Consider the following 141597-nt stretch of genomic DNA (forward strand, 5'->3'; position numbering starts at 1 on the left):
CAAATAAATTTTTATATTGGATTATAAGATATTTAACTATCAAAGTTTTTAGCATGAATTTTTAGATGTTTTTAATTAAACTAAAAATAATTAATAGATTTTTAATTAATTTTTTATTTGATAATTTTTTATAATTATAAATATCTTATAAGTTTTGCACTTATAATATAAGAATTAAGATAAGTTATTAAAAAAAATTATTGCATTATAATTAGGCAACTTTATAGATGCAAGTAATATAGAATCTTAAGTCTATTGAACCTATATATTATACACTAATATTAGCTTTATTTCTATCATATATTTTATATATGAGATATATATTTATATGGTTGGAATTCTTATTTATCTAAGATATATTGTTCTAAAATATACAGCATAAAAAATATATTACAATGATAAAAAAAAAGTATTATAATTTAAAATATCTATAAATATATATTTTTAGATTTTTAGATTTATTAAATCATATTCTAATAGAAAATTAATAATTTTATCATATTACAATATCCAATACACTTTTTATATCATAATTTTAAAGTGACCTTGCAAAATCTACTTCATTCAAACAAAACAATACTAATATTATTGGAAAAAAATTAGGAGCAATATATTTATTGTATATTTAGTTAAAATACATCATTTTTAAAAATATATAAAAATCAAAATAGATTAGTTAAGCCATATAATATTATATTTAAATTTATATATGATATTTTTTTCACAAAAGAATTTATTATATTGTTGTAAAATTAATTCTTTAGCATATTATATTTAAAAAATAGTAGCCTTTGTATATCCAAATTAAATTTTGAACAAGCCTAGATAAAAATACAAGATTGTAATAGCAAAAACAAACTGTCTACGAATGACAAATTGTTAATAGTTATAAAAAGAAATTAATAAAATAATTCATATAAAGTAGAATAATTTTAGTAATTGATTTAATTTTAAGAATTTACTTGTTAAAAAATAAGTAAAATATTATGAAGAAAAAATATTAAATTGAATTTTTAATTAAAGTTCTATAATTTTATAAGTCTTAAATCATATAAAGAAAATAAGACAAACGATTTAAAATATATATATATATATATATATATATAATTATTTGATAAAATTATAAGAGATTATTTTAAAGAAGAATAAAATTTTAAATTTTATTTTAAAAAAAATTAGTATATATATATATATATATATATATATATATATATATATATATATATATATATATATCTTTTATTAAATTCCTTAGGAAGAGAGAGACAAATATATAGAATAAATTGGAGAGACATAATGACATATTGATTTATTATATGCCTCATTATTTTCATCAAAAAAATAAACCAAAATTGGAATTCATAGGGCTTATTAACTTTTATCATATCAAAAGACTACATTGAAATGCATAATAACAATCCTTGATTGCCACAACTATAAGCATATTATAAACCATGCTCGATAGTAACTTAATTAATAGATTGTTATATAGGAGTTACATGTAGAGATGAACTTTTTAGCTTGATGTCATTTCAAAGGTCTTTGTGAAGAAGTTACATGTATCAATACTCATTACAATGCTCATATGAATAGTTTTATAATGGAACAAAGAGTTTTTGCCTATAATTACCAAAGTGTGGTATTATATTATAATATACTTATTTAGTGAAAGATAAAAATATAGATCCTGTTATAAAAGAGCTTAGTTGAGAGATAAAGTAGCAAAATATGGATAAAAGATAGGAAGGTAGTGAAAATTTTTAGTATTAATGCTGTCTTTTTATAAGAAAAGAAGGCTTTTATATACCTTATATAGCCATAAATAAGCCAAAACAAGGTAGATTAAGAAAATAAAAAATATATACATCTTTAGAAAAGAGTAAATAATAGATTTTAGTAAAAGTTACCTCAAGATATCAAGAATTGCTAAACGGAGAGGATCAATTGTGAACCAAGGTTGAAGTAAGAGTATAAGGAACAAAACCATGCACCTACATTAATTATGGAGTTAATTTGATAATTGAAGTTAGCAATTAGGAAGAAATCTTTAAGACGATTGTTTAAGTATTAGTTTGAGGTGATTTAAATGTATATTGAGTTTCTAAGAGCTTTTCAAAAAATATATATATTTAGAGATTTGAAATTTTGAGAAATAAAAGAAGCTTATGTATTCAAGGAATTTATAAATATCGTAGTGAATTTACATGTGAAATTTTATGGGATTATTATTTTATTTATTTTAAATATGATTTACAAATTTAAAATCAATCAATTGGTTAGATTAAAGGATGTGGAAGTTTTATTAGATTAAGGTCTCAAATATTTGAATTTTAGGATCAATGAGGGTTTATGTAATCTTAAAAAATCCGCTAGTTTTTTTAGAAAAATATTTGGTGAGAGAATTTTTTATTTAGGTATCTATATTTTTTATTTATAAAAAAATTGAATAATTTAGTAAGGACAAATTATTTCTAAAAGATCAACATTTAGATTGGAAAAAGAAGAGACCTAATATTTGAGAGTTTTAGGATCATTTTCTCTCAATAAGTAAGTTTAATTTTCTTAAATATTTATGTATCTATTATTTATTTCTGGATTGAAATGTATATAAAATTTTAGTTGAGATAAATGGTTCAATTAATAGTTATTGATATTTTAAATAACTATAGGAATTGGTTAGAATTTACTTATAGTTTTTTTGCATTTGTTTAAGATTTTATAAAGTTTATTTAAGGTTATTAGGATTTGATGAGAGTTTTGTCAAGATTTGGTTAGGGTTTGGTTAAGATTTGTTAGAATTTCATTAAAACTTATTTAATATTTTAAAAAATATATTAGAATTTCATTAGGATTTATTTAAGATTTAATTAGAATTTATTTAGAATTTTTATTTTTAGTATTTATAAGGATTATTTATTAATTTTTTAATTTTTTAATTTTTAAAATTTTTCTTTGAAATTTCTTTGAAATTTCTATTTTAAATAATTTTTCAGGATTTTTTTACAATTTGTTTTAAAATTAATTTATTATTTTTTTGTATTTATTTAGTAATTTCTTTTAAATTTCTTTTAGATTTGATTAAATTTTAATTAGAGCTTATTCAAGATTCTATTAAACTTATTAAGATCTTATTATTGTATTTTCTTATTTTCCTTCTATTATTAGATATTTGATGCATTTTTATATAAGAATTCACATAGTACAACAATCATATTTGAATTTTAGCCTACTTTTGATAATGTCATTTCTCTTGCAATCATATTTGTTGTTATTTGGTGAATTTGTCCTTTATTAAGTGATATGGCTTTAAAATGATTATAACAAATAGTACAAACATTCAATTAGAAGATTTTGAGAAGATTCTTATAATAATTTAATATAAGGTTTCAAAAATATTTTTAGAATATTCTAAAAGATTTTATAAATTTTTTAGAATATTCTTAAAAATTTTAGAAGGTTTAAGGAGGATTAAAGAAGTTTTTTGAGAAGCTTCTTGGAATTGTTTCATCTTTAAGTAACATAATTTGTTTTTGAGAAGCTTTTTAATACCCAATATTTATTGGAGTCAAAAATGAGGGAATCATGAGTCTTAATAATATATCTCTTAAAGCTCTAGCTCACCTCTTTTGGCATTAATCTTATACTCATCTAGTTTAATCAAGTTCTTATTATCTTTTATATTGAAATTCTTCTATTCAATTTTTTTTTTTGATCTCTTCTATAGTATATCTAAGATAGTTTGTTGAGATTGCCCTTGTATCAATACTATAGCTTAATCTTTCTTAATAGAGAGTAGATTATCTTTTTTCTTGAAGGCATCTAAGCACTTTAAAGGTTCCGGAGTATCCTCATCTAATCTGATATTGTTCAGAGAAACCTCTTTTTTTCTTTTGGAATGGCTAGAGGTAAAGATGTTAGTATGGTTAAGTCTCTTGAGTCCAAGTTAGATATTATTATGAACATGGTAAATACTTCAACTTATAAAACTATTGAAATTGAAAGATTTTTTGTAAGATTTAATAGTAATGCAAGACTTAGAATAGTTTAATCTTTAATGCAATTCCTTTCTTAAGCTTCTACATTCAAGGAGATAGTCGCACCTATACCTCCATAAGAAAATTCAATTATTCAACAATGTAAGGAGCTTCGGATTAGTCTTCCAAATAAATTTGATGGCACACACTTTAAGTTTTAAGGATTTATTAACCAAATTTGGTTGATAATTTTTCTACAACCTAAGCACTATCAAATAGAAAAGTTGCAAGTTGATTTAGTTGAAACCTTGCTATTAAGACAAGCCTTATTCTAGTTTGCTCCTTTATTTGAGAAGAGATTCATAATCTTGAGCAACTTTGAAGCTTTCTTAGAAGCATTTGTAGAGGTATTTAGAGAATATTGTTAAGGCCAATTAGGCGACAACAAAGATTTGTTCATTACATTATGAATCTTGCTTTATATCAGTTTATGTATTTGATTTTAAAAAATATGCTTGTGACATCAATTGGTATGATCTTCGAACTTTCAATGAAGCTATCAGTCAAGTTATGAAGTACAATAATCAATTATTTCAATGCCATCAAGATCAACACTTATGGATTTTGATAAAGTAGAGCATTGAAAATTCATATTCTGCTATTTTAATAAATATATTACTTCTACACTCAAAATTTGAATATATGTAAATTGATGCAATACAATTCAAACTTCTTACAGTAAAGAAAAAGAAGCATGAATTTAAAGAAGGTCTATACTTATATTGTAGTAAAAAAGGCCGCAAATCTAAGAATTATCTAAAAAAATAATTTATAATCAAGACTAAAAGTGTAATTGTTTTAAAAAACAAAGAAGCCCATCCACAATAAGGACCATGCAATTGAATATTTTAAATACTCAAATTCATCAAGGTCCCTCTATTTCAGTCTAACTTGCTTGTTGTTTTATTATACTTTTATTTCTTTCTTAGCAAAAACTTCAAACAAATATCTTAGTAGATTTAAGAGCATCCAATTGTTTTTTAGATGAGAAGTTTTTTAAACGTCATAAAATTCTTCTAGTACAAAAATTAAAATTTGTACATATAGAAGTAATAGATGATTAATCTTTATCTTCAAGCAATATTATTCATGAAACCATACTGCTAGAAAAATATCATTTGAGGGCCATAGTAGCAAAATATTATTTAGTATTATTAGAATCTCATCTAATCCTATCATTCTATGACTTTTGTAGTTAAAAAGATGTAATCTATCTATAGATTGGAGGTTTCAAAAGATTGAATTTCTTAAAATACCTTTCAGCAAAACCTATCAAAAAATCATGAACAACAAAGCCTTTATTTCTTAAAGCAAGGACTTTTATAAAAATTTATAAGAAAGTAATTCTATTTGTTATTTATACAAATCCAGCTTGTGAAGAAGCAAGCTTGCTAATAGCTATCTTAGAGTAATATAAGAAGTTTTAAGATATCTTCAAAAAGAAGAATCTTGATATATTGCTTGAGCATTGACCATATGATTAAGCCATCAATCTTCAAGAAAAGCCTTAACTATCATTTGGCCCAATCGACAACCTATTATAGATCAAATTTTTGGCATTAAAAGATTACATAAAAAATAAAAAAATAAAAAAAAAAAAACTTGCAAAAAACTTTATTTGACATTCCAAATTTCTAATAGATATATTATATTTTTTATAGAGATTTTTTTTTGTTGAGTCCCTAATAATGTGTGTTGATGATCAGGGACTCAACAAAATAATACGAAAAAATCCTTATACATTACCATTGATATCAAGGCTTTTGGAACAACTTAATTAAACTAAGATCAACACCAAAATAGATTTTTATAGAGTATAAAATTTAGTATAGATTAAAGAAGGAGAAGAATAGAAGACAAAGTATGGAAATTTTGAATATAATGTCATGCCTTTTGGATTAACAAATGCTTCAACTATATTTCAACATTTGATAAATGATGTTTTTTAAAAATTCTTTGACAAGTTTGTTGTCTGCTATCTTGATGATATCTTAATCTATTCTAAGACTCTTAAAGAATATAAAGAATATGTGATATAAGTCTAATAAAAATTATGAGATATAGGATTATATGCCAAATTAGAGAAATATATATTCTATCAACCAAAAATAGAGTTATTTGGATATATTATATCCATTGAAGATCTATTAATGGACATGAAGAAAGTTCTAGTTATAACTGAGTAAAAAATTTCAAAGATAGTAGAAGATATATAATATTTCTTTGGATTTTTTAATTTCTATTGGATATTTATCAAGAGTTACTTCCAAGCTATTGCTCATCTCACTTGGTTGACATTTAAAGACAAATTAAAATGATGACCTCAAGCACAAAGGGCTTTTTTAAGATTTGAAGGCAACTTTGATAATAGCTTTAATTTTAATATATCTAAATTTTACAAAGGCTTTTTATTTGGAGACAAATACTTTTGACTTTGCATTAAAATTTGTACTATTATAGATGGAAAAAGATGCAAAGCTCCACCAAATTTCATTCTATTTTAAAAAATTCTCAATTATAGAGATCAATTATGAGATTTATGATAAAAAGCTTCTTGTGATTATAGACTCTTTTCAAGAATGGCATTATTTTTTAGAAGGTGCTATAAAACATGTGACTATATACATATATCACAAAAATTTAGAATATTTCATGTCAATTTGGATTTTGAATTGCTGCCAAGTTCATTGAAATATGTCTTTATTTTATTTTAATTTTGTAATTACATATTAATCAAGAAAGCAATAACAACTATTTGATGCTTTATCAAAGAGATTATATCTTGCTCCAAAGTTTGAAGAAGCAATATTTGATCAATAATATACCACTCACTTGAAGCCAAAATAATTTCAATTTTGTGTTATTTCTATAGTTATACATATTGATTCAATTTTTTTTGAATAAATTTGTGGAGCATCAGCTAAAAATTCATTAATTCATAATATCAAGTAGCACATTGACAATAATAAGTTTAAGTTTGTAGAAGATCTTTTGTACTTTGAAGATTGTTTATATATTCTAGAAAGACCAATCCAACTTCATGTTTTTCAATCTTGCCATGAATTTTTAACTATATGATATTTTGGGTATATCAAAACATTGGAGCTTATTTCTTAATATTTTTCATGGCTTTAAATGTAGAAGGTAGTAAAGAACTTTGTCCTCTCATGTAACATTTGTTTAAGATCCAAGAATTTTAGATATTGTCTTTATGGACTTCTATAGCCACTATCAATTTTGAAGTAACTATGGTCTTTAATATCAATAAATTTTATCACTAATCTGCTGCCATCAGCAATATTTGATGCTATCTACATTATTGTGGATCAACTTACAAAGATGGCATATTTTATCCCTTATAAAAAGATAATTTTTAAAGAAGAAATGACGAGGCTCTTTCTTGATAATATATATATATATATATATATATATATATATATATATATATATATCAATATCATGACGTATCTCATGGTATTATTTTTGATTGAAGACCTCAATTTATATTAAAGTTTTATTAATCATTTTTTGAGATATTGAAGATAAATATAAAACTTTCTTCTACCTTCCACCTTCAAATTGACAGTCAAACAATTCAAATTAATGAAGTTTTGACGCAGTATTTGGGATGTATCATCAATTATTAATAAGATGATTGGACCTCATATTTATTTTTAGCAGATTTTTCTTATAGTAATATTCTTCATGCTTCAACTCAACAAACACCATTTTATGCTAATTATGGTTAGAACCCAAAGTTTGATTTGTTAGATACATTATAGGATAAAAATCCATTAATTGAAGATCTTGCAAAATAATTATTTCAGCTCCAAATAACTTTGAAGCTTTATTTATAAGCAACTTAAGATTCTTACAAAGCATCTTTAAACAAATTTAGAAAGAAATTTCTTACTTTTTAAGATTGAAGATAAAATATGGTTTTTTTGATAAAATATCAAGACCAATTGACTTTATAATAAGTTGGATTATCAAAGATTGGAGCCATTTTGTATTTAAAATCAAATCAATTCAATGGCTTATTGATTGAAACTACTTATATCTATAAAGATACATCCAATCTTTTATGTTTCTCTCTTAGAGGCTTATTCAAAATCAACTATTCCAAGAAGAATACAACCATCACTACTTTGTATTGAAATAGATAATCATGTGAAATATGAAGTGGAAAAGATCTTTGATTCTTAACAAATAAAAAGAAAATTAGAATATTTATTCATTGGTGCACCTACAATATCAATGAGTGTATATAGAAACCAATAGAAAATCTAATTAATGCACTGCAAAAGATATAAGAGTTTCATCAAAGCTATTTTCAAAAATCTAAATCTATTTTAGAATGACTTTTATATAAAGCTAAAATTAAGATATTGCATATAATAAAGAAAACAAATATGGAAGCAATGCTCCTTATAGAACTTGGAATTAAAAAGAGAAGTGATATTATGAGCATCCAACAAGAAGATTTTAAAAAGATTCTTAAAATAATCTAATATAAGATTCTAAAAATATTCTAAAGAGGTTTTTAGAATTTTCTATAAGATTCTAAAAGATTTTTAGTATATTCTAAAAATATTTAGAAAATTCTACGATGATAAAGAAAATTATCTAAGAAGCTTCTTAGAGTTGCATCATCTTCAAGCAACATAGAAACTTCTCAAAAAGCTTCCTAATACCTAATATATATTAGAGACAAGATTGAGAGGATCTTTAGTCTTGTCAATACATCTTTTAAAGTTCTAGCTTACCTCTTTTGGTATTGATCTTGTACTTATGAGGTTTAATCAAGCTCTTATTAGTTTTCTTATTGAAACTCATTTATTCAACATCTTATTTAGTCTCTTGTATAGTATATCCATGATAATAAGGCTCAATTGATGGAAATTTTTTATATAGTTTTGTCCAGACTTAAAGTTGGAATTCTTCTACTTATAACCAATTTAAACTTATGCAAATTTATATGAAAAATTATGAATAAAGAAAAAAAATAACTTCATATGAAAATACAATCTAAAATTTTTATTTTACTAAAAAACTTTTTTTATGCAAGTATATGCTATAAACTACATTAAAAGAAATAATCAATATTAAAAAGCTTTATAGAATTTAAATAAATTAATGATGCAACTAAGTGAAGGCATTATTTAAACAAAAATTAGATTTCTAAAATAGATTGAGATTCTAGAATTGTCTTAAATTTTTTGTAATTATAATATTTTAAAGCATATTACAATATTTTATCTACTTTATTATATCAAATGGAAAAAATCTAATGTATTGAACATTGCAAAAAATTTCAAAACTTGCCATAAAATGTTACATTATGAAGAATATTTCAAATATCTCTTGATTTTGTTTACTTTCATGTATCTTGGTACTTCTATAATAGATAAAGATGAATTAAGTACATTGACTAAATGAAATACAAATAAAATTGTGATAATGAATTTTCATAATAAATGACAACAATTCAAATCTATATATTTATATTTGTGTATGTTAATTTAATTAAAGATATAATTTATTTGTAAAAAATGAAGTACATAAATCTATTTCAAAAAATAAAAAAATATACTTATGATAAAAAAATATAATTTATAAAAATTTAAATTTTATTTTTATTTGAAATAAAAATCAAATTCTTTTCTTGATGCCATGTGAAATTGTCATTGATACATTAAGATTAGAAAACATTTATCATGCATCATATGATTGATAGTCTACATAATTGATAAAGTTAGTTTTCAAATATTAAATACTTAAATTTATAAAATAATAAAATTTCTTTGTAAGAATTATAAATATATAAAATGTAATGAATATGAAAAATTAAATATTTGTAATTTTTTTAAAATATCAAATATTATTTTTATATATAATTTTGAAAACTTATTAAAAAATCAACATGTATTTATATCGATTTGATATGCTTAAAGAATTTAATTCCTAAAATTTAATTTAGATTTGTTTTAACTTTAAAAAGTAATACAAATATAAATAAATTTATATTTTTGATAGAATAAATATCTTTTTATTGACATCAACAACAAAAGAAATAAAAACGACTTATTATTAAATAACATCTTTTAGACCATCAATAATTACATGTTATTTATTATAAACATGTAAAAAAATAAATAAAACGGATTGCATTTTTTTACATGCACAGTTAATTGTATGTTAAGTCCATAATCTGATTTGTAAAAGGTAAATTATTCTTATAATATTTCCTCACTTTACCATTTTTTTTTTTTTTTTTTTTTTTTTTTTTTTGTTTCTAGACTTTGTTGATATATTAATGTAGAATCAGTTTTGAAGAACCTAATTGCAAAACAATTCTACTAATGTGCAAGGTAAAATGCTTAAAAAGTTGAGATCTTAATATCAACAAACTAAACTTTTTGGTAAAAACAATGAAGCAAAAGTTTTTACTAAAAACTTAATTAAAAGATGCAGTGGAGCATTTTCAATTATGATTCTTTCTGTTCTTACTTGCCAAGCTATAGTATCTCTATGCCATACTTATTAGCTTCAAGCCATGGTAGGCAAACTTGACAATGTGTAGTTTTGTTTCTTTGGTCACTTTTACCACAGATCTTAAAGAGATTTGGCATGCCTAAGGTCCAACTCTATATGACCTCACTAAAGAACTATTCTAATTTTTTAGATTTGTAAGTTTTTTTCTTATTTTTGGATTATATTAAGTTCAATTTTTGTGACAATTTTTTGTAGTACATTTTGTGGATCTTAACCAAAATATACTACCATGGAGCTACTTTTTTTAATTGTGTGACTTACCATTTTGTAAATATTAAACCAATCTTATGTAGATGAACAAAAGAATAAACAATGTTGGTTAACTTTTTTTTAGGTTAGATAGGAGTTTTGATGAGGTGAATCACTTCTTTTTATTATAGTTTTTTGAAACCATCTCACATGAAGTTTTTCATAAATCAATTGTTTTAAATATGATATCATGGCAATTCTAAAATAACATAAGTATATGTTATTATTAATTAAAAACCACATTCATTAAATGTATGTATGTATGTAAGTATGAATACTTATAAATATCTAAAAGCTCAATTTTACAACATTGTTTGATTATTATTGTTATTAGAGATGTATCCAATCTCTATTATAAAATATTTTTGCATGTTTTTTGTGACAATGGTACAAGTTCAGCTAGTATATGTATATATATAGAAAAAAAGGAATGAAGAGATTTTTTTTAAATAAAAAAAATATGCATAGATTACATATATATATTAATAATAATATTGAATAAGATTAATACATGGTGTCAATATGAGAGGACATATTTTGCACTATCGATTAATTAAAGATATTAAGTATTTAAATTATTTCATCTATAAAAAAATTAAAGCATTAATGAGATTAATAAACATTAATTAGTATAATAAACATTACATTTGAAAATAAGTGTAATATTTTTATAGTTAAAAAATGTTCTTGAAAAAATTTAATATCTAATAAGAAAAAAATCTATAATGCTTCTTATTAGTAAGATTTCACGTTTATAATATTAGTTTTTAGAAAAAAATTGATAATTTCTTCTTTTTTTAACTTCTAAATAATTTAGGAGGATTGAAAGAGCATAAATTAAAATCCTATCAAATGAACAATACAATTTCTTTAACTAAGATAAATAATATAATTATATAGTTTTTTAAATAAGATTAACATATTTAGTAAGTTAGAAGCAAGAACTAATATGCCAAGACTAATTGATATTGGTAGAATTTAAATATTCTTAGACTTATAAATTTAGTAACTATTTTTTTCTTTTTTTTTCTTAATCTTATTTCAAAGAATCTAACTATGCACTAAGAATATTTAACTAGTTATTTTAAGAAATGAAGAAATTACAATGTTTTAAATTTTAATTCATAATTGATATCAAAAACTATTTTGTAATATCATATATTTCATATATATATATATATATATATATATATATATATATACACAATAGTTTCTTTTGCATAATGATATTATAAGTAATATATAAATTATATAAAAAATTTAAAAACATATTTTAATAGACATCAATAACCATCATCATTAAGTACTTGATTAAATGTTCCAAAAAATATGAATTGATTTTTGGATCTATTCCAAAAACTTACATAGCTAAAAGAATTTATTAAATAGGCCAATATACTTATAAAAAAATAAAAATAAATAAGAAAACACTTTTAAAAGTCTTATAGTAAGTCCATATAGCATTAATCTTCATTTATGATTTTTACTCTACAAAGTAAAAAAAATGTGATGCTTAGTTTAAATGTTAAATTCTAAAATACAGTAAATAGTTGGTTTTCTAAAATTCTTATATATTGGACAAAGCTTCGGTGATTCTCAATAAACAATCAAATAAAAACATATGCTTCAACATGTAACTTAACCAACTACAAAACAAACCCTCTAATTACATTAGTTCCTTGGCTCCAACAATTGAATAGTATTCAAAACCGGTGCGCTTAGAGACACAAAGCACAGATAAGTAAGAACAATTTAGATCCATTGAAACCTTCAGAGCGTTTTGCACGAGATCATGTGAGGAAACCCCAAAGGGGTGTCAACCTTCATCGCACAGTCTGCTAGATCGAGGCTGTCAACTTGTTTGACGATTGTATTCAATCGGCGATCTACAATGAGCTCAAATATCTGGATCTCCGTACTGATCGTATGTCGTTAGAGTTCGAAGAGTCTCAAAATAAACATGCAAGGAAGTCAAGGAAATGCCCGAATTGGCACTGGTCAAGCTCAACCAGCGCAAACGACAGAGATTTCCTCAAATGCGAAAGGAGACAGGAGGAGATCAAAACCAAGACACTTATGAAAAGTAAAACAATTGAAGACCCTGAGTGCTTCACCACATGAGAACGTACGAAAACTTCTAGTATCGGGGGAAATTCCCTCAAATTTATCACCATCTGTCATGTACAATAACGAGGAATTCAGATTAGAATTCTCGTTGATAAATTCTGCTAACATTCTCCCGAAGTGGCCCCGCCAAGTTAGCAAGAAATAAGTCACTACAATCCTTCGTGACATCCCACAGAATACTGTTGGGATCATCACAAGGAATGGTTGGATCGAACAGCAACCTTGACAGCCACTCTTTCCGCGTGGCGACGGCGTGCATGTTCGTCGCCTCATATGTGTCTGCAGCGATCAGTCGATACACCACAACTTTCCTCTGCTGGCCGATTCGGAACGCTCTACTAATAGCCTGACGTGGGACTGACGGGTTCCAATGCACCTCTAGTAAGACCACCCTCGAAGCTCCCACAAGGGATATGCCCTCTCCACATGCCTTGATGGATGCACACAACATTTTCGCTTCAGGATCAGTGTTGAACTTGTGTTGAACCATTTCTCTTTCTTGTGGAGGCAACGACCCATCCAGCCTAAGAATCTGTGAACCTCTAGACCAATTCATCCTCTGCATGGTCATGTTTTCGATTAATGCCAGGGAGTACAGATACTCGCTGAAAATGAGCACCTTCTCTTTGGCAGCATCGCACAGTTGCACTAAGTCAAGCACCCACTTCAACTTCACACCCGCTTTCACATCCACGTCCCCTTTCAAACGAGGATCTTTTTGTGTTCGTTTACAACCGTTGGCTACTGGCTCTAGAATGGGATGTACGTAGATTGCCGCTGCTCGTTTCTGCAAACTGTCCCTGACCTCGCTCTTTTTGTTTTTCTCTACCAGTTCCAGCTGCTCAGCAGTTAGTTGAAGCATAACTGTGAGGTCAGTGATACCTGGCAGAGAGTCTAATATTTGACCTTTGTGCCAAGCTACAAAGGGTTTGATGAGAACCCTTAGCTGCTGCAGAGCCCTGGCAATACTACCGTGCTTGCCACTCTCGAAATTCTCTCCAATCACATCCTTGAACGCTTTCCTTCCAGAGTTGCTGGGCCTCTTGAGGAGATGGCCATTTGCCACAGGATGATTGGGGCCAATCTTGTTGTCAACTATCAGTTGGAAGGTGTTCAATGTTGGACACATCTGAGCGTTAGCGCTCATCATGAAATTGGGCCTCACCAATTCCAGCGTCGTGTAGAATTCCTCGAAATTGTTGTTGAATGGAGTGCCAGATAGGAGCACCCTGCGTCTTGTGAATACTCTGCTTAAAGCCTTGAGGATCTTGGTATCCTCCGTCCTCGCAAGGTGTCCCTCGTCCATTACCATCAGACCAGGACCTTCCGTTAGAAGTCTACCCACTTCACTGCTTGGGTTGACGAACTGCGAGTATCCTACTAACAACACACTAGGGGTTCCCTGCCATCGCTTCAGCATCTCTATCTGGTCATCAGCTTCATACAGGTTGTGCACCAGCATCTCCTCAACTTCCCACTTTTTGAACTCTTGCATCCATGGCCGAAGCATGCTCTTGGGAGCGACGATCATGGGCCTCGCATTTGGAACCTGGATCATGAAGCTCTGTATGAAGCTGATAGTTAGAAAAGACTTTCCTGTGCCAGGTGCGAATGCCAACATGCAGCCACCTGAGTCCTCCTCCACAAGGTTCCTGGACAGAAACTTGAAACCTTCCAGTTGATGTGGGTGCATCGAGTTCTCCAAAAATGGGTGCACTTCCAGCTGAGCCATCCCAACCAGCTTTTTTTCTTCTTCCAGTACTTCGCCAGCACATCCATCCCACCTGTCAAGCCGAGCTCCTCTGAGACGGATCTTCCGCACAGAACACTGCAAGATGATCCAGAAAACAACCTTCACATGTGCTATCATAGAAAAAATAAGCTACATTGATTTGAAGCGCGAAAAGAGCAAGTAAAAAGTGCATAAATGCAGAACGAATCAATACCATACCGGTCTGCGCCACATGAACGTCATGTCCTTGATGTCTTCCTTTATCAATCCACACAGAGTGCAAGCCCTGCCCACGTCGCTCTTGATCGCGTAGACATGCACACAAGATTCTCTCACTTCCTCCACATTGTCCTTGTCCTTTCTCTGTACACGCAAGATTCTTCTCCTTAAGCAGTGCGTTCAACCATCGGATGTCGTCAAATTGAATTATCACTATCAATCTAGACAGTAAGCACATGCCATGGAAATTCCAAGAAGAAACTACTTATATAAAAACCAGGTCAGCCTGCAGAAAAGATTCAAGTTGTTCGATCGCAATTCACCAATCTAACACTTCAAGCTACAGCATCATCTGAGAATGCAAATTGGGCAGTCCAATACCATCTGGGTTTTCATTACAGCAATGTCCGCCCAAATGTCGTCCGACGATTCCTCAGTCCCAAGGGTCGCCTTTCTATCATTGTCACTGTCACTATCATGCTCCACTTCGTAATCAGGCCCGCTCTCGACAGCCTCCGCAAGTACCTGAGCTCTTGACTTTTTGCTCTTGGGAGAAATAAACACCCGCTCCTTAAAAGTATCCTCCTCCATATTGGTTTCGTTGCCTCCGCCACCCTTTCCCCCTTTACAAGAAGGCAATTTCGCTTCACCCTCTGTTCCCTTGAGACCCTCGGTTACCTTGGGTCCCTTGAGACCCTCGACTACCTTGGGTCCTTTGAGACGCTCGATTACCTTGGGTCCCTTTTTCAGCTTTTTGGTACTCTTTTTCAAATTCTCTTTTGCAGAACTGATGAGAAAATCGCCATTGATGTTCATATAGCTGACCCCCTCCGTCTGAACCTCTTTGAGGTTGACTGCAGGAATGTCCACTTCCTTGAGCATTCTCTGATGACCAAAAATGTCTTCCTCATCAAGGGTGCCCTCCTTGATAAACTTTCCGTTCTCTTTGTCACTGAAAGTTTGTTTCTCCACAAAGAGGGGCCTTGGGATGAAGCCCGTAACCTGCACCTCCTCGTCATCGTCGTCAAGTACAACGGCGTCTTCTAAAGTATCCCCAGACCTCTTCAGAACACGAGGACTTGGATAACGATCCTCAGGGATAAGACCAATGGGAGCATTCACCAAAATTGCCAGTGCCGCCTGTGCATCCTTGACGATCACATCAGAAACATTGACCGCACAATTAACTGGCGCCGATGGGGTATCGTAGCAGCTTGTGTCCGACGCCAGCTTGCTCCGCTTTGGCCCCCCTGCTCCCAAATTGCACCGACTATTGCTCAAACAGAATCCCCAAATCAACTCCACATCGACCCAGTCCCTCAAATCCATCAAGATTACAAGATCCCCCCTCCCCGAAAAATGACACAATCAATCCGACATTGCCAGCAACAGAGACCAAACCTTACCAGGAATGTCAGTCACCACCCGGTGGATCAACACATCACTGCCTTTCGTCCTCTCTCGCACACTACCCTCTCCACCTCCTGCTCCCCCCACCATCGTTGCCATCCACGCGCACCACCTAAACCTCCCGCAACATCATCCAATCAACCAGCCAACCAACCAACCATTGCCCAACACTGCGTTCCAAGAGCACAAACCCAGCTCCACCTTCAACCCAGGTGTCAGTCGTCGGCGCCTCATTGCACCCTCATTGCAACCTCATTGCATCCTCGTTGCCGCCTCCACGACAGAAACAGAAAAATCGAGTGACCCACAAGACTGAAATTTGTTGAGAGATTCCTGGCGACGCTCGTCGCCTGGGCAAATTGAGCAGCTGTTCCGAAGGGTTGACGCGATCAGCATCAGTGGCGTCGCGGGCAGTAAGGCAACATCCCCGCGAGGAGAGCGCAATTGCGAGCCATAGCCATAGCCATGGCTATAGTTGCCCCTCTTCCCTCTCGCTCTGGCACTCCTCTGCGGATTCAGGGTTACCCCCAAACCCTCGTTTCTTCTTAGTGTTTTTTTGTTGTTGAAATTATAGTTGTTATTATTATTAGTAGTATTGCTACTTTGTTCTTTATATTGTGCACCCAATTGTTCTTGACACTGGAACACCCATTGCTTCGTGGGAACATCAAGGCGTCAATCGGCAAAAAGTGACAATGAAAAGAGAGATAAAATAAAATAAAATAAAAAATTAAACCGTGGGTTGTGGTGGATGTTACAGAACTAACACTGTGAGATGTTGAAAAAACCAGTGGACTTAAATTGTTTGAGACTGTTTCATAGGAAACGAATGAAATCTTTGTTTCAAGCTTTGTGTGAGTTTCGAAACTTGCTTTTGCATTTTTCTCCTAGACTTTTGTTTTCTTTGTGGATAAAATCTCTCTTAATTATTTTTCTGGGATGTGCTTTTAGTTTGAATTGTGAAGGTGATGCTTTTCTATTGAGTTTTAATGTACGTTTCTGTGTTTTTTTTTTTTTTTTTTTTTTTCATATACTTTTAGGACGTTTATAATATTATTACTTGAAAATTATAGATTTTAATAAATTTTAATATTTAAAATAAAACCTAAGTTTTTAAACATTATGTATTTCAATAATAATTTTTGTTATTGAAATGTTCTCAACTATTTTATTGAATATCTAGTGAAATTCAACTTTGAAATTCAACTTTGAAATTCAACTTTGAACTCATTTCTAAGTAACCAAACAATTAAATTCAAACAATAAAAACATAATAATCAAAAAATAAAATAATAGATTTAAGGGAAAATATCATGAATGTCCTTATATTTTTGATAATAGCAAATGTATTTCTTGTGGTAATATCCTATTATATACAATGGGTACATTTGCTATTATCAAAAATATAAGGGATTCTTGATATTTCAAGATACTTGAGGGATATATTTGAAATTTTTCCCAAATTGAAGGGCACATCAACAATTCTATACATCCACACATCATTTGCATTGTTTTGGAAATCAACCACCTAATAGCTGTGTTTATTTAAGTTTGGCTTCCTCAAGCAGAGATGCTTGATAATACAATGGATTCTTCAATTCAACCCCAATTGTGTCAAAGTGTTTGCAATAAAAATGGTTGGCTTGATATAGTAGCTCTTCCTTCCCAAATGATCTCCACCTACAAACCAACACCTCATTTCATATTAGAAAATGAGGAAATTTGAATTGCTATTGATGATTGAATTAAAAGAATTAAGGATGGAGCACAAATGTGTTGATTGTCACATGTTAGAAGGTTGGCACCTTGTTTTATGTCACTCTCAATATAACCAAGAATTAGTTCTTGTCCAAACAAGGACCCTATTCCATGTCCTTCTTGAATAAATCATCAACAATATGCTTCAAGGTGTGCACCTTGGATTTTTCTACAAACTTATGGTAGATATTTTCATAGACATTGGTCTTGGTTGAAGAACAAAGCAAAATAGTCAAGCTCAACTACTTTGTCAATATTTTTGTCTTTTACAAATGAGTATGGGGGATTTTCCTCTAAGCTCCAAGGTCACAAGCTTCAAGCTATTGTGTGTTGTAGCAACCATGACAAGCTTCTTGACCTTTGTTGATCTCATGAAGGCTACTTTGTGTATGCATTGGCCATATACAATATGAGCTCAAAGACATGAAAAACACATTGTAGAGCTGGTTTTGACTAGCACTAGGTTGTGAATCAATCTTATAGCAATAATTTGTGATTTTTCTTTGTTATATCCAATAAGATGGTTGTAGAAATAGAGATTTGATCAACAATACTATTTATATTGGACTTGTATTTAGAAAAATGGACATTCTTGCACATAGTACAATCTAGGGAAATTTTCAAATATATCCCTTGAATAATCTGAAATATCAAGAATGTCCCTTTTGCTATCACATATAATAGCAAATGTACCCCTTGTATGTGATAGGTATCACCACAAGGGATACATTTGCTATTATGAAGAATGTAGGGGTATTCTTGATATTTCAACATATTTGAGAGGTATATATGATATTTTCCCTAGATTTTATAATTGTGGAGTGAAGATGATTTGATCTTAACAAAATGGATGTTAAAATCATACTTTAAGACTTTACAAGGTTCATAATATAATTGTTTTTAAGTATTTGTGGTTTTTTACATTCCATCATGTTATGTTGAAAAACTTTGACCCATTTTTCACAAAACAAAATTCAGGGTAAAATGTCACTGAAGATGTTTTGGACATACTTTATTGTTTTATAAATTGCACTTCAAATGGCTAAAAACATGGGAACCGGTGAAGACTTGTTATCACATATTTGGATTTAAAATCTTTTCACAATAACCAACATAGAAAAAAAAGAAAATTAATGGTCAATATATTTTTTTTTAAGTGCCTTTAACCCACAAAGGTGTGAGCCAGTTAAGGCCCTAGACTTTTCAGACGTTGTAAACAACAGTGCCTGCATGAACATGGCTGCCGCTCCTTTTTCACTCAGAGCGGCATTTCGCCAAGCATAGCAATGCTCAATGTAAACATCTGAAAAATTTCACTGAGCAATTGCAACTCATTCATGAAATGAGAAGCTAATTTCTAGCAGTGGAGAGTCATCAATGCTGGGGCAAATGTCACCTTCACATATTCAATAAAACGGGAGATTCTATTAACAAAAGGGAGCTACATCCCATAACAAGCGACGAAGAAGCGGTGATTTACGACAGTGTCGTCTGAATTTCTTAGTCAGGTTCTATCCATTCACATGGAAGTTAACACGGTGTGAAGAAGTCTTGAAAGATGATGCCAATCAGGTCTATGTCGGCAGCATTAAACAATTCCGAGAGTAATGGAAACAAGTGCCGGCTGGAAGCTGAATTCGATGCTGAGACAGAGAACACATCCCTGAGCTTACGCACTCAATGAACGAGAAGACTTGAGTTAATGGAGTTAAGAGTATGTTTATTTCTAATAGCTATTGTTACAAAGGAAAACTTCAGGCCTGAGAATTGACGGCGTATACCTACATGTGCAATTAAGGAAACCCTCACGCATAAATCTGGACAACACTGGCGCACCCGAAAGCATGCTTTGATGACCCCAAGTTGCACAATTCGCTCAACTCACAACCAAAACCCTAAATCTCATCCCCACGAAAAAATTGTTATGGTCTACTACAAAACGAACCCAGAAGTCGAGGCTTAGAACGAGACGTCCGGTTTCTCGGGCTCATCAGGATTCTCCTCTTCCTCCTCCTTCTTCTCCTCCTCCTCTTCATCCTCTTCGGGCGGATCGGCGGGCAGAGGAGGGGGCAACGGCGTCTTCATGGGGCTGAATTGGGGGAAGATATCCGCTCTCCTTCCAGGTCGAGGCCTGTCCCATTCAATTGGGAAATCCAGCGGGCTTCTTCTCGTCATCTTCTCCTCATCAGGCGCCATACCTCGCACAGCTCCCACTCTCCATGACTTTACGCCCTTGCAAGCGTCACCAACTACACCCACTCTGCAAACCGGACCAGACTTGACCAGACCCGAAGCTTGCAATCCATGCTCATAAGAGGAGGGAGAGCAAGGGGATGATAATCCGAGGTGAAGCGGCAGAGCCGCAGCGATGGACGCCACCGCCATGGCCAAGGCTGCTGCAGTAAATTGGAAGCAGCGCAGAGGAAGAGAATGCAACAACAACAAAACAGTGGCAAAGAGCAAGACGAAGAAGAATTAAGGAAGGGTTTGTTATCGGAACGAAGAAAGGACTCCTCCCTTCCACTGGGGCGAAGATAAGCCACCCGTTTGTGGAGGGACCACGGAGCTTTGTGTTGCTGCGGCCCTTCCAACCCGTTGATCTGGGAATCACCATCGCACGGCGGGCGTGCACCGAGGCTCCACGACAGCTTCGAGGAAACCGGCGTTGCCCCCCCCCCCTCATTTCCCTACTCTGTCTCACATGTCTTTTCAGGGTTTCTGGTTCATTAGTGCACACCAATGCTAGAAATTATTATGATTCGAAAAATTAAAATCAAAAGATGAGCAAAGCAAGCTTTAAATGTGCTTAAATTATAAAATAAATAAACAAAACAAAAAATTAGAAAAAAATCGCTCCTCTAACTAGTTCAAAATATGAAAGTGAATCTAAAAGTATCAATTTAACAAGTAAGTAGCTACAATAAGATTTTGTAGATTATTTTATTCCTAAAAGTAGTAGTTATTGATATACAATACAAAATATCACAAAAATATTATGAAAAGAAATAAGAAGTAGCTTATTTTTTCTAACAATTAATCAACCACTAATCATAATTTTATCACAAAATACTTAGGTAATTGTAAATAGTAACGTTGAAGCTTTAAGCATGTGTTCTTTGCTTTAGTTTCTTAGAAGTTGGTAAAATAAAGCATGCATCAAATTAAACATGGATTCACAAGCTTAAACTGCAATCAAAATCAAACATCAAAATTTCAAGCTTAATATATGCTTTGGAATAAATATATTCTATCAATTTAAATATCACAGCAAAAAATAAATAAATAAAATTAAAAGGTTTGCAATGCTTTAATGAGAATTAATTTAAGTGATCTTTTTCTTTTTCTTTTTCTTCTAAGTTGTCTAAGAAGTTACAATGAAGAAAAGCAAAATTTGTAGAAGAATAAGCAAAGTAAAGAATAGATGTAGAATAATGTTGCAATTCATCATTTAAGTTTACATATATGTGTTTGAAGAAAGTGTACTTTTAAATTAGAAACAATGTAAACAACATAAACATCTCTAAGTGAGCTTCCCCTTCTCTTTTTTTTTTTTTTTTTTTTTTTTTTAATCAAAATGATTGTAATAGAAACTATTTCTCTAGTAGTTATATTCTCATGCTTAGCATCACTAAGGCTATCATGCAAGTACATATAATGTCTTGGTCAATAAGAGGGCTTGTTTGTCAATCTAACAATTTATTTATGCTTATTACACATTATATATATAAATACACACATATTTTTAAAATTTTAAAACATTGAAATCAAGTCATTTTTTATTTGTCAATATTAAAAGAATAAAATAAACAGCTGCATATAGTTATATAATTCAAATGAATTAAAAAACTACTGTGACCCAATTTTGTTATACATATATATATATATATATATATATGTATTTGTTTTCAAGAATTTCTAAAAAACACAAATGAGAAACCAGTTTTGGTCTTACAAAATCTTTGTTATTCTCTTGTGTGTGTGTGTATATATATATATATATATATATATATTTGTTTTCAACAATTTCTAAAATAAGCAAATGGGAAACCAGTTTTGGTCTTACAAAATCTTTGTCATTCTCTTGTAGAACAAGAAAACAAACAACTTCTTTCAAGTACATACTCTAATCTATATATATGTATCTGTGTACATATACATATTTTGTGAACATACCCGAAATTTTGTATTTTCCTCATGTTTGTGTGTGTGCGTGACAGGGAAACCACATCGGAAACTCCGTCAAGGGAGGAATTCAGCTCTCCTGGTCCTTCCTTTCTGCACATGGGTTCTCCTTCGTCCGAACTCTCCACGGAAACACTTTACATGCTACTCCTGTGGTTGTACTAATGGAGGAGGCTTCTGCAATCTTGGGTGGGTTTTAGTGCTTCAAGTCCTGAGCTTTCGATTTGCAGATACTTCGAAGACGGAGGAACTCTCTCTTGGGCTTCACTGGAGATGTGCTTCTTCTTTTACTCCTGAATCCTTCGACTTGTGAAAGTAACGTTCGTGCAATCCATGCGTGTACCTCTCTCCTATTCTGTTTTCGTAGCCCGGGAATGCTAGTCTTTAGATGTCCAGTTATTATTATTATTATTATTATTTATACATTGTGTCGCTGTGCAAACCAACACAATGTGAATTTGTGTTGAATGGGTTCGTTACTGCCTGAATGGAGAAGTTTAGAATTGAGCTCTGTCTTAGAACATTCTTATGGTCGGGAACGACAGTAGGGGTCATATCTACAGGGGTGATCGTGTCGAGGGTGTCCGTGGTGGTGGCTTTAAATGGTCGTGGAAATTCTAAGGGTTCGAAAGCTCTTAGGGTCCGTCGAGGATGGGTTCTTGGTTGCAACTGCCTTGGGTGTGAATGACGGAATCTGGATTTTCAATTAATCCGTGTCCCATTCTCGAGAAAGCGTGCAAATGCACTGTGCTGACGAGATATTGCTTAAAACTGGCATGCTTATACTCAAAAGCTCTCTCGACTAGGGTTTCCTTTTACACTCGTTCAGATGCCACCCTAACTGCCTACTGTGTCGTTGATTCCTTTGCATGAGACAGATTGCAATTTCCTTGAGCTGGACCTTGAGGAGCTGCGAAACATGTACTCGTGTGAACCACAATACTAATGTCCATGGACTGCAATTTTTCTTGAGTGGTAGCTGTGAGCTGAAAAGTGTGATAGTCAATTCTGTGAGCTAGTGACACATTCAGGTACTTTTTAGGACACGAAGACATCATTTTTACATGTGCATGTTTAAATTTTTCAATTCGAAGTTGGAAGCGCTTTGTTGATTCAGGTGCATCTGATATCTGCATCAATTGTAATCCATTGTACTTGGCCTGATTTTGATGGCACTCCTCAGGTGTGTCTCATTTTGATGGCTTCCCTTTGTGCACTTCAGACGCAGTCCTGGCGCTCTCTGTGCTTTGCTCCTGCACGATCTCCACATTCCAACATCTTCTTGGCTCCGTTTTCATCTCCACTTGATGTTGTTCCTCACCAAACGAAATCGTTCGAAAGGGAAGGATTCTGGGATGGCTGCAGTGGGGAGTTTCCCGATCTTTCTTCAGCAGCCAGAAGGGAATTAGAAATATCCATATTTGGCCGGAGTGTTGTTGCAAGTACAAGGAGTACGCTAGGTAGAAGAGGACCGCGGACTAGGGGAAGTGCAGGGGTGGCAACAGAAGCAACCTTGGGGGGTGAGATTACCTCAGAGAATGCTAGCGCAGACCAGAAGATCGGCCCGCTAGCGATGGAGTTGACGAAGGACCTCACAGAGGATATCGTCCGGGAGGCACTCGTTTGGGCGAGCTTGCATGGAGGAGTTGTGGGCGACAAAACAAATGGGAAGTCAGGCACTTCGCCAGGCGTGGGGATGGTCCATGTGCCGCTAGCTCTGCTACCGACACCCTTTCCAAGACAAGCTTTTGAGCAAGCTCTTGAGCTTGCCACTCACTACAACACCCTCGTGGATCGTGTTAGTCAAGACAGTCATTTCCTTCGAGAATGCCTTGCGCATACACGTAAGGCAGACAGTTTTACAGCGAAGCTAATGAACATCTACGACCAGATACTTGCAGAAGGCATCGCACAGGACATTCAGCTGGGGCTTCACCGTAGTGATTACATGTTGGACATGGCGACTGGAGCTCTGTTGCAAGTGGAGATGAACACAATCTCATCCTCCTTTGCAGGACTCGGCGCTTTGACAAGTCAACTGCACAAGTATCTTATCGGCCGGTTTGGGCAAGACTTGGGTCTCAACGTGGAGAATGTACCAGAAAACAGTGCTGCAAATGATTTTGCGGAAGGTCTGGGTCAGGCTTGGTTGGAATATGGAAATCCTAATGCAGCTGTGCTGATGATAGTGCACGCAAAGGAGACGAATATGTATGACCAGCACTGGCTCAGTTTCAAGCTGTATGAGAAGTATGGCGCCAAGGTGTTCCGAAGAACTTTTGCAGAAGTTGCTGCGCAGGCTAAACTTGACGAGAAGCGGACGTTGCTGATCGGAGAGCAGCCGATAGCATTAGTATACTTCAGGTCAGGGTACTCTCCAGACGACTACGTCTCCGACCGCGATTGGGATGTCAGGCTGCTGATGGAAAGGTCAACCGCCGTGAAGTCGCCAAGCATCTCCTATCACCTCGTCGGTGCAAAGAAAATCCAACAAGAGCTCACGAAGCCTGGAGTTTTGGAGCGGTTTTTACACGACAAGGACGCCATTGCCAAAGTGAGAGAGTCCTTCGCAGGTCTCTGGAGCCTGGAGAACGATGGCGGCGATCACATCCTTGAAGAGGCTGTTGCGAAACCCGAAGGGTTCGTGTTGAAGCCGCAGCGAGAGGGAGGAGGAAACAACATTTACGGCAAAGATGTTGCAACAACGATTAAGAAACTGAATCAAGAGGAATTGGCAGCTTACGTCCTGATGCAACGCATCTTCCCTACAGTCCACGACTCTTACCTCGTCCGAGACGGCGTCTGCAGAACATCCAAGATCATCTCTGAATTGGGCATCTTTGGCACTTACTTGAGAAATGGGGAGAAGGAAATTCTGAACAAACAAGCGGGCCACTTGGTGCGAAGCAAAGTGTCTGACTCTGATGAAGGTGGTGTAGCTGCCGGCTATGGCGTCCTCGACAGCCCATATCTCACCTAGCTTTGTTGCAACACAAAAAGATGGTTGTTTTAGCAGCATGATGAGTGAGTTGGACTGTCGTTAAGCCTGCTTCTTTCTTTCTTTTTTATTTTATTTTCACAGCAGAATCTCATTTTGAACAACTCAGCTGGCCAATGGGACCTGTCTTGCTCATGCTTGCTTTGCTATATGCTAATGTATCAGTGACGTCCTCCTAAATAACTGGGCGTCGCCTCCTGCTAAGAATGGTATCGTCTTTGGCATTATGCTTTTTCATTGGTAACAGGCTACATTCCATAATTGTTCAAGCTGTTCATAATTGGGATACATGAATGCAACCGAGTTGGTGGTGGTTTAGCACATCCTGATTTTGAGAATTTTTTGAGATTTTATTGCCAATGAGAGGTCTTCCCATGCACATTTATTTACATATATACATGCACTAGCGGATATACAGATGGTAGCAGAAGTCAAGCACATTTTTTTTATTTTTTTATTCTTGAATGATATTCGCCTCCAATTACTAAAAGACCCCTTAGCATAATTGCTTTTTTTTTTGTTTAGTTTTTTTCCATTATTATTATTATTATTATTATTATTTACTTTTTTGACAATAAGATTTAGATAGTTTCAAGTGTTTGAATCATTTTTTATTGGTTTTCAAATTAAGTAAGATTAATGGTTGCATGGTAGAAGCTTACTTTGATATCTTAAAGTAATTCTTTTTAATGTATATTTTGGTCCATAAAAAGCACTATCATTAAGATCAAATTTTTTTGAAAAATATTTAAGAATTTGTAAGAATGATCTTATTCAATGTGAAAAATTGATGAAAAAGTGTTATGAACTTCATCAAAATTCAAATTCTAAGAAGCCAAATATTCAAATGATATGCATATGGATAGATAACTTGAATAAATACACAATAGAAAGTAAATTTACAATACATGATTCATTCAAGAATACTATGCAAATATTCACTCATGAAGAAAAAAATATTGTAAATAGATCCAAATTATTTATATTAATCTTACACATTGTTTAAAATATTTAAAATAAAAAATTGTGGTAATAGACGAATCTAAAATTAGATAGATGATTTTAAATATGTTTTATATAGAGAAGGACATTGAAACAAATCATATTAACTTGCATGCTTCTATGATATGTATATTGTTTCATGTCATAGAATCCAACAATGTTATCTTCATCAATTCAATTTACAATACTTTTATTGCAGTCATTAGTAAAATATAATTTTCTAATTGAAGATCACCAAGCCTCTTTAAATTAGGGATTTTTTCAAAAAAAAAAAAGAAAAAAAAGAAAAAAGAAAAAAACTATTTTTCTTAGAATAAGCTTAACAAGATAGCCTAGAATAAGGCCCTAATAATATTCCACTATACAATTGGGAGAAGCGCCACATAATGTGATCTATATGAAGAAATATCAATTTGCAATCATAATAGTCATGTTGAGATATGCACAATGAAGGAGTTATAGCCTCCATGAAAAATCTCCTAGGAAGACAAAGTTTGGCCTTGTGCCAAACCCACAAGACGAAAATACCGACTGAATTATATCAGCGCGGTGCTTATTCTGTGAAAAGCTTGGCAACAAAGTAGTCAATTTCACAAGGTATAAGTAGAAGCAAACAATAAATGTGAAAACATTTTCAATTCCATCCATGCAGACAACATTATGGTGCATATAAAGTCACAATATGTCAAAGCATGGATAAAGTATAACACCGTCCTAAATGTCTCAAAGCAATAGTTCTTTGACTAGGTGAATTTTAAAAACACCCTTGCAAGTCATTTCAAGATTGAGAAGGCACTCACATTCACAATCAATTAGCATATTGTAGATGTGGTTATTGGTGACATATTGTTTAATGTAGATGACAAGGAATTCATTTAAACTTATGAACGAATATTGTCAATTTTTAAGTTATTCATAGATGCAAACAATAACCAAATTAAGCTTGGTAGAGAGCAAGATCTAAACTGTGAAGCATACAAAATAAAAATCAATTCTTTAAAATTGTTCTATCTCATGATGGACTTCATGTCTTATGTAGCCTCATTTCAAATAACAACATGTGTCAAGGACATAAATTGAAAAAAGATGTATAAACTTCTGAAATCCATGTAAAAAAAAAGTGACAAAATAGTAATAAAAAAATATGTGTATTAAAAAGAAACTAGAATGACTATTGCTAAAAGATAAGAAAACTAGAGACTCTTGAATCTAGACTAGAAACAATAACATAATTGATAAGAATGAAGAAGGTATTATTCTCGCTTCTATATATACTATCTACTTAGGATCTATGTGGTGATGTACTATAAGACCTCTAAAAACGTGTTGACTTTGTATGACACATATTTAACTTACAAGGCAAATTTTTTATATGAGTGCTACATAGTTAGCTTGTTTTCGAAGCTACCAACACATGTGGTATGTGGTTAGCTTGTTGACTAAGTTTCTAACCTACCAATCAACTACAAACACATGTAAAGTCAAATCAATGTCTAGAAAGCTTTTAAGAAGGTTTTCTAGAAGGTATTGTGAAATTAAACTACTTTTATTTACTTCTATCTATTCGTATTACCTTGGTAATAATTATAGTAGATATGTATTTGTGACATTATCTTCCCTTCTAAGGATGAGTTTTATGAGTAGAGATGATCATATATTGAGGAAGTCTAAGATGTAGCAAATCATATTTGCCACATACTTTGATCTTTGTTCCCTTCAAAAGTAGTTGATAGGACCTCTCAGCCATTGGTAATGCATCATTTCAAGGCATGAAGACCACCATGTAATTTGATCATTGTTGAAATCTTTGTAACTTCCTTCATATAAAATATTTGTAACACAATTAAGAGTTGTGCCTACGTCCAATAAAATCACCAAATATCAAGAATCTTTTTAGATTGTAATATCAAACTCATTGTATCTTGCTATTTATTCAAGAAAGAACATATTGTTTTTGAAGAACTTCATTTTTATAATGTTGTCTTAAAGGCTAGGATAATTGTAATCTCACATTTGATAAGTTAGTAAATAATGGCTTTTAATTTGAATATGCTAGCTGTTGATTTTCCATCTCTTTAATGCCACAGTTATACAAAAATTACAAATAAGGATACAAGATAGAAGACAATCTTTCATGAATTGTGTTTCTTTTACAGCAAAGGTTTGCTATCTTTTATCTTGGTTTTGATAGATGTTGTTGATGAAAAGCTTTGACCTTCTCAGCTGTATTTGTAAGATTTTTTATTGGCTGCCATGTGTGTTCACTAATATCATATCTATGCCAATGGACAACATATTCTAACTTATTTTAGCATTGGCTTGAGTTTAGAACTTCTTTTACTTCAAATTTTTTTATTATTGCCTACTTCTATATGAAGAGATGGGACTTCTCTTCTTCTTAGTATATTCATAGTCTTGTATAGTTCAAAAAGAAACACATGGAATACAAGATGGATTTTTATTGATTTTAGTAGATGTAATTAATAATCAATTAGATTGATTTATCTACAAATTGAAAAAGGTCTAAGCTTGCGGTAATCCAACTTAATTCTTTTTCAATTTATAAAAACAAATGTTTGCTGTATAGAAGAATATATCATATTATTATAAGCAAACTTTGCCAATGGCAAGAGAGTTGTCTAATTAACTTATTGATAATTGATGGTATATCTTAAGTATTACTCCAAAACTTGGTTTATGTGCTTTATCTGTCAATTAGTTTGAGGATGAAAGATTAATAAAAGTTTTATGTCGACCTTTAGAATCTTAAAAAGGGTCCTCCAAAATCTTGATATAAATTGAGTCCTCGTATCTGATATAATATCTTTTGGCAATCCATGATATCGATAGATATTATCAAAGAAAAGCTTGGCAGTTTCTTTACTTGTGATAGATTTTGTGTATGGTACAAAATGTGCCATTTTGATAAAATAATCTACTATCACAAATATAAAATCATACAAACCTGAGATTAAAAGATGCATAATAAAATCCATAGAAATAGAAGATTATAATTGCTTTGGAATAGGTAATGGCTGAAGAAGTCCATAAGGTCGGTGATGAGGAATTTTTGACCTTGAACAAATGTCATGTGATTGAACAAAGTCTTTTATAACTTTTGACTTTTGCAACCACCAAAAAACTTTGGATATTAGCTCCAAAGTCTTGTTATATCCAAAATATCCTATTACTATAAAGTTATAACATGCTTGAAGAATACATAAATGTACTTCTCCTACTGAAACATATAAACATCTTTTGAAATAAAGTAGCTTATTCTTGAACTAAAACTTGCAAATATCATAAGAATTAGAAGAAATATTCTTGATATTATGAAAAAGAAGACAAAAGGACATATTTGATTGAATTTGCTTAAAAAAAGTTGAATCAACAATCAATGTTGATTTCATTGCTTGAAGATGTAATTAATTTGGGTTCTATAAAATTATCTTTTGTTGATCAAAAGTTACATCTCATTCTTTTGATACAAGATTCTTTTGGTACAAGATGTGTTAGAGCATGTCTTTATTAAGATTTGAATTCAAGATATATCATTTCGAACAAAGTTATGTTCCAACAAGCATGACGATGATTCAAAATACAAATTGATATGAAATATTTGAAGTTCTTGTGATCTGTATATATGATAATTAGATTGAAAGTGCCTTCTGAATAATAATGCCATCCTTGAATAGAATCCATGATTACAAGAAGTTCTCTATCATATATCTTATAATTAATCTTGCATATTGAGAATTTTTTAATATGGAAAGCTACAAGGTAGAGTTTGTCATTTTTTCTTATTTACGATAAAATAATATTTATAGCAAAATTTGATGCATTTATTTCTATAAAAAAATGCCTTAAAAAAGCCCATGTAATATAAGATTGATTTAAAAATAAATGACAACTTTAAAGCTTCAAAAGATGATTCAGCTTCTTTGTTCCAATTAAGTTTGTCTTTGCATGTAAGACGTTTAAGAAGAGTCACAATATGAGAAAAATTCTTGATGGAAATTCAATAGTAATTGACAAAGTCCAAATAGCATTGCACATCTCTTACTATTTTTGGAACTTCTATAATAGTTTGAACCTTCTTCAAATCCATCATAAGTCCTTTGTTGGAAATGATATATCCTAGGAAGTCAACTTGAATAGTGTGAAATACACACTTTTTCAACTTTGTGTACAATCCCACATCTCTAAGTTTTTATAACTCATGACAAACATGAATTTTATGCTCTTCTATATTCTTAGAATAGATTAAAATGTTGTCCAAGTAACAAATAATAAAATTATCTAAAAACACACAAAAAATATCATTCATAAGATGTTAAAAAACAGCTTATATATTTGTGAGTCCAAAAAGCATGACATTATATTCAAAATACCAATACCTTGCTTGAAATGTAATCTTCCATTCATCTCCTTCTTTAATATGGACTAAGTTGTATGTTCCTCGTAAATCTATTTTTGTATTAATCTTACGTTGATTTAATTGATCAAGAAGTCCAGATATTAAGGATAAAAGAAACCTATTCTTAATGGTAATCTTGTTGAGTCTTTGATAATCTACATACATTCACAATGTGCTTAGCTTTTCCTTAATATAAATATAATTATTTTTTGACAATGACAAGTCTTTTTTTATTTAGTAAGAGGTTTAAAATGTATCACATTAATTTATATGTCTTTTACTTCCAAATGTTTAGATTAAAAGGTCGTCATTGTTATCATTGAATTCTAATAATGTAGAGGTTTTCTTATGATATTCTTAGATTGAAAGCAAGATAATTAAATATTAATTAAAAATTCATTTTTCATTATATTTTCACTATATAATTGTATTACAATGCAACACCGTGACAATATGTCTTGTGGATGTGACAAAGACTATATTACACATAAGCTATTTTAGTAAGTATAGTAACAATAATATAGCTTTATTTGTGAAGGTAATCTATGTTGTGAGCTTACAAAAAATCACTCAACTCCTCCACATGCAATAGACGTTTTTACTTATTCTTGATATTGGCTCAAAATAAGGTATTTTTTTATCTTGACTTCAAAGTTTCATTCAAATATCAATTGAAGGTCTACAACCTCTACCTTCTTACTATTTTTCTTTTCAATTGTAAGATAATCAAAGTAATATTTGTTGTAGGTGCAAATTTTTTGGATGTCAGGTTCCAAAATAGAGGATACAACTAATTGTAATTAACAGGGATGATAAGTAAATGATGATTGGATGGATTTTTAGTGTCACAATATTATATTAAAATTATTTATAGTAGAGAAAAATTAACTTAAATATATAATATATTCATAAATATTGATGTACATTAAAGTGGTTGGTAGATTAATTTAAAGAGAGTTGATGTAAGAAAATTTATTTTGAAGTTTATTTATATTAATTATAGTATTTAAATTATATATGATTTAGATATTTAGTATATAATTTAAGGAAAAGATTGGGGCTCAAAGATAAAGATCCAAACCTTTTAAAAACTTATTTAGAGGGATAAAAGCAAGGTATGGATGGATGAAGGCAAAGGTAAAGATCTTCATCCCTATTGATCAAAGGCTATGTCTAATAGGCATTCAATAGGCTATCTATGACCATAACAAGGATTTTGGCATTTTAGAAGGAGCATTTGAGAATGAAAAGTAAAGATTGTAAGATTTAGGATTTGAAGTATAATTTGTGTACAAATTTTAGAAGATTTGGAATTAAAGTAATGAAATTATAGCCGTTTGAAGTCAAGATGTCTTTTTAAGATACATTGTTGCTATTTTGAGGATACAAGGAGTTTTATGATAGATTTTGGAGATCAAGAGGTGCGATCGCAAGGATGATTTGAAAATCTACATCTTTTGTAAATGAATTTATGTATTTGTAGTTAGTATGAAGAAGTTATAGAGCATTGAAGACAATATATGTAATTCAAAGGCAATAAGTGAGTCATTTTATTGATAGTAATGGTTGGAGCCATATCTTAAGTTTTAAGATGAATTTTTGGCTCAAAATTTCTAAAACTGTGAGTTATTAGGTTTAAAAGCTATATATTAAAATTTTATGGTATTTGAATATTTAGGTTGTGAGATATAAAGAAATTTGTGCATAGGTATATGTAAGCAAGGATTTGAAGCTATTATTAGGATTTTTACAATATCTCAAGAGTCATAATAAATTTGCAATTGAAAAATATTGTGATAGTTGTTAGAAGTATATCAATACTTCATATAAAATTTTGGTTTATTTGGACAATCCAATCATGAGATATGAACTATTGAAGTTAGAAAAAAATTCACCTTAAGGATATATAAGGATTTATATTATTTTTATTCCATTTTTGGTGATCTTTGGCACTTAGAGCTTATGTATTGATTTAATTGTTTTTGTAGGGACAATTTTATATATAAAATTGGTTTTTTTTTTTTTTTTTTTTTTTTTTTTAAATCTTGAGGCTTGATTGAGCAATTAGTAATAACTAAAAGTCCAATGCTTTCTTAAGGCAAATTCTCTCTACCTCGATAGTAACAAGGATGGTCGAGGTAGTTAGTAATGGATTTGTGTAGATGTGGTGTGCTTTGTATCAACTTGACCTTGTAATCTAAGCCAAGTACATCAAACTATATAATGACCAATTTTTCAACATCTTGATGGGGCCTTGTTTCTTATCTTTGGTAGTAGTATAATTTCATCAAGAGAATGGATTGTACATGCTCAAAATTTATGGATTTGTGATAGTCATCTATAAAAAAATTGAATAGGTTTTTATAATAAAGATGCATAGTGATCTATAAAAATCATTAGCAAAAATTATCCACATGTATTCATCCTCCTTCTTGGTCGGTGGTACTACTCACAGTCGATGATATTGTGGTAGTAATCTCCACTATCATAACATACTTGCAAGAACTAAGTATCCTTTTGAATCAACAAAAAATCCAACTCAAAGGTTTGATTCAAACTTTAGCAGATTTGTACAAAGTATAAGGTCGACACAATGTAGAGACTTTGGCCATGGTTTATGGTGCCTCAAATCTAATCGTTTGCAAATCTTGGTGTATGGTTGTCACAAGTGTGGAGGCTTTTATTCAAGATTAAGGTACCTTTGTGATGAATCTTATGGCTTTATTGCTTGCAATCGAGGTTGAGGCCGTGGTTTGTAACATGGTAGCCTTATTTGTTAGGTTCATTGATGGTATTGCATCTATTGTTATCCAATGCAATTGCAACAATGATATTAGTAAGAAGGACATTTCAAAAGTGATGCTCTATGATTTGCATGCACTATGGATATCTTTATTAAAAATTTCTATCTGTTGGCACAAGTTGTAGTTGGAATTTATTCAATAGAATGTTCAATCCATGAAAGATATTGAGAATGACCACCAAGCCATGGTGCGCACCTACCATAAGGAGATGACCTCAAGGACATTGTTGACAAATATTCCAATTTGTGGACAAAATTTCACATTAGATGGGCATATTATAATGGCCAATTTCTACAACTTTAATTTTTTTGTAGGAAGCTAGCTTCTATTTTTCCTAACACAAGTACTATCAAATCCAACTTCTTTGTGATTGGATGAGAGGAGAATGAGTATTAGCAATGTCTCACAGACTTCTCGCTCAAGAATGTTTAAATATTTTGATAGAGTCTATCAAATTTAATCAAGATGGATGTTTTTGGATAATTTGGTAGATGAATTTCATCCATTTTAATTTACCTAAAATAAAACCTGGTTGCAATCCTAAAATAAGCTAAATTAGGTATTTCAAGGAAAGCCCTAGTTTAAAGAGGCATGAAGATTATTACACAAATTACAAAAAATATGCATACATTGTATTTAAAAAGAATTATATTGTAACTATTGAAAATATATATTTTTTAAAAAGTATTTGCTTGGTAACAAAGTTTTCAAAGCTTCTAATAAATCCTCTTCTTTTGTTTTATTCAACAAACATTTGGTCTATAACAAAAAACAAAGTAGAACTTTAAGTTTCACTCAGGACATTGATTGTTAAGTCTTGAGAATGTTGTAATGAAATTTGAGTTTCCTTACAAAAAATAAAAATTAGAAGAAAGGAGAATAATGTGAAACCCACCTTGAGTGAAGATATGTTGTGTGCCAAACAGACATGAATTTTCAGTAAAAACAAACATCAAATACTACAAGACGAAATTTAGAATATTCATCCACAAGATTCTACAGGCCATCGAATTGTTTCTTTTCATGATTAACCACTTCAATACCCCCACCAAAATGGCAGCAGCAACAGCAGCCAGCAGCCCAGCATTTGGCGGGAAGCCGCCACGCCAGCTTTCCACGTCACGGATAAAATGCCAAATCGGATATATCTAAAAAGATCCCGTTCCCAAGTAGCCTGACACATCAGCAACCGGAACCAGATATTTCCGTTCGTGGTTCACACGGGCAACCCTAGTTTGAGTATTGCGCCACGTGGTAAATGAAGCGCGGCGGCCGCCCCCTTTCTCAAAAGCCCTCAGAGAAGAGAGGAAGGGCGGGGCTCTCTCATGGCGGGTTAGAGTGACTCCCCTCCGGACTTTCACTGCGCATCTCCCCCACCCCCGCCCCCCCTACCTCCCTCGCGCATCCATCGGGTTCCTGCTTCGGGCTCTCCATATGTAGCTTTGTTGCGTCCACTCCCACAGACGCTGTTGGCTGGCTGGCTCAATTGCTCCTGGTGCTGCTGCTGGTGCTGCCGCTCGTCTCACTTTTTCGTGAGTTTCTCTGCCCCATGCTGCGTTCGTTTCTGTACTTGTTGTTTATTTTGATGTTCTTTGTTTTTGTTGTGTGGAGCCACAAATTGCGGTTCGTGTTGTTAGTGTGCGTGCTGATCATTTCGAGTGTCTAGTCGTTTAGGCCTTGGTCTGCTTGGCTGCGGCCGTTGCTAGTTTTGGCCATTTCTCGATGTCCGGTTTCTTGTTTGTAGATTCGTTTTTTTGTTTTTTTGTTTTTAAATTTTTCTGGTGAGAGTACGACATTGTGTGAAGTCTCTTTGGATTTTTATTGAGTGTTTAGTTTTTTTTGGTCTTGTCTAGTGATTGCTGTATTTTTTTTAAATTTCTATGCGAGTGATTTCATGGCGCTTGCTTGAAGTCTTGAAATGTTGTCGAGTTAGCCAGTACTCTGTTGAGGCAATCTGATTTTATTTTTAGTGAATTAGCCTCTGGTGTCTAGAATGTTAGTCTGGATTTTGACTCGTTGTTATCCGTTTTTGCAGTTTGAGGAATTCTTCCTTTAGGTTTCTGATATTTCTGCGCAATGGGGAAGTCTAAGAAGAAAGGAGCTGCTGCTGTATGTCTTCTACCTCTAACCGTATCTGTGTATTTATCTTGTAATCTGTTGCACTTCTTTCAAGATATACATGTCCTTGAACATGACCTGTCTTTTCAGGTAACTGCCGTTGTACCCGCGAAGGATGCGGAGGACAAGGCCACAACTAAAAGGGCCGTCGAAGCTGGAGCTGGCGTTCCTCCACTGAAGAAGTCGAAAGGGCAGAAGAAGTCTGTACCTCCGCCGAAAGTGGTTGAGAAATCATCTGAGGAGGAATCGGAGGAAGAAGAGGTAAGGTCTAAAAGAGCAGCCACTTAGTGTTCTTTGTAAATACTCGTTGTTCTAAAAGTATGGGGTTATGATGGCGTCTAAGTTGTGCTCTTTTTCCAGGCCGCTTCGTCTGACGAAGAAGTGCTTCCAAAAATCACCAATGGAAAGGCCGCGAAAGGAAAACCTACGGAAACCAATGGCGAGAATGACAGCGAGGATGATGAAGTAAGCCGGATCCTAGTGCCCTACATTCCTCAGTCGGCATTACGTCAATTTATCTTAACTGTTGAGGAACTTGATTGCCCTAACACCACACTTGTAGTTATGATCGTGCCGTAGTGAGTTTGTGCACCTCAAGAAATTCTGTACAGCACACCCAGACTGAAATGCCTGATGTAATGTTTTCACACTATGCGATATAGATGCACATTATGAAAAAGATTCATGATCTGAGTGCCTGAAACCGGATTTAAAGAGACTGCCTTACTAGTGTTGGCTTTAATTCTACGCTTGCCTGATGATAATTGCTGGACCTTGCAGCCCATGAACGATAGCGGAGCCTCCAACAGCGCCGACAGTGAGGAAGAGAACCGGGAAGAGGAAGTACCAGTGAAGACCCCTCCGAAGCAATCTGGTGGAGGAAGCAAGACATTATTTGTGAAGAATTTGGCTTGGGCCGCTGATCAAGACAAAGTGTAAGTGATGATTTCTTCATCCACTACCGGTACTGTCTAAATTTTGTAATATTGTAATTCCATGAGTTTCATCTCATTCTCGACACCCTTTCTGTTTTGCAGGTTTGAATTCTTCAGCGACTGCGGCACTGTGGCTGATGTCAGAATTGCTCAAGATGATAATGGGCGGTCACGTGGATTTGGACATGTTGAATTCGAAACAGAGGAGGCTGCCCAGAAAGCTCTTCAAAAGAGTGGACAAAACCTTGAAGGCAGGGATATCTTCTGCGACCTTGCGCGTGAGAAGGGATCGACTCCAGGGGGAGCTGCGTAAGTTGTCGGCGTGGTCTCTTCGCTTTGAGATGTTTCCTGTTCATACGCAATCTAAATTCTGTAACAACCTCTACTGATAAGGAGTCTAATAAGCATGCTCGATTTCAGTGCAAATGGAGCTACTCCAGGCAGGGCGGGATCCGACAAGACCGCTTACGTCAGAGGTTTCGACAAGTACCAAGATGAGGACTCGGTACGTGTACACCGAGTAAACGAAGCTGCTGCTGTCAAAGTTCCCAGTATTACTGTTAAGTATTGCTCGATTCAGCTGATGTTACCACTCTAAAAGTTTTGAGGAACTTCGCAGATTCGGAGTGGATTGACCGAGTTCTTCAGTGACTGTGGAGAGGTTTTGAATGTGCGAATTCCTACCGACCGTGAATCCGGAGAAATCAAAGGGTATGTTACAGTACCTTGTGCGGCGTCCTCTGGTTTTGATGGTCTTGAATCTACTCGGTTCGTTTCTTGGCTATGAAACTAAAAGCTAAATTACAGGCAATGAAATGCGCTTACTTGCATGAGGCTTTTGATATTGTCTTCCAGATTCGCCTACGTCGAGTTCTCGTCGAAGGATCAACTGTCGAAGGCAACGGAGATGGATGGATCCGATTATAATGGAAGGAGCTTGGTGGTGAACGAGGCTAGCAGCGGAGGAACTCCTGGTGGTCGTGGAGGGGGCAGAGGTGGCTTTGGTGGTAGAGGAGGCGGTCGTGGTGGTGGTGGTGGTCGTGGCTTTGGTGGACGTGGTGGCGGCCGCGGAGGTGATAGAGGTAAGTGGAGTTCGTTTTATTCTGTGATACCACCTCTGGTTCTATCTCTTGAAAATTCTTTGATAACTATGTCTACACCTTCTTAATCGTCCATTTCCCGTCTCCAGGAAGAGGAGGAAGAGGTGGTGGTAGAGGTCGGGGTGACTTCGGCGGCCGAGGAGGCCGTGGCGGTCGATCATCTGCACCTGCTGGAAAGAAGATGCGGTTCGATGATTGAATTAACACTTCGACGATTAGATAATTTTTCACTTAGTAAGATGGGTACCTCCTTTATCAGTGTCTATTGGCTGCTGGATATCCTTCGTGCTGCATGCCTATTTCGAGGAATTTTGGTGTAGCAGTCCAATCCACTAAGGTTCAGTGTTTTATTTTGGGTATATGATCCCATTTTTCAAACCTCTGTAGCAACCTAACTTAACTTACATATGACTCTAGACTTAGTTCGGTCTTTGTAGCAAGTAATGCCGAAGAATAGATGAGACAAGTTCCGCTGGCTTTGTTTTACACAATGAAACCCACACCATAATTTTTTTCAATTTGAGTGAGTTTATCGAATTTTTGTTCTAGTATGCACTCTTGTATGGTTGACAAGTCCCTTGCTATCATCAACATATTTTACAAGATCGAGTGTTCTTCACATTCTGATATCTGATAACTGATATCTTTTCACAATATATTTTCATTAATTTATTACTGCAATGTGTTAATTATCGTTGAGAGAAACTTAATACACAATTTGAATTGTAAGAATCTGCGTTTACTGCACAGCTGAATCGGCTCACTGAGTAAATGTATAAACAGCTTGATAATAAATTATCGACTATTGTATTAGAACATTGACCAATGCCCTGTAGTATTCAAGTGCTGATTACCTTCTTAATTGGAAATATCTAAAAGTAACCAACGAAAATCGCATTTCTCCTGTACGTATTGAAAACAATCTCTGCTCAACAAACCCATTTTACCAATAGTAAAAATACAATGACGACGAAATGTTTTTCACACATTTGTGAAGATTGTTACTAGATTCAATGCGGAGAGAATATCGTGCATCTGATTATCGGGCTCATAACCACAGTCAAGTGAATCTGTGCATTTTTGTTTTTTTTTTTTAACATAAAACTGGGTGTATTGGACGCTTAGATTATATGGAAAGTAATTACAAATCTTAGCAACTTATACCCTAAAACTCTTGTTTAGATGGATGTAAGAGCATTTAAGCCTAAAATATGTTTATCTTTGCTTTCTTCTTTATCATGCACAATTATGCCATTTATGAGATACTCTTGAACTCCAACTTTCAATCATTTTTCCTGTCATCCACATTGGACATATCTCATTGGATAGATGTAGATTGAATAGATCTTCTAAAAATAAGATGTTAGTATTTACTAATATTATAATTTGTCCATGATATATATTATTACCTAACTTGTATTTATAAAATACATGTATATTCCATCTAAAAATGTCACAAAAAAATATACAATCTGATATTAAAGAAATATAATTATTGATGAAAAAATATTCATAGAATAAGATTTTTTTCATCATCATAAGTTAGACATATCAAAAAGAAAAAAATAATCTCAAATTTCCTATTGAAGTTCTTTTATGTGATGAATATTTTCATTATGTCAATTATTTTTGCTTAAGAGATTCTTTTAGAGGAGGTATATTTACATAACATAGGTTTATTGTAATTACAATCTAAAAAGATTTTTTGTAATAGATAGCCATCTTTAGTAGTATGTTTACTTAAATAAGTTGAACAAGGTAGAACTAAGTACAAGTAGATTAAATTATTAATATCTTGTAGGAAAGCTTCTTCGAAGCTTTGAAGACTTTATACATGTTTATAAGTGATTGATAGGTTGAAAAATTGACCAAAAAGTTGGCCACATGTTGCACATTTAGCCAACTATATTATAAGTTGGCCATGTCACAAACATGCTGAAAACTTGCCCTACAAATTAGATGCATGTTGTGCAACTTATATATATGTCAAATGGTCTATAGGACATTGTTATATAGTCTTTTAGTAGATAGTATATATAGAGGCAAAAGTAAGGCCTCTTCACTTTTATTTATGTCTTACTTATGCTCTATTATGTCTAATTTGTTATATTTGATTTTTTTAAAAGTAATTAGATTATTCTACTTTTTATTATTGTATTTTGAAATTTGTAGAATATCCACTTTAAAACTTATAATTTTTATTTTTTAATATTAAATCTTTTCTTTAATAGAATAAAATATTTTTTTATAGAAATTTTTATTTGATATTAGAGATTGCAGATTACCATCCTCTAATTTGACTTATAAATTTGTTAAAGTCATCTCTTAAAGAGATAGAAAGAAGAAAAAAAATTATAGATATTATATTTCATAGAAGTAAAAATAGATTTGCAACTATTGTAAATATTCACAATCTTGTTAATATTCTTAGGACAAAAGTTTCTTATACTATCAATGTCAACCATAGAAATATTATTTATATGCCTACGGAAGAAGTCAATAATAAGATCTAATGTCTATGCTAATAAATTGTGGAGTTAAGAGAAGCAAATAGACCAATCTCACAATGTATCTAAAAATTTTACTACAAATATGAAGGATGTAAAGATTACTATGTCAAAGAAGTTTGATGGATTTTTTTTTTTTTTTGAATATTTCTAAAAAAAACAAGCTCTATTAAGATTATATTTTTTTAATATTCTAATAGATTTATTCAAATTAAATTTATAAGTACATTTTTATCTAATATTATTATTTTTTGATTTGCATCTTTGATGGAAAATGATTCATGGCTCATATATAATCTAAATTCATTCTTGGAAGTATTTATGGCTACATTTGGAGAGATCTATTAAAAAAAGGTGGTAAAAATAAAATTTTAATTTTTATAACTATAATTACAATCAACTACTATTTATGTTCTAAAATTCCAAAATCTTGCTTTTAATATGGATTGAAATAATGAAGCCCTTATCACTCAATTTGATATGAGTTAAAAGATAATATCAAAGATTTATTATAAAAAATCAATAAAATAAATTTATTAAAACATATTATTACTTAAGCAATTATATGTGACAATCAAATTTTTGAAAGATGTTTTTCAACTTTTTCAACTTTTTGAAAGATGCCTAAGACATAGATTTTTGTTAAAGAAGAACAAATCTAGTCATGATAATAACTTCCAAATTTTTAAAAATTTATTCATTAAGACTAAAATCTATAAAAATTGATATAATAAAATTTAAGCAATTGATATTAGTAGAAAAAATAGATGCCATTGGAAAAATTTGTATTATATTATGAAAAAAAAAAAGTTATTAAGTACAAGAATTTTGCATCAAATCAACAAGATTTGAAGTAAAGAATGTACATTCAAAGATGAAAAAAACAAAAAAAAAAAAGGAACAAAACAAAACAAAGATGTGTAGTTGCAATAAAGACTTTTGAATTACAAAACTCTAGACCATCAATTACAAGTTTCATACTACTATCAGATTCTATACCATGTTTTAAACTGGATTATGTAATCTTAATATTGAATAGAAATTATAGAAGATTATTTTAAGATCTAATTTCAATGATAACAAATCATCTAAACTTTTATTTGTAAGAACTAAAGCATTTATACAAGTTAAAGGAGATGGAAATACATTTGTCATTTTTAAAGCACCAAGTCTTTATTTAAATGAAGATTATAATAGAATCTCAACGAAATTAAAAAAAATACTAAGATATAATTATAAAAAAATACTAATGTATTGCCAAAACACTAACCTTGTGCAATTGATCTTCAAGAAGAAACTCAAACACTATTTAGACCAATTTACAACTTATAGGATAAACTTGTTGCTTTCAAGGAATATATTGATGAAAATATTGAAAAGAATTTCATTCAACATTCAAAATTTATTACAAGTATATTTATCTTCTTTTTAAAGAAAAAAATGAATCCTTGCAAATGTGTGTAGATTATTGTAGACTTGACAAATTAGCTATTAAGAATCAATATCCATTAACTTTAACATTAAAAAATTTTAATCAATTAAATAAAGTTAAGATCTATACTAAAATAGACGTACAAAGAGCTTATAATTTGATATGTATTATAGAAGGAGATGCATATGAGACTATATCTTGGATTAAGTATGGTAATTTAGAGTATAATGTCATGCCTTTCACACTCAAAAATTTTCTACTTATTTTTTAGCATTTAATATATAATATATATTTTTAAATATTTAGATAATTTTCTTGTATGTCATTTAGATAATATTTTTATCTATTCTAAGAATACAAAAAAATATAAATAATATTTTTGCCTTCTATTATAAAAACTTAGAAATACAAGATTATATGCAAAGATGGAAAATCTGTCCTATATACAAATCAAGTAGAATTTTTGAAGTATATTATTTCAAATGACTGTTTGTAAATATTTAAAAAAAAAAATGAAGACTATTATAAATTGAAAAACTTTAGGAACTATATTTGATTAACAATATTTGACATTATATATAGTTCCTAAAGTTTTTCAATTTATAATAGTCTTCATTTAGAAGTACAATTTGAAAGAGTTTCTTGGCAAATATGTAATAATAGTATACAAATCTTAAAGTTCTACTTATTTGATTAACTTCAAAAAAAAAATTAGAATAGAAGAAAGATGCAAAAGTATCATTATAAGATTTGTAAGTGGTCTTTTCTTTCAACTTCTATTTTATATAGCCAAAAAATTTCAAAGCCATTTTTGATGGAAATAGATGTATAAAACTTTATATTATGTGCAATTCTATTACAAAAACATATAGACAGTAAATTCCATTCTATTACTTTTATTTAATATATTTTTTAATATTAAAAATTAATTATGAGATCCACAACAAAGATTTTCTTGCTATTTTGAATTCAAAGAATGGCATTATTATTTAGAAGGCACTTCTCATCCAATCATATTTTAAACTAATTACAAGAATTTTAGATATTATATGTCAACACAAGTTTTAAATTACTACAAAGTCCATTGAATCATGACTTTGTCACAATTTATATTTAACATTATATGTTTTTGTAAAAAAAAATAAGGCTTGTCAAATGCCTTGTTTAAAATTTCTTAACTTATACTAAAAAGAAAAGATGCAGCATATAATCAACAACAAACTAGTCATTTAAAATCAGAGCAATGATACCTTTGAGCTATTAAATCTATTATTAGTTTTATAATTAAAGTAAATCTATTATTAATTTTAGATTTTTATGGTAATGTGTTTTGTACATTTATATTTTTGTCACCTTTTTTTATTTGTATCTATACTTTTACTTATGTCCTATTCTTTTTCTATGCTTAAAATATTATTTTTGGATCATTTTTAAGCTAAATAGAGACAAAAATTCTTCTATGTGATATTAAATTGCCAAAAAAAATCAACATTTGATTGCTATGTGAATATAAAATATTTGATATGTTTTGAAATTCTAAGTAAAAAAATTTGTGACAAAATTTTGAACATCCAACCAATACCTAATTTAATTGTAACAAAGTATTAAGGTTTTAACAAAAAAAGAAAAGAAAAGTTGTATCATTTCTTAGTACATTTTTAAAATCAAATACATCTTCCACATCAACTAAATTAAATTCTTTTAAAAAATGTCTAAAAGTGTTCTAAGTTGAAATTTAGAAATACCAAATTTAAATGATGTATCTAAGTTCTATATAGTGTTAAGTTCAAATAACAAATTCTTAAATTGAAATATATAAATTTTGTAGGATGATCAATAAACAAACTTATTAGGAGTTATTAAATAGTTTCTTTTAAGTCTATCCATAGATAGAAGAAATTATTGTCAATAATTTTAGCTATAATTAAAGATTTATTGGACAACCTCCAAAGATTATAGCTGCTTTTAAAAAAAATTAGTAGTTGATATGCCACAAAAAAAATACATGATAAGAGCTTATTTTTATAAATGTAGAGTTTTGTTAGTTACAATATTAGAATTAATAGCTATTTTGTAGGAGTTTGTTCTCTCAAGAAATCCAAAATATCATCAATTATACTCATTAAGAAGAACTTCTTTCTATTGTATCTTTGTTAAGTGTAGGCAACTCTTCTATCTTCATTAGTGCATGCTTCTATCATCATGTCATGAAACTTCTTTTGAGTGCTTGTTTTGTTTTTTCGATATGTGTTTAAGTCTTTTTTTCTAATAAAATATCACTTTATATAATATTTGCCTAAAATACCATCAATTATGTTTTTATTCTATGTATGTATATATATATATATATATATATATATATTTAGATATTTTTTTAAAAAAAAACCAAATACAATATGATCTCTATTGTTTTATCTATTCATACAACCAAAATAAAATAAAAAATAAAAAATAAAATCATTTTATTACAAAAACTATTATTCCAACTTGACCCTAGCTATGTCAAATCCTACATCCATACAACCACTTTTTACTAAACATTGCATAATGCCCTTGTTGTCAAACAATGTCTATCTCTATCAAGTGAATCTGTATACAAAAATCAATTGCAAAGATTTCTTCTTATACCCCACTTGAATGTTTTGCATGAGTTGAATAGTACTTACATTGTATTAAGAGAGATTTTGTAGTTAACAATAGGTGGAATGTATAATCTATAATTTCACTTTGTACTACACTGTGTTGAGCATTGTGGCATATTAGGTCATGTTTCATAATCTTTGTTCCTGGTTTCAGGGTGGAATCCTCTCAGTAGCCATACTCCCTTCTGTTAGTTTCTTTTGTCGTGCACACTTTGATAACAATTACTTCTTATTTTTTATGTCAGTAAATAGTGTCAGTAAGTCCCCACCAATAATGGCTTTAGAGGGGAGATGTTACAGACTGTGAGTGAAGACTGAAACGGAATACGGCATTGATAGATCAATGTTGCCCTTTAATTGTTTGTTGGTTTGTTATTTTCTTGATTGCATAAGTTCTTTCTTGGGTTGCCTATGACCTGCAGCTTGTTTTTGAGCTTCTAATTCAACTAATTTGCATTCAAATTGGAAATTAAGCAGATTCGTGGGTCATGTTTGTGTGTTTGAGCAAGTATGCAAAATTGCTAGTTTATCACTGTTCTTCTTAGCAGTACTCTTATCCTAGATGTTTGCGATTCTTCGGGTGGTGAGAGCAGCTGCTTCTCCGAGGACTTAAGAAGAACTTGGTGGAGTTTTGCAAGGAATAAGGCCTCGGACTTCTGGCTGATGATAATTTTTCTGCGAGTATACTGATAAACCTTTCCAGATAGTTCGACTGCCACAAAGTTCCCCAATGGCTACCTCTGTTGGTATTTCAATTCGTTCATTGTTTTCTTCCATCTTGTGTTCTAAGAGGTCATGTCTTATGTGCAGTTTTCTCTTGGTCTTTTGATAATTCACCTGCAGTTGTGTACTAATTTTGCAGGATTTCATTTTCAGACCTTTGGTTGCCACTCTTCTCACCATTTCAGAGTTTGACCAGGGCCATGAACAAGTTAGGATTAACTTGAAACACTGCAGAGGGTGCAATGCATGTTCACCGTTTGTTGGACTTGCGTGAGCGAACACTACCAGGCACAGAAACAGTTGGTGTCCTTGTTAATAATTTCTATGCGCAGAGGTTACTGGGTGCAACTGGTGATGCCATGGTGCTTTGATCGGGCGCGTAGTGCTTAGATTGGAAGCGCACATCCTCAGAAGAAATTTAGATATATTCCTCAAGTTGTAAAAGAGAGCTTCCAGTTCTATCATTCTAGTCCCCTAGTGCTATACGCTTCGGAAGGGACTTGAAGCCTTTTTGACCTCTGTTTTGAACCATCTAATCCTTCTAGGGTTTATGCACGCACTGGGTATGTCTAACTAAATTTATTTAATGTGTGCAATGCGGAATTCATTACCATTGTGCGCCTGTGTGAATTCTAATGCTCCTCCTCAAACTTCTTGCCTCAGAAATATTCAAAGCTGCTCATTCAATTGTCAAAACCAACGTGGACAAGCCCTAAAAACTTCAATCAATCTTCCTATTGGTCGACAGTGAGTAGAGCTGGAGCCCCGTGCAGGTTGAAAACACCCGGAGTGCGGAATCAAAATGCCCCGAACTATGCTCCTCAATGTCAGTTGAAAATCAGCTTCTCCGCCTTCCTTCTCTAGTCTGTGCTCTCGAACTCGGGTCTCTGCCTTCCTCGGCACGTCTTTGCTGTCGAATCTCCATGGCTTCCTGCTTCAACGTGGCTGCGTATTGGTCGCCTTCACAATGACGCCTGGAACTGGGAAAAGGCTGTCCCCAAGTCTTTGACGAAGATCGTGGGCTTTTGGCCCTCGGTAAAAATTTAATGCTCATGAGATCGCTACGACCCTCCTTCATGTTGATTTTCAAGGAGTTAGGTTTAGCATCCACATCTATCCCCAAGTGCGGTCCTCTCTTCCCAGCGTAAGGATTACTGCGAGTTAAATCAGAGCAGTTTGAGGGAACCTTCGTTGGTTGTTTCACATAATACTTAGGGGGAACAGGTTTGAACTCCGAGTGGACTCCAAATGCAAGATGACCACGTGCATGCTCGCGATGCACGTTGCCCAACGTCTGCTCACGTAAGACTGAGCCACCACTACCATCACCACTACCACTACCACCACCACCACCACAATACCGCATAGGGAGGGCGTTGTTACCCTGGGGGTAGGTCATCTTCACTCTCCGATTGTAGACTTTTTCCTTCCCATAGCAAAACGCTTTACTGTTTCTGAATGCGTTACCACGCCCAACCGAAGCACTGGTGTACTGTATGAGGACTACCAGTTGATCCCGAGCGTCTTTCAGAGCTTTAGCCAAGGATGACACTACGTCTCGTATGTTGCGCTCTTGATTACTCTTACTTTTTCTTTGCTCCATCTCCTGTACAGTCGGAGACTTAGTTGCACTCAAAGCAGGCTCGGTCTCGTGAACATCTTCAGTGGTACCCTTCATGTTGCATCACTCTTTCGTCATCTTGCAGAAACTTGTGAAATAGTTCGAGGTTTTTCGGATAGTCAATCAGGCATGTAGTGAGCTGAATCTTTTTATTAAAAACACAACGTTTATCTTCCTTCGTGCGCTCTGTAGGGTCATGGGGAGTAAGAAGCTGTACACCATGACTTGCCAAACAAGTGATTTTTCCCATCCAGAAGCTGTCTCAACTGCATCACAATGTTATAAAGATTATGAACAGTCTTCACCTCCGAGTATGGGAAACCAAAGAAGTCAAGGCTAGCAGATTTGTCGATCTAGCTTTTCATTTCTATCATTACTACAAGAAAATTGGGCCAGAAAATTATAAGTGAAGCCTGAGCGTAGGCAACCTAGGAGAGTGTCGGTGGACAAACTATTGGATTCATCAAGTGGAAGAGCAAGCTTAGAGTGGAGTGATGTGAACAGAACTTCAAACGCGAAATCTCTCGACGTAACTCAAGTATCAATCAAACAGAGGAAAATTGGTCGTCTATTAACCCCAAAAAGAGTCATGACATGAAGGCGAGACATGGCTCGGAAAACCTTGGGAACTGCTGTCGTTTCATGCACAACTAAATCATCTGATGTACAAATGCTTGCACATCAACTAAAATTTTGAAGATTCTAAGCAAGCAGATCATGATTAAAGAACTGTGAAGAAATGCTTCACGTCTTCGGAACTGTGGCAGTTTACAACGTTGGGAATTGAGTGAGCTCGTGAGTGATGACGAAATCAGTAATGAACGACGACATTCTCTCCTTATATACCCTCGCAAATGATTTAACTCCCAAAATTTCCAATCCTGTTGCTCATCGGTGAATTCAGAGGTTATGAAAATCTCAAAACCTGTATGGAGTGGTCTGCCAGCTCGAGAAGAGTAAAGAAACTAAAATACAGAGCACTGATGACATGATCTGGCTTCGTGGATAATATAACTTGAATACAAAACTCCAACAAGGCAGGAGAAAGATGTGATCAGTTTAAAAATACGAGCTATAAACCCTAAGAAACACCACAAATATACAGTTGCAAACGCATATGGACAAATTGCAATTCTACCTGAATTTCGCTGGACAGAGGAATGCCTAGCAGGCTGAGAAGCATCTAAGTTTTCTGAACTTCTGATTTAGAGTTGATGCGTGCAGTTGTTATGTCTTCGTCAGTTGACAAAACTATCACGATGTAAGAAAGGAAGGAGGGCTACATGTAGTGCATTAAGGTCAGCATGCCACATCAGTACCGATGCACTCTCCAAAGGGAGGAACATGAGTTCCAACAATACGCCAGGGATCTCATATGCTGGAGATTTCCAGAGCTGACATCAACATGCGTCAGTAATAGGATTCAGTAGAAACGTCACTCTCGAAACTAAGAAGATGAAGAAGAAGTCTGAGATTGGGAAAGGCCAAAGTTGAACTTTACCTGTTCCTGTGCGCCTCTTCTATTCAAACGACAACTGGGAGTTACTAAAACCGATAACTGTATTCAGACGTACACCTCATTACAACTCTATCCAAGCACTGAGTGGATCTGATGTCCTTTATGGGACATAAATTGAAACTCAGGAGAGCTAGGTACCTCGGTTTGAAGAACCTCCTTAACTACATGAAATACTCAGACTGTAATCATTCGCTGAGTCTTTAAAGAGCTCTAAATGAGATTGCTGGCTTCCATCTGGTACTCCATGTCATAAGGCAGCGTTTTTTCGGGCACTTTCTTCTCACATACTGTGGATATATCCAAAGGTCAAAAAGGAAAACATTGGAAAATGGATACTTAACGTTGAGACCCACTTGCAACAAAATGAGCAAATCAAAAGCACCAGACATCACTCTGAGTAATACTACAACAGCAGGAAAAACAAAAACAAAAAAACGAGATCTATCGGGCAATAGAAATATGGAATGAATCGGTGTAGAGAGAAAAAAACTTCTATAAAATTTGCTTCTGGTTACATCTATGAACCGATTATTTTAATACATACAGGCATATGCCCGCTACCGACAAGAAGATCGAACTAAGATATCCACACACCAAGTGGCCAATAATGCCAGCCTCACACGTTGCCACTATCGGCCTACTCAAATAACGTGGAATGCGATGAAACCTTCTGCATTTGAAAACAACAGATCAGATATATGGAACATCTTATGGGATGAGCTTGCCACCAAAAAATCCATTAACCGACATAACGACTACAGATGTGAGAAGCCACTCGGGCTGCGGATCGGTGAGTAGCAATGATAGTATCCTGATGACGAGATTGGGACTTCCGGAGCGATGCTTGTCGGTGCTGCTCGCCTCATATGCGAAAACAAATTTAATACCTAGACATCTCTTGTTGAGGAGGAGGAACAACCATACGAGGTTGAATTAGTCCATCTCTCTTGTCCATCTCCATCTTGTGCTGCGTCTGAATGCAAGCACACACGGTGCAATAAGCTATGTCGGCGATGCGGTCGGTGACGACGGCAGCGTCATCAAGGAAGGGGATATCGGTAAACATAGCAACGATCCAGCAAATGCAGCTAAGGTACTGTGCGATAAACATAGTAGCAATGATGCAGTTATCGCATTTCGTGTTCTGGATCTGGAGCGCATCCTGCAACATGAACCGTGTCGCTGACACAGCCATGGTAAAGCACAAGGTAACCTCCACACAGGCGCAGAACTGCGGACATTTCGATTCTCCACAAGAGCCGCTGCAGGGCATGCCTCCTCCACAGCACTGGTATCGCGACCAGTCACCGTAGAGCACACGTTCTCGTTGCTGGTAAGCTACGAGGCATGGGCACCACATTGCATAGCAACAATAAGCCGGGGCATCCACGGGCGTACGCATAAGCTGGGAATGCCAAACGTTCGGCAAATGCTTCCGCGCCTCGAAAATGTCCTTGTTCTTTGAATTCGCCATCGCTCCTTAGCCGCCTCCGTCTGTCACTCAACCTCTTGGCACACACACGAAATCCTCTCGACTACAATTCTCTTACCCTAAACAAGGGCCACCATCACCTGAAACCAACCGGAGCCTCAGACTCCGCAGACGAGGAAAAAAAGCCCAAAAAAACACACCCTCAACAACTTCACCAACGGCCTCAAGCGCACAGACCGGACACGAATAAAGCAAATACACCCTAGAGTCTCGACAGAGAGCACATATGTAACGCGTATATGCGAGGACAACGAAGATCCGGAGAGCAACCAATCGATTGGCTCGGCGCCGCGTTGGAGAAATGAAGCGCTAGCGAAAACAGGGCGTAACTAGAACGTTCTGTAGTGGGTTTAAACTTACTTTAGTCTAATGCCGCGCTCCTTTCACTGCGGTTGTTGCGTCTGCTATCCGTTTGGTCCTTTCTGAACGATATTCCCCTGACGGAGTATTGAGACCCGCGTCTGTTGATGGCATGGTCGAACTTGGGTTGATGACTGGGATCGTGGACGAAACTTCGCTGTTGTCGTTGGAGAGAATTGTGATGGCTGTGGCTTCGGATACAAGAACACCATCATCGAAGGAGCATGAAATGGGAGTGGAATTACCCGAGATTGGTACGTGCAGATGGTGACTCGTTTCATCATTACGTGCAGACGCGGCTGCAGGTTGTGCAGCAGCATAGGCAGCTGCGCGATGAGGCGCACGGTTTATTAGTTGGGGGCTTGTGTTGTAGAATTGGGTGACCACCGCGCGCTGGAATAGCTCAACAGGGTTCCTGGTTGCTTTGGCTCTTTGCAAATAATGGCTTTGCCGCCGTCGCCTTTCCTCGACCACACATCGATCACTCCGGTCTCATATAACACGTGTAGAGCCCAGTGCTACAATGCTGTGATTTGTTCACATCCATCGCGAGGCTGCTCCTCGAGGCTCGTTTATCGTGATTCCGTAGTAAGAATTCCTACCGATCAATCTTGCCTGTAATTAGGAATCAACTTATTTGAGAACTCCCTTCTTTCACGGTGAGAGATTTGGCGATTGTTTTCAAAGTGTTGGGAAGGAAAAGCCCCTGAATCTTGTAACATTTCCTTAAGCGTGGCGTTTTGGGCATATTTTCTATTTTAGGGCAACAATTGGATGTTGTGTGCTGGAGAATTCTTGAATGGCGATTACTACTTCCAGTCTTTGCAACTCCTGGTATAAAATCGACGTGTATGTAGACATTCAAAGGGTCCGTCGCTTCATTGTATAATCAAGGCAATTGCGCCCAGTGTAAGTTCTCTGAAACCAGAATCGTTGCCACCAACTGCGTTTTCTGCAACAGGTCGAGTGTTTCAGTGTCTCTCGCCGAGGTTGTAGATTACTACTATGTTATACGCTGTACGTGGCAGTCTTTGTATCTGCTTCAGCGTCGTCAACGTTCTAATGAGTAGTGTTGAGATTTGAGGTCTCTGGTTCAGAAGAAAACCACTTTTTGCCCTACGTAGGTTGCTCTACTTCATCAATCATTTATTTACTCGTCTGTCAATGACGGAAATTCGCTAGAGGATCTGGCAGTAGACAGAATGTAGAGACTTTTATATTCTGATATTGTCCTGGTTGAGCTCAGATTCGCTAGTTTGTGCACATCGTGGCATGCGGAACGCGGTACATCATTTTTTGGGGCGAAACTAACTAAAGAGGAAATTGGAGCAGCTGTTGCATGTCCTCTTCGACGAGTCACTGCCGCTTCTACTACCTGCTTGGAGCAGCTCTGAATCTTCGTTGCTTGTTGATTATTCACAGCATCCATGCTGGTAATCTTACAGCAGATATTGCTTTGATCACCTGACCTTGTAAGTCCTTTGGTACATCATTAGCTTGATCCTCTTTACGATAATGATATTAATAGTTTTTAATTTGGCAATGCTTCCAATCGTCATATACTGTTGGGTCACCCATCCGGATTGTTAGATGAACACTAATTATGACATCAATCTCTTAACCGTGATAGAGCAGGTTAGCTGTTAAGAAACATAATCTACCAACAGTAATTATAAGTTTTTTTGTTAAGTAGATTATGAACAAATGAGTAGAATAGAAAGGATTTTGTTGACCTCAATTATCAACAAACAATACAATAAAACAAATAAATAAACATAAAGAAATGCTTAACACATCATCTCGAGGTAGTTTCGACAATAGTTCAATAAAAAATCAAACAGAACATTGTATCTATTCCAAAAATAAACATCACATAACTGATACAGACAAGTCTTCTGTAAATATCACGTAACTTGTTGAGTTATGATTGTTTTTATACCATTATAGCGTCTGCAGACTACTTTCTGACACGTTGTTACAGCTTCCCGTTGTCAGTTTAGTTATCTACTTATACACGAGATATGTAGTAAAATAAAGCAAATGTTCCTGTACTATTTTATTTGTCCCACATGTACAAAAGCCATTTGTGAATGGATTCTTTTTTCGAGTCCCTGCTTGCTTCCTGGCAGTTTCCATTTCTACAGACAAGTCTTCTGGAAACCCTCATACTGCGCAAAATCCTCGTGAGGAAGCGCCGCTCGAATTTGCGGAGGGGACAACTGCTGATGGGCGGAGCATGCACGCAGTGTCCCGTCGTCAAGGACCCATTTTAGGTTTACTCATGGGTTCCCTTGTTTCCTTTACCACTGATTTCATAGGGTTGTCATTGTGGGAGGTACTTACGATGCTGGACACGCCTGCACTTCTTATTTTATTTTATTTTTTGCTTGATTTTGCGATTCCAAAGCTGAAAACTGTGCAAAATTAACGAATGTGATAAAGATGAGTACATGTATGTTAACTTCAATATAATTCTGCCCACACGACCTCCAGTTTCTGTTTGTTTTTCTCTGAAACAGGCTGTTGTATTAATATCCAAATTCCTTAAATAGAATATTTGTTAGTCGGTAAAGATCCCAAAATGAAATCAACCTTCTAAAATCTTGCTGTATCTTCACTTTTAACACTGTTCGTTATCAAGTTTCATTGTGACGTATGAAAAAGATCTTCTTTGAAACGCCTTGTGTTGATTTCAAATAACCGTGTACTGTGTATATTGGAACTTGTTGACTTTTTAGACAAACTGGATTTGTATTAAGAAAACACACGTACTTTGCTAAAAATTGTGATACACTGCAATAATTATAAGTCCCAGAGAAATCTGTAATGGCTAGGATTGTTACTATTGTCCATTTTGTTTGCAGTGAAGCTCCACATAATTTCAACCCAATTGAGATAACTGAAGGTACCTCGTTGCAACGGAGACAGCTAGAACGAAAGCTCCACCTTTTCATTCCTGCCCTTTCTATCCTTGAAAGTTTCAAAAAACAATACTGCCCAAAGGTGTACTCTACTCCCTAATAGCATGCAAACTATCACTGGCCCAGTATGAGGCAGCCCACTGCTAATATTAGTCGGACGATGCACAGCCACATGAAATTTGCAAAATGCTCAACATAACCGATTCCTTCAATTTGTGTGACATCCTTCTGTTCTCATGGGTTTCTTTCTACTGCACAGACTCATTTTGCTGAGATGGCATGTTTACAAAGTGGTCACCGAGAAAGAAAGGGAATATTTTGGTGACTGACGGCATCTCTTCCGTCATGGTATCAATCTGGCAACGACTATCTGGCACCTCTAGAAATGTGATGCCTTCTTTGAATTGGAGCGGTGGTATGTGGTATTTGTTCTTCGCTGGATTTTGTATGGTAGAGCCTTGTGGGTACATGGATATTTATATACATTTGCACGTGTGTGTATATATACTGCTTCCTGATCCCATCCGAACTCGAGATGTTAGTGGTAATCTTTGACTTCGACTAGGTAGTCTGCATTGGCGTCTTCTTGTTTCCTTAGGTGGCTAGGACACGCCCTTGGCTATTGTGTTGCTGCGGAGAATTGGTGGCTGCAAGTTGCTGCATTGTCATCGAGGAATTTTTTTTGAACAGCAAACAGGGTGGATTCTCCATTGACCATTACAAAGATGGGAGATGCGGTGCGATAACTCCTATCGAACTGGAGCCTTGAATTCGCTCACCGATGAGTAGATAAAGACATGTCAGTCTTGAAAGATATCTTTGGTGTGAAACAATCAACCTTTATTGTCGGTAAAGGTAAAGGATTGAAGACATTATACTTGGACATTTTTAGTTTCGAGTTGAAATCTCTTGGAATGTGATTTCGATGATATTTTCCGTAGACGCTGATGCACCAGCAGAAAATGATATAATTTGATCGAAATATTTTAGTGACTGGCCATAGGTGGAGATAGTCATCCTCTTTCGTGTTCAAATTAACAATGGGGATTGTGCCGGAGCTATTCAAGATTATTTAAGGAAAAGTGGGAATGAGCATTTAAACGGGAAAATACCACGGCCTTGATGACAGGTTTTATTTGTTTTCACTTTCTTCAAGAAAAAAAGCATGTGCGAGTAAATTTGCATTATCATTAATCTATTCCACAGCTCCTACAATATAATCATCAAAGGAATCACTATCTATACTAGATCTACAGAAGTGACTCAACTGCAGAAGAATCGCAAGAGATTTAAATCCAAACTGGTTGCATCAAAAGTATTTATCAAGTTAGAGATATCAACTCATTGCTACCATTAGCTGGTGGTGGAGTTCCAGCCCGAGGTGGTACTGCAGAGGTAGGAGGAGATGGAGAGAGATCCATCAGAGCAGAAGCTGAAGAAGATGAACGCATGCCAGTGCCAATCGGCTGAGAACCAACACCAGAAGAGAAGAAGTCTCCGATCGGCTGGGAACCAATACCAGAAGTTGGGGGTTTCAAGGCCTTGAATCCGTCTAGATCTGAGAAATCTGCAACAGGTTGCGACTTGGCAACAAAAGAAGTCATCCCCAGGGCTTCAAAGCCATTCATAGGGGGTTGCACAAGTTGGCCTCCAGATGAAGGTGGAAGTCCTGATTGGAAGGCTAGAGGAGGTAAGGGATCTTGTAATGGTTGAGGAGCAACTCCTAAAAGCTGGCCTTCAAAGGACACTTGGGAACCGGGAAAGGAGACTGGCGTAGCTGGTGTCACTGGAACCAGCTCGTTTCCAAGCACTTGGTAAGGTGTTGGAGCCCCAGCGGCTGGGGGTCCTTCAATCATAAGTTGCTGTCCAGGTTGAGCTGGTGGTTGGGGACCTTCAATAGCAAGTTGCTGACCTGGAGCTGGCGAGGCGTTCTGTGCCAGTCCTGGAGGCATTCCTGGAGCTGGCAAGGCATTTTGTACCATTCCTGGAGGCATTCCTGGACCTGGAAGGAGACCTGCATTCGGTTTAGAAGGCGGTGCCGCTACCTTAAGTCCAGATGTTAATACACTAGGAGGAGCAACAATCTCAATAATTGGCTCTTTGGTTGGCTGTTGTGGAGTAACCAAGCCAGGCACAGTGCTGTTTTTGTCTGGAGTAGGCAAGGGTGCTTCCACTGGTGCGAGGAGATCTGCTCCCGAAACAGGAGTGAGATTTAGTGGCTTGGGTTTTGCTACATCACCAGCTCCATGTTGTTTCTGAAGGACCTTGTTCCACTGTTGCATGATTGTCTTAAACGATGGCCTTCCATTTGACTGTACAGAAAAATTGTGACAATGTGAGATACAGATTTAAAAAGGCACTGTCATAAGCTTTATCTATTTGAGTCCAGCAAGATACTACTAGTAGACAAGGCTATTGGTTTTCAGTAAATCCAGTGACATACAATTCCCTTCGGTTGGAAGGACGCAGCTGAAAATTTTCGCATCTCAAGAAGTAAATATGCTTAGGTTGCGATCAGTATTAGCCTGATAATTATATGAGTATTGGATATGTGATTTAGTGACCCTGTGACGGTCCCAAGTATAATTAAAACTTCCTTTTGAAATAACATGCGAGTACTTACATGAGCATGAAGAGCAGCCTCAGCGAACATGCCAGTGTCCAGCCAAGACTTTTCCATGAGGTTGGGATCATTCAAGAGAGCGGCTGCTAGTGCCCCTTCTCGTCCCTGTCCAGCAGACAACATAGTGTTCACTTGCACCTGCAAACATCAAACACAAGGCGCAAAGCACAGGTAATGAGTTACAAAAAGAAAATTGCGCCAAATTTCGGCTGAAGGTTAAGCAGAAGTGAAGGTCTTGATAAAAGGCTCATAAATCACAACTAAAAATAAATGGACGAGGAAGAACTCAAAGCAGAAGTATCTCCATGCTAACCACAATCTAAGCTCCTAGTTATTCAGTGTGAAGAGCATACAGCCAATCTTGTCATTTCGCCATGAATTGCGAGACGGAGTGAAAGTCCTCGTAGCTCCTTTGATTGAAGTGCTCCTTCCACTGCTCCAGCAGCTGCCAATCTTTTCAATGCTTGTCCAGCAATGTCAGCTTGTGCAGTGGCATCAGCAGCGTCAATCAAATCTAGGAATTCTCGAGCAAATTTCACCACCCCAAAAACTGCCTCAGCCTTGGCCTCTTGAGTGGCCGTAAGAGAGAGAACACCTATTCCTTCTGTGCTCAAATCAATATCCTGCCCAATACTTCGGCTGCTGCTCAAAATTATGAGCGTCTGCAATGCTCGTTTCAGGTCCCCACTTTGCATGGCAAGATCAAACTCTAATCTGGGCAGAGTGAACGACAATACAGAAGAAAATGAGAACTTAGTAGGAATATGACTTCAAACTCGTACCAATGAAATGGAGGAACCTGTAAGTTGAGATGCTAAGCCACAAAATATTTAAAATTCAAAATTCCTTTCCAGCATGTCATATGAGCAGTTTGCATCAATGGATAACCAAACATCACTTTCCTACTGCATTCCAAATTCAAATCGTAAAAGGGCATGCTAATATCAATATGTGAAACAGTACGAAATCAAAGAGAAATGTGCGTGTTGAAGCCGTAAGAGGATAACTTGGTTACCTCTTAGAAATCCCCGGCAGATGAAGAGCTTCTTTAGCGTAACCCATCCCAACCATGAAATATGCCAAATCATCATGGTGCTCTCTACCTAGCCTAGCAGCCCTGTCATTCAATAGCACAAAATCTCATTCCATCAGCACGCAGGGAGCACGTAATAAGCTCCACAAGCTCAATACATTATATACCAGATTCAAAAAAGCAGGGAATAATGGTAACAAATGTCTTCAAAGAAAATTTGTTGAATAACATTACCAAGAAACCGAATTCGCACTGCAAATATCTTACCACTTCACAGCGCTAACGGCATCTCCATATGCAGCTAAGCATCGACATCGAATTCCTGGATGACTCAAAGCTATCGCGTGAGCTATTATATACCTGTTCATAAGTGAGCAGAAATTCAGATTTATCATTAAACTATTGTACATTTTCGTCAAGCGTCTGCAAGAATACTAAAACGTTGAATTTCTGAAAATCCGATCAGTGTTCAGACCACCGTGCACATCAATACAGAATATTCGACACCGCTTTCAGACAAATCAGAATGAGAGTGAACTGGTGTATGAAAGTAACAAGAACCTAACATCTCAATTAAGACATACTTCACTTGATTTTCATGCCTGTAACGTAATCACGTCTGTCTGCTTGATGACTGACGAATATAGCAGTAAGAGCCCAAGCCAGGATCCACCACAGAATTTGCATGATACAATGAGGACTTGGCCACTTTACATTAGATATAATTAATTAATACCTGTCAACTAGCCAAAGAACACCATCCTTGACACCCACCACCACAAGAGGCCCAACTGGACGTTTCTGCTCCGGGGGCAGCCTGGAAACTGCGACATTAACACCCCCTCCGGCCACGACAGGTTCATTATTCACTCTACCTCCTTCCAAATCCTTCAGAGGGTTGGGCGCTTCTCCATCACCTTTTTGTATCTTCGCCATCGACACAAAAGGGGGTACTGAGGGAGCAGTTTGGAAAGAAGCTAGCCTCACCACCTGTAACATGGGAGGCCGCAAAGCCAGCCTGTCCATAATACTGACTGCTTTGGGTCCCTCAACAGTTAGCAGTGCCAACTCATTATTAGTGACACTTGCTTGAGCCCGCATGGCCTTCTCCTCTGCCTTCTTCCTTTTTCTTTCAAGATCAAGGGCACTCACTCCCGCATCCACAAAAACACACCTGCCACACCATTCAAGTCAGAATTCACAAAAATCAACCAATCAATTACCAAGCACGTAGCCAACAATACAGCATAAAGGCTTAACAAGGCATGTCAGAAGGTGCTCACTCAATAGTTGTGGGTGTAGCTAAAAAGAGCTGGCGACGGTGCCACACACCACCTGTTGCAGCTCCAATTGCCACATTTCCTAGGTACTGAAATTGCGGGCGCAAAGACGCAATGACGATGTATCTCTGATAAGCAAGTGCGCAGTACTCTACTGTCTGATCCCAAACACTCCACTCTGGTTGCGGCAACATTCCACTGACAGGCTTGAAAGTCTCCCAGCTGCAAATAAAGAAAATTCCCACACCATCCTATCTTGAGCAGCTCAATCATGATTCACATCTACAAGCTAGCAATTAGAATGCGTCAAAGAAAATAAATGGTTCAAAAAGTGAGATTCACTTGACGAGCATATAGTTGCTTGCCAAACAGACTCAACAGAAAGTAGCGATTAGCAAGAAGAAAGAACCCAGAAGAAAGGGAGCCGTAGGAAGGGAGGAGCAGCCAAATACAGAAATTGAGACCAGGAAAGATATTCGGCTCCTAGGCAAGCCATGGCAACCATGACTTGAAGCACACTGCAGAAGCCCAACAAGCATCAAAATGGATGAGGAACATTATGCTCCTCAAAATGATCTGCACTTGCAGATAATGTGATAGCTGCCAGAGTATACCTGTACAATTGATAGTTAGATGGCGCTTCAGTGATTTTCGTAGCGGTAGTGCCAGTATCCTCAAAGGTGCCACTTGGTCCTGTAGCTGCAGCTGAAAGTCCCAAGTTCGCAGTACTCGTCCGCCTCGGCATTTTATATGAAACGCCCAGCAAGGCACCTCCTTGTAATCCAGTGACCTGGTGAAAAACCAGGATTCAGAACACAGCTATGCAACTTGAAGCGAAGCATGTTAGATACACAATAACATCATTTCCAACGATCAAGGTCAACACCATGAATATCTAATCCAGTGAGTACGACAAGGTGGGTGTAAACTGACTGGTTCAGATCGCTTTTCGATGGATTTAGTCAGAAGATTCACACTCCCGTCGTCGAAGATGATGCGGATCTGCACAGTAGCTGCAGCAGCAGCTGCCGCCGCAGCAGCTTGAGCCTGAGCAGCTGCTGCAGCTGCTTCTTTAGCTCTCCTTGAAGATCCACCTTTAGGAGGTGGAGGTGGCCTAGGAACTGGAGAAGATTCAATCAGCGCAAACCGTTCTTTGCACGTGTCCCATGCAAAATGACGAGCAGACCCAGAGTCAATCAGCTGCCAATCAGTGGTTCTATAGACAGCGTAGGATGAAGCATCTGGCCACACAACTGATACGTATCTGTCATCCACAGACAAAGATTTAGCTCAGTCAATATGAGATTGTTTGATGAGCAGCAGCTTCCAGTTGCTGAATTAAATTATCTACACCATATGAGTAGAATAATTCCCAGAAATAAGCCAGCTGTTAAGCTTGTCCAAGTTATCTCAAGTGGATGGCAGGTTGAGATTGTGGACGGTCGACCAAAGGACACGTGATAAAATAACGCACTCACTTTCCAGAATAACTAGTAGATAGGACAGAATATGAATCGTGACTTGCACTTGTCACACGCTTACGGCTCTGCTTGACCTGCATTGGTTATCACGGTTGGATCAGTAGGCACTCAGAAGTGCATATTCAACTAAATATTGACAGTGATCTCAGCGAGGCCAAGCTAACCGAAAGAATTAGGAGGTTGTTCATTCATACACATCCTCCGACTCCAGCCCACAAGCTCACTTTATAACATACTCTTTCCACCTCAAACTGATTAAACTAAATTCTGGATATAAACATCAACAGAGACATTTCTAATAAAGAGTGCGATCAGAAAATAGTCTCAAACAAACATTTTCAAACCGACTAAACCTGCATCGGTGGTGCCTCTGGCGTTTCATTCCGTGGGCGACCATTAAGCTCAATTAGAACACCAGTGTTTGATACAGTAGGGTTTGTTGGTGCTGCAAGCTGGAAGGTTAACAATCGAATCTCCTTCTCAACAGCGAATGCGACAGAATGTTCTTTACTGCCAGGTGGAGTGATAAGAGAGACAGCAGCTGGCAGAGCTCTTGGGTCAAACTCACTGAGTATGACCCCAAAATTGGTTCCACTTGCGACTAAATGTGGTTGCAAGGGGTGCACCCCCATGCAGTAAGCCTACATGACAAAAACGAAATTAAAACTTTAAAAACAACAGTTATGAGTTCATGAAACGGTTGAATAGAAAGCGAGAAATAGTTACTTGAACTACCTTGAGCACACTCTGCATTCCCAGGAGCTTGATAGAAAGGGAAAACAAGGAGATGGGCGAGGAAAGATGCCCCCCTGGAATATAGGTAAGACACTCAAAGCTTGAAGAACATCACAGAAGGTAAGAGAATAACACACATAAGAACAGAACCTTCAGCTTTTTGCCAGATTGAAGCATCGATGCGGGAACTTGTGATGTTAAATCGCAAAGTGGTCTGGTTGTAGCCCCGTATGCTGAATTCTCGATTGCCCTGTTAACAAAGATAAGGAATCCACAGCAATAAGTTCATCTGCTAGTTCAATTTCTTAAAATAATTCCTTCAGAACACATTCAACATTCTCCATGCAAACGAAATGTCGAACCAAAACCTATCACTTGATCTGACCACCAGTTCCACTGTCTGATACGAAGATTAATGTTTAACATACAAGATGAGGATCTTTATCGCAAATAATATTTACCATATATGAGGATCTTTAACACAAACAAGAAGATCTAAATTTGGAACGCGAGGATGACACCAAGATGCTACACTTTGACAAGACATTTTCGAAACTGGCTTAATACGCCTCAATTCCTGCACAAAAATCCGAGAATTGTGTGAGTATTGTCGATACCCAGTTCCTCCACAAAAAACGAAAATAAAAATAAGTCCGGTCAACTCTAAGATCAACGAAATGCCAGTTCACGCAAAAAAGAGGCTTGTACATGTGAAAAATCATATATCTACATGTATATGTCTACATGAAAATGACAACCTAATTACCGATATTGAGGTGCCATTCTTCACATTGAAAGGGAACAGAAGCAAATTATATACTCACCTTAAAGGATTGTGTATCCCAGATTGCTAGGGTTTTGTCAGCTCCAATGCTAACAAGTTGTGGAGGACCATCCCGCACCCTTGCAAGCTCTAATGCATAAACCCCTCCATCATGAGCCTGCACTCTTGATACAATGATCTCGCTTAAGAGCATTCTTGCCACATTGACTGCGTCTCTTCAGTGAGGACGATAGTAGCAACAGCAAATGACATTTACCACAGCACTAACGATCTTGATGATGAGCACGTAGCCCTGGAGGAGCTAAGGACATAAGGACTTTAGCGTCGATGGTAGGCAATATCAAATCGATCTGTAGTGATTGAGTACAAAAACAAACAACCTTGACTGAGAGCTTGGGTGTAAGCTCCTTTGTTGCTTGGGGACCATCTACATTCCATAAACTCAACGTCCCATCATTACCTCCAGAGATCAACATCGTCTGCATACCACAATAAATCCATATTAGATGCCACTGCAGAGCCATCCAAACAATAATCTATCTGCTGTAATTAATTAATTTAAAAAATCACATACCTCGCCTGATGAGGCCTGAAACGTCAATAAGCATGCAACGGGGCCTTTGTGACCACTAATATATCGTCGCACAAGCTGTTCCAAAAACTCACAAAGTATCAGTTCCTCACTCTTTACCAAGACGACAAACTCGCTGGTCAAGACAACTCCAGACTTAAAATGATTTTCGTGTAGGAAGGGAAGTGGATTTGAAATCAAATATTGGAAATTAGCAAAAAAAAAAAAAAAAAAAAAAAAAAAAAAAAAAAAAAAAAAAAAAAAAAACGAAGTACATGAAAGGAGGGAAAAGGTACGAACCTGCCACAGTGTCATTGACAGCACCCTGATGATCCCATCTGAACAGCCAAATGCAGCAATAGGGCCTTCTACAACTCCTGATCGCGGTAGAAACGCTACACTGCGACACAGCAAGAAGGAATAGGAGACCAGATCTCAATAGTTGTGGGAAGCCTCAAAGCAGACAACAACTGCACAAGCTCTTCGTGCACACTGATAGATCGCAGCGTCTAAGAAAATGGCATCTTGCATATGAAATGTTACCAAAGAGGAGATTTGCTGTCGAATGTGGTTCTAGGGACATCACGAGCACGCATGCTGACTAAGTCCAGAAAAATGACTTTATTCTCGCAACACACAACCAAGAAATGTCGGCCTTTGATCGTCATGTGACCTCCCCCACTGGCTGGATATTGCTGTCCAGCGGTGATAGAGAGTTCTCCTGCGGCTGAGCGGGCCATTGATGCTTGCCAGTATCGAACATCATCGTCATAGAAGGTGACGTGCTTAACACTGCAGTACCAGAAAGCTACATCAGTTCCTGAATTCAAAAAAAAATAATCCCCGCTGAAATTGCAAAGACAAATAAATAAAAATTTAAACGCAGCTTTCACTTTCGCTGCACGGGAAAAAACAAGTCTAGCTATGGCACGCTCCTGAAGACCAAACACTGCCGCATTTTAATCATGTTACTATGTGCTTGACGCTTATGTATCTCGAAAGAAAATGGCTTTGATATTAAACACATCGAAAGCCATAAAGAAAAAATAAACAACAAAGCATTACTGATGATCTTAAGGAACGAGGACGAGAAACCACACGATCTCGAGAACAAGACGACTAACCTTCCTCCCCGAATGGCCTCAATACCAGATTTGGATTTAGCCTCTGCATTAAAGCCAACGCAAGCCCCATCAAAACCACGATGAGGAATTAAGTGCTATGAGCCTACTTCCGCTAAGAAGGTTCTCAGACGCTCAAAATTGATAGAAATCATTTTTTTGTAAAATAAGGCGAATTGAGTAACATGAAGGACTAGATTTCAGGAATCACAAATTGCCATGACATAGCAAACCTTCCACTTCATTCTAAGAACGTACACGACGAAAATACAGAAAATAAGGTAAGAGCTAGAACCAGCTTCGCCTTCCGCGAGCTTCTGGAGCTGTGCACCAACCAAACGACGTTCATCGACCCCTTTCACATTTACCTCGTACACAACCTGCATTGATACCAATTTCAAGCGCCAATGAAAACAAGCAGGAAAAAAACGTCCAGAAGGTGTAGGAATAGAGTCAACATTGTAAAATTTTAAAAGAATTGCATCGCGACTCGTCACTTGCCACTGGCAACAAAATTCCTATCACATTCATCGGAGGACGACTTGGAGGAAGAACCGAAAACTTTCTCATAAAATCCCGAGCCTAAAACTCCACGAACTAGAGTACTGATTATACGAACGAGAAAACTAGGCAAGGGCTGATCATAGTGTCAACACGAATAGCCAACCCTGTGCCACGAATTCAGCTGAATGTCAGAGAAATACACTCTTGAATGCAGCATATAGAAACTTATGAAACTCATTAGAGAAAATCCTCCGTATAATTAAAGTGCTGTCAGCTGCTCGAGAACACCGATGAGTTGATGGAGAACCCAAAACGCGATAGAAAATAAGCTTCGAGTGGTTATTAGTCCCAGGTGTCGATACTGAAGCCAAATAATCAGGTTCTGACCTAAAAATCTGCCCCAAAGGATTGCTGGAACCTTCTACTCTGAAGCTGGTCGTCAACAGGGAGAGAGTTTCCCCAAGCTCTTCAATTACAAGACACAAGGAGAAGGATCGTGTCACTCAGTTTTTGCTGCAAATCTGATTCGATGGCCGGCATTCAGGCCCAGCTTTGCCTCCACCCACCCATGCATCATTTTCCTATTCCTACTACATCCATCGCCGAGCAAACTTGCAAAACTCCAAAGGGCACAAACCTGGCGATGCTCCCAGTCCCACACCACAACGTTATCGCTCGCATCCGCTGTGACAAGCCATGGGTACGTCGGATGCAGCAACAGTTTCACCACTTTGTCCTGCGTCGGGCGAAAGGCGCGTAGCCTCAACATTTTTCCCTCCCTTCACTTGTTCACATACCTAGCTCACCATCGCCAAAAGCAAACCCCAACACCCACACTTCATTCATTCATTCATTCATGCATGCATTCAGATCCCAGACTACCGCGGGCCAAATATAGCCCTTGCACTTCCTGAGAGGAACTAACTCTTCACTAGAAAAATAACGCGAAATCCCTATGGAAAAAAATACCCACCGGGGAGATGCAAGAGACGCACCTGAAATACCCAATCCAGCAACGAAACCACGAAATGCGATCCGGCTAACCCTGTATGGACGAGCAGGACTCACAAACTTCAGATGAAGATTTCTTCCACCTCCGAGCTCGCACCGACTTGCGATTGAGGCCGATTCAACCTCGAGTCACAATGCGAGAGTATTCACTCAAAGATCTGGAGATCGTCGCCTACTGTACGCTCACGAACATGAGCAACGAGGCTCGCAACAACAACACAAAATCGATGAAGCCTCCCTCATTCACTCGCTCACTGATGAGACCCTTCTGCCCCTCGTCTCTCGCTCTGAAGAAGAAAGGTCGCCTCCCCTCCCCCGCACTCTGCGTCCGTGGGTCGAACAAATGCCGCTGCGTTGACGCCTCCGACCGTCGGACGGCGTACGGCGCGGGTGATATCCAATGAGAGAGCGGTAGAAGACTGCGTGTGCGGGGGGGGGGGGGTCCAGAATGGGCAATGAAAAATAAATTCAATAAAAATTGTTTTAGAGGCTCATTCTTTGGTTGCTTGAAGGCTATTGTGTTTATTCTATTAATTTAAGAAGATTTTATAATCTAAATACCATTCTTATTATTGTTGTTATATGGCTCAAATTGAAAATAAAATGGCTCAATACATGTGTATATTACTAGATTTGAATTAATTGAATATTAGATGTGTATGTGTTCTCAAGCTGCTGACAGCACTCTTGATAGATTCCATATACATATATATATATATATATATATATATGTACATACATACTCATTCTAAATTCTAATTTACCAGGAATCACAAACCAGATTTTTTAATTATGTAAATTAATTATTTGGAAAAAAAAATTATGAATAAAATTAAACAATTTTTATTGATATTATTGATATTTTTATCTTAAAAATTTTGATATTATAACATCAAAAGTTCTAAATCGAATGAATTTTATTTATATTTCGATTTTCTATATAAAAAATTAAAAAAAATCAATAATTATTTATTTCTTCCAATGTGCTATTACTTTTATTGACAAATCAAACAAAATGAATTAAAACATGTATTTATATTTCAAGAATAATAAATGAAAAAAATTAAAATTTTATAAATGTTAAAATTCATCTCAAACAAGAATTTCAGGAGCATAAAACATTGAATGTAAATATAGAAAAATCTAATTCTTGGCAATTTAAATGCAAAAATAACTATAAATATCCTAAGAATAGTTTGGTATTTTGTGAACTTCTCTAAATTTGTTGTACTTTTTAGACACATAAACAATGGATATGTTTAGGGTCGTTCCAAAAATACCAAACTCAAATATAACATGGATGCCTAGTTTATTAAAATTGCACTATATTAGAAGAATAAATATTCATTTAGTTTCCAAAAGAGAATTTTTATTATGTCATTATTATTACAATCATAAAACTTTATTAACATGTTTGATTGTAATGAAAGGGCACATAAATAAAATAAAATAAAAATTATACGTGTTTTTCCATATTTATAAAAATAAATAAAATAGTTTAGAGCTCAATACTTATATCAAAATTGAAATTGTAGTTTGGATTATCTTTTCAAAAAATTATTCCTTAAGTAGGAGATAGATGTGTATCTTGTTATTGTACTTTATTTGAAAAAACACAATTTAAAAAATAGATTTTATGATAAACATTTTTTTTAAAGGTTTCAAATTATTTTAAGAATAATATTAATTATAAATATTTTAAGAAGGTTATTTCAATTTTCCGTACAAAAAGAAAGAAAGAAGGTATGTGATTGTGATAGCAGAAGATACAGAGACGTATTTTCTGTTATTTTCTTAGATAACATGAGGTTTTATATTAGGTCCTAAAAAATAGTTGTATAAAAATTTGATATACAATTTTTACTTTTTTTTAAGGGCTACTTATTGTATTTCATATTCTGATAATGGTTGTAACTGGCATCAAATTTAGATAATAGATTTTTCTGAAAAATATTGATAAATTTTTTTTGATTATAGTTGCTATAGTTCCTTTCATGTATACTTATATTATTATAATGTATATATATACACTCATTCATATTTTTATTTTTTGTTAGTGTTTATTTTATTTTAAAATTTTAAAAATAGAGATACATAATAGTTAATTTCTCAAAAAAACTAAATATCCATTTTATATAAATCAAAATATTAAAATGACATATTTGTTTATAATCAAGCCACTACTTAAAAAAATAAAATTTGATCTTTTAAAACTTTAATTTGATGTATTTTGATTTTAAAGATTTGATAATATTTTTTTTTCGTTTTTGTTTTTTATAAATCAAAAAGTATAGTAGAATATTTTTTGAAATGACATAGTTTGTCAATCGGATTTTATGTTATATTCAATTTAATATTATTTAAAAATATTTATTCAATAAAAAATTAATAAAATATTTAATAATAATTTTAAGATTATTGGAATAAGAAGATTAAACTTATAATTATATATATATATATATGCACAAAAATAAAAATCAATTATATTTTTTAAAACTTACCTAAATAATATAATTACATTTTACAATCTATAGTTACATGTATGATACACAATTACTTTGAATTCATAGTGTCACTTAAAGGTCATTATTTGTTTGATTCCCTCATTTTCAAAAGCATGAGCAACAAAGACTATGAATTGAAGCAAGTTATTTTGCAATCCCTTGTGAAACTTAATTATATAAAGTTTTTATTTCAAATTTCAATAAACATTGTTCATAGTCTTAGATTTCATGTGCTTAATGTTTCTTACTTTTGCATCCAATGTCTTAAAGTAATAGCCAAAAATATATGTATGTGTCTTTGAATGCGACTATTTTTTTTGGCTCAAGCTACATGCACACCTCAAGTTAAAATATGCATACCTATTATATACCAAAGATATGAATTTTAAACAAATAATAACTTAATACACTCTTATGTCACTTAAAAAGAACAAATATTTACTCAAAATTATTATAGTATTGAAATTGGAATAACTATTACCAAAGACGATTAGACTAAAAAGTCTTGAAATAAGATTAAAGACTAAAAAGGCATTGACAAGCATAAAGAAGATTTCACTTTTACTTCCATATATATTATATAATTAGGAGCTATGTGGTGACATTCTATAAGATTGCCACAAAGTTAACTTATACTGCAACCTTTCAATACATGTAACAAGTTATTAAATTATTGGCCAAATTTCTAACCTACTAATCAACTACAAACACGTACAAAGCCAAAGCCACATCTATAAAACTTCTAAAGTTTTTTTGTATAAGATATTATTAAATTTATCTATTTTTATTTACTTCTATCTATTAATATTATCTAAATAATTTTTGGATTAAATACATATGTCTATGATATTTTCTCTCCTTTTAGAAATAAATTCCATGAGGAATAGTGATCATATATCGATGAAGTTTAAAATACAACAAATTGTATTTACTACATATTTTTATCTTTATTTCCTTTGAAGGTAGATGATAGGTCCTTTCAGCTATTAATAATATGTTATTTCAAGGTAAAAATATCACTTTGATATTTAATCATTTTTTAGGCCTTTATATCTTTCTTCAAACAAAATATTTGTAACACCATCAAGAATTGTTTCTACTTCCAATAAAGTCATCAAATATTGAAAGTCTCTTCCGAGGTTATGATATCAAACTTATTGTATCTTCCCATCTATATATATATATATATATATATATATATATATATTACAATAAATAGTCTTGATATTATAATAAAATAATTTTATCTTATTTCCCACATAGAATTGAGATTGTTCATTGCAATAGGCATCTAAGTTGATCTTTTATTGGTCTTGAGCTCATTTTAGTTGTGCCTTTATTATTGTATGTAGCTTCAATAAATAATTTTCCAAATCTTTTGCATCACAATTATCAACTTTTGAAAAGTCAAAAGTATCAAGTTGTGGATAATAATCATAATTAATAAAAAAAAGTGTTTATTGAGTAGACAAATGTACCACATTATTATGAATAAATTTTTCTAATGACAAAAGAGTTGTATAATCATCTTATTGGTAATTGATGGTATACCTCAAATACTCCTTCAAAACTTGATTCACCTTCTTTGTTTGTCCATTGATTTGAGAATAGATAGTTGAAAATAGTTTTATATCTACCTTTAGAATCTTTACAAGAATTCTCTAAAATCTTACTATAAATTGAATCTCTATATCTAATATAATATTTTTTAACAATCTATGATAATAATAAATTTTGTCAAGAAAAATATTTAGTTGTTGCTTCACTTATGATAGATATTATACAAAATACAAGATATGTCATCTTAGTGAAAAAATCTACTATCACAAATATAAAATCATAAGAATCTAAGGTTAAAAGATTTGTCATAAATTCTACAAAAACAAAATACTATGATTGTTATAAAATCAATAATGGTTGAAAATTTTTGTAAGGTCGATGACAAAGAATTTTTTATCTTGAATAAATGTCATATGATTTTACAAAGTCTTTGATTGCTTATTACATTTGAGGCCACTAAAAAATTCTAGATTTTAGTTCTAAAATCTTGTTGAATAAAAAATGTGTGGCTGCAAAGAAGTCATAACGAGCTTAAAAAACATATAATTTTATTTCACCTTTTAGAACATATAAGTAATTTTTAAAATAGATTAGTTTATTTTTAAACCTAAATTTGGAAGTATCATGAGACTTAAAAGAATTATGCTTAATATCATAAATAAGAGCATTACAAGACATATTTAATTGAACTTACTTGAAAAAAATTGAATCAAAAATCAATGTTAATTTTATTGTTTAAAGATGAAATTTCTTTGGTTTTAGGATGATTACTCTTTGTTGGTCAAAAGATGTATTTCTTTTTGAGAGAACAAGATAAAAACGTTTGAAAAAGGCATTTGATAAACTTTTTTTTTCAATTGATAAATAATATTAAAATCATATTTTAATAAAGATATGCTCCAACAAACTTGGCAATAACTCAAAACATGTGCTAACATGAAATAATTGAGGTTCTTATAATCAATATATATGATAATTGGACTAAAAGTGTCTTTTAAGTAATGACACCATTTTTAAAATAAATTCTTAATTATAAAAAATTATTTATTATAAATTTCATAATTCTTCTTTGTTATTAAAATTTTCTTAAAATAGAAAGAAATTAGATGGAATTTATCATTTGCTCCTATTTGTAACAATATTACATCTAAGACAAAGTTCAATCTATCTATTTCTATAAAAAAATACCTTGAAAGAAGTTAATATAATATAAGATTGGTGCAAAAATAAAAATTATCTTCAAAGCTTTAAAAGATGCTTCAACTTCTTTGCTCTACTCAAGTTTGTTATAAGTCAATTGTGTAGGTCAAGGTATAATTTGAGAGAATTTCTTAATGAAGATTTAATAATAATTAATAAATCTCAAAAAAAATTACACATCTTTTAACGTTCTTAGAATCTTTAAATCTATGATAGTTTGTGTCTTCTTAGAATCTAATACAAAGCAGTCATTTGGAATGATGTATCCTAAGAAATCAACTTGAGTAATATAAAATACACACTTTTCTATCTTGACATATAATTCTACAATTTTTAATTTTTATACTATATAACAAATATAAAATTTATATTTTTTAATATTTTTAGAATAGATTAAAATATTATTTAGATAATATATACTAATATCATTAAGAAACTTACAAAAAAATATCATTAATAAGATGTTGAAAAGTGGTTGGTACATTTGTGAGTCCAAAAAACATGACATCATATTTGAAATATCTATATCTAGTTTGAAACACAATCTTCTATTCATCTCTTTTTTAAAATGTATATCAAATTATATATTCTTTATAGATCTATTTTTGTATAGATCTTTGTTTTATTGAATTAATCAAGAATTTTTAAGATCAAAGTAAAAGGATACTTATTCTATATGGTGATTTTATTGAGTCCTTGATAGTCCACTCACATCTGTAATGATTTGTTTTTTTTCTTCACAAATAAGATAAGACCTTTTATTGAAAAATTTTAATGGCATATAAAATTCTTAGCCAAATTCTTATCAATATATTCTTTGAGTGCAACCAAATTGTTTTATTATAAGCAATAGATTGGTCTAAATGGCAATTAAGCTCCTTCTTAAAGATCAATTGAAGTACAAAATGGACAATGCTTTAGAAAGATATTTGTATTTTTTGTCTCAAAAGTAACTTGATAATCTTAATATTGACTTGAAATGCCACTTGTATTTTTTCTACTATTAAAAATAAGTATGGCATATATAACAAAAGGTGAATTTTTTTTGTAGTATGTATGAAAGCCTTTATACCTACCAATAAGGCTTTAGTTGTATTGGACTTATGGATTTCTACTTGACTAACAAAATCTGAAATTAAACTACAAAAAATAAAGATTATAAGAAATTCAATGTATTTGAGAGTTATATTTTTTTAATCATAATAATCCTAAAATAACTAAGTTGCATATAGATTTAATTACATTAAATATTACAAAGCTATTATGACTATTAGTTGTTAAATCTAAAAAAAAATAAATTATGAATGACATCTCCAAAAGAGAACAAACAACCATCTATTACTTCTATATGTATGGATTTGATTTTTTAAACTAAAGATATATATATATTTTTTAAAAAATCTTTATTTATAAAATAAGATGAGGCTCTTGAATCTAATAATTCAAAAAAATTGTGATTTTTTGGTCATAAATTTTTTATTATTATAAAATAAGATAATGAATCTAAGAAGAGAATATGACCTTTATTAAATATTGTATAAGGTTTCAACCACACAGTCTCTATGGTAATTGGAAAAACTTGATTTTTGATATATTGTTGTCTTTGACAATCATAATTTTTATTTTGTAATTATATTATTTTTTTAGACAATGTTGAGAAATTTACTTGGATGCTCTACAATATAAGTATAAATCTTATTAATAATGTTAAAAAAAAATATTTAATAAAAATTTTAAAATATATAATATTAATTTTTATAGATTTTGACTTTAATGAATAAACTTCAAAAAACTTAATAAGTATTAACATAACTTGACTTATATTATTTCAACTAAACCACTATTTTTTATATCTTTCAAAAAGTTAATTATTGCATGGAATAGCTTGATTAATGTATTGTTGTAATAAATCTACTTTTAACATTATCAACAATAAATCTTTGATATTATCTTTCAATTCATATCAAAATTGATTTATAAGAATTTTGTCATTCCAATCTATATCACAAAGAAGATTTTGGAATTCAATAACATATAGAATGGATAAATTTGATTTTTTTCATAAAAATATGAGTTTAATATCTATTACATTTTTTCAATTACTTTCTTCAAATATGATTGTAAACTATTTCAAGGATAAATTCAAAGTATAGAATAGTTTTAAATTCTTTTTATTCAAAGATGCAACTAAAAAAAAATACTCCTAGATGGAAGTGCATCTATGAATCCAACTTGAGTAAATCCATCATGGTATTGGAAAAGACAAAACTTTGGATAGAACTTCACTTGTTATAAAAATCCTTGAAATTTTGATTTTATTCCATCAAACTTCTTTGGCATACTTATACTTGCTTTTCTCATACTTGTAGTAGCAAGATTTATTGGATTTAGTTGTGAATTCGATCTACTTGCTTCATTCAATAGCACAACTTCTTCGAATAGAATTTGAATTTTATTATTAACTTCTTCTACATGCATAGGAATATTATCTCCATGGTTGATATTAAAAATACATGAAATTTTCAATGCAAGATTGTTAACAAGCATATAAATATTTGAAATAGTTACAAATTTATTTTCAAATTTTAAAATAATAGCATCGATAATTTTTTCTTTTAAAGATAATTCAAACAAATCTAAAAATCAATTAGAAGAAGGTAATTTGTAATCTTTAATATCAAATAAAAATTCCCACAAAGAAAGATAATCATCTCATTTTAAGAAAAAAAAATTAAAACTAAATATCAATTTAGTAATGGATAGTCTAAAACCTTCAAAACTCAACAATAGAAGTAGGGTGATCCACTCACTTCTAAAACAAAACAAAAACAATGAATTAGCATTCTTGGCAATTGTCAAGAAAATAAATTTTAAATAAATAAAAACTCAAGATTAATATAGTATTGAAATTGAAATAACTATTTTCAAAGATAAAAAAATTAAAAAGTCTTGAAAAAAGTCTAAAGATTAAAAAAGCATTAACAAGAGTGAAGAATGCCTTTCTTTTATATCCATATATACCATCTAACTAGAAGCTATGTGGTGATGTTTTATAAGACCTCTTATACTTGTCTAGCTTGTAAGATACATGCCTTAACTTATAAAGTAAGTTTTTTATATGTGCACTATATGGTTAGCTTTTACCACATGCTATCAATACGTGTAATAAGTTGCTAATTTTTTAGCCAAGTTTCTAACCTATCAATCAACTAATAAAACATGTAAAATCAAAGCCACATCTATGAAGCTTCTAAAAATATTTTCTACAAGATATTATCAAATTTTTCTATTTTTATTTATTTATATTTATTAATATAATCTAAATAATTATTGACATATATATATATATATATATATATATATATATATATTCATTACATTATATATTTTCATACATTCAAGATTTCTAATCAACTTATCTAAATTCATTTTTTTTTCTCTCAATATGGATTTTAGTTTTTTTCTTTCTTTTTCTTATTCTAGCATTGGTTCTATTCTCTTTCTTTCTTCTTTTGCTTTAACACAAGTCTTAGCCTCTCTTCTTTTCTTTCTTCTCTCAATACAAGGCTTAGTTCCTTTTGCCATTTCTTCTTTTTTTTGGTACAAGTCTCAATTTATTCTTCCATCTCTTCTTTATTAGGAAAAAAAATCAAGACTCATATTGGAATAAAAAAAAAAGTGGGAACCAAGATCTATGCTAATTTAAGAAAGAGAGAAGAAAGCTAAGACTTGCAATGAATCAAAGAAGAGAAGGAGGAGAACTATGACTCGAGCCAAGATAAGAAAAAAAGGAATTTGGATGAGCTAATCAGAAGCCTTTGGTGTATGTATGGATATAATAAGTGTATATATATAACAACTTGGAGTGTGCTTATAGCATGAGCCATTTATTTTTGATATATGTATGTATTTATAAAAATTAATGCAATTCTTATTTTGATTATATATCAATAATGACTTTATTTTATCATAATTTAGTCATAATAATATAATTATTACATTTAATACATTTTTAACTTTTAAAAGTGACTTTATCAAAAAATCAAATGTAATAGGAATTTTGTATTTAATAATTTTGATATGACACACACACATATATATATATATATATATATATATATATATACTAAAAATACCTTTTTTTACTTTAACTTAGTGAAACGTTATTTTTTTGAAGTAATAATGGAGTTTTATTGATGGTTTTCTTTAATTTGTTTAAAACTTATTATTTTAAAAAAACACTTATTCTTTATTTAAATTATTTATTTATATATTTAAAAAAAATATTAGATAATTTTTTTCTCATATGAATATTCTTTGATTCTACAAAACTTAGTTTAGTGTTGATACAAGCAAATGTTTGCAAGTGCTTTTAATCTTTTAGTTGAGATTCTTGTTAACTTGTATATTTGGTTGTTTTGAAATGTGGTGAAAAAGTACAAGTTTAATTACAGATTTTTTTATTTTATTTGATTAGAAATAATAATATTAATTACTTGAAGATGTGGATTGAAATTAATGAAGCAACTTCAATCAGAACAAATGGATAGACAAACTATATTGACATTCTTTTTAAATTAAGAGATGTTCTAACTTAAAAGGCTAGTAGACTTAAAAAAAAAAAATTCATAGTAGTATATAAAATAGGTTAGTATTTTAGCATGTTGTTTTAAGTTAAGTTGTTGTACCAAGGTGAATAAATATATGTATTTATTTAGAGAACTTGCATCATCTACGTTTCAAATTCTTACCTCAACAATAATATAAAGCTACTTTAAAGTTGAAATTGGCATAATCTATTTTAATTGTAAAAAAAAATTTGAACAATGTGTTTTTAAAAATAAAAATAAAAATTAATAAATTATTAGCACAATGATAATTTTTTGGATTAATATTTTAAAAATCAAAATATATCTTTTTTTTCTAATGATCCAATAGTAATTTTAAAATAATATAAATATTTTATTATGTGCAATTATTCTTATATAAATATCCTTGAAGGTAAAATCTACAAACAACAATAACATCAATATGAAAATTCTTGCATTATAGTGCAATCACATATAAGGATTAAATATAAATATGAAGTTATTATCAAAGAAATCATTGATAGTTGAATTTAGAAATTTTAAGCATAAAGGCCTTTAAATAAAGATATAATTTTTTTAAATCCATGAATATTCCATATAAAAATTATTCACATAGTAATGCACCATTATTCAAGTCATGATTTGGATTTTTAAAAAATTAACATGTAAGTAAGATGTTTTTTTTGAAAAAAAAAATCACAATTAAATTTTAAATACACTCTTATAAAAAAATTAAAATGTCATATTTATTTCTAAAATTAAAATTCTAGATTAACAATACTTATTCAAAGAAGAGAAGCAACTATATAGCTTGAATGCTTTGTATTAATTCCAACTATTAGTGCAAAGAATTTATTGTCAACTTAATCCATGTATACAAATATTGTCTTGAAGATTCGACTTACAATATGTTAAATGCTAGACTTCTTAGTGGTGCTTTGTTCATCTAATACACATATCTAAACTACTCAATCTCCAATCTTCTCGTTTACAAAGAAAGTTCCAATTAGAACAGTAAAGAATCCAAATTTTGAGATAAAAAATAAGTTAAAAATATAAAAATTGATTTATATCCATGGAAACTACAATTCCAAAGTTACAAACTACAAAAACAAAAACACACATCATTTTTGTCTCTCCAACTGCATCCATTGCACAAGCATGGAGGATGCATACTTAAAAGTGAGATGGACCCAAGACCGTGACGACGGCAATAGGGGTGGTGGGGCCAAAAGGCACGGGCGCGGGCACGGGCTCGTAAAAAGGCTGACAAGAATGGCTTCTAACGACAGGGGCAGATGGCGCGGGTGAGCGGGCTGGGTGGGGCCTGATTCGACCCGTGCAACCCCAGACCCGCGCCGCAGGAAGGAAGGAAGGAATGAGGCCACCCTCGCGGATGGAAGCGCGGCGTTCGTCGACATGCCTTCGACCCACCCACAATCCAAGGGGATCAGTGGATTTCTTCGACGCAATTCGGTCAAATTTGTAGCACCGAGGAATGGGTACGCGTGACTTTTGGTCAATTGTGTCTCATGTGACGCAATTCGTGCACACGATGGGCAGTGGGTCTTTGTCAGCACAGTCGGTAGGTCTTGTTACGAGCGTAAGGTGATGGAGGTTTTGTAGAGAAATGAGCAGGAAGAGGAAGAAAAGGGAGGAGGAGGAGTCTTGGAGTGTCATCCACGTCTTGTCAGAGTTCGTGCGCAGATGCTCCGTTTCCAGGCGCATTCCGAAGCTTCTCTGTTGCCCAATTGGTTATTTCACTCGAAGGTGCTCTTGCGGATTTGGAGTTTAGAACTGGACACCCTTAGCCAGGTGAATTAGTGTTAGTTGCGTGGAGAGGTGCGATCTTCTCGGGTGAGGATCTCGGGGGCTTTGTGTCCGTTGGGATTCCTGGAATGTGTCGGGGTGTCGGGACAATGTGGAGGGTTTTGTTGGTGCTGTGTGGATTGTGAATTTTCTTAGAATTGTGAGGATGCAGTGCGTCATTAGGTTGTTGTTGTTTAACTTGTGAGGGGTTGTGAGAACTCTAGTTTGTTGAGGACGACTAACGATGTAGTTTTCATGCTTACGCTCTTTTAGCGATGCGTTGAGACGGGTGGATCACTGCCGTCATTGCAGTTTGTGTCAGAAAGAGATTGTCTGGTAATGAATTGGGTGCTTCTTGTCTGGCTATATGCAAGAGTTTTGTGTGCGTGTATCAAATTGTACGTAATTATGACTTTGCTATGTAATTGGTATTCTTAACGATCCACGAGCAGATTAATTTCAGTCAAGTGTATTGTTTTGTCAGTCAACACAATCGTTCGTTGCTATCAAATTGCAATTGCGCTCCCTAGATGCAAGTTCTGCTCTTTGGGGTCTTTTCGGGATCGTCTTCTTGTGGTTATTCGTGTCTGACTTCTGCCTCGACCTTGGCCTTGGATATTAGTTGCAAACGCTTCAATTGAGTCGGTTATTTAATTAAGCGGTCGCACATCTACATGCAACTGTCTTTTTTCCGACATTTGCTATTACAGATTTAGCACTAGAATTCGCGCTTTGACTCTTTTCCAACATTTACTCAGCTGTCTATTTTCTTGCCAAGTCCAGTCCTAGTTTTGTTCGATTTCCCAATAATGATCTGACGGGATTACGTGATACAGTTCGTGAAGGGGATAAATTCTTTAATAAAAGTTAAGAAAGAGTTCAACGAAGAGCAGTCATGGGGCATTTTTTGGGGAAGCTGCTGTCCACAATTTCTTGGGGGACGAAGGACTACGGAATTCTTATGGTCGGCCTTGATAATGCAGGTGAGGAATCTTTCTTCCTGAGCCTCGTGAATACCCTCCGCAATACATGTATTACGACCACATCATTTTGCACAACATATGAAAGCAATCATTCCAATGCTAAAAGTAGCGCCGGAAACTTGCGCGGCCTGTGGGCTTAGACATCCTTAGTCTGCAAGTTTGACGGTTGATGTCGTTCATTGTTGACGGGTTTTGCATGACATTTGGTACGCAGGGAAGACGACAATTTTGTACAAGCTGAAAATGGGTGAGCTGGTGACGACGATACCCACAATTGGGCTCAACGTGGAATCAATCAAATACCAGAACGTGAGCTTTACTGTGTGGGATGTGGGAGGTCAGGACAAGATTCGGACTCTCTGGCGCTATTATTTCGATGGCACCCAGGTCAGCTGCTCATCCATGTGCAGACGCCTTTCTCGACTTGGTGGTGCTGTTTCGTGCTTGGTTACTGATTCATGCTCAAAAGTAGCTTTATGGAGCATGCTTATTATTTCTTCTGTTTCCATTGTAACATCTTTGCACAGTCGACGATTTTATTGTCGTTGGCTTGGACGAATTAAAACTTCGACTCAGTTTGAAATTCTTCAAAACGCCTTCCACAATTGGGATTCTCAGGCCAAGACGTGTGCGTACAAGTCCAAGTTTTTAGCCTTCAGGTGATTCGATTCTTGGCGCATGTGCAGGGTTTAATCTTCGTGGTCGACAGTAATGACAAGGATCGAATTTCAGAAGCCAGAGATGAGCTTCACAAGCTGCTGAATAACTCCGAACTCACCGAAGCAAAGCTTCTGGTTTTTGCAAACAAGCAAGACTTGGCTAAAGTTTTGACAGCCAAGGAGGTCACAGACAAGCTCCATCTGAACCGATTGAAACAGAGGGAATGGCACGTGCAACCTTGCACTACCACCACGGGTGAGGGGCTCCGTGAAGGACTGGATTGGCTCGCTGCAGCTCTCAAAGACAGTCCACCCAGAACTGCAAACGTGTTTGACGCTCAATGATGATGATCATCGGCCTGTTTCTTCACGCCGCCCCCATCCACAATAGACCAACTGTCTTGACCAGATCTCGACGTTACTCGGGATGCCCATACGAAGTGCACCACGGTTGCTGTACATAAAGAGGACATTAAATGACGCGATTCTAAACCACTTGGTAAGCAAGTTATAGCAATCCATGCGTGTGTAGTAAACCTCGGATTAACTTAACTCTTGTAAGATGAGCTCATGGTATCTACAATCTCCTGTATGCTCAAGTGATTTGCTGTCAATGACGCCATTGATGCTCAAGGCCTGGTGCTACTAGCTCAATTGCGACTGATCAAGCAGTCTGATTAATTGCAGAAGCATATTAGCCACTTTGATATGGTTTATACTTCGACTCTATGGACACAGAGTCTGCTGTGAGGTTGGTGAAGGTTCAATCTTAAGCTTCAAGAAAGCATGTCTTGTGAGAGATTGAGGCAGATAGATTGTAAACTGAGAACGATGCAGCGTGTTTTATACAAGTTGCTACAAGAGCTCCTGCGTCTTGTTGAAACAGTTAACAGTTCGGAGAGAGATTCTTATCCCAGTTCTTCAAAAAAAATCAATGGAGAGTTATGGATTGAGCTGGTTTTATGATATCTCGGAGGCATGCTGAATACATTTCTGAATGCTTTTACTTGTTGGACACTTGTGTGACAATGATGCTTATTTGCTGAAAAGAAGCTCTTGTAAAGTAATGTGATATCAATGGATGATGCAACTGAACATATTTCAAGCATTCAATAGTTTATCAACAAGTTGTGGGTACTGTACCGTTGGAGTTAGTATTTAAACAATGCATGCATGAATGGATTACTTGTAGAGGACAAAACTGTATCATAATTTCCGTGAATATAATACTGGTCAATCCATTGTCACTTAAATGTTTTTTGTTTCAGCTACTTAAATATGGTTTATCATCACTATGGGTCAACATTTTGAGTGTTGTGTATACGTTTGATATGGTTGGATTATGTGGTAGCAAAAAAAACACCCATACTTCAAAAAATAACAGAAGTAGCATGTTCTATTGAATGTAGTAGCATATTCTAGATGAAATATTTTTAAAATGCATCATGTTAATTGGATATTATTTTTTATTAAAATATTCTTAAGCATTATTATTTTAACGAAACATGAAGTGATGATAATCTCTGATTGAGGTTTTATACTGATCAAATTGTATACTTTAAATGATTAATACATCAAGTTGATGTAACAAAGCATTTTAAGAAAAAGAAGATATTGAGTATGCATTTTTCTTTTAAATAGTATACATAATATAAAGGTCAATGGGACTTTAAAGTGACATTAGAGTTTAGTAGCACCTTAGTAAAGAACAATATATGAATGCAAGCCACGAAAGTCAATAATGTTAGAAAACATCTTAACTTGAGATAAGGGTGTAAATTTATGAGTTACAAGAAGAGATAAGACCATAAGTAATATAATGAGAAAATTTCTTTTGAAATGATGACTATTAATAGTTTCATAATTATTTTTAAAATATAAAAAGCATAAAAATCTAACAACACACATCTAATATAAAATAAAATAAGAATAGAATGCTAAATTATTTATATATATTTGGATGTACTTTTGTAAATGAATATATATATAATTGAATGAAGGATAATTATAATATTTTAATCTTTCTATGATGACATAAGAGCTTTAAACTTTTACACTCATCATAATTTTGTGTTCAAATCAAATATACACAAAGAAAAGAAAAGAAAAAAAAAAACACAAAACACAAAACACAAAACCAAACAAAACAAAACAATGATGATTTAAGGCTTTAGCTTTTGTCCATTAATAAAAAAATAAATCATTCAATTACACACAAAGCCAACAACAAATGTATTCCTAGGAGTAACTTTTGGAACATATGCTAAATCTACGTAGAACATAGATGATGTGTCCTACATAAACACACGTTCTCTAACGTGAACATCTACGAAGGTTAACTAAACATTGGTCGGCAATAATGACCGGGGAATCCCGGCAATGCCGAAACTTCAACCGCCTACAACCTGGAATCGAAACGGGGAAGGTGCCGAGGACCGGTTTAGCCAGTAATCATGTCTAGCACCCCCTAGTTTTCCGAGCGTGTGGTTGCACCATTAGCTTAGGTTTCATGAGCGATGGAGACACTCGGCCTCGTTGCGAAATTTAGACCCCTTGGCAGAGGCCGCTCCCTGCTTAGATTGGTATAATTTTATTTTGTGGACGCACGCGAAGTTGCCACGTCGATTTTGGTGTAGTTTTGAGAGAGAACGAGGTGGCAAAGGTTTGTTGTTGTTGTTCTTCCAGGAGAAAGGTGTTTGATCAGGGCTCATGGGACGTCGGAACAAAGGGAAGGCGGTGAAGGAGGGGGCGTCGCTCATTAACGTTGCCAACGGGAATGTAGTCGAAGCTATGGCTGCAGAGGAGGGGGACGTTAAAGCCATCTCGGTGCCTTCAATCGCCACTGCTCAGATTGAGAGCGATCAGGGTGTGGTCACGCCGTTAGAGCATACAAGTTCGGATTATTACTTCGATTCCTATGCGCATTTCGGTTAGTGGTGTCAGTCATACATTTTTTCCGGGCAGTTTTCTGGAAGTTAAAAAGTTTAGCGGCGTTGGATTCTTCTCTTGTCCTATCTGTTATGTCATGGATATTTGAGTATTCAGCTTTTCTCTGATTCTTTATCTTCTCATCGAGAATTGAAAACATGGTTTGAGAGAGGTAGTTGATATTGCTAAGCGGATCTGACTACAAATGTGTTGAATCCTTGGCATGAAAGTAGTCGTTGATGAGCCTGTTTTTTCTGTGAGCCTGGGCTGTCCCTTGTACTCAATCTTGTAGATGTTGACAATTTTTGGTTCGATTGTCTGTGCCTTTCAATGATTCTTATTTTCCTGTTGCTGTGGTGGTTCTCTGCAGGCATTCATGAAGTGAGTTTTGGCTTCTTATCAATAATATAAGTCTTGCAAGTGGCATGAAAGATATTTTATGCACGAAAGATTATTATTTGTGGTGTTGCCTTTTGTGTCAGTCAGTATGATATTACCCTGGAGATGGAAAGTTGGACTAAATTTGGTAGGGTGGATATCCTGAAGAGTGTACGATGCGCTGTGTGCATTTTCAATTATGAAGTCAAATGGTTTTTCAAGACTGTATTCATTATGATTAAAACAATGTGTCGAATTGTTATCGGTATTGGTATTTTCATTTCACAGGAGATGTTGAAGGATACTGTGAGAACAAAGGCGTACCAAAATGTTATCTATCAGAATAGTTTTTTATGTAAAGACAAAACAGTTCTGGATGTTGGAGTGGGGACAGGTATTCTCTCTCTCTTCTGCGCCAAGAGTGGGGCGAAGCATGTATACGCGGTGAGTTGCTTACTAACCTTAAACATTCCCTCTGATACGATGAGCTGGTTGCTCACCTCTATTATTTGACAGTGATGAACCTAGACTGGTGCAGGAATTACTTAGATACTTTCTAAGTTGCTTGATTAGTGCTCACCTGGTGCAGGCAATCTCCTTCTTGTTGGTGACAGGTGGAATGTTCGACAATGGCAGATACTGCAAGAGAGATTGTGAAAGCCAACGGGTACAGTGACGGTGAGTGTGGTAAATGGGTGCTCTGCAGAACTGCAATACATGGCCATTGGTTGAAAAGTAAAGCACAGTTTACGTAATGAGCCAGTGTTCCCCGAAATCATGTCTAGATTTACTGTACAATACATTAGCATCGGTTTGTGAGTTTAGTGGCTTTGGAATTGCGGGCACGAAATTTTGTGTGCTTGAGATGCAGTTATCACGGTTCTGAAAGGAAAGGTGGAGGAAATAAAGCTACCAGTTGAAAAAATCGACATTATTATCTCAGAATGGATGGGTTACTTTCTTCTCTTTGAAAACATGCTTGACACATAGACGAGCACCAGGGATCTTTCTTTCTCAGCTCCTTTCAAAGTAGTGGCTACCCGGAATGATTTCATTCATGCTTTGGTTGCCTACTTCGACGTTATGTTCTCGAAGTGCCATAAGCCCACTGGATTCTCAACAGGTGAGTAATCTGTCCACTCTCCTAGTCACTGATTGAGTTGACCCTCACATTCGGGAGATGGGTTTCATATTGTGCCCCACCCGCAACATCGTGTATTTATATATATATATATATATATATATATATATGATATCTTTGATGAGATAAATATCACTGAATGAAACATTCTGCTCGTGTGCAGGACCCAAGGCGCGATCCACGCACTGGAAGCAAACGGTTATGTACTAGGGTTCTAAGATTGCCCCTAGCGTCTAGACTCTAAACCGCTCAACGCACACGGAAATGCTGTGTTGCAATCTGCGAGGGTGAGGCTTTGACGGGCACAATGAGCGTTTCCCAGAACAAAAAGAACCCTCGTGACTTGGATGTGACCGTCCAATACACTTTTCATGGAAAGAATTCACGAGCTTCAAAAACACAGCATTTCCGTGTGCGTTGAGCGGTTTAGAGTCTAGACGCTAGGGGCCATCTTAGAACCCTAGAAACTGTTACTTTCGACTACTATGTATGATGCGCGTATTGCCCTGATCATCGTTTCGCCGAAGATAAGGCTAAGCTTGATTTAGGTGTGGCTAGTACACAATCGTATTGGTGCGGAAGTCCCTTTCCTGTATCTGCCCTTGTTTATATTTGCTGCACGGGTACTTCAATGTCTAAGGTGTGTTGTCCAAATGCCACAAGTCATGGTTTGGTCCAAGATCTTACTTGACGGTGACCAGTCGTGAACCCTCCCACAAGAAGTCATCTCTGTCATAACTTAAACTACGATCAGTTTACGTGTGTGTACACAACGAATTTTGACCGAATTACTATATCGTCTAGAGGAAGTACATGGGTTTTCGGAAGGAAAATTTTGTGATTAATGAACCGAGTAATAAATTACGGGTACACATGATGCGTATTTGCGAGTTCTCCTCGGAGAAGAAACAATCTGTTGAAGTTTTCACTAGGGTAAGCCCGAAAAAGATGAGCGTTGCATACTGTGTGTGTCCCTATGCTAGCATGTGACAACTTCTGATTAGTGAAGAATTGATAATGTACAAGAAGGTTGCTTACAAAGATATACTACTAGTCGCGCCCCGGAGGACTGTGAAGAGCATTTAAATTTTCGAGATGTCCTGCATGTGTCCACGACCTCCCATCATCCAGCGAGAATTTACGTGGGCCTTCAGATTCCAACAAAGCTTCACCTTCTGGTATATATTTACACATGTACTCTGACAGTGCTTTGCCAAAAGAAGGCGCTAGAATTTGTTCCTTGGCGTCCTCGTGAGGAGATTTCGGGGTTGAACCACGAGGACTCGGCGCAGGGCTACAGCTGGGCGAGATGGAAGGTGTCGTATATGTGGTGCTTAAGGAAGTGAATCGATCGGAACCATTATGTCTCATTCTTCGACTTGAGAAACTTCGACGATGCGATAGTGATCCATCCTGATTTACGGATAGTTGAGGCCGCAATGACCTCGTCACCAGATCATCCGCATACAGGACATCATCAATGCGTGCAATGATATTAAAGGCTAGACTTTCCAGTACACGCGAGTAACTCTCTAGAATTGACTGCCCCACATCCTGCGGTTTCAACAAAAGATAAATTAGAACAGATCAAGTACTCCATGACGAGCATGAAATTTCTTTAATAGAAACGAATATGTAACAAAACACACGTCACATCGGTTTCAAAACAGCCAACAGTTGGACAGAGCCTTGAATTTACTGTTACTGCGTTCCCTCTTCGAGATAATCACAATGAAAAGCTGCTAAAAAAGCACCCAATGAGAAACATATTCATTCAGTCGTTGCATAAATGAGCGGGCCCTGGTTATGAACATACCCTGTTGAACTGGATCTTATTTGCATCTAAAGCGGTCTGCGACATGCCTGGAACTCGTTGTTTCAAGCATATGAGTACACTCTCCGCTCTTTCAGCAAGTACTGCCCTCCTTTCTACATCGCCAACTAAGTCCTTCATTTTACTCCAAGAGGTTTTGCGGTTGAGCTTGTTCTCGTATGAAGACAAATGAGTCACTCCATTTGTCTGACTTCTTCGCCGCCACCCAACCACTGCAGCTTCTAACCGATTCGCCATCTCTAAAATATTGTGTTCATCGTGTACGTCTAAGTTTGATACAAGTCGGTCTGGAGAAAAATGCTCCGAGGCTATTGCCCGGTACAGTTCATCACCAAGGCAAGTTCTACCATTCTGAAAATTAATTACATTGCAACTTATCAGTACCTTCACCTCAGCCACTGACTGGTCTATTATCACATCGTTGTGGCTTTACCAATGTACAGAGACACTGCAACCGCGCAGAAAATCTAAGCCCGAGAAACTTCGGCTTAAATGATCAAAATACGAAACCATACCAGCATGCTTGACTACTTTCTAGGCAGGGAGGAAGATGTTAAAAGTAGTACCTTCGGGAGAGTCTCAAAGTAGCACTCCGGCGCCTCCATCTCGATTAATACTTGTGCATTGATAGCCATAGCAGCTTTAAGAATTTGACTTGTAGCATGCCTTTGATGGTGTAGAAACTTTTTAGAAGAATCTGAAAGACCCCTAGCAGGCACATTTGGGGTTGGCAGCCACCATTTATCTTCTTGCCGCTGCATAGAATGCCGCACGTTTCTACTGTCCTCAGAAACTGAAATCCCCTGGTCCACGTACCAAAATTCCGTCTCATGGTAGCTTTCAAGCGAATCCTGAGAAATACATAGAAAATGTCAACAGAGATTGAAATGAACTCAACTAGGATGATATGCAGACAAACGAACTGTCGCGTTCGACTCAACGAGTAATCGAGCCATGCTACCACCAAAAATAGCTGTCTAGCCACGAAACTTACAGCATTCTTCAGGTCCGATGCTCGGAACTGAGAGAGCAGCTCAAACATACCAATCAAATGAAAATTTCCGTAAATAAATGCACACGCAATATATGAAAGGCAGTAGGAAAAAGGAACGTACAAGCAACATGTTGTCCAGCTTTCTAAGCGCTGGCAAGTTGATGCTAAGATCTGATCGAGGTGTGCTTATCATAATCTGCATTCAAGAATGTAGAATCCTTTTTAACTTGTCCGAAAAAACAATCCAAGTCACCTGCAGATGGTGAATGGAGCAAGAGAAATATATTGACGCGTTCATCTTATGAATTAAGATTGCGGTGAATGACTTCGGGATATAGACACGTACTTTTGCACGCTTTGAAATAAAAAGAATGCCAGGAAACCTGATCAAGAGAGCAGCATACCTCAATTGTGCTTCCATCTGGATATCGTTGCCACGATGGGACCAGCTCAACGATATGATCACTAACTGAAAGAATCCAATCCATCTCTCGCCTCCACATGGTCCGCCGCTTCATGGACAGAGGCTCTAACCTCCACAACTCTCCGAACACTGACGCTGCAATCACAATCTAAGGCATTAGCTGCTGAAGCGGAAGCCTTTTTTAAGCTAGTCGTCAAAGAATCAACACTGCAACAATATGCCCATCCAGGTGGGAGAAAGGTTGTTTAACAAAGAGATCAAGAATGGTAAGATCGTTGATTTGTACCTGACAAATTCGTGATTGAGTTCGATATAGCCAACGCAGTGCAAACACCTTTTCCCCCACCAGACATATCCTCCCCAAGCAGAAGCTTTGCAAACTTCTCCTTCATCATCTCCACTTCTGTAGAAGCAAAAAGTAATCAGAAATAACAATCACTCGCAACTGAAATAAAATGGCTGGTCAAATGTGCAACGGTAGGAAGCTCGCTTGGTAGCAGACCCTGATGACTTGAGAATGCTTGAATAATGCTGAAAATTGTTGAATGTGAAGATAAATCGCAAAAAAAATCTTATTAAGGATTTGCAAGTGCTCAAGTGAAAGACGCTGACAAACCTGAGAGCTCTGTAGTTCTTTTTTCCCTCTTTTCTTCCCACATGAAGTTCTTCCTACCACTAGGCATGTTCGATGAAGGTGAAAGAGCTGCATTTGGTCTATCCATTCTGCCCAACGGCCATCCCAAAGGTGAAGAACCCGTCGAACTGCTTGCGGCATCATCACAGTGATTCAGACTAAAACTCGCATCTCCATCTCCCAATAGGTCCATACTAAAGCCCTCCATGCTGAGGGTAGAACTTGTTCCATCTATGCTGCGATTCTCAAACTTATCCTCCGATAAAATATCAATCGGGATTCTTCTTGACCCGTCTAACGACGTCCCCCGCAATCCTTTCATCTTAGACACAAAATCTGCCTCAACGAAGATAAACAAGAGTATTAAAAGATGTACAAGGTTCTTCATCCGTTCCCAGAAAACTTGCGAAGCTTAACCAACCAGTCAACTGATTTCCACAAAATTTATAGTTCCGATAATAAAAATGGTTCAAATATGCATGAAACTATTAGATAGTAACTTCGTTGTAATTTAATCAAAAGCTTAAGCCGTAAGATCCAAAAGCATTGAGGTTGACCATGGCGCCTTCACCTGCTACAAACTCTATCCAGTTCTAATCTAGATATGGAAGATACGACGACATTGACACTCTTAAAAGCATGTCGGGGATTTCAGGCGGACCAAGTGCTCTAATTACAAACTTAGGGAACCGAAAAGATAGTATTCGTTTGAATGGAAAAAAAAACAAAAAAAAAAAACAAAAAAAAAAAAAAAAAAAAAAAAATCTAGATGCAAGGTAGTATGATGTAACTCGAGAAACCTACAAAAAGTAGCGCAGCACCTCACAGACTTGTTGTCGTCGGAGTAGTTAAGGGAAGTGCCGGGATTTTGATGTGAATAGATTGGAGGTGCTATACGGCGTGGTATCCGCAGTCCTCCAAACCATGAGAAGTTCCTTAACACACGCAATGGTGCGTGACCGATGAAAAGAGCGCCACAATCTTGACCAATTGCTAACTCTCTCTTGCTAGTATCAACAAATTCGACTCGTTGGCATTCGCTTCGGCCTCCTTGTTCCATCCCTATCTGTTCCCTCTACGTACCTCTGCGCCTTTCATCTTTCGGTTCATAGTTTCCGCAAATTGTTTGGAATCCAGCACAGGCTCAATTACTGTGTCGTATACTCCCGAGCTGTTTTTGCGACTGTTATATTCAGAAACTAAGAACGAAGAAGACAGCATCTCACGATTTTCGCACTTTCATAAAAAAGCGAAAGGAGAGCCTTAGAAGAGAGGTGCTACAAGGTTTGGTATCCGCCATCCGCAGTCACTGGCCTCGGCTGCAAACTGTAAGGTCATCGAGTTTCGGACCTTCCTGATTGAGCTACGAGGAGTATTTCTGGCGCAAATCGCGTGAACAGCGTGGATGTGCATTCTGTGCCAAACGTCTTCACAATTCAACTCTAAGAATTTCAGAGTGTTCAGTAAACGTTTGACTTCAACCTTCAGCACGATAGTATTCCCGCACTTGAGATTGCTTCAGAAGAAATGGTGCTTTGACGACGCACAGACAGCTCCGGCACTGGTCATCATCCACTATCGTACCGCACGTGTGTGCAGCTCCACAGCCCTATCAACCTCCTTCAGACGCCAGTATCAGAAACTCTCACAAGCAATGAGGCACGCCAGGACCTTCAGCTACGATCGCCATCCAGCGCGGTATTTAATTCAGGTCCCCACTGAACGCTTCAATTTCTCGTATCCCAGCAGCATAACAAACTTCACGTACACGGGAGAAACACCGTCGCAGCCCCAGCCTGCCGCAGCACGCATCAACAATCACAATCCACGTCTCCACCAGCTCTCCAGCTCCACACCTCAAAGATAAAATCCAATCGTCAGCTCTTCACTCCCTCACCATCACCACGGAAGGGTTTCACAACAATCCTCTGATCTTCTTCAGCACTCCCAGGCTTCTTCTTCTTCTTCTTCTTCTTCTTCGTCTTGTTCTCCCGTCGTCAAGTCGCACACTCTCTCTCACCTTCCTATCCACAACATTACACCAACACATTCATCTCCACGGAGCCAATCCACCTCTACTCATTCCACTAAAAGCCTTTCACCTGTCAACCTTTCCTCCTCATCAAAGTCACTCTCACGATGAAGGCACCTCCCACCGTTCGCCTCCCACGAAACACTACCAGCCAACAACAACAGACACCAGCTCAACACCCATTATTCCAGCACCAAAACACTCAGGAAAAAACTCTCTCAAGCCGTCCCTAAACTCGCATCACGGCTCCCACACAATCCCCGACAGCGCGATCTTTTGCAGCTGCGCAGTACGTTAAACTAAATGAGGTTTTGAACGTACTCTCACAAGAATTAACGACCAGTATACAATTGCACGCATTCAACTGTGCCTCGAAATTCCAGCAAGGCCGTCTCGAGCATGTGTTCTTCTCCTCGTCTCACTCTCTCCCCCTTCTAATGTCAGCTCACCTTGCGTGCAGAGATATCCATAGATCTCCGGAATACATATTCAAAACAAGGCGTAGAGTTGGAACCGTAGATCTACGGTGCGCGGTGATGGGGAGCTGGCTAAGCCGAATACTTTATCCTGATTGGGGTGAGGTGTGAAAGGGGGTCGCCAGCCATTCGAAAATGAGAACGCAACGAAAAGACAAGCCAAGTGGCCTGTTGCGAACGTGTGTGTAAACGGACAGAGGGCCCTCAAATATGGGTGCCCACTTTTTTGGTCCCACGAATCCTAAGTAAAGCCTTTTACGTGGGACTAGCTGTCTATGCTTTGAGGGTCGTAGATAGAAACGGTCTCTCGAATCTTAAATTCTTAAACCCCATCAGTTATATATAGACTTCCATTTGTTTTCCATTTGTTTTCTGTGAAGAAAATAGAATGAGCATTTAATAGGGTGATGTGGATTGCGGTTGAAAGCCCGGAATCCGGACTTTTTCGTCTCTTGCGTCCACACTCTTGGTTTGAGCTCTAATGGGATGATCAATGTTTGTTTTTTAGCACCCTACTATTCGTGAATTGAAGGTCTGAGGCCTCCTCAGTCAGAGAACTGATGAAAGACCGACATCCCTCCCTCCATCTCTTCAGAGAGGGAGCAATGAAGAGATGAATGACACCCAATCTTCCTCATAAAAGACAACGAATCACACACTTTTATTTGCCATTGATTAAACCCTCTTTCGTATTAACTAGCTCCCCTTGAGCATGAGAGGACCGTCGTTCTCTTAGATAAACGGAAGTCATTCCCTTGTTGAGAAAGACAATCTGGTCTGTCTTTTCAACTGCACGTCCTGGTCTGAACGGGAGATACACGTCTAGATCTTTTATCTTTTGCCAGCGTGGTATCTTTTTCCTACGTGGCACCCCACTAACCTCCAAAATAGACAAGTTCACGTTCCTCACAACAGTTCCACCATTGGTTTCCAATTGAGGCAAATGAATCAAAATATTGAAATTCCTCGGAATGCTAGAACGTGGCATCCATCAATCAGTAGTACATTTTAAGACTATTATCAAATTATTTTTTTGATATTATTGTTCTAGCTAGTGTTTATGTTACTGCCAGAGAATGTTGGAAGTTTTTTTTTTTTATCAATGGAAGAAACAAGAAGGGGCGCCTGACATTGGTTTCTGTGGCACAGAGGAGGGTAAATTAAGAAAATGATTAAAAACAAAACAAAACAAAAACAAAAACAAATAAAAAACAGTACTATGACTACTTTTGCATAAGGAAAGTTAGAAGAATCAGAATATCATGTGGATGCTTTTTTGTGTTTCCAGTATTATGATTGTCACCTTGACGTGTTCATGGGTTTGCCATACCAAGAGTATTGATTCAAAATGGTTTATAGAATAACACTGTTCGCAAGTATAATTGTGGTCATGGTAGACTCCACATCATTTTCTCACTTTTGTTTTTGTTTTTGTTTTGTACTCTAACGGTTTCTTCGTAATAGGTTAAAAGTCTTAGACAGCAACTCCTCTCAACATCCAACTGATCAAATCCTTGAGAGTTCTTGGACTATGAGTGATTTACATTTTCATTTTTTTCTTATTTTATTTATTTATCCCCCCACAACCATTTGTAGGGCAGTCCTAGCTCATCACTTTTTATGACCTAATTCACATGAAATGAGGGCTGGGTGTCGCAATTTGACAACCTGTCAGCTCCAGCAGCACTGTCAGCACTGGTTGCATTCATTCCTTTATTGCCGCACAACCAATTGTTTGTTTTTACTATTGAATTTTAGCAATATGGGTTTTTTTTGTTTTTGTTTTGTTTTGTTTTGTTTTTTTTTTTTTTTTTTGTTTTTTTTTTTGTGTGTGAGAGTAAGCTTTGGTTCTTGCTTCTGTGGACAAGTTTCCCTTGTGATAGAGTAGTATCATGAGTGTGGCAGACAGTCATTTGATCTGTGGCTATGCACCAAAAAGCATTTCCACCTAACCAGAGACAAAAAAAAAAGGCTGTTGTGTTGAATCCCCATGATAGTCACCACAGTGTAAGTGGCTGCAAATATATAAAACATAACATTTTCCCTGCAAGACATTGAGATTTAAAAAAAAAAAAAAAAAAAAAAAAAACCTTATGTATGTATGTGTATATATATATATGTGTGTATGTATGTATGTAAACACAAGAACAATTTACTCCAACTTGCTTGTAATAGAAGCACCACGGAATAAAACACCAGTCAATAAATGTTCTACACATGCCTATTCTGATGTTATAAAAAAACAGGTGAAAGCACATGAATATATGTCCTACAAACTCCCTGGCTCATGTCAAAGTCACAATATCAATGTTCATAAAAAGTCCCACGGGAGAGGCAAAGATCAAACTTGTTTTGCAAAAGCCATAATCTTGGATGTTGAAATTTGCATTTATATCTTATCAATTCTCACACATTCCTCATTTTTTTATTTTCTTTATTTTTTTTAAAATTTATCAGGAGTACTTTCCTGTGCAGATTCAACATATTTCATCCACACCCATCCCACTGGTGCTCATATTTTATTTTATTTGGCTTTGTTTATTTAGTTATTCATTTAATTGATTTTACTGTCAGTGACATGAGTCCTCCATGTTCTGAAAGCTGTGCTTGAGCTGTGGTTGTAAGGAGGAAAACAAATATACATGAGGGGATGGCAGTGAGAAATTTTGCTCCATGCCCTGAAGTGAATGAAAGGAGAGGAGAGGAGAGGAGAGGAGAGGAGGGCTGGCAGCCATATATAATCACTCACACCACATCCTTTCCTTCCCTTTTGTATGTTTTGTCACTGTGTGTGTCTGCACCCATCCTGTTGAAAGCCTCTCATAAAGGGGAACAATACAAGGCCCCACTGAGGATGTGATCACAGCTCCCATTCTCCCTCTCAACTTGAAAGGGCTTCCCATTTTGCTGCTGACTGTGTACAAGAAATTGTAAATTAGCTGAGAGTTAAGAATGTATGTATGTATGTATGTATATAGTTTTTGAATGTGATATTACTGAGCAATAATCAAGCAATTCTAATGTTTGTAAGCTAACATGGTTACCATTCTTTTTGGCTCTTTCTAACACATCCACTTTGGATACACGTTTATAAAACAAAAAGTATTATTGATGGAGTTTAATAGAGGTTATAGAAAAATGCCAATTCTAAAAGTAATTAGATTTGAAAATTCGAATCTATCTGAATAAAAAAACAAGAGGAACAAGTTGTTTTAACCATCATGTATAAAATGGCAATGAATGTTTTTTTATACAGAAAACAATTAGTAGTGATTGTTGAAGATTACAAATACATGCCAATTATTTATTTATTTATGGATATTATATATATATATATATATATATATATTTTGCATTTATATATCCAATTATTATTGTAATTGATCATATATCTTCATGATGATTAGTACATGTAAATAGCAAAAATTGTGGTAGTACTAGCAATACCCGAGATTAATATTTTAGTAATGAACTAATTAAAAAATTATTGTAATGAACAATAAATCACTACAAAAATAAAATTTATTAAAAAATAAATATTTAAATTATTGTTAGTTTTTTTTAATACAAAGCCCTGAAATATTTATAAAATATATAAATGCTACAAATAGCTAAATGATACTTAAAAAATATTTTAGTAAAATTCTAAAAAATATTTAGGTATTATATCTATATCTATATCTATATATAAATATATAGAATAGAAGTATTTATTAAAAAAATACTTTGAAGCTTAACAAATAATTGTGATTTTTATCTAGTTTTTTTTAAATATATTTATTTAATATATATATATATATATATATATATATATATGTTTTTTTAATTTATTTTAGAAAGTTAAAATATAGATACAAAAACTTGTTCTTGTAGTACAAATACAAATTATAAAACAATATAATATAGTATTGTTTTATGTTATATTAGTTGTTGATTTTAGACTTCTTATATATATATATATATATATATATTGATTTTAATCTTAAAAACTAAATAATACTATGATGTTTATTTTTAATTAGATGTGTTGTGGTGTTAGTGTATATATATATATATATATATATATATAGTTTCAACTTAAAGTCAAGTTATATATATTTTTTATTATTTAATATTTAAAAAAAGATATTATGCAATTTTCATTGAATTTAAACTACTCGTAGTAGTGCTAAGAGATCTTAAAGTATGCAAATGTACTATTAAAATTTAGTTATATGATATATCTATTAATGAAAATGTATTATTATTAAAATAAATAAGTGATTAGTATTTATTTCTATGAATATAGAATTTTATTATTAACATAGGTTAGAAAATAAATTTTTAACAAACACCATATATTATAAATCATTGCAAATATGCTAAACTAATGAAAAGAGTTTTTATTGATATGGTTTCTTTGATAGAAATTTATTTTAGAAAATAAAAATTGAAATTAAATTAAAATTAGAAAATATAAATATAGAAAATTCTTGTTTTCTATTAAATTAGTTTTTATTTTTTAAAAGAATAGCTAAAATCAAGAAAGTCAAATAAAATCTTTTTTTATTTTAATAAGATTAGGTTTATATATACATATCTACCTTCATGCTCTGTTACTCCAAGTATAAATTGTGTTTGTAGTTTTAAACTTAACAAACTATTCTCAAACTAATAAAATTTACAAATCATCATTTTTTCATAATTTAGAAGAGTATTTCAGTGATTTATAAATATAATACACATTATAATTCTTAAATATACTATTATATAATGCATTTAAAATTACTGAGTTTTATAGTCCGAATGTATTTCTAAAAAAGAAAGATTGAGCGGTTTGTATGTCACACATACTGAACATGCTTTGTTTATTTTTTTCTATTAAAGAAATTTTAAAAGACTGTTATTTTATTTCTTTCATGTATGCAAGGAATTAGATTTTTCATACAGATGATTTCTAATCTAACACAAAAATGGAAAGATAGACAAAAAAAACTCAACTTTATCTTTAATAAATAAAAAATATTTATAAAGAAATAAAACCAAGGCATTAAAAAAAATTCTTCTTATTTTAATTTAAAAAAAGTTAGAAGACCATGACATCATTATTTGTAATCTTAATTAGTTGTCTTTGCACTTATACTTCGTAGAATTTTGCCAATTATGAAAGAAGCACATTTTACAAAACAAATATAGTATTTTATAAACCCATCACATATAGAACTTTAACTTCATTATATACCTGAAGCAATACAAAACTACTCAATTTATAAGCTTGTAGGATTATAGCATATAACATAAAATATACAATAATAAAAATAAAAATTCTTTCGTAGTACAATATCTTTATTAGTTGCAAACAGCTATTTACAACAAATGTGTAGAGACATTTTTTTTTACTGATCTCTTCTTTATTTTTCTATTTTTTAAAATTTTCTTATAGATGGTTTCAAAGTTAAAAATTAAAATAATAGAAAATTAATTATTATTATTATTATTAATTATTTATGCTCATTTTTAATTATGTATGTATGTATGTACACACACACACACACACACACATATATATATATATATATATATATAAATATCTTCTATAGAGATTAAAAATTATGTAAAATCAAAATATTTGGTATTACATTTAAATAATTCTAGTCAATCTATCTTTCTTTCCAATATTAAAAAAAATCTATTAAAAAGTATTGTATCATTTTTAAAAAAAATATATTTTAAGTCAATGACTTGTTTTTAATTAACATGTTCTAATATGTATTTAAAATTTTAATTTGTAGTATGACATAGAAAGCTATGATATTCTATTATTTCTTATGCAAAAAAAATAGATAAAACTAAATTCCAAAAAAAATTAAAAATATAAAAAATCAAGACAAGAAAAAATTCTATTAATTTTTTTAAATTGATAAATTATTTAAATAAAAAATATTAAAAAAGTAGAGAACTCCTAGACACCTTTACAACAAAGACATCTTATTTTTACTATATAGACAACCTCTTGCTATACACCTTTGTATTTATATAGTAAATTTCTTATTTACATTCAATTTTTTTAGGATGAATTTATAATAAAAGACTCTTTAAATGAGATTAATAAGCTAATAAATGTAAATTAAAAATTATATTCAATTTATTACATATATTTTAAAAATTTAGTAAATAAAATAAAATGTCATAAACTATTGAACAAAATTCATTTATTATTGATTTGTCCTAAAAGAATTTAGTGTAAAAAAGAGTTTTATTTGCACCTTCAAGGGTGTATGGCATGGAGAGAGGGGATGTCCACTCAATAAATGGAGGGAGGTGTCATTATAGCAATTCCTTTAAGTTTATTAGTACAAATTTGACACAAGTATTTTGAAATCAACCATACCTCTTCTTACTAACACTAATTGTAGCTTTCATGGCTTTCATTTGTCCTAAAATAAAAAATAAAAAAAGAAAACGAAATTATGACTTTTCATCAATAGAGTATGCACATGAATATCTTGGATTCGACGTAATGATACAACTCTTTAACCAAACAATTAGTTCTATGACAAAGTTGTCTTCACAATGTGTTGCATTTTTCTAAAATTTGACCAGCTGTATTGGTCTAGAACCTTAACAGGAATAACTCTAATTAAAAGGTTTCCTAACACATGGATAGCCAGTAATTTTTCTACTCTCGAAGGGATCTCCAAATCCTCTGTAATACAAAACCATAAAATACAGACTGAATTCAGCACCCCACCATGGAGCCATAATATATGTCTGAGTACTGTTTCACTGTGCTCGCATATTTAAACTTTTTAATTGCAAATATGTATTATTTCCTTCTGATTCAAAAAAAAAAAAAAAACAAACAAACAAAAGACTGTTCATGTGAGCTGTTATCTGATGCCTCAAACCATCACATTTCAAAGCCCTTCTCCATTGGCTGGATGATCAAAGTTGCAAAAAAAAGCCTTTACTGATCATCGTGATTTTCCAGTTAGTGCACCGATTGGTACAAGTTCTACCTGATCCGTTGATGTGTTTGAACCTGTCCAATCTGTAAGCTTCAAGGTTTGTCATCTATAGAACACTCTGCGAGAATTGAAGTCTAATGTGCATCAGTAGAGTTCCATCGCCCTTTGTTTAGCGGAAAGACTTGATACGTAGCAACTGGTGACAGGTTTCAGTTGCTTTTTAAGCAGAAGATGCCATTGTCGTTCGAGTTGTAACTTGCCAACTTACAATGAAGAATACTTGTGCGTAGTTTCCCACCTGGTAAGTGAGTAAGCTGGGAGTGGGTGAAGCTGTAAGACCTACATTTGTTGTGGTAAGATTCTTCTAGACATGTGGACCCAGTTCATCGAATTAAAACCGAGCCCTGGACATGAACCGAATGGCTGTGAACAGTCTCCAAAACTTGGGTGAAAAAATTCTTGTAATTGTTGACTGGTGCAAACGAGCTATGATAAATGATTCGCATTAAGTTGAGATGAACACATGAGTGGTTGATAATATTTGAACTCCAGTGACACATACAGAAACAAAACACATACACATGTTTGGATGGATGGATCGTGTAGATATCAATCGCGGCGCCGGCAGTTGCCAGTGTGATCCCAAAACTCGCTACTGACACACTTGCGGCAGACGAAGAGGATCCGTGAGGATCCACACGCCGCTTTGTGGCGATCAGGCGAGCATGGTTTTCGAGTCCCCAGAATGAACGCTGAAAGTGTGGTTCATCGATATTGACTTCATTTAAGTAAGCTCCGGAGTCAGGGTACGACTTTTGCAGCGACTTCACGAAAGCCTTGATATTCTTCCTTGCTGTCGACTTTGTTTCTTTCGTTGCGTTCCAAGTCCAACCGGAGTTTGTAAGGGTGTGTCACTCCCCCTTTCGCCATGCCGGCGTCACAGATGTTTCTCCTGAAGGATCCGCCTCGCGAACTCCGGGTCCAATCACCATAAGCCCATCAACTGTTGGAGACTCACCGACTTCTGCCATGGCGGTGAGGAGGTTTTGCGCAACGCGTCGAGGATGCTTCAGTTCTGACAAGGGAATGATTCGGGATCCTAACAACACCCGCTCTCCTACGTAGTCTGTACCAGTTTGTAGACTTCTAAGCGCCTGTATTGTTCTGTACCAGTCCTGCAAGGTAGTGGGTTGAAATTAGGATTGGAGGGTTTATGTTACGTTCTCTATCTGCAACAGTTCTTCCATAAATTGCTTGATGGTCGCCTTTTCGACTGCCTGGGTGGAGGGAGTTTGGTATAGCAGAGTGAACGATGATCCGGTAAAAATCTAGTATCCTCCACAGCTCGCCGCATCCAGTGCTCCAACATGACGTGGCCAAACTGTCAGAATCTCCTCTAGTGTCGCCAGCGTCCAAGTTGTTCCATTTGGCGGATAACATTATGAATCTCCAGTTATCAAATTCGACGGAGGCGCCACTTGGGGAGAGGTTTACGATAAACTCGAGCCGACCGGGTACATCGCTGTGGGCGGATTTTCCCGCACCGTCAGCGCGACAGGCGGGTACGTTCAGGGAGGCGGTCACAGCGTTTGAAACACTTTGTTTGGTCTGGCTGTCGACAACGTACTGGAATATGAGATAGTCACTGCTGACGGGACGTTGCGAACAATAAATGCGTGCGATGATGCGGATCTTTTCTTTGCCTTGCGCGGAGGTGGGGGCGGTACATTTGGAGTCGTCATCGTCATTAGGAGCGCGTCGTCGTGCCCACCAGTTTTGACAGCGACCCGAAGGTTGTGAGTCGTTGCGAACCTGATAGCTTTTTGAACATCGCTGACTGATTCTACCTGGACCCCTAGCACCGGCACTTGTCCCTGATGGCAGATACTTCTCTTAGGCGTGTACATAGAACAATTTTTCTGGCCCTCGTCCTCCCAGTTCTCCCATTGCATGCTTCCGGCGTCATCAGCACGCAAGTATGAATTGAAGTAATTCTCCCCGATGTTCTCACACACTGAAGCATTGAAGTATGGTTCATGGCAAGGGCTTCCTGTTGGTTTCGGGGAGATGAAGCGACCACCAACTGTGGCACTAAGAGCATCCCATTCTTGTTTCGGGGGCCAACAACCAGCATTTGGATCTGTACACCGGCACTCGTGAGACCGCCGTGCTGTGAGAAACTGCAGTGATTGCACACAAGAGCACCAAATATAATGGCCATCTGGATCTAGCCCGGATCACCGCCCATCATCACTATTTCACAGCAGAATGAGTGGAACTACGTCGATCTGCTACCTGCACATCCAAGTAATCGATGTATAATCAGCATTTGTTGTTGTAAGTAGTAAGAATGGCTCAAGCCCAATTCAGAAGCACAATAATACTGATTAATCCCACATTGACACAATAAGTTTAAGAAGCAAACTTTGGGTAGGGGGAGGGGAAGTGAGACCAAATCGAGTGTCAGAATCATGATGCATATATATGCAAGAATATATTTACAAAGAGTACTGATCAGAAATACTTACAAACTCCTCCTCGTCTGTGAAACTTGTTGCAAACTTAGACACACAACTCCAAATTATTACACAAAACGATCATGCATGAACCTTCGATTGCCTCACAAACAGTCAGTTGCCACTGTCAGGCTTAGAAGAAAAACAGATTAGTCTTTGGAACTGTTAGGAGGCGTTTCCAAAGTTCGACATCACTTCCCGTCTGCTTGCAGCGTCTTGCAGAAGTCAGCAACATCGATTTACCCGTTGAAACGCTCGTGCCCACATGCCTATTTAATAAAACATACTTCATTTGTTTAACTCCGTCTCTGATTCGATATCCATCTGTTATTATTCATGTTTATCCTTTTTCCAACACAATCATCTCGTTTTTTATACAACGATGCCTCCTTGTGGAATTCACAGAGACCCAAAGAGAGTTAAAAGAGAGGTGATGACAGTGACAAAGAATAGAAGACAAGGTTCCAAAAGCTTCTTCTATACCTTAGAATAATATTTGAAAAGTAGATTTCGATAAGCTCCCAAAGCTTCCAAGGGATCTTAGACGGTAGTAGAAGATTCTTGGAGAAAGAAAACTGCCCTCTACTTCCTTGCAGCTAGTAAGTATATATATATATATATAGGAATTGAGGCTAAGAGGATCCTCAATGTCTCAACATGGACTTGTCCTTCTGGTCTTGTTCTTCTGTGTTGTTATAGCTCCTTGTTTGTGATATAAAGTGATTTTTATTTTATTTTATTTTTTCATTTCTTTTAATTCTTAAAGTCTTGTCCTATCCAAGTAGTGTGTCTATAATATTATTAAAGAATCTATCTATAATATATATATATATATATATATATATATAAGTATTTATTTAAAGAAATTTTTTGCCTCCTACTAATTGCTTTGCTATTGTCTTTAAGCTTCAAAGCAAGAAGCAAGGGGCAAAAATTCTTTATTGATTTATTGGACAATGTTATTTTTGAATTAAATTTAGACATAATTTTATAAAACTTATGTCCAAATTCTAAAAAAATACATCTAAATAAAGAATTTTAGTTTAAATTCTAAAATTAGATATTATATTGAATAATTAAGACCTTGGCAAGCTAAAATTTATTTATTAGAGATTAATTCCTTTGTTTGGCTATAATTTTTGTGATTTTTTAATTTTTTTTTTAACCAAAATATTAACTATAATAATTTTAAAATATTATTGCTTACAATTAGGATTGTCTTCTAAAAATTGTAAGTTTTAACAACATAGACTTTATTTTTATGACAACCTATGCCTCTTTTTGTGTCTTTTATTTATTTGATGTGCTAATTCTATCTATGCTTCTTTTTAGATCTTTTTGTGCATTTTATTTATTTATTATGTCAATTCTACCTATGCTTCCTTGTTTGTAGAGTTTTTGTTATTTTCTTTTTTGTTATTGTAATATTATATTGCATCTTCTAGCTCTTTTTTGTCTTCCTTTTACAATATATATATATATATATATATATATATATAATTTTTATTTTTATTTTTATTTTTTCATCTAAGTTATTATTAATCATATTTGCTATTGAGTTTTTGTACAATGGATGCTTAGATTACTTAAGTAAATAGAAGTATATAAAAGTTGATAGAAACATGTTCAGTAAATAGAATCTATATTAAGAAACTTCAAGAAGGTTTTCTGAACATTGTTTAGATATTTAAATTCCTATAGATATGCTATGTGGCAATTGCAACTTGTCCTAAAAGTTTTTTTTTTTAAGAAAATTGCATAAGATGTAATTTAGAACTTGACATTTAGGCTCTAAGTCTTGTGGTTCCTAGGAAGCTTCTTTAAGACCATTTGGATAACTAGTATATATAGAGATATGACTAAGACCATTCTTAATCTTATTAACTTCTTTTATGTCTTTCAATCTTAATTCAAAGATCTTTAGCTTCTTTTTAATTAATAATAGCTAATCCACTTTCTTTTTATTTTATATCTATCAATTGTTTATCTACTTTCTCTTTTTTAGGGACATAAAGGTATATTATCTTTTTAAAGTTTTTTATTTTATATTTTTTTTAATATCCTTGATACCATATTGGCTTTTCATTTGCATTTATAATAAAAATTCACACACATACACACACACACACACATACATATATATATATATATATATATATTTATGATTGATCTTGTAATTAATGATTTTCCATGAGATAATTTTAGAATCTGATTTTGTGGTTACAAAAAAGTTTTATGATTTAAGTTTTTAGTACAAAATTTTAATAAATGATTCCACAAAAATACAATGAAACATAACAATAAATACTTCTTTTAAAAATAAATTAAATAAAATATTTTTTATAGTATCATTAATAAAATAAAAACTTCTCAAAATATACCATTTTAAAACATAGTTTTAAGAATAATATAAGAAAAAATAAATTTAATAACATTTCTAGTATAATAATTTAAATATTTCTTAATTTTTATCATTAAATGAGAAATATAAAATATCTACAGCACATAATTAATAAAAAAACACTTTATTAATTATTACTTATAAGTTTCACAAAAAAAGTTTTTTTAAAATAAAATAAAAAATAATGTATATATTATTTTTGATTTAAAGTATTATTATTTAATAATTGTTTCATATTAATGAAAAATTAGTCAATAAATTTTAAATATAATTTTATGTATTTTAAGATATAGGTTCTTTAAATATAAAAAAATTAATATTTACATGTAAATTAGAATGTTAGAAAAATTGTAACTTGTCGCAGCATAGTTTAAAGATTGAAAATAATTAGAAATAAAATTTTAAAACTTTGCAGAATGTGTTATATTTAAAAATCATATGCAATATTTAAAATTTATTGAAAATTTTAATTAAATCAAGTACTATATTTTTTAGTGTTTATTATTCATCATGTAAATTATTAAATTCAAATATAATTTTACATATTTTGAATTTTGTGAATAATTATGTATTGTCTTACAAAGAGGGGTTTTATATCAAATCCTTTTGTAAAAAATCACAATTTATTTGTTTTTTTGTTTTACTAGTTTTCAAAATCAGAATTTCTTATGTATTTGCAAAAGTTTTTTAAAATCAAATTAAAAGATACTAAAATATCAATCAAGATATTCTAATTGTCTAGAAGATTTAAATTTAATATTTATTCATTAATTATTATTTTTAAATAAAATCTCATAAATAAAGAAACTAAAATTAAATACCTCAAAAAATTATATCACTAAATATAAAAATACAAATAATACAGAATCGCTTTTTGAACTTTCATTTTTATTCTAATGTTTTGTTAAAAATTTAAACAATTTTTTATATTAATTGTATACCTTAAACATGATATCTGATTTAATTGTGAGGAACTTAACACCAGATGAAACTTGGACTATTTGAAAATTATCTATTTTGTATATGCTACCTTGTGATTTACGTAGATATTTTAAAACATTTGGGAAGAAAGTAGGATCGTAAAATTTGGATTGAATAAAGTGTATAATAAAATTTCTAAAAGATACTATTATTTACAAAATTGTACTAAAAAATACACATTGTTGTGTTATTTTAACTACATTCACAGATACTAAATATTTGGAAAACAATTTTGGCCGAATATCCCATATGTATTATATTGTTTCTTTAATAGCGGTTAAGTTTTTTAGAGATCTGAAAAAATCTTGTGTGGCAGTAAGTGCTAGTTATAACAAATACATTGCATATTTTTTCAACCACAAATATAAAAAGGTTGGGTTGGAATATTTTGGTTAGACTGAACTACATACAACAAGGATTTCCTTCAGTGTATAGATTTCTCAAGTGTAACAAGATTTATACTTAATCTCAAATACTATTACATCAAACATTTAGATTTTAAATTCCACACATTCTTTGAACAATTATGCTACAAGGTTCTTTGAATTCTTTACATACAAACCGCTTCTTCAGTTTATTTATAAATTTATAAAGGCCTTCGTTATGTATCATGTTATGAACTATTCAATGTAGAAATGTGGAACTGATCCGACTCACACGAGCACCGAGGGGATGAAAGGATGATGAACGTAGATGAAACTACAGGAGACTTCACCTTTGTTATGAAATACTATGGGTTCCAGTGTACAATTTTGCTTCTCTGCAATACAAGTGCATTGATTTATCAAGCTATTTTTTGCAATATTGTACATAGGTTTACGATGAGAAACTGGCAAAAGTTTAACATATTTGCAGCAAAGATAAATAAACAAGCTGTGACGAAAGCTGCACCCGGAATGAGCATTGAGCACAAGATACATGGCCAACATCCATGCATGATGGAAACCTTCTATTATTTGAGTATCATGACCAAAATAGGGGTGCAAGATCTTGTCTTAGCAGCAGTGGAAGCACAATTTGCACAGTCCAATGTTAAGTACAAAAAAAGAAAAAAAGAAAAAAAGAATAATGTGAGATATCCAATTCGCAGATCAAGCAGATAATGGAACAAAACAACCGTTGTACCTCTATAAGAAATTGATGTCACTGATTGTTGTACCTCCGTTCAATTTTTCACTGTAACAAGCTTGCACTGCCCCACAGAAACACATCAGTCACAAGAATCATGCTTGTGCACCATCTTGCACCCTGCTCCAATACATTCTTATATCTGTTGATCCCTCTACAACTATGGGGAATGTATCATATTTATCATTAGTCTAATCTAGTCGTCTACAAAATTAGGTGTACAACCGAGTTCGCAGCAGATGATGGCAAAATCAAACATGCGAACTCTCCATCTCCCGCTCCTCTTCATACTCAATCTGCCATACAACGTAAACAAAAATATCAGTGAAGACCACCAGTGCACTGAGGGAACTCGAGTGTAAATGGTATGATGACAAAGGTGGAATGTGAACACTTCATCATCAGCTGAGTAATCAAACTAGAATAGAGTCATCAAACCTCACATTCGAAAGGTCAAGAAGATTTCACTTACTTCAACATGGGGTCGTCGTTTCTTTCTACCAACTGGTACAGGAGTAGCTTGACTTCTTTTTGAAGGAACCTTGGGAGCTTTCTTCGACCGAAGGCTTGCTTCCAAATCCGCCTCCTCAGATTCATCTGAATCTTCATCAGATTGCTCTCCATCGTCTGATCAAAACACACGCAACAAAGGCATTATGTTAAACAGTCAATGCAATGGACAGTACATGATCAAATTTAAATATGAAAAAGAATGCAGCAGGTTTTCAACGGTATCCAGTAAAAGAAATTGTTCACTAGAAACAAGAGTAAAAGGTTAGGAGATAACTTACCATCTTCAGAGTCTGGCATCCTGTTTGCACCCTGAGCGAAGTCTTCCATTGCATCATCCTCATCTTCATCCTCCATTTCATACCCCTCCACATACTCAACTTCAGGCTCCTCCTCCTGCTCATCAACCATACACCATGCAAGTAGCATAAGGTTATCGCTGTTGTTGTGCGGTGCATTTGTATCTTTATCCAGAAAAGCTTGTGGTGCATCTTTGAAGGAAGATCTTTAAAACACATGAAGTTACAACAAGCCCTATAAAAGTAGTGGATTCTGATGCGGGTAACACCAACGAACACCACCAGCCGCAACCGAAATCGTGTGCATGACACATCACTCCAGTACAAGATCGAAATGGTTTCCCATCCAACACAAGTAATTAACCATGCTGGTTGCATAGGGGAAAAGGAAGAAAGAAAGCAAGAAAGTGAGCAAGAAGCTAAATCTCAACACTTGCCTCCTCTTCTTCACTTTCTTCACCGGCAGGTTCCATCTCCTCCATCGCCAAGACTTTCTCGTACTCCTTAACAGGAAAGTTGTATATATCTCCATAGGTTCCACTTTGTAATCGCTGGAGCAACTCCTTCTCTATCGACTGCCAAGAAAATAATAAAAATATATGAGCTCCAGTGTGACTCGTCATCTTCCCTCTACCCACAAGATGAAGTACGGAGGTGCAAGATGTAACTGGTAGTGATGATTACCTTGTCCAAGACAGCAGCTGTTAATGCTTTAGCTTCCCTCCGCTTTTCTCTTTTCACTTCCTTCGCAGGCATAGTAACAAGTTTGCGCCTGAAAATCAGCGATGCATGAGTTTGAGTATGTTGTGCGTAAGGATACCGAGGCAAATTAAGAAAGAATCAAGGAATTTCTATAAGACGCAGCACATAAAATGATTCGGCTAGTCTTTCTAACGCTTGCCAATCTCTCAATATGAAATTGCAAATAGTGGGCTCAGACCGAGAAGCGTACTTCATTTTCAATGCCAATTTCCGCATTCGGATCAAATACTGGGTCATTTTGGTAAGTCGCTGCTTATTTTTGTGCACCAAAAATTTTGGCCAATGTTCCTTTCCAAAAAAACACAAATTGCACAAAAGTGAACAAATGGAAAGACCAACATACATGCCCGAGAGCGACAAATAACTGAGCTAAAGCACCACAAAAAATTTGAAGGCAATGAAGCTAACCAGATGTTTATCAATCGTTTCCAGCGCCTTCCCATAATTGCGAGGGAGTTTGACACGCTCCCACAAGTCCTTGGGAGCATGTGATCTCTCAATGCTTTTCATGTACAAATACAACGTACCTACAATTCCAAATTAAGATAAGCAGCCGAATCCAAAGAAGATAGTACAATAACAATGATCATAATATCCATGATAAAAATCAAACCATCCTTCATCTCAGTGAAAACAAAACGACTCACCATCAATTTCGCGAATTGTAGAATATCTGCTGTTAGCCAGCGGACACGAGCTCCGATTACAAAGTCCCGTGACATTGTATTCGTTCCTACAAAAATTCTGGGTTTGCATTCTACACCACCACCATTCAAAACACTGCCATCAAAAACTCAATGTCCAGAGAATTCCCAAAACCCTCCAAGTCAACCAAATCGACGAATCAGAGCACACTTACTTGGCCTTGAAGCTGCAGTGGACATGATTGATGACCTGCCATACGACTTCATCCGACTGCATAGTGCCGGCGAGGGCTCAGCCCAACACCAAACGCTGGTTTAGAAACTCTCCTGGATCAACCCCTTCTTAAAGCCCTTGAACTTCCTCTACGAATTGGCACCCAGCGCGAGAAACTGCGCAAAAAAAATTGTGAGGTTGAACGGAATTTCGAATGCTTCCGCCAAGCCTAGCAAATCCAAGCCCGAGGTGAACGAAGGGCTTAGAGGCTAAACCCTAAGCCCCAGCTTGGCTATGGCGGTGTCTATGGCTTTGGCCTTGCAACATTGAGAGGGCGATGGAGTCGGAGAATCCATAGTCTGTGAACAGATGGGAACGCATGGGCACACATTGAGAACTCGATGGCGTTCCCCTGTGAATGGAACGCGCGGGAACCGTAAGTGCAATCTGACAAGGACACATACTTTGTGTGACTTGCTCAGAGCGGTTCAGGCTACAAGCACACCCCAAATTGTCATACACACACCCATTATGTCTATACACACACCCAAGGTTTCTGATTGACTAATCCAAATCCTTTCATCTTTGTTTTGGCACAATTCCCAAGCTTCCTCTCTTTCTTCCTTGTCTTGTTGCAAGTCCCAATCCCCACTTCCTTTTTTGTCTTGTCCCAATAGGGGTCCTTCACCTCCTCTCCCTTTTCCTTGTCTTGATGCAGGTCCTAGTTTCTATCCTCCTCTTTTTTGTGCCATCATGGATCTCGAACCTCCTCCCCCTCTTTCTTGTCTTGGTGCAAGTCCTAATTTCCTCTTTATTCTCTTCCTTATCCCAACATGGGTCAATGGTGAGACAAGGTTCAAGGCTTGAAGGGACTAGGGCCAAAACTCAAAGAAGAAAGAAAGTGAAGAGGAAATTGAGACTCTTATTCAGACAAAGAAGATGGGGAAGAGGTCAAGGATCCATGTTGAGACAAGGAAAAAGAAGAAGAGGGGATTGAGACCCATGATGGGATGTGAAAGATAGGAAAGAAGTTTAAGAATTTTGCTAAAACAAAGATGAAGGAATTGGATCAGCTAATCACAGGATTTGGATGTGCGTACAAACATAATGGATGTGCATATATCCATTTGAGGTGTGCTTGTAGATTGTGCCTCTCAAAAAAGTTCCATAAATATTTTTTATAGCTCTATGACACATATATAGTTGAAAAGTACAGATTTGCTTGACTTATGTTCACATATTTTTATACTTCTTGGAGGCTACATAATTCATTATTTGTATGCAAGATTAAAAAAGATTACATTATATATATATATATATATATATACTGCAGATGATCCAAAAGAATGTTGACAAACTATGTATTTTGTTCTATATTTATTTTGAATAATTTACCTTCACAAGATTTTCCAAAACTTAGGAAAAATTGGTAATTTTTCTTTAAAAATAATTTAATTGCATTATTTATCGGAGATGATTCTAAGATATAGAATAAACCAGATTCACGACTAAAAAGAAAATGTGATAAAAGTAAAAAAAAAGTATACATTTTTATTAGGTTAGCTGGCAATGCATTAGAACTGAAAAAGAGAGACGCTGTTTCTAACATAGGTCACAGATCATGATCTCTGCTGCTACTGTTTGTTCCTTTTCGAATCCCACAGCAAATGGCTGCACACTTGAGCAATTTTTAGCGCAGATAAACACCACAGCAGCCAACTATGATGTTCTTGTAAACCTCCTCGGAAGAACTACAAATGATGAGTAATAAATCTACACATGAGTTCACAAATATTACTGTTTGTAATGCTAAACCATGCTAAATGCCACATTTCCATCCGTAACTAGGGGATGGGATTATATCCTGCCATCAGTATGAAGACTTGTTCTTGCTTTCAATTGGTGAATATACAACAATTACCTAGGACCTATTGCTTCAATATCTACGCCAATGACCGATTAAATACCTGATTGGATAAGAGTATCACTAGTTGATTCCTTGTGACGTCTAGGAATCTGCACACTTATACATCTTCCACCCTACCAACCGTTGGTCAAACTTCATCCTTAATTGTCTTGAACTATCCTAGGGACTGACTGAAGTGAATTCACATTCAAATGGAATGTGCTCTTCATATATTGAACCCAGAAACTGTACTCTCCTAGCCTAACATAATGCACACAGTAAATTACTATCGGGGTTTGCAATCTCCAGAGTGATCACTTCTCTTCAGGAAACCAACCCCTCTTCACACGTTTTCCTATTTGCACAGCTAAGTTTGTAAACTTTATCTTAACCCTCAGATCACAACTTATAAACCTTATGCTTGTTTGAAAACCGCAAACATCTCTTGCTGAAACAATAGCACCATCACCAATTACTGATAGGTTAAGGGAGCAATCGTAATCCAGAGAAGGGTGTGTGCATATATGGAATTGGCATAGCGTCAAACGCAGCCCTGTTCCAACATTGCTTGAGCAACACGTAGAAAACTTGCAATATTAGCACCGTGAAGTAGTGCCCTGCAAACAGAAAAGCTGGAGCTTTAGAACAGGGACCAAAACAAACAGCCAGATGAAACTTCAAGCAATACCTTTACAATTCAGAAAAGGAAACTGCATATATGAACACGTCATATCTCAACACGAAAACACCAACGGCTTCTCCGCAGAAGCTTTTCAAATGTCAAAAATCAAAATAAAAAAACGTTGAAAATAACCGTAGAACAAAATAGTCGGAACTTAATGATATTGTTGCCTGAACAACGTACTCTGGATTGCCAATTCCATAATCTTGGGCAGCCTTGATAATCTTTTGATGTATATCCCTCATGACCTCTTGCAATCTCATGTCAACTTCTTCAGCTGTCCACTGAACATAGGATGTGTTTTGTGCCATCTCCAAACCTTGAATAGTTACCTAAGATTCAGAAAAGATTGTTTCTCATTATGCTACACCATACGCATGCAAGTGCACATGAAAATGTGACATCTACAAGATACACAGAAATGAGGAAATCCAAACACACTTAAAAAATCGTAAACTTATTCATTACAGCAGAGATCGCTGTACTGCGTGCTGTTACAATGGGTAACGGTCTCAGGTTTGACTTGTGAATTTTGTTCAGATCACAAACTCTGCGAAAGAAGCCACCGACTTCATAATGGAATACTGTAGCAAATATTACCAACGACAATCAGATCACAATCTTACCCCACCAGCATTTGCAGCCTTTCCAGGCCCAAACCAGACTTTTGACTTCCGAAATACATCGATCGCCTCAGCTGTACATGGCATGTTGGCCCCTGGAACAAAAAGGTAAAGTTAGTCACGCAAAAGGAACTGACCGCGAATTTTTAGACGTAGAAAGCCGTAAATTGATCAAACAGGTTTTTACCTTCTATAATAACTTGACATCCAAGATTAATGAGAGACATGGCATCAGCATGATTCAGCTCATTCTGTGTTGCACAAGGAAAAGCAATATCACACTTCACTGTCCAGGGCTTCATGTCGTCAAAATACTTTGCTCTTGGGTAAAGTTTGGTGTATTCCCTGTAGAGGACACTTCGTGAGTCTACTACAATTAAGGATGACCATTATGTCATCACTGATAGTGATAACGATAAAGGCGATTTATAATGCCCAGGACAGAAAGAAGAAATTACGACAGATATCCATGATTATTCCACGCTTAGAAGATGTGGCTAGCAAGATCTAGACAAAAAAAAACACTTGAAATTAGTTAAACCGGATGCGGCAGTTACCCCAGGCTGTTATTGTGAGCTTTTATTTCACGAATGAGCCCAAGCTTGGTACGATCAAATCCATCTTCGTCTAAAAGGTAACCTCTTGTATCTAGCATGAAAAAGGGCTAAAATAAGTAAGTTGTTGCCATTTCTTCAAGAATAGAAACTGAGGTGGGACAACGAAGAAATTGCCACTAAAAATAAGAATCCTTCAATAATGTCTCGATGAAACTCTACCGACGCAGTAGTATGGAAGAAACATAATGCTACATCAATTCTTCTTAGTCAATGACCAGATGCGACATACTCTACTAACTTGAGAAACACCAAGAAAAATGCTCCAGCGCCGAAGCCATTCATATCAGAACATACCTGAGATTGTAATAGGAACAGCACCAAATGCAATCAGTTTCTCCACTGCATATAATGCCACTTTCCCGGCACCACTCACAACACACCTGCAAGCAAACAAATAGACATGAGGCAGACTCAAGAATACCAACACTTTAAAATGTTAATAGTAATATTAACAAGAAAGTTGGGTTCTTTCCGGGTAGATAAAGAGGTGAAGCATTAAAAATAACACAAAGACTCAAGAAAATAATTCATCGGGGTAGAATGCAGAAGTAACAAACCTGAGATCTTTCAAATCTTTCTCTAAATTGGCAAGAACTTCCTTGGCAAAATACACCTGCAACCAAGGTTGCGAGATACTAAGAATGCGCTAGAAAAAATACAAGAAGGGCTAAGGAATGTACTCAGAATGACCCTTTGATTCCACACGTGAAAAGAGTAACATGTGAATATAAAAACAATTTCAAAGACCAATATAAGCTAAGCCACTCATTTAAATGATATTAAATGTAAGTTGAAATTTTAAAAGCGAGAAAATTGTTTTTGCCAACCACCCTCTTGCAAAATACATCAAACAAGAGCTAGGTAACTATTTAAGCTCTAAATTGTTTACAGCTTCCTCCATTAGTGAAGAAAAGAAATTGCGCACCACGCCATAACCAGTAGCCTCTGGGTGCAGATTTGACAGGCCCCATTGAATGCCTTTAGGACCTAACATACCCTGTCCACAAAAAAATGAAAATCCATTAAAAGTCTGTCAAAACGTCTCAAGTCACAACCAACTCGAACTAAAGCAATGATATACTGGGCTTTGAGGCGTCTTTCCTGGAGTGTACAGCGACAACTAGGTGTAACAACAGCATACTCAGTACCACGTGTAGTAACGACATAAAAACTTCCTCATGTTGTATTAGAGTGTACGTCTAGGCACTAATACAATTACCTCCACTGGTCATAGAGTAACTAATGTGAGAGGAGAATAGACTTGTGACTAAAAACTGAAGCTGCGGAAGTACGCACCTCATATTGACTAGTCAGGCGCCTATACTGGCCAAATAGATAACCGATCTCACGTGGTCCAACACCAATATCTCCTGATGGAGTATCCTGCAGACAATTAAATGCTCCAAATGAGTTTAAAACATGCAACCAAGCACTGTAAAACATTTTGCACTGCTCACAAGAAACGATTAGAAAAAACAATATCTGTCATAGTATATCAAGGTAAATAAACTTACAAAGATGGGAACTTGATTGGGTCCAATGTGCCTGTACAGTTCATCCATAAAACTATAACAGAACCGCATGATCTGCAAACACAAAAATTTAAATACAACGAATTATTACTATAAATAAGTGTTTTGCACCATTCATGTTCGAAGCAATGGTATCCAACAAAGGAAGAAACTGACAGCAGATTACAAAACCCTGCTTGTATGAAAACAATTCTTTCTTTAAGAAAACTACTTACATTGCCACTCTAAAACAAGAGATCTTTCACGTCTGCATGTACCCTTCGTGCAGAAATGAAATCGGTCTACAGGTGACATCCAGAAAAGAAAAATAAATAAATAAATAAATAAATAAATACTCCACCGCAAGTGAATAAACTGACCTCATTCTCACTCTTTCCTTTCGGATTGAAGTCACTGCCCCCCTTACCGCCACCCAAGCTGAGTGATGATAGCGAGTTCTTCAGTGTCTGCAAAGTTAGTACAGAATAAGCTTCAAACCAATCATTACAATATAGAAACATGTTATGCAACCTTTCAGTGCATACAATACATAATTAAAAAAATATGAAGCACAAGCTTCTAAGCTTGCAGCATATACAAACACAAGCACCCCATATCCTGAAACCTAGATAAAATATTCAAAATTTAAAATTAAGCAACCAATGAAAGCTTTACGAGGCTATTAATTTCTCCAGTAATGTGATCACTCAGTAATATAAAAGTAGCGCCTTATTCGTACATAAATGTAACCCGTTGTGACCAATTCAAAATAAGTTTGTGACTTTGACATAAGCCTACACGGCCGAACATACCCGGTTTCAAATCACAAGCTAAAGGCTTCTAATTAGGTTCACTTTATCCACAATAAATGTACAGCCGCTAGAGATACTAAACAAATACTGCAGTATCTAACACACAGACATCGAACAAATGAGTCCAAATAGTGCATGGAAGCGAGAACAGAATAGGGACTAGACTGAACTCATCATGAAAAAGGCAGAATGACGACCTGCTCAAAAGCAAGGAACTTCACGACGCTGAGATTGACAGTTGGGTGAAAGCGAAGGCCGCCTTTGTAAGGACCAAGGGCTTGATTAAACTGAACTCTGAAGCCACGGTTCACATGTGCCTCTCCCTTATCGTCCACCCAAGGAACTTTGAAAATAACCACCCTCTCAGGCTCCACCAGTCGCTCTAACACATGTACATACCTGCCGAAGCCAATCGTATCACGACGTATTCTGATGTTTCCCAACCACGTAGTATGCTCATTCCCCACATTTATTCATGACAACTAGTTCGTAGCTGACGAACTGGAAAGTGTCCTGAATTTCCAGATTAGGAATCCAATTTGACATTATTATAATATGCAGCAAAAAGTTACGGCAAAACATTACAACCTAGCAGTCATAAGTGAACAACCCTTGTTCAGAGGTGGGTAAACGTATACAACAAGCTCTGGAATGGGCTGCACTCACTGCGGAACTTTCGCAAGAACAGGCTCCAATGAATGTAAAACTTCTTGAACCGATTGTATAAATTCAACTTCATACGGATCCCGCCGCAAGATCGCTGCTACAATAAATGCTACTCTTAGAGAAAAAAAATCTTTATACATCATTGTAAAATCTGTACAAAATCTTCTTGATAGTGCACACAACAAAGAACTGAACCTCATTGCACTCCATTCCAGTCACGGCAACCAAATGTGGGTACAACTGAAACATGTGAACCACATGGTCAACCAACCAGATTCTAAGTTTAAGGCAGAACTTTGTCACAATGAGGAACAAAGATCTCATAATTACAATTCAAACACCAAAAAAAAAAAAGAGATGATGAACGTACACGAGGATAGAGTTTGTTGAAAATAGCCTTCGTTTGTACATTGCCTCAAAATATCTGTCAGGCATAAAGCAGCAAATACATCACTTAACAAGTCCTCTTCCCACGTCCATGTGGTACGCATTATGGAATCTCAAGCATTTTTCTGATATCAGGTGCCAAAGGTTGGCCTTTAACTGCACGGCAACCGTCCTTAGACGACGAGATCAAAGATGACACTGATTAGGTTCCTCACCAATGTAGAAAATCAGACCCAGATTCATCGAGATCCCTCAGCTCCTTTAGCACACTCCATGTAAAAAGCAGCAAGCTAATCAGGAGGACTGTCTTAATAACAAACCCGATTTCTACACATCGAAGAAGCTAGGAAACTGTAGGTCTGACTCCCAACTACACATTATAGAGGTGATGAAGACCTCCGTTATCATAATTTCTACTAAATGTTAAATTTTCAGGAAGTGCAGTCACACGCTGTGCACCATTAGGCACTTCAAAGAACACGTCACACAATTAACCGTGACAAGTACTACCTTCACAATGATAATTAGAAGTTCAGTTGACAAGGGCTATGGCTAGCACAGAACTGGTCTGCTGTTCAAGACTTCAGAAGCATACCCTTTACATAGAGAGGCCGCTCGATAAATCCCAATCCTTTGTCGCGGGAAGCCATTTGCAGGCGGAGAGCTTCCTTGTGCAGCAGACTGTTATTGTGCTCCTCAAGAGCACTCATCTGCATGTTGCGGCTGCCTTCATTACCGTAAGGATTACGTCGATGCTTCCGTCCATATTCCTTGCATACAGAGCAAAATATGCGATGAGAGCCCTCGTGAACTGCAACGTGAGCCCACTTGTATGTCTCTGCCCACTCGTCGCGCCACCTCTTCACCACTTTTTTCTTCTTCCGCGGGGTTGGTTTCATTCCATGATCATTTACAGCGATGAGTGCCAGATTTTGGGTTGCCCCAGGGTCGAAGTGCGTTGCATCGTCGTACCCTGGTCCAATTTCCAAATCAATCTCCTCCATCGTCTCCGTTCCGATTGCCGTTGCATCAGTCATATTCCTTCCTAGAAAAATGCCGTCTTCTTAATGAGCTCTCTCTCCCTGACACATGCTCCAAATCATGCATTGTAGACGAGCAACCGGCAGCAGTAGTTTGCAAGGCCTAAGCTACCCTAGAGACACAATTCCTAGGGCATAAGCTCTGTGACGTGTAGACCCGGGCTCTATCATCTCCATGTGTATCACAGACATAGAGGTAACTGCATCCCTTCACGGCTAAAAACAATTACACAATAATCCCTTTCAGAATATCTTCACAAGTCGCAACTCTGATGTAACTCACTGCTACGCTCAATATCAAAAGATATCACTCAATTTGCACAATCATCAGCCCCTAAACTCTGAAATTGATAGAAACCCTAGGTCAGCTGCAGAGTTTTCAATGCGCTTCAAGCATCATCACTACACAATCGACCTCCGATCATAACACTCATTCCACTCAATCCTTAGGCGTCCATCTCCTCGCCACCTCCAAATTACTTAATCTGCCTACACTCCTCTGATGAAACCCTACCAGTAACTTGAAACACTCAACCCTCAATTTAACTCCCTCCAACCAGGTCAATAACTACAACTGAAATAAAAAAACAAAGGCTAAACGTTGAAACTCTTCCCAAGCTCAACACAAACTACAAAGTTCAAAGCAAACCACAACTAAGGATTTCCACACGGTTTTTGTTCAAAATTAAATTAAGCTTAAAACCGACAGAGGAGTGAGGGGGAGTCTAAAAAAACACTCAAAACTCTCCCAATGCTCACTGGATGCTTCACATGCGCCGTCTTTTCCAATCAGTCCACTTCCATTACTCGAATTCCTCACACAAACCCTCACAATTGCTCACGAAACCCCGCCTGCACCCCCCGCAAACCTCCAAAAATCACCAATACGGCCCGCAATATGCCGCAGAATTTGCCAGAAACGGGATCGATGGAAACCCAAAAACGCGGGGATTCGGACCAAGGCGGGTAACAGTCTTCCTGGTCTTCCTGGCAATGCGACCCAGCGAGTTGCAACGGAGGAGTAGGGGTCCGAGCGGGACATACAGCGGCAGAGAAGGCATGACACAACTCAGCGATCAAGCGAGCGAGCGGGTGAGCGAGGCAGCACAATAGGGTGTCGTGAGGAACGGGGTGGGGACGGGCAGGGTCCGCATCCCGCCCTCCTCTCCTGTCCCTTAATTGCCGGGATACATACCCGGGCGGCAATCAATGCCCCTCCCCTTCAATAGACACTGCCAAGTTTTCGGTACCACGGACCTCGTCGGCGCGACATTTGGCCGCCTGCGCCGGTTTGGGACCAGCTTCGGATACTTGGTTCGGAAAAAACGGCAACATCAAGTTCTCTTCGTCCATGAGCTTGATTCTTAAATCAATTTGTTTTTAGGGTTTATTCTCTGTGATTAGGGTTATGGTTTCAGTTATCACATTGGGTGTAATGCTTATAATTTGTCGCATTGTCACATTTCTCTTATAAACATCTTGACAAACTGTTGTATGATACCCATAAGAACCCAGTTGAAAGCGTCTAAATTTTACACTCTTTAATTACTCCCAAGTCAATGGGTCTCTTGAGAATATTAGGGAGTGGGTTACCATCCTTGCTATTAGGTTTTGCTCCCTACTTGTTTCCTTGGTAGGACTCCTTGTAGTGTTATTTATTCTTGTTCACTTAGAATGGAATATACTAAGAAGAAGATATGGCATATGATTTGAGTGTTTTGAATTATCAAGCAAACAATGTTTATTTTGTAAAATTATTAGTAAAAAATTAGATGATCACTTTCATAAATATATTTTTTTGTGATCTTTTACAAAGTTGAGATTCCACATGTATAATTTGTTTTGATTCACCACCAACTATTTAGATTTGCATTCATAAACAAGATGAGGTTTAGCATTCCAATAAGTTTTGAAACACTAAATTTTTTATTTAAAATACCTTAAAATTCTTAATAAGATAAATTTAAAATTAATATATTTTTTATTAATTTAAATATTTGTAATAAAATATAAAGAAGTACATTGCTAGAATAGAAGTACAAATATATAGAGAAAGGAGAACTAAAACCACTTGCCAAAATGAGCTTCTAGTTTGAATTCTTATACTACTAGTCCAATGTCTAACCACATGGACTTTTTTGTGTGAATACACAAACAACTAGCATAGTCAATAATATCCAATTAATATGTAGACATTTGTCATATTACACTGCTACAATAACTAAATGGTATTACCACCAATAAATAGTGGATGTAACTTGTCAACTAGCCAAGAAGTGTCAACTGTCCATTATACATTATGTCTAATAGGATTTATACACTCTATTAAAAATATTAAAAAAATAAATACAAGAATATATATTTGACATGTTCTTATTTTTTTTAAGTTTAAAAATTTTCAATAGATAAATTATTTTTTACAAATAAAAAATTTATATTAACTTAATATAATAACTTTTATTTTTATTTATTTTTATTTATTTATAAAATCTTATTAAGTTTTATTTTTTATATTTTATATTGATTTTTATAATAGAATTTATATATATAGATAGATAGATAAATACTAAATCAATCCCATTAATTGTTATTTTGATCTATCCAACATCAAAATAATTAAAAATTATATTATTATTTGATATAAATAATATTAGTGTGAATCTTAAATTAAGAATTAAATTGAGAAGATGCAACATGTCTTAATAAATATCATTGGCTTTACAATTGGATTATTCATGGTCAATGTGTGTGTGAATATAATAAATTCATAGAGACATAACCAATAAAATTGTTCAAATTTGACAGCCACAATAAATAATAATAATAATAATAATAATAATAATAATAATAGCTTTATAATGTTTAAGTTGGCTAATTTATTCCTATTCTAAATTTATATTATTTTCTTTGACCTTATTTTAATTTCACAAGATGTTCTTATATTCTTCTCAAAAACAAATTGATCTTTCTAAAATTCTAAACTCTATCAGAGTTTTAAACCTTAATTTCTAAATCTTAAACTCTAAATTCTATCTCTAAACTTAAAATCCTAAAACTTTAATTTATTCAAAATATTATTTATTTTTTAAAAAAAGTGGATTGAAGATTTGAGAGAATTGATGCTATTACACTTCAGCTGCTACCAACTTATAGTTCTTTCTTTTTAAGAAAGCTATATACCAATTTATTAAAAATACAAATATATAGAAGTTATAGACATCACACATTATGCTACTATTAAGGAAGATTCTTTGCTTCCACCCACAAGTAACAGATGCCCTTGTCATTGAACATAATTTTTTAATGTAAGCATTATAAAGCCAATCTGCTACATAACCTTAATAAATTAATTGAAGATTTTAGAAAATATTTATTCTCTTCTTTTTCCTTGTACCACCATAGAGGTTAAAATTTGGAACTTCCTAGATGCCACTTAAGCACTTTGTTATCTATCCATCACAACAAGCTTATAACTGTTACTTGATGTCTAAAGCTTCAAGACTTCTCAAAATAAGCTTGTTGTCCATTTTTATTTTTATTTTTATTTTATTTTACAAAATATTACTCTTTTTTCTACCAAAATTTATATACATATTTAAAAACCTACTAAAATATGTCTACTCATTTTTATTTTAAATGGATAATCTAAAAATCAATTATCTTAGATCTTAATTCTCTTCTATAAAACTTTATTTATAATAAAACTATCATACTTCTTGCTATCAAAACTCACACACCTATTTATATATTTATTGAAAATATCTTCATTAACCTTTATTTTAATTTATTATCTAATTTTTCTAAAATCTAATTTTTTCCTTAAATTTTTATTTAATAAGTAAGATACATATTAAAAAACTATAATATTTTATGATTCTAAGTTAATTTTTTTATATTGTAAGAATTTACATTACAATAGAAATTGACATGGAATCCATTTGAATTACATATTTTTATTTTTATATTAAAAAACATTGATATTTTTTGCTTCAAAATAGAAGATATATCTATGGTCCCTTAACATTGTTGGCAAGACATTTAATTGCTTGTCTCTTCCAACTTGTACAAAAAGGTCTAATTGCTTAGGTGTTTATTACTAAAATAGCTCTAAAGGATATTATTATTACTCTATAAGAAAGGAATTCTATAACTTTAGTGGTTATGTACACTATCTATAATACACACTAATAGCTTTTTATAGCCTATCTTTATGGTTGTGTGCATTTTCATACTTTGATGAAAAATCACTTCAATACTTTATATCAATATGGTTATAGATGCAATAACACAAATAAGATTAGCTGTCTTTTTTTTATTATTATTATTTTGAATGTACAAAACTTGTAAAAAGATACCTATATATTATAATTATGGATTACTCATATAAAACAAAAAGGTATAAAATTCCTATGTTGTAGGTGTCACAAGTTTCAACACATCTTTAATAATTGCAATTGTAATTTTTCAAGAAAACATATAATTATTCTTATATTAGACATTGATGCAACTTATCCTCATCGATAAAGAATTGCAATCCATCAATATTGGTGATAATAGAGACTTTGCACTCATAAATGTTATCAAAGATATTATTTCTACATCCAATGTCTTTGATTGTATTCTTTTGATTCAAAAGAACGTTTTGACCAACCATAAGAAATATTTTTTATTCAAAAAAGATGATGGTTGGACTACCTTTCTTATAGAATGGACAATAGTAATAAATTCTTCTATAGATGAGGTTTTTGACAAATAATGGATGAATTTTTGCGCCATGTATGCTTTTACTCCTACAAAAATTGCACATCTAAAATAATTTTGAAGTTTTTTGGTTGATCAAAGAGCAAGTTTTAATAGCCGATTAGAAAAAAGTTTTTTAGGCATTGATTTTAAGTAAATTGAGTTTATAATGACTTTATAAAGGCTTTGCAAAGTTAAGATTTTTTTTAAATTAGTTTAGATTTAAAAAAATATAAAGAGTTTATACTTTGGATAAATATCTATTATTAATGAATAATCTATAAATATGATTTAATAATTATATGATCAATATTACATTGAATTTGTATTATAAGTTTGAGCTTGCTTCAATAATTTATTTAAAGATTATTAAAATTCATACATACTGGGATCTTAGAAATTAGAATTTAGAAGGCCACTAAGAATTTCTAAGATTTAGAAAAATCTACAAGTTTTATTGAATTAATATTTTGCACAATGTTATTTGATTAAAATTTAAATAACTATAAAAAGTCTAAAATCTATTAAAAAATAAGTTTAAAAGATATTAATGCTAAAATATTGGTATTAAGATTAGAAAAGTTAGTCAATTAATACTCAAGTGGATTTTAGGATTTATCTTTTATTTAATAATTATATTTATTATTAAATTATTTGTACTTGTTTTAACTCAATAATTAAAAATAATGCAAATTTTGAATTAAAAATTATAATTAGATTATTAATTATTAAAATTTTATTTTATTATAGGATTAATTAAGAATTTATTAAAGGTTTAAGATTTAATCAGGATTTCATTTAGATTTGGTTTAAGATTTAGGATTTTTTTAGGATTCAATTAAGATTTTATTAAGATTTGATTTACTTTCTATATTAGTTGCATTACTACATTGTATACAAAAGAACAACACTCTTCTTTGAAGTTGAATGTTAAGCTCTTCATGAAAGATCTTTGTAATATATAGATTTTTTTATCTTTTTTTTGTTAGAATTTAATCAAAGCAATCAAAGCTCAAGAAACTTTTAGACATATGTACACCACCATCACAATATCAACTTTTTGAAGAAAGATGTTATGAAGATATCAATATGCACACTCAATCTTCTACTTAAGCAACTTTAATTAATTATAATACATTTAAATAATAACAATATTACATGTTCAAGTGTATTTATAACCACACTCAGCCTTCATTCTCAATATAAAATTAGAAAGATGTTGTATTATAAAAAAGTTTGATGGTTGTTGATTTCATATCCAATATTACCAATTTTGATGGCTTAATCCACTCCAATAAGAACTGTTTTGCCTTCCAATTAAATATTATCTTTGAAGAAGTTAAAAAATTATACAAGCTTGTGGCATCCCACTAGCAGTAGAAGGTGCATGAGAAATTATTAGAGGTGGCAACAATGATTATGGATTTGAAAAAAATTCTAATAAGCTATACAAAAGATTGTCTATATAGCTCAAAAAATAAAACAAATATGAACTTTAAAGAATAAATTTCATCACAATTCGAACCTATCAAAGGTGCAATTGCAAATATATGCCATTGCAAAGGCATTGAGTATAATATTTGCACTTATTCTTTTTGAGGTGTCCATGCTTTACAACCTTCCATCTCTTTATTACTCACTAAGATAAATTCTTTGTTGATTAATTTGAATTTACTATGGATTAATTTGAGTTAATAATAGAAATGTTGTAATTTCATATAAGTACACTTCAAATATAAAGTGATGGATTGGCTAAATAAATTAGATAGAAGAATAGAATAGAATTCTATTGTAGCAAGCTAATATACTCTATTTTAAATTTATGTACAAATGAGAGCTTGTGTACTTATATAAATAGATATAATTTATGCTTGAATGTATTTAAATTAAATTAATACTTAAATAAGTTGTCATGACTCTTTCATCTTTTCATTGCTTTACTTGATATCTCCAATCATGACATTCATTCCCTCTTTCACCACAAGTATATAAAATTTACTATCCAAAAGATATGTCGCTATTTTTTTCAATATGTAGAAGAATGATTAAAAAATTCATCTACACAATCCACAATAGTTGGCTATATAATATAAAGTATTTCAAATTACAATCATTGCAAAAAAAAGATGAATTTTTCTTTAAATAAGATCAATTTTTTTCAAATATACATATATATATATATAAGATTGGCATCCAAAAGCTTTCTTCAAAGCTACTTGTTTAATAGATAGGTTTATAAATAAACTAAAAAGATAACATATAGATCAAATTTTATAGTTTATTTTTGCTTATCAAAAGAAAAAAAAATCTTCAATTGGAATTTGAAGCCTGAAACAATTCATAAGTATATAGTCTTCATAACACAAATAGTTTCTTGCATGTAGTCTTTATATCAGTTTTTTAATTCATAATTAAATATTTGAGGTGTTTCATAATATATATATATATATATATATATATATATAATAAAGAATAATAAATCAAGTAGCTACAACAAGAAAATATTTTATTGACACAATCTTTCAAATATATAAATCCAATCATTGCAAGAATCCAATATTATTGCAAGATCTCATAAAATATCACTTTATACTTGAGCACAAATATCTCTGCTTAGACATGACAAAGCAATGGCAACATGATACTGAAGATGTTGTGAGAGATTCTCTTTATCTTCCTTGTACTTGACATTAGAGTTTATAATGAAAAAATCAAGAGAAATAGGAAAAATATTAGGACCTTTAATTCTTTGTCATTTTTCTTTTTATTCCAACTAATTCCTAGTCCTTCCAACCTCATTGAACTAATTAAGTTGTGGACATTATAGATATCAACTCATAAGTTGACATTAAGTAGATTTCAATTTAATTGAATTTTAAATATTATAGATATTGGCTAAATTAGAAGTATTATGGTTAAATCACTTCAGCAAAGTTGTGGATACTAAAGCTTTCTTCAATATTGTAGTACTATTCAAATTCATATAAAACTTTGGATGTAATTTTAGTTTATAATGTTAAGTTGATGCCATTTATAATTTGGCTCAACAATTGTTCAAAAGCTTGATTTAGTTTGAGAGTATTCATAGTAATCACATTACTCTTTAATATTTGGTTAATAGCTGGAGAATTATATGCTCAAAACAATTGATGACAAAAAGCTAGTTGTTTGAATAAATACAAGTTATTGACTTTCAAAAAAAATAAGACTTTATTGGAGCATTACATGGTGAAAGAGACTCAAGTACATACTTGCTTTTATGCTTTCATTCTTATTTTTTTGTTTCTTCTAGATCTAATAAAGCATTAAATAGCTTTTACATCTCTCTTGGATATAAGAACATGATTTAGTTGTAGAAGCTCTATAGTCTAAAACAAAGAACAAGTGGTGAACATCATTTAATCTAGTGAAATTAAAAGTCAATACATTGCTTATTAATTTATTATATAATTCACTGATCTAAGGTTTATATTGGAAAATTACAACCCATTTGTAATATACACTCTTGTTATTGTCTTTATTGGGGTTCAAAAAGCATGTTTTTTGTATTACAATTTTTTTCTCCTTCTAGATTTTATACGCCTCAATGCTACAATGTACAACCTTGATAGTCCTATAGCAACCCAGAGTAAAAATTTAAGTATTGGATGATGCATTGTAAGGCATATTTGGATTGCATTCAATCCCATTGAGTATTGCTACTATTATAAGCAATGCTACAATAAAAATTACATAAGGCATTGATAAAACATCTTTTATAAACCATCATTGATAAAATATCTTTGATTAAATAAGTGCCTATAATTAATCTAATTATAATGCCATTGATATTTATTGTGACACATTGCACTTTGACAATATAATTTTTAATTTAATATTTACATAAATATTATAACAATTAAACATAATATGAAACAATCAAACTTTTATACCAAGTATATTTTCATAGTTTTTTATTTTACTATTGAATATTTACAAAATACTGATATACTACACAAGATATATTTTATTAAAGCTTAGACAAATACCTTTCTTTACCTTAAAAGAGTAACTACATTGCAAGTCAAGGAACAAAATTTAACATTGAAGTTGTGTATAAAAATATCTACTAAAGATCTTTAATAAGTATAAATTCTTTTCTTTCATTTTTTTAAAAATACAACAAGAAAAATCAAAGTACAAGAAGGTTTAGAACAAACTTGGGTATGTCATTAATATAACATTGGTTTTTTCACAAATGTTATAAAATCTATGTCTATATATTCTTTGAATCTTATATTTAAGCAATTCAAATTTTCAAAAGCTATACTAAATATTAACAATTTTCTCTATATATGCACATTAACAAAGACATTAAAGCTCTTATGTAAATATTAGATCCATAATATATTATGCAATAGTTACATTTTGAAAGTTGATGATTTTCTTCCTTGCTAAGATTTAGTGAATAATTTTTATTTGAAGGCTATATTATTGCCACAAAATTAGTTTGTTTTTTTCTAAAGATCTTAATCATTTCTTTGATGCTATCAATTGTATATTTGCACTACTACCACCTCACCAATAAAAGAAGATTTGGAAATAATTGTTGGAGCTTGTGTCAACAATTATGAGATTAGAAAATCAAATGGTTAGCTATCAAACATATAGGCCATATAGAACATTGAACCATTTGAAACAATTTGGTGCACATGTAAAAGTACCTATGCAATATTCTTCTTTACAGTTTAAAATTGTTAAAGTAATAATAAATGTACATCTTTACAAAAATTACCAAGGCCCAAGACATAATATATGTGCCTATTCTAGTTGAGTTACATATTTTTTTCAAATATCTAAAAATAAATTTCAAAGACAATCAGCTTTATAATTATATTCTATAAAAATTAATTTATATATAATTAGATTTTAATATACATTATCTATCAATCTAATTTCAATACTATTTCATTTTGTAGTACTAATGAGCCAAGAAATTTTGATTTTGATAATAGATAATAATATAAAAAAATAAATTAAGAGTAGAAACTTCTCTCAAGACATGTCCACTTAAATGTCGTATACAACTAATATCATGATGTTACTACTCTTAATATTCTAATTTGCTTCAAAATAAAAGATTAATCTTTGCTAATCATGTCATTGATAGAAAGTTTATCATATAATCATTAATTCACTCTTTTAATATAATTAGCTATTATCTTCATCTTGGATTGCTATTCTTTAAACATAATTAACTTGCCAACAACATTGGCAACAATATAATTACTGTAAATGATTGAGTTTGAATATATTCACCTTGCAATCTTCTTCAACTAGCTCTTAATCTTAATACATATAATAATCTATCATCTAATTTTGTAATTAGAGACTTTGTACAACACAACATTAAGTTTTATTGACGAAGGCAAAGTTCATATATGAATTTTAGATTTATTAGCACAACATATCTAGCAGCCACATTTGCAAAAGATATAATTGCATTCATAGCATTTATATGCTTAGATTAAAATTTAAGATTTTTATTGTAGGATTGTGCTACAAAAACCTCTATACCATGGGCTACAAACTTCTTCTTTAAGCTTTTATAAGAAAAATTATTATTCAAGCTCATTATTCAAGCTTTTATTAGAAAAAATTAAGTGTACCATCAAACAACAAATGAATTCTTGAACACTAATAAATCACTTATATTTCTCATGAGACTCAATGAAACTTGATAAAAACTTGTTGCAACTAATTAAACTAAAGAATACTACTAAAACTTGTATTAAAAAGGCCTTAGACTGTGGCAACCTAGAGATCAATACAAATTGCAAGCTAATTTATTGGTATTACATGTAAGATTCATAATTAATAGAATCATATCTAACCTATGAAGTAGATTACAACTTACTTGAGAATCCCTATTAGAATGGCCTTGGACAATGGCAATCTAGAAATCAATATAAATTGCTAGCCATTTTAGAAGTATTACATATATATATATATGCATAATTGATAGAATTATATCTAGGCAACATAGTAGATGATAACTTATTTTGTGACATGGCATTTTTTCTTAAGCAAAATTTAATGAAATGACTCAAATCACACATCTATTGCAACAATATTTATGAATGAACTATAATATTAAGAATTTTCAAATCACATCATTACAACTAAAGATATTTATTTGGTTCTCTTTAATAGTTGTATTCTCAACTCTCAATAGTAACTTTATAGTAGCCTTGTTGAAAGCAACAAGTCCTTCAATAGAAAGGTATTATATACCAAAAGAATTGAATATTACTATTTTTAAAGATTTAAGTAAATCGATAGATAATACAAGGAAAAAATAAAATAATTATAAATATATATAAATATATCTAATTAAAAAAATTAAATAATTATAATTAAAATAATAAGCATTATGATAATTTAAATTTATAAAAATAATAGAAAAGTACATCTTTGTTGTTACCATCTTCTAATATTTTCTTATCAATCACTAAAGAATAAAAGAATTGATCAACTTTTAAACACTTTTAAGCTTAATGATTTATGCTTTGCTCAAAGAAGAAAAGTAGTTTGATAGAAGAAGTTGTATTTGAGACAACTTAAATTAGTGGTATTTTCTATAAGATGGTATGTGGTTTATTGCTAAAAAGATGTTGTTTACCTCTTTAACAACCTTTAATATGTATGGTTGAAGATCCTTAATTTAGTAAGCACATACTTGTAAGTTCACCCTCCTCTTTCAATTGTCTTTTTCAAAAGCCTATGAAAATTTGACAATATGCTTTGAAAGAGTCATCATTATTGACTCAAATTGAGATACATAAGTAGCAACCAACATGATTGGCATTCACTTTCCTTATATTGATACACAAGCAATTGCCTAGATAATTAATACAACACATGAACAACTCTAGGTATATCAAATTATTGAATCTAAATAGGAAAGATACCACTACTTTTAAATTTTTAGCTACTTAAAATAACAAAATGTCTATTTAAAAAGACTCCTCAAATTAAAAACATAGTCACCAAAACTATGCAAAACTTACAATTAATTAACAAATTATTTGAGAGGGAATATTTTTCAAATAATGTAAAATGAAAAAACTTCAATTTATTGTATAGATCAATGTTGATCAAACTTTGATTTAATATATAGATTAATGTTGTCATTTTTTAAAAATAAAAAGTAGAAATCCTAAGACTAGAAAACTTCTACATAATATTACTCTATCTATCTTCTCATGATGTTTGGCAAATACATCTACACCATGTATTACAATTCTTTTTCATTTTTTTCTAAAGTCTTTTTTTTGTACAAATTAGCTATGTATCATAATGTTATTTTTCTACCTTCACTTCTACAAGCTCTCACTTTCACCTACCTAACAATATCAACCATATGTCTATCCATCTTCACACATCTCTCAACATGCATCCATATGACTTTCTTGCAATTACTTTGGAAATATCTACAAGTGCAATAAACCAATAGGAAAAATAGAATAGAATGCAAGAGGGAGATGGAAGGCATGGCAAAGAGATTGATTTGAGGTATGTCTCTTGCTACATCTTAAATAGAAAAAGTATGATTCCTTGATGAAGGGAAGGAAAATGAGAGGCAACCATGATTGTAACTATGATAAAGAATATGGTAATCATGATGAATGTCGTTGATTTTCATTGGTTTTGAATCTAATATTAAAAAAAAGAATCTAGAAGTTATTTTTTTCATAATAGTGAGGATAGACGGCTTAATTTAATAAAATCTTAGGTCTATTTAATATATATATATATATTTACATTTATATATATATTTGTATTTTAGATTAGAATATAATATCAAAAAAAGTCCATAAAATTTGCATAATCATGCTTAATTATTATTAATATGTAAATTAAATTATCATTTTTATATTCAATTAATTTTTGAATAAGTTGTAGTGGTAGCAAATTGTGGTGGTGTTAGCTAGTCTTTTCTTTTATTGTTGACTACTGATGGTTCGAATTTATATAATAGTTGTAGTTTGTTAAGAACTTAGATTGATTTTGCTCTTTAATGTATGATTGAATAATTGGATTAAATTGAATACTCAACCTCCAAATTATTATTAAATATTTTTTAAAATTTTGATTGATTAAAGAGGAGAGACAACATTCAACCATGTTCTTTAAGAAATTAAGATATAAGGTCAGTCATTGTAAAATTTATTTAAGTCTAGATGTGAGAAAACTCATTAGTATTTAGCAATGAAATGACCACTGGCTGGAAACACATAAAAGCAGCCACTGCTGTCAAGAACTGAAAAGCACTTACTGGATGAGGTTGCAAAAAACAGTAACATAAATCATTACTCAGATATTGGACAAAATATAAAATATGTGTCAAACTTTCTGTTGCACACATGAATCTTCACCCTTGCTGACGCCCGCCGATGGCTGATGAATGCTATCATTCTTTTCTAGAACCTGCTCGTTGCCCAATGGACCCTGAAGATCCTCAAAGTCCAGGTTGCCGTGAAGAAGTGCAAACAATAAGTCCTTCTTAATTAAACGCCCGTACCTGAGGCTCAGAAAAAACTGCCTCTCTCCAACCACTGCAAAGCCCACAAACCAATTAATTCCTTGACAAGAAATCGACAGCGCACTCCTACATGAGAAGACCTTGTCATCGGTAAAGAGACCATAATATGAAAAAACTACGTTCCACTGTTGAGGAAATGAAAGGTTGTGCTCCGACATTTTCAATATCAGGCAAAAAAAAACTAGGATAATCCGCCAGGTTGCTTGTTAATGGTTATTGAAAAGTAACAAGTAGAGGGGCCTAACTAAGTGAAAAACATCATACAACACTCAGCTTGGAAACAAACACGTCCAGAAAAACGTCCTATACATATTTTTACAATCAGGTTTAATAAAAGCAGCCTCAGAGAAGTCTTACCATCCAGAGGAATAAGCACTTGATTTGCCATCGTCTCAAGCTCTGAGTTTGACAATCCCTTCAAAGGTGGAACTATAGCTCTGTATCACTAGCTGAAAGTGTCAAAAACACTGAACTCCTCCAAGAATCTTAGAAGCTAACAGCTTCAAGAATGAGTGCGAGGTCCACAACCTAAATAATAATATGACGTATATGGAAAGGTATCTAGTCCAACAAAGCTCTTCAATTGAAATAACTCCGCTCGAATACTATTAAGGCAGATTAATATGGCATACAAATAATTCACAAGAAAGATGGTGGCGTATGTGTCATCCGTATTAACTTATGAAGAAACAATGAGGCATGGTAATATGCACACGTACTTGAGCTCAAACTTGTTATCCTGGCAACGACGAGATGAAATACAATAAGTTTCTAAGAAAACCACTCATTATTTTAACAATTATTCTACATTTACGCAGTTTGCAATTACCAACAACGTCAAATACGATTGATGAGATGTTACTCGAAGAACAGAATGTTTTTGAAAGAATATGTAAGCAGTACCTCACGGTTACCCCAAAAATCAATAACGCTGAGCATAACGTGTCTAAGTTTTGGCCCCACAAGCGCCATTTCCCCTACATACCTACCTCACCAGATGCACAAATCAAACAAACATTACAATGTATACCCGACGCACGAGTTACCAATAAATATGAAGAGAAACACAGAAAATGAACACAACGAAATATTGAAAACACTCTAGCAGCAACTGTCAACATAAAGTTGTATCATCCAAAGATGATCACTAAAACGTAATGAAATTCGAAAACAGATACGATCATACCTGCGAGAATAATACCAAAGTGAAGCTGAAGCAGCACCGGCTCCCCCAACCACAGCGGTTACAGCTGCAATTGTTCCCACAGAAAGATGTCCCTAAAATATGTCCTTGCACAGTAGTCAAAACAATGCAGTCTACTCAGACTGTATAAATGTCGACTGTGTATTATTATGAGAGACTTCGAATAAAATCACAAATCAGTATTCTTTGCTCAAGAATATTCACGAGTCCAAGTATGGTGTCTGCATACCTCATTTGCATATTCAGCTAGTGGCAAAGCGAGCGCCGCCAAACCTCCAAGCTGAAAAATCTTAAGCCTGCATTACCGTGAACAATTCAAATTGAAGCAACATTCAACATGTTCACGCCTTCATAAGCCAATTTCAAAAGGGAGAGACATCTTACTAAACTGGGTACAAGAAAAGCTATTGGGGTTTTGACACGAAGAGAGGAAGGGATATCACCTGACCATGACCCGCAGAGGCCGCATCCATTTGGCACGATACAACACTAACTTTTCCTGGTCCTTCATACTGCTTGTCGCATCTGAACTTGCAAATCGATTGGATTTCCATTCCAGCCCCTTTCGAATGTTGCAAGAATCAATTACTCCTGCTCTGTCATAAGGTCTACTGTATGCACTGGCGTACAATGGAGCTTCCAGAAGATGCAACGAACGGACGCTAGTCCGCAAGCTTGATTGTAGACACCTACGGAGCGCCATGATTTGGTATCTACAAGCTCTGATGAGTTTTCACATAAGTATAAATAATAGAAAAAAAACAACAACAGATCATGACACTCGTGAGTCTATTGAGCTGCACATATCAGAAAATGATTTGTGCCTCCAATCTCCTGACAAGCAGTTCAAGGAACGCAGAAGGGTGCAAACGTACATAAGCTACATCTCTCCTTCCCTCGATTAAGCAATGACAAAAACCCCCGAAACCCTAGACCCTGGCATGAGGGCGACATTACATTGCACTCAGTGAATTCCCGACTACACAGTCTAGATGGCACGGCAAAGGACTATAAGTTCTAATTTCACGTCAGGAGTCTAGAAAGTTAGTCGAATTGGCACAGAAGCCACTCCTTTTATTATTCGCACTAGCAGTATTGTAACCAAAGTTGTCCATTCTCCACAAATAGCCAATTCACGCAAAGAATTTCATAAGAGTATCTCGTCTTAAAAGGGTGAAAATCAATCCCTCAAGTGCACTCCAGCACGAACCATCGCTCTCGCCACAAACTAAACCAAGCAGATCAAATTATTCCACATTAATCTCGACACACAAAACCATCAACCCAGAGAATTCAACATACGATGAGGGTGAACTCTGATCCACATTAAAATCTAAGTTCAACTCGTTGAAACATCTAGACAGCTGAGAAACACGGTGAGCTGTCGAACGATGGCTTCTGCGTTTTCTTCCTCCTCTACAGATGCAGCTCTCAGTGATTTCCATGCATGAGCTGCGGCGATCAGAAGTACACCCAACAATAGAAAATGAAAATTGGAGATTTACAGGCTTTTTCCAGGAAAACCCACCACTGGTCCGAGGTCGCGAAGTGTGCCGAAACACAAAAATTCGGCTCAGAGCTACGAAATGCAACCAGACTGGTGCAGATTTGCTTCAATTTCGCCGCGGCGCAAAGCCTTCCTCCGTCGTCTGTCTGACCTCTCTGCCCCTGTTCACACTGCATTCCCAAGTGTCTGGTGGGAACTTATGGGAATGGCTGGGCACTGGTGGGAGCGGGTGGTCTCACGGGAACCGATGGGAACTTCATGGCATCCAATAAGGAGGTGTTGATAGGAGTGAATGAATAGGTGGAAAAATAATAAAAGAATTCCGAGACCACCGATATATGGCTACAAATCCATTCACCAAAGAATTTAACTTGCTAGGAGAATTGTAAGAGAATAAATCTTATTTTTTATATATTTATATTATTTTGATAGTAATATTTTAATTTTTGCAAAAATAATTATTATTAATTAATCAATTGTTGATGTGTAAACGAGTTAATATTGGTTTTGGTTGTTTTTGTAATGATTCATAAATTTCCAAATAAGAAAACCAAAAACAAAATTAATTTCAAACACTTGTTTTAGTGGATCACATACAAGTTTTTGTTAGTGAAATGGAATAGAGTGTAGAATGCACCCAATATTGTTACCAGGATAAATTTCTATTTTTGAAATAATATCCCACTCCATCTTAGTGAGAATAGCAAATTGAAGTAGAATGAAAGTTGGAGCCATCATCTCTAGATAGATTCATATTTTTGACACATTCCAACTGTAAATGGAAGATGGCGTCTATTAATATATAGATTGATGAATTGGATCATGGATTGGCCATTTAAAACCTTTAAAGTTAAAAATAAATAAAATGCACTCAACACATGAAGTCAAATATTGCAATCTGAATTCTGCATGCAGAAATTTGATGATTTTGTTTTTATCTGAGACATAGTGAAGCATACTACCAAATTAATATTTAGGCTTAATTTGTTGCAAACATTAAAGAATTTTCCATAGAATTACTTAAATATATATATATATATATATATATATATATATATATATATTTAAATGGTATCACTCATAATACATGCACAAAATAAATTTTTAGATATTATTTCTTACAAAAAAAAATAATAACAAAAAAAAAAAAACAAAAACAAAAAAAACGATTCAGATTGTGCATGTTGTGAAAGTTTTTATTTTTAATTTAATTTATTTTTTTAATATGTTTTTTTGTTTGCTTTTTTTTTATGAATTTTAAGCAAATGATATATATATATATATATATATATATATATATCTATATATCTATATATATGCATTTATTTAAAGGAAGTTTGGTGTTTTCATGAGATGTATATGGTCGTTTTGTATTTAATCATTGAATGATTGGTAATCTATAATGCGCACTTTGAAAATAAGGTAATCAATCTTCTAAATCTTCATGCCAAAAAGTGGCCACGTGAAGTTTAAAAAATTAAATGAGAATAAAACGAATAAGAATATGTTTACTTTAAGTTTTAAGAATTGAAACCATATATACCTTTCTATAAAAAGATTATTATTATTATTATTATTATTTTAATGTTATCTTATCAAAAAATACTATGCAATATAAACATTTTCCCGATAGTGCATGTCTTGCTACCAATTACACTGTTATTATTTGTGACAATCTTTTCTTTCTTCAGCTTCCAATCTACAAAATGATTCTTTACATATAGCAGTATCTTTCAACAATTCAATTAAGTTTAAAACAATATATATATTTTTAGCCAATATACAATACCTTAACCACAACAAAGTGCAAAGATTTAATGAAATGATTAATCAAATAAACTACCAATTAATTTTTAGTTTAAATTTAAAATAAAAATATTATTTATGAATACATACATACATACATATACACATTAATGTACAAGTTGTTGTTTTTTTTTATTCTTAAATTAGTGTTTTACTAGAATTTTCAAATATGCGTTTATTGTACTTCTGTCATTAAAAAAATTAATTAAAAAAATACAACATACATTAAATTTTCTATTACATATTATGTATTGTGCATAATTTTCAAAAAATGACTTAAATTTTTTTAAAAGCTTCCCGAAAAGTAAAGCGACGTCCAGAAAGCAAAGCGAGAGTCCCTTTTACTTTTTTGATTTTTTATATTTTTTTCCCGAATTGTTGTCCCCCCCCCCCCGCTTTGGTAGCGAGAGAGAGGAGGTCGGTGCAGCGATGGCTGGCCGCGTGCTGGCGCCGGCGTCGCCCATGTGTCGCAATAGCCAGGTCCCCCTCTTTCTCCCTCCCCAAGCACCAAATCCAGCAAAGTAACGCCGCACCATTTCCTCCTCCTCCTCCTCGTTGCCACAGTTTCACTTCAAACCAACCTCACACAATCCCCCGCCCCACGATCTAGTTGCTCGACCCCACGATTCATGCTTAATCACCTCCCGGACTTCAGTTTACAGCTGGGTTCGTCAGTCTGATCCTTTACCTTGTGTGCCGGATCTTGATTGTATTTCCTCTCTCGAATTGTTGGAATAGCGTATTTGGCTTTTGGAGCTATCGGGACGACAGTGAACTTTGTCGGTTCTTTCGGAGGGGTCTGTGGGTGTTGGGTCTTTGTCAGCACTGAAGCGCTTCGACCGTTCGTTTCGTGTGACTGGAAAGTGGAGTGGCGCTTTCTTCGAGGAGTTTCAGGGTTTATTGTGGTTAATTTTGAAGCTGTTCGGTGTAAGTGATTTTTCGAGGATTTTCTAGGGTGTTTTGTATAGACTTCCTGTCAATCCTGTGGTTTCCAGTAGATTCTCTACGTGTCTACTTGGGAGAGTACTCGTACGAGGTGATTGTGCTGTCAACGCAGCTCCAACGAATGAGGAAGTGGCTGCTATAGCTGCGGTGGCTGTTGATACTGCTGTTGCTGCTGCTGCTGCTGCATTTGGAATAACCGCACGACTAGCGTTGCTTTCGCTCGCAACGGGAAACTCAAATAGAGGTAGACCATCTTTTGACACAATTTTCATGTCATAGTTTATGTACCTTGCTGGTTGTCATTCGGCATGTAATTTGGAGTTTCATTAGAAGGAATAGATTTTGAGAACAGTTCCCCTTTTTGTCTTGTGGAAAGAATTTTGGATAGTTGAATAACGTTATTCTGAAAATTATGATGACGATCATGTTGCATTGGTGGTATTTAATTGATGTTCAATGTTCTTTTTCACTAGTAGGCGTCCTCAAACTAAAGGTAATGGATGCGACTGCAAAAGCAAGGAGACTACTCCCAAATTTCTGGATTGAAGGGACTTTGCAGGTGATTATTTTCTTTTTTTGGTAAAAATTTCCTTCATTACTACAAAAGCATAGCTCGCGTGATTAGTGATGTATTCTTCACTTGAGTTGTATCGATTATATAAGTTACATAACTCCATTTGATTTTGTATTCACCAACGCTTTGCCTTCCACTTAATCCTTCTATATCGTCATTACTTGCACTTGTGTAGTTCTACTTCATAATAGAGGAAGTTGGCTAGTTGAAGTGGGTTCTAAATTAGCAATGCAATGTTAAAAAAGATTTCTTTCATGTATTCGTCGTTTCACCATCAAGTCATTTGTTTGTTTATTCTTCGAAATCGATAATGTGGAGGTTTTGGTACATTACGCAAACAAGGCTGTCTGGTATCAAAGTTAATCACACGGGAAGTTTGGGATGCAGGCTACTGGGGCAGCAGCAATGGGGCCATCGATGCAAGGGCCGAGAAGACCAGTGAACGATCGGTGTACTGTACCAGACTCAGTGACCACTATCGCTCCTACTCCAGTGCAAGCGGCTGCCACAAAGGAGATCTCAAGAAGGGACATTCTAAAGGACAGACTTGTAGCTTCAGCTGCATAAGCACAGCTACTATAATTTCTGCAACCTCGACGTAGAGTGACTGACATCCTTCACGTATTGTGATAATTAGTGGATTAGTAACAATCTGTATTGGAGGGAACCTAGGTTGAATCAGAACCAGTTGGTGTTTTTCGAGGATTACAAGCAAGTTTGTTGCCGAGGAAATTGGGTGACGATGTACTCTAAGTTGGCACAACGTAGAGTTGCACGTCGATGCTTTGTATTCAACAAGTGTACAGTGTAAATACAAACGAACATTTTGAGTATCAGTAGCAAACCATAGATATGATAAATCTGTACAATGAAGGCGGATATTGAATATAAGTTAAGCGTCTATCATCAGGGTAGTTGAAGAGAAGTGAATTGTGAGTTGTAAAGCGACCTCAACATGTGCATGTACTAATTCGTCCAAGCTAACGCATCAATAAATAAGCTCATTCGAACAATCCTGCAATGTTCAGTCTTGCTAGTGGCTGAGCCACCCTTCCGAACCGTGGCATCGTGAATTCTCGCAGTGACTCAAGGTTCGCTTTCCACAAGGATGATACCGGATAAAGGTCCGTGGGCTTTCTCAAAGTATTACCCAATTAGTGAAGTGACTCCGCGAACCTTGAATCCGACAAGACCCATAATTATTAGAAATCAAACCTGGTTGTACACAAAACATGTGGATCAGGAGCGTCGTAAGATCCCAAACTCCACCTCCCTCTCTTCTTCAACGGTCTCCTGCTCCCCAATCGAAGGAAGTCGATCAGATCGGCGTTGACTGGAGCTTTCGAAAGTTCGAATAAGCACAAGCACAAGCAAATGTAGTTGGAAGTTGATAACTGCAACTACAATGCATGTCCGACACCGCGGCGAATGACGGAGCCTGCAGTAAAAGATCCAATCGCAGATCTCGCTTGCTTTCTTCACTGGAATTGGTGGACGCAATGTCGCGGATGCGAGTTCTTTACATGTCACTCCTATCTGGGCACACCCAATGACCTCGGCCTTTGCGATGGAGGAGACACGAGACTGGTTCAAGCAGTTTCTCGGGCTTCGGACCCTCTCTCCTTTTCGCCAAAAGCAAAAGACCACCCAACTTTTACCTTTCTCGTTTCATGTGAGCCGATGGTAGATCCACCCTCGTCCAGATCTACCAGATGAAACGACACGTCAGCAACCGGTATCGGAATCATAAGCGACGTACCTATAACCATTCCACCCCAAGACCGTTGAACCCTTTTTCCGCTTTTACACATCCCTTGACGATATCTGGTGGTGCCTTTCTTCGAACCCTAAAGCCCCGCTTTCCAAGTTGCTGAGCTGCTGGATTTTTCCATCTCAAATGGCGTTCATCCTTCGATAATACATTCATTCATCCATTCATCTATGCATCAAAAGAGGTTGTGTGGGATTTTCCCCACATGGGGTGGGTTTCATAAAACGGGGCCACCAAAGGTTTCTTTTCATTTCTTTTTTCCCATCGGTAGGCAGGGATTCTATTGAGCCATGCGCTTTGGACTTTTTGAGTGACAGAGTCCTTTTATCACGCCACGCTTTTTCATAAAAATGGTAAAAGTTTCCGAGGAAATATCAGAATTGGTTTCAGGCTGTGCTTGTTGTTGTGGATTGGTTGTTTCTTCACTAGCTCAGATCTGGACCGCAAGCGTTTTTTTTTTTTTTTTTTTTTCATTTCATTTTTTATCTGCTTCTATGGATTCGTAGGCTTTCTGAAATAGTGCAGATTAACCAAGCGTGCTTCTCGGGCTCTGCGAACGCGTCCCTTACCGGCCGCTTTTTTCAAGGTTTCCTTTCGCAGGGACTTTGTGAAATCGTGCTCGTTTGGCTAATTCCGTTGGCGTAATTTGCTCGCCTATGAATGCGCCATTCCGTGTTGAAAGAACTTCACTCTTCCTCGCAACTTGGACATAAGTATCCACCTCCCTCTGCACGCCACCACCGAAACTGTCGCTCTCCATCTTCTTAACTATCGCATGTTCCACAGCTTCAATTGAACCTCACCTTTGCGATGTTGCAATTCTTTGCATGATCGAAACTTGGATTAGTGCGTAGCATCGTCTTGCGTAGCTCAGAGCTCTTGTCCTGCACTTGTGCAATGTTTTGATGCCCGTCGTTCTGGTAGGAAAATTGCATGCTCTGATGCCTCCGGCGTGATTGGTTGGTGAAGCTCGATAGTTTGTCAAGCATTGGTCCATGGTGGGGTAAATGTTGCGTGTGTCTGAAGCAGGTGATTCATAGCCATTTTACTTGGAAATATCGCTGTAGCTTGTCGATTTGTGACCCGTGGTCGGAGAGTTTTGTTCAGAAGGATTGGAGTGTATAAATCGAGAGGTGGAGCAGGGCATGTGGGAAGCTAGCAATGCATTGCGGGAGTGGTCGCTGCGTTCTTGAGAGCTGCACTAGTTTTGTCAGGGATAGGAGCACTTTAAGCGATGGGAGGAGTGGGATTGTTCTTGGCAGTTCGCAGTCGGATCACGTTAGAACGGCGATGGCGATGGGTTTATTAAGAGGGAGAAATGTCTCTCTTCGGAGACGGGCTATAAAACGCATTGTATGCGATGACGGCTCCTCCAGAAGGATTTCTTACAAGAGGGGGCAACAACCGCCTTCTAAAGGCTTCCCGTCTACGCATGATGCTGATGTCTTGGATGCTCACAGAAATCACCACGACAGGCAGAAGGCGCGCGCCTTCGAGTTTTCATGCGAGAATGAGGACACGTCTTCGATCAATCGGAGCTTTAATCTTCCACGCAATCTTGTTTCTGATGGAAGCTGGTCATCGCGGATCCTTATGCAGGTTTATTGAATGCCGCTCATCTAAGTCGAATTTTTATTTCATCTAGCTTTCAGAAGTATTCCGCTCATGTTGATTTCTCACAAAGCTCGTCCCGCAGATTCAAGTAGATCTTCTGTGGTTGTCGCTGCACAATACCCCGTCTCGTTTTGAAGATTTCCTACGTCCTATATTGACAGGACGAGGTCGAGGTTGGTCCAAGATGTCCTCGAAACCATTTGAGCTCCAGGACATTTACACATTCGATGCCACCCGAAATTCTGCTCGAGGCACGCATGAACTATGCACATCATACAATGAAACCGAAAGCACGAGTAATTGTGCTCGTACATTAGCGGCTGCTGTAGATTTACGAAAAAGAGAGCTAGCGGATGGTGCTCAGTGGGAGATCGACTCGTCCTCATCAAGGAGAAGCCTGACTAGAAAACCCGAGAGACTAATGCAGGTCTTTACGAATCAAGCCATGGATGGAATTGGAAATCTGGACTTTTTCCGGTGGCTGCAACGCCTTAAAGATACCTATGGTGCTTCTTTCATGTTTGTTGTTGTGCTCGGATACTGTACGCAAGGATTCCGATGCTTTCCGTGGCTGGCCATGTGTTACTTCTTCAAAGACAATCTGCAGGTAATGTCTCAACTTTATCGGCTTTGGAGCTACGCGGAATTATTAGTGGTTTGGGGTTTTGGTGTGCAATTCTATTCTATTTAATCGTCCCTGTTTTCCTTAAACCTGAAGCTTTGTGACATCAGGTGGATCCCGGCACGATGCAGTTCTTGATGTCCACGACGATGTTGCCGATGTTGGCGAAGCCTCTGTATGGTATCATATCTGATTCCATCTACATTCAAGGAGCTCATCGAATTCCTTATCTCAGTATTGCAGGTTCGTAGCTACAAGCAGTTTTTTGGTTTCTTTACACTGCTGTAAGAGAGGTTTTCATGAGCATCATGGCTCTCTTGTTTCTCTTGTATCTGCTGCTATGGTAACCCCCTTCAAGGCACAATTGGGATGATTGCACCTATCCGCTTTTTGTGAAACTTTGTGAACCAACTTTATAGCTGACTGCACTCCATCCTGATCCAACAGCTGCTTTGCAAGTGGTCGCTTGGGGAGCTATAGTGATGCATCCTGGTGTATCCTCCTCAGTAGCCGTCTTAACTGGCGTCTTGACTATGAGTAACATGGGAGCTGCAATATCAGAAGTTACGAATGATGCTCTCGTGGCAGAAGCTGTTAAGAGTAAGCAAGGCGCTGGCCAAGGTAAGCACTTAGCATATCTGTGTGTTATTCCGTTGAAAGTTGTAAGGTGGACCAAAATAGTGAGTACTTCAAAAGTCTGCGTTAGACGAACCACATATCTTCTATGGTTTTGAACTTTATCCGACTTGTTGGAACAGAAGATGGTTTAAATTAGAACACTGAAGTGTTTGTTGTATCGTGTTGATGTTCAGGTGAATTGCAATCACTGGCTTGGCTGGCTTTGGCGGCTGGAGGTCTTCTCGGGAATCTGATGGGAGGCTTCGCATTGCAGCGGATAGATGCAACAACCATGTTTTCAATTTTCATGATGCTCGTGGGTGCTCAGCTTCTCCTATGCACCACAACTAGTGAGAACTCATTCGGTTTCGGCCATCCGCAAGTTTCAAACACTGGAGCTCTGTTACCCAGCCTTCCCTTCAAAGCCAGAGCCGTCCTGCTGCCTCCAAAGACGAAGAGAATCTACTCCAAGTTTGGTTACACAGTCGACGACATCTACAACCGAGAACAAACCTCAGATGTTGCACATGTGGAGTGTTTAAATCTCTCACAGACTGATGGAAACAAGCCACAAACTTTGAGCATGCAGGGCCAACTCTCACTTCTCTCGGACGTGCTGAAAAAACCAGCAGTTCTTGGTCCACTTCTGTGGTTCCTCTCCTCGTACGCTGTCATCCCAAACTTAGGCAGTTCTATGTTCTTCTACCAAACCCAGCATCTAGGACTTGACTCGTCTGTCATCGGCCTTGTCAAAGTTGTTGGCCAAGCGGGTCTCCTGGGAGGAAGTATCTTGTACAACCGAAGCCTGAAGAAAGTACCTATCCGGAAGCTCTTCGTTGGCATCCAAGTGCTCTTGTCTCTGTGCATGGTTTCGGATATTGTCCTTGTCAACAGAGTGAACTTGCAGATGGGTGTCCCGGATGAATATTTTGTCCTTGGAGCTTCTGCTTTTATTGAAGCTATTGCCCAATTCAAGATCTTGCCATTTATGGTCTTGTTGAGCCAGTTATGCCCGGCTGGGAGTGAAGGATCGCTGCTTGCCTTTTTTATGTCAGCGCAATGTCTTGCAGGGTTGACGAGTGCTTATCTTGGAGTTGGCCTTGCTTCTTTGCTTCATATATCGGCGAACTCTTTTGAGGAGCTTCCTCTTGGGATTCTTATCGAGGCAGGATTTGCTCTACTTCCTGTTATGTGGATCAACATTATTCCTGAAGAAGCGGAAGCTGCTGCAACTGAAGGTTCAGCAGGACAGCTTCCTGATTCAACCAGCAGAGATACTGCTGGTTGAATCGAGGACATTCCGCTGTGTATACTAGTTCAAATCTGTCGACATGATTTTTCACTACACCAAAATTTCCAGTAGACCACATAGACATACAACTTTCACGGTGAACACTCTCCCCCGACCTGGTGGATCGTCAGCTGATGTCGAACCGACGTTCTCATGTGGGATTTCTATGACGACTCTCTGGTGCCCGAGTTGCTCCAGCTTCTGTTGCAATGGATGGTTTTTCAGCTTCCAATTGAGCATTTCCACCATGTTATGCAATGACGCAGCAATGGACAAAATATTCTGCGAAGTGGCTGCTACTTTCTGCTCGTCATTTGCTATGTGCTGATGCCATGACAGTATTCATTGGGTTGTCACGGCGGCATTCAAGTTTTGTGACCGATCTGAAGGATGTAAATGATTTGATTTTGCGGTTAGTTGCGCAGTGAGTTGGCTGAGTATCAAATTCCTATGTAGAGCATTCTTCACAATGGGCATAGTGCTGTGGTGGTATTGGTTGTCTATTAAATACCACGAATGCAAAATTTTGTTTATTTATTTAATTCTTAGAATTAAGAGGGCTTCGCTTGGAAGCAAATTTAGTTGTAGATAGTCCTGAATAGCAACAATCGTACTTCTGCTTTCATGAACAAAGCTAATAATTAAATAGGGGTTGCTTGCCTTATGACGACGAAAGTGATGACGACGCTGTCTACATACAGAAAGAGATGAAACACGTACGTAGTGGCAAATTTTTCAAAAACTTACTGAAATGCTTAGTATTTTATAAACATGCATGATTAATTTCAAGATTGCCAACTGGACTGACAAAAACTGGCCTGAGGACCCCGCGTTTGAATCGTCCCAAATGTGATTGAATCTTTCCCAAGTTACGACATGTGCAAATGAACGATTAACGGTGCTGCATTGCTTCTGCAGAGATTTGCGAGCAGTTACAATGGAGTATTTGAAAAAGCCCAAGCTTGATATTGGTGGTTTAAGTATCAACGTGTCACCTGTTCTGCTCAATATTGTCATGCTTCATCGAAGATACTCCAGGTACGAAAACCTAACTAGTAGGGACGAAGTACTAAGACAAACCCTCTCCGTGTAATGTGTGGCATCTCCTTGTTTGTGCAACTACTATACAATGTTGGAAACATGAAAGCCTTGGCCTGAATGTGCCTCGTGTGAATCTTTGGGGCTAAAACTGTAAAACTGTATTGTAGGGTAGCAGATTCTTTCCCTTAAGTCGAGTATGATATCTATTAATGTTGACATGAACTACAAGAGAGAGAGAGAGAGAGAGAGAGAGAGAGATCATATCTGGGGTGCACTGTAAGGTAGAATTTGAAGCATGAATGCTACTGATGTCCAAGCTGTGTGCACAAACCTCTTAGTTTCAGTCCATCATCGAAAGTTGTTTCTCTGTAGGATTTTACATTAACGTACATATATATGTAGAGTTGGGTCAGTGTCATATGGAAATCTGCAGGTTGAGGGTTGCAACTCCTGCAACTTCAACCAAAATGTATAACTATAGACATAGTTAATCTCTCTGAAATTAGAAAAATATCAGAAATTGAAGTGAGTATGTCTCTGTTTCCTTGAAAGATGCAAAAATTTAAACAAATCCTCCATAAATTATGGAATGTTGACAATTTGCTCATGGGGGCCTTATTTCATGGTTAGAGTAACACTCATCCACAAGAGAATGATTGCATTTAAGCCTCACGCATGAGTTGGGTTGAATGAACAATGGAATCGTGTCACATTGTTTGATTATTTCTTTGTTATTAGTATTTGCTTATAAAATTATTATCTTTGTTTTGAAGGGTGATTTTTAGGTCAAGACATTATCATTCAATGGAATCTTAGTGTTATTTGAGATTATTTAGTATTTGTATGATAAAAAACACAACTATGGATGAGGTGGAGTCCAATTTTTTTGCACTTACTGCTGTTGTTAGTATCATTCTTTTAAATAACCAGTGTTATATTCTGTTTCCAACATTATATTAGAGAGTGTTTTTGAGCTTCAACTTGACCAGAAGCATTTGGCCCAGGTTAACTTGGTTCCAGATTAACTTTTGGATTTCTCAAGTTAACTGTGATGAGGAAGCAAAGATCCCTTGGTACTAAAGAAGATGATATATATATATATATATATATATATACACACTACAAAAACGGAGTACATGCAGTGCATTAATGAAGTCGTAAAAAGTACATCAGAGTACTTAACTCCTTACGCCCAAAAGGGGGAGTCAAGAATACTAAGATTGAAATTTTTTAAAAAATCAAATTAAAAAACACATTAGGTGTTACTTTTGCCATTACATTGGGAGCATCATGAAACAACTAGAGATTTAAAGAGTTTATTAAATAGACAGCGGAATTCATTTTTACTCATAGAAAGAAATAATTTGCATCAAGCACTTTGATGCAACAATTATTTAGAATTAACAAATGTCTATTATTATTATTTTTATTTAATTTTTAAATGTAAATATAGTGTAGTGGGTTTGAATCAAATTATATAGAATCAATTATTGGATATTTTTTCTAACATTCAGAATTTTGCTAAACCAATACTGTTAAATTGGGTTTTACAAAAGTGGATTTAAACTTTGCCTTTAAATATAGCCAAAAATTAAAATTTTGCAACATTCCTTCTCACAAATTCCACAACAAATTCTCATGAAATTATACAAATGAAGTACCTCCAATTCAGCACAATCTACATTTCTTTTTAATATAAAAGCCTAAAATTTCTAAACAAAAGCTGCTTACATTTTTTGAAAAAAAAAAAGAAAACATCAGAAATTAGAATTAGAAAGTGATTATAGGTTAAATAATCCTATTACATATCATATTAAGTTTCAAACTTTCAATCAAAGTAAAAATTACAGATGAAATGAAAGCCAATAATTAATTCACAACTCAGAAAATAATATAATTGAATTTAATAGAAAATAAAATATTATATATATATATATATAGAGAGAGAGAGAGAGAGAGAGAGAGAGAGAGAATATTTACTCATAACATGTACCTTTTGTTCTTGCCACAAGAATTCATACTCCAATGTTTAGATGAATAAATTTACAATATTTCAGGTTTCAGAATCACAGAAATTACAGATAGAAAAAAAGTATAAAAAACCATTGTAAAAGTCCGAGAAATTTTTATTTTTCTTTCAAGATATAGCCTGACCTATCTTGTGTGTGTGCGTGTGTTTTAAAATTATTTCTTGAATAATAGTGCACACACAAACGCATACACAAGAAAATCCATTGCCTTGTATAGGAAATAGTTAGACAAGGAATGGCAAATGCTCCGCAAAAGAATGGGTTGGTGAGAGGGTTTGGTCACCCACCTCATATCAAGCACCTCCCGCACTTCCCTCAACGCCTCGTCCACGACCGAAGGCGAAGAAGCCATCGTCGTCGTCGTCGTCTTTGCCTTCGACTTCATCTTCTAGCTAGGTAGCTATGTCTAGAACGAGACGCTGAAAAGTAACGCCGACGAAGGCCATGGAGTTTCACACC

The 141597-nt window shown here is 34.8% G+C and overlaps 13 protein-coding genes, 4 long non-coding RNA genes and 1 pseudogene across 36 annotated transcripts; 10 read left to right on the forward strand and 8 right to left on the reverse strand.

Moving 5' to 3' along the window:
- Positions 1-12964: 12964 nt before the first annotated feature.
- Positions 12965-16899, reverse strand: LOC112289842 (protein CHROMATIN REMODELING 35). Its single transcript, XM_024535494.3, has 4 exons — positions 16323-16899; positions 15298-16166; positions 14917-15060; positions 12965-14793 (listed from the first exon to the last, which is right to left on the reverse strand). Exons 1-4 carry the CDS (start codon positions 16423-16425, stop codon positions 13042-13044), a joined length of 2868 nt encoding a protein of 955 aa, XP_024391262.1. The 5' UTR covers positions 16426-16899; the 3' UTR covers positions 12965-13041.
- A 2888-nt stretch (positions 16900-19787) lies between these two features.
- On the reverse strand, positions 19788-20635 carry LOC112294563 (uncharacterized). Its single transcript, XM_024545570.3, has one exon. The coding sequence runs from the start codon at positions 20467-20469 to the stop codon at positions 20044-20046; it is 426 nt and encodes a 141-aa protein (XP_024401338.1). The 5' UTR covers positions 20470-20635; the 3' UTR covers positions 19788-20043.
- A 1714-nt stretch (positions 20636-22349) lies between these two features.
- Positions 22350-25508, forward strand: LOC112283571 (glutathione synthetase, chloroplastic). 5 transcript variants are annotated; one of them, XM_090254699.1, is made up of 3 exons: positions 22350-22455; positions 23145-23297; positions 23450-25508. In XM_090254699.1, the coding sequence occupies exon 3, from the start codon at positions 23465-23467 to the stop codon at positions 25244-25246; it is 1782 nt and encodes a 593-aa protein (XP_090110825.1). In that variant the 5' UTR covers positions 22350-22455; positions 23145-23297; positions 23450-23464; the 3' UTR covers positions 25247-25508. The 5 variants fall into 5 exon arrangements, with proteins under 5 accessions (XP_090110825.1, XP_090110824.1, XP_090110827.1 ...); XM_090254698.1 differs by lacking the exon at positions 22350-22455 and adding an exon at positions 22471-22586; XM_090254701.1 differs by lacking the exon at positions 22350-22455 and adding an exon at positions 22471-22586 and having other exon boundaries at positions 23489-25508.
- A 9350-nt stretch (positions 25509-34858) lies between these two features.
- On the forward strand, positions 34859-38177 carry LOC112291501 (uncharacterized). Its single transcript, XM_024539011.3, has 10 exons — positions 34859-35019; positions 35523-35596; positions 35696-35866; positions 35966-36070; positions 36386-36540; positions 36643-36849; positions 36961-37045; positions 37160-37251; positions 37396-37622; positions 37730-38177. The coding sequence occupies exons 2-10, from the start codon at positions 35564-35566 to the stop codon at positions 37837-37839; spliced, it is 1185 nt and encodes a 394-aa protein (XP_024394779.1). The 5' UTR covers positions 34859-35019; positions 35523-35563; the 3' UTR covers positions 37840-38177.
- Positions 38178-48559: 10382 nt separating this feature from the next.
- On the reverse strand, positions 48560-49558 carry LOC112283182 (uncharacterized). The gene has a single exon (XM_024521605.3). The coding sequence runs from the start codon at positions 49556-49558 to the stop codon at positions 48965-48967; it is 594 nt and encodes a 197-aa protein (XP_024377373.1). The 3' UTR covers positions 48560-48964.
- A 768-nt stretch (positions 49559-50326) lies between these two features.
- Positions 50327-52046, forward strand: LOC149989958 (uncharacterized). The gene is made up of 3 exons (XR_016505750.1): positions 50327-50524; positions 50699-50845; positions 51183-52046. It is a non-coding gene; the product is annotated as an uncharacterized LOC149989958 (long non-coding RNA).
- A 766-nt stretch (positions 52047-52812) lies between these two features.
- On the forward strand, positions 52813-53684 carry LOC149989959 (uncharacterized). The gene is made up of 3 exons (XR_016505754.1): positions 52813-52939; positions 53117-53205; positions 53548-53684. It is a non-coding gene; the product is annotated as an uncharacterized LOC149989959 (long non-coding RNA).
- Positions 53685-53952: 268 nt separating this feature from the next.
- On the reverse strand, positions 53953-64268 carry LOC112283157 (uncharacterized). 2 transcript variants are annotated; one of them, XM_024521540.2, is made up of 22 exons: positions 63985-64268; positions 63627-63786; positions 62781-62865; positions 62489-62531; positions 61908-62156; positions 61665-61764; positions 61368-61442; positions 61174-61272; positions 60834-60950; positions 60471-60586; positions 60160-60259; positions 59628-59915; positions 59272-59348; positions 58727-59057; positions 58408-58583; positions 57797-58015; positions 57250-57687; positions 56781-56873; positions 56496-56597; positions 55834-56194; positions 55481-55618; positions 53953-55169 (listed from the first exon to the last, which is right to left on the reverse strand). In XM_024521540.2, exons 2-22 carry the CDS (start codon positions 63756-63758, stop codon positions 54180-54182), a joined length of 4329 nt encoding a protein of 1442 aa, XP_024377308.1. In that variant the 5' UTR covers positions 63759-63786; positions 63985-64268; the 3' UTR covers positions 53953-54179. The 2 variants fall into 2 exon arrangements, with proteins under 2 accessions (XP_024377308.1, XP_024377299.1); XM_024521531.2 differs by having other exon boundaries at positions 61171-61272.
- A 10985-nt stretch (positions 64269-75253) lies between these two features.
- Positions 75254-78270, forward strand: LOC112290117 (ADP-ribosylation factor). Of its 8 annotated transcripts, none has more exons than XR_016505759.1 (5): positions 75318-75710; positions 76499-76645; positions 76860-77032; positions 77332-77803; positions 77992-78270. XR_016505759.1 is itself a non-coding variant. In XM_024536118.3 (4 exons), the coding sequence occupies exons 2-4, from the start codon at positions 76558-76560 to the stop codon at positions 77647-77649; spliced, it is 579 nt and encodes a 192-aa protein (XP_024391886.1). In that variant the 5' UTR covers positions 75254-75355; positions 76499-76557; the 3' UTR covers positions 77650-78270. The 8 variants fall into 8 exon arrangements, 5 of the variants coding, with proteins under 5 accessions (XP_024391886.1, XP_024391858.1, XP_024391877.1 ...); XR_016505760.1 differs by having other exon boundaries at positions 75321-75668; XR_016505762.1 differs by lacking the exon at positions 75318-75710 and adding an exon at positions 75861-75998.
- A 1597-nt stretch (positions 78271-79867) lies between these two features.
- On the forward strand, positions 79868-80744 carry LOC149989960 (uncharacterized). The gene is made up of 2 exons (XR_016505765.1): positions 79868-80233; positions 80603-80744. It is a non-coding gene; the product is annotated as an uncharacterized LOC149989960 (long non-coding RNA).
- Positions 80737-81539, forward strand: LOC149989961 (protein arginine N-methyltransferase 1.1-like). 2 transcript variants are annotated; one of them, XM_090254738.1, is made up of 2 exons: positions 80737-81054; positions 81225-81539. In XM_090254738.1, exons 1-2 carry the CDS (start codon positions 80737-80739, stop codon positions 81363-81365), a joined length of 459 nt encoding a protein of 152 aa, XP_090110864.1. In that variant the 3' UTR covers positions 81366-81539. The 2 variants fall into 2 exon arrangements, with proteins under 2 accessions (XP_090110864.1, XP_090110867.1); XM_090254741.1 differs by having other exon boundaries at positions 81200-81365.
- Positions 81365-82075, forward strand: LOC112285736 (protein arginine N-methyltransferase 1.1 pseudogene; annotated as a pseudogene). Its single transcript, XR_016502100.1, has 3 exons — positions 81365-81421; positions 81601-81733; positions 81915-82075. The product of XR_016502100.1 is annotated as a protein arginine N-methyltransferase 1.1 pseudogene (transcript).
- A 494-nt stretch (positions 82076-82569) lies between these two features.
- Positions 82570-88067, reverse strand: LOC112285730 (rop guanine nucleotide exchange factor 7). 2 transcript variants are annotated; one of them, XM_024526789.3, is made up of 8 exons: positions 86442-88067; positions 85620-85973; positions 85290-85406; positions 84984-85138; positions 84701-84775; positions 84152-84436; positions 83568-83936; positions 82570-83305 (listed from the first exon to the last, which is right to left on the reverse strand). In XM_024526789.3, exons 1-8 carry the CDS (start codon positions 86695-86697, stop codon positions 82802-82804), a joined length of 2115 nt encoding a protein of 704 aa, XP_024382557.1. In that variant the 5' UTR covers positions 86698-88067; the 3' UTR covers positions 82570-82801. The 2 variants fall into 2 exon arrangements, with proteins under 2 accessions (XP_024382557.1, XP_024382577.1); XM_024526809.3 differs by having other exon boundaries at positions 86459-87972.
- Positions 88068-102090: 14023 nt separating this feature from the next.
- Positions 102091-105007, reverse strand: LOC112279037 (uncharacterized). Of its 2 annotated transcripts, none has more exons than XM_024513098.3 (9): positions 104549-105007; positions 104337-104446; positions 104098-104216; positions 103880-103977; positions 103612-103699; positions 103365-103502; positions 102910-103024; positions 102591-102745; positions 102091-102414 (listed from the first exon to the last, which is right to left on the reverse strand). In XM_024513098.3, exons 1-9 carry the CDS (start codon positions 104608-104610, stop codon positions 102370-102372), a joined length of 930 nt encoding a protein of 309 aa, XP_024368866.1. In that variant the 5' UTR covers positions 104611-105007; the 3' UTR covers positions 102091-102369. The 2 variants fall into 2 exon arrangements, with proteins under 2 accessions (XP_024368866.1, XP_024368857.1); XM_024513089.3 differs by having other exon boundaries at positions 104337-104469; positions 104549-104831.
- Positions 105008-106417: 1410 nt separating this feature from the next.
- On the reverse strand, positions 106418-113870 carry LOC112286863 (uncharacterized). Its single transcript, XM_024529196.3, has 15 exons — positions 112347-113870; positions 111735-111788; positions 111365-111458; positions 110896-111097; positions 110267-110353; positions 109890-109961; positions 109672-109758; positions 109301-109372; positions 108933-108988; positions 108670-108755; positions 108316-108406; positions 107946-108103; positions 107762-107853; positions 107319-107467; positions 106418-107070 (listed from the first exon to the last, which is right to left on the reverse strand). The coding sequence occupies exons 1-15, from the start codon at positions 112786-112788 to the stop codon at positions 106995-106997; spliced, it is 1818 nt and encodes a 605-aa protein (XP_024384964.1). The 5' UTR covers positions 112789-113870; the 3' UTR covers positions 106418-106994.
- Positions 113871-125857: 11987 nt separating this feature from the next.
- Positions 125858-128989, reverse strand: LOC112273902 (uncharacterized). 2 transcript variants are annotated; one of them, XM_024502979.2, is made up of 8 exons: positions 128848-128989; positions 127763-128041; positions 127549-127615; positions 127302-127393; positions 127019-127100; positions 126835-126854; positions 126473-126552; positions 125858-126128 (listed from the first exon to the last, which is right to left on the reverse strand). In XM_024502979.2, the coding sequence occupies exons 2-8, from the start codon at positions 128020-128022 to the stop codon at positions 125917-125919; spliced, it is 813 nt and encodes a 270-aa protein (XP_024358747.1). In that variant the 5' UTR covers positions 128023-128041; positions 128848-128989; the 3' UTR covers positions 125858-125916. The 2 variants fall into 2 exon arrangements, with proteins under 2 accessions (XP_024358747.1, XP_024358829.1); XM_024503061.2 differs by having other exon boundaries at positions 127763-128032; positions 128848-128988.
- A 2189-nt stretch (positions 128990-131178) lies between these two features.
- LOC112293934 (uncharacterized) lies at positions 131179-132984 on the forward strand. 2 transcript variants are annotated; one of them, XR_012218736.2, is made up of 3 exons: positions 131179-131821; positions 132051-132136; positions 132539-132984. It is a non-coding gene; the product is annotated as an uncharacterized LOC112293934 (long non-coding RNA). The 2 variants fall into 2 exon arrangements; XR_002973173.3 differs by having other exon boundaries at positions 132054-132136.
- A 1641-nt stretch (positions 132985-134625) lies between these two features.
- LOC112286584 (putative folate-biopterin transporter 7) lies at positions 134626-138880 on the forward strand. 2 transcript variants are annotated; one of them, XM_024528579.3, is made up of 5 exons: positions 134626-135521; positions 135619-136143; positions 136269-136401; positions 136606-136779; positions 136971-138880. In XM_024528579.3, the coding sequence occupies exons 1-5, from the start codon at positions 135084-135086 to the stop codon at positions 138062-138064; spliced, it is 2364 nt and encodes a 787-aa protein (XP_024384347.1). In that variant the 5' UTR covers positions 134626-135083; the 3' UTR covers positions 138065-138880. The 2 variants fall into 2 exon arrangements, with proteins under 2 accessions (XP_024384347.1, XP_073394030.1); XM_073537929.2 differs by having other exon boundaries at positions 134729-135521; positions 135698-136143; positions 136971-138731.
- The last annotated feature ends 2717 nt before the right edge of the window (positions 138881-141597 follow it).

This window comes from Physcomitrium patens, chromosome 1 (genome assembly GCF_059467195.1).
Source record: "Physcomitrium patens ecotype Gransden chromosome 1, ASM5946719v1, whole genome shotgun sequence".
Lineage (NCBI taxonomy): Eukaryota > Viridiplantae > Streptophyta > Bryopsida > Funariales > Funariaceae > Physcomitrium > Physcomitrium patens.

Bases quoted from the DNA above. Each gene is read 5' to 3' on its own strand.
- LOC112289842 (XM_024535494.3), bottom strand. From the start codon at position 16,425: ATGGCAACGATGGTGGGGGGAGCAGGAGGTGGAGAGGGTAGTGTGCGA. The intron at 16,167-16,322 runs GTAAGGTTTGGT...ATTTGGGAGCAG, and splicing joins GGTGGTGACTGACATTCCTG to GGGGGCCAAAGCGGAGCAAG. The intron at 15,061-15,297 runs GTATTGGACTGC...TTGCGTGTACAG, and splicing joins CTGTAATGAAAACCCAGATG to AGAAAGGACAAGGACAATGT.
- LOC112294563 (XM_024545570.3), bottom strand. From the start codon at position 20,469: ATGGCGGTGGCGTCCATCGCTGCGGCTCTGCCGCTTCACCTCGGATTA.
- LOC112283571 (XM_090254699.1), top strand. From the start codon at position 23,465: ATGGCTTCCCTTTGTGCACTTCAGACGCAGTCCTGGCGCTCTCTGTGC.
- LOC112291501 (XM_024539011.3), top strand. From the start codon at position 35,564: ATGGGGAAGTCTAAGAAGAAAGGAGCTGCTGCT. The intron at 35,867-35,965 runs GTAAGGTCTAAA...CTCTTTTTCCAG, and splicing joins AGGAATCGGAGGAAGAAGAG to GCCGCTTCGTCTGACGAAGA. The intron at 36,071-36,385 runs GTAAGCCGGATC...TGGACCTTGCAG, and splicing joins ATGACAGCGAGGATGATGAA to CCCATGAACGATAGCGGAGC.
- LOC112283182 (XM_024521605.3), bottom strand. From the start codon at position 49,558: ATGGCGAATTCAAAGAACAAGGACATTTTCGAGGCGCGGAAGCATTTG.
- LOC112283157 (XM_024521531.2), bottom strand. From the start codon at position 63,758: ATGTTGAGGCTACGCGCCTTTCGCCCGACGCAGGACAAAGTGGTGAAA. The intron at 59,058-59,271 runs GTGAGTGCGTTA...TGTGGATGACAG, and splicing joins TCTACTAGTTATTCTGGAAA to ATACGTATCAGTTGTGTGGC. The intron at 58,584-58,726 runs GTCAGTTTACAC...GTTTTTCACCAG, and splicing joins TCGAAAAGCGATCTGAACCA to GTCACTGGATTACAAGGAGG.
- LOC112290117 (XM_024536118.3), top strand. From the start codon at position 76,558: ATGGGGCATTTTTTGGGGAAGCTGCTGTCCACAATTTCTTGGGGGACG. The intron at 76,646-76,859 runs GTGAGGAATCTT...TTTGGTACGCAG, and splicing joins GGTCGGCCTTGATAATGCAG to GGAAGACGACAATTTTGTAC. The intron at 77,033-77,331 runs GTCAGCTGCTCA...GCGCATGTGCAG, and splicing joins ATTATTTCGATGGCACCCAG to GGTTTAATCTTCGTGGTCGA.
- LOC149989961 (XM_090254738.1), top strand. From the start codon at position 80,737: ATGGAAAGTTGGACTAAATTTGGTAGGGTGGATATCCTGAAGAGTGTA. The intron at 81,055-81,224 runs GTGAGTTGCTTA...TGTTGGTGACAG, and splicing joins GGGCGAAGCATGTATACGCG to GTGGAATGTTCGACAATGGC.
- LOC112285730 (XM_024526789.3), bottom strand. From the start codon at position 86,697: ATGGAACAAGGAGGCCGAAGCGAATGCCAACGAGTCGAATTTGTTGAT. The intron at 85,974-86,441 runs GTAGGTTTCTCG...TCGTTGAGGCAG, and splicing joins GAGGTGCTGCGCTACTTTTT to ATTTTGTGTCTAAGATGAAA. The intron at 84,776-84,983 runs GTATGCTGCTCT...TCTTGAATGCAG, and splicing joins CAGATGGAAGCACAATTGAG to ATTATGATAAGCACACCTCG.
- LOC112279037 (XM_024513089.3), bottom strand. From the start codon at position 104,590: ATGGCAGGTCATCAATCATGTCCACTGCAGCTTCAAGGCCAA. The intron at 103,978-104,097 runs GTTAGCTTCATT...TTTTTTGGAAAG, and splicing joins AAACGATTGATAAACATCTG to GAACATTGGCCAAAATTTTT. The intron at 103,700-103,879 runs GTACGCTTCTCG...GCTGATTTTCAG, and splicing joins AAATTGGCATTGAAAATGAA to GCGCAAACTTGTTACTATGC.
- LOC112286863 (XM_024529196.3), bottom strand. From the start codon at position 112,788: ATGACTGATGCAACGGCAATCGGAACGGAGACGATGGAGGAGATTGAT. The intron at 110,354-110,895 runs GTCGTCATTCTG...CTAACTTTGCAG, and splicing joins AGTTCCTTGCTTTTGAGCAG to ACACTGAAGAACTCGCTATC. The intron at 108,104-108,315 runs GTAACTGCCGCA...TGTCCTCTACAG, and splicing joins GCTCACAATAACAGCCTGGG to GGAATACACCAAACTTTACC.
- LOC112273902 (XM_024502979.2), bottom strand. From the start codon at position 128,022: ATGGCGCTCCGTAGGTGTCTACAATCAAGCTTGCGGACTAGCGTCCGT. The intron at 127,616-127,762 runs GTGATATCCCTT...ACGGTAATGCAG, and splicing joins CCTCTGCGGGTCATGGTCAG to GCTTAAGATTTTTCAGCTTG. The intron at 126,553-126,834 runs GTACGTGTGCAT...CTAGTGATACAG, and splicing joins GATAACAAGTTTGAGCTCAA to AGCTATAGTTCCACCTTTGA.
- LOC112286584 (XM_024528579.3), top strand. From the start codon at position 135,084: ATGCATTGCGGGAGTGGTCGCTGCGTTCTTGAGAGCTGCACTAGTTTT. The intron at 136,402-136,605 runs GTTCGTAGCTAC...CTGATCCAACAG, and splicing joins TCCTTATCTCAGTATTGCAG to CTGCTTTGCAAGTGGTCGCT. The intron at 136,780-136,970 runs GTAAGCACTTAG...GTTGATGTTCAG, and splicing joins TAAGCAAGGCGCTGGCCAAG to GTGAATTGCAATCACTGGCT.